We start from the raw sequence: 144,179 nt of genomic DNA, 5'->3' as shown, positions 1-144,179 counted from the left end.
TTTTTCATATTTATGATTCTTGTTTTCTTTTTTTCACATCTTCGCGCCCCAGAGATTGAGAACCACTGCATTATTGAAATCAAAGTGTTCCTTTCATCCTTCTATCTAGTTTTCATTTTTGTGTGAATTCAACATCTATATATATAATTCACTAAGGCAAGACATCCATGGAAAGGCAAGACACCCATGGAAAGCACGCCGGAAGGGGCGTGGATTCACTAAGCCGCCAACAAGTAAGACGGCCATGGCGCACGCAGGAAGGAGCCACGCCCACCAACTCTAAGACCATTGGATACGACGACAACTCGCAGAACCACGCCCACCAACTCGGACGTGACGACACAGGAAAAACAGCATCATTTATGTTCGTATGTTGTAGAGTCCACATGCACGCCACGTTGACTGTTCATAGAGGCATGTTTCTCGCGGAAGTGAATTGCTATATGCACCGTGTAAAACAGTTTGCAAGGGGTATCCCATGGGATTCTTAAAACAATCCTTTAAAACTGAGGTTAAAACACAATGAAGGAAGCAGTCCTTAAAAACCAATAAGCCCTGTGCCTCTGTTTCATTACTGTCTCACCTGCTTCACCAATGCAGGCCCTGCAACAGTCGAGATGCTCTCTCAGCAGCTGACCTTCTCTGTGCCTGACCGGTTCACACAGAGGCACCACATGACCAGGCGGTGTGTATGCTTCGAGAACGAGGGAGGATGTGGCAGGACTATCTAAGAAGAGGCATGTTTGTCACGGATGTGAATCGTTGTATGCAGCGTGTAAAACAGTTTCCGAGGGGTTTCCCATGGTCTTAGACTTGGTAGCTGGGTCTCTGTCAGTTGCTCTTGCAACCGGGCACATGACCAGGCAGTGTGTATGCTTCGAGTGCGAGGTGGACGCGACAGGACCATCTAAGAAAAATCATGTCGCGGATGTGAATTGCTGTATGCAGCGTGTAAAACAATTTTTCGCGAATGCGAATCGCTGTATGCAGTGTGTAAAACGCTGTATTGTATGTTGCCTTCTCCAGAGTTACATCTTTTCATTCACCTACAGTCGTATACACAATGAAGTAAGCAGTTACAACGCACGACCGCGTGCACCATAGCAAACTGTTTTACACGCTACATACAGCAATTCGCATCCTCGACAAACATGCGTCTTCTTAGTTGCTCCTGCACTTTGTACACACCCCCCCTCCCACCTCACTACTACCATGGTTGGGTGTCTTGGTGGATTATATATAGAAAGGCTAAAAACCGCACAGAGCAATGAAAAGTCTACGTGAGTCACAGGTGCATCTGGACTGTGCAAAGACGACAACGACTTGAGTGACGAGTTGGAGGTGGGCACATGAGCAGGCAGTGCATACTGGATGAGAAATCAGCAGACTAGCATGACGGAGGGAGCGGAGTGGATGTCCTTCTCCTCTCCTCCCATTCCACCCTCCGCGTGCATTGTTATACTGTTGCTTTTCTTGCGGATTTATTGCATTACCGATTTTTCAAATGTTAATTTTCTCCCTGTGCTTAAAAATTATTAAAAACCGTTCTGATTATGCGGCGTATGGTACGCCGCGGGTTGGCTAGTATCAATTATTGCTTTATGTGAAACCTTTCCCAGTATAAATGTACATTTCTCTTGCGTTCAATGATCCTGAGATAGGTTTTTCCCCATGTAACCCTGAGTTGGATTAAGGAAGTTTTGGTTTGTTATATGTTATTTGATTACAAACTTCATGTGAACAGTGTCTTAAAGCAGGAGGCTTAAATATGCAGCAATGAGGTTTGAAGCCGAAACTCCGTAAGCCAGACTGACCATTCTACTAAGCTCCTGATTCTTCACAGAACTGCACCACTGCTGTCATCACATCACATAATTAGTGGTTTTTAGGAAACATCTATGGGATGGGTGCTTTAATTTTTATGCCTTTACATGTATATCTTTGCTCAAGACACATTTTCAAAGTTTCATTTTTAGCTGTGAGAGGCACAATATAAAACAAATATTGACTGGTTTTGATAAAACCATTATTTCTACAGGCATATTAGTATAAAGCTGAGTCTGTAAGCTCTGCCACCATTAGTGGAAAGTTATAGATTTTTTTTTCCAGAATTGAACAACACTTTGCTAGCATTAGCCATGTTTTTAAATTTAATGCACTTTAATACGCTTCCACTCGATGAGGGTATTTGTGATTTCTTTCCTCATTTGTTCATCATTTGTTCAATACTTTAGCGAAAAACCATCCCAATAATTACATTGTTTTTGTCTGGTAGGTTTTTTCTTTTTTGGTCAATTTCTTCTTTACTTCTCCCCTGAATAGTGGAAAGCAGGTGGTGTCTGAACTGATTGTGGGGGGTTAGGGGAAACATCTGATGGGGAGTGAAGCTGTGGCGTTACAGCACACATTTTTCAAGCCTGTTCAGGCAATTTTCTAAAAGGTGCTCCAGTTATTCAGAAAGAATAACTGAAATGGTTTGTTGTGCTGTGAATGTTAAATCTAGCTTTTTACACCATTTTTAATAACAGTGTACTTTACCTGATTAGACTAATCTTCATTCAGTTAATCACAATACTTTAATACCTGCCTTCACAGAAAACAATATGATGAAAAGCCTTACAAAAGAAATAACACCATTATATTACTGTAGAAAAAAAATCCAAACTATATATAAATAATATATAACAGCATAAATATGCTTGTGCTGTTCAGAATGGGGGATCAAGAACTTGATTGCTATAGACCACTGTGAGTGTTATGTGGTTAAAATGGTGGGACAAATCAAAAAAAGAAAAAAAAGAAAACTGAGAGCTCCAAATGAAATTACTACTTCCTTCTTAAAATTAGATAAATGCATTAATGCTTAACTCTAGGAGGACTTTAAGAAAGCAGTTTACAAACAAACAAGATTATAATACTAATCAACTGAAAATGGTTCCTGTGGTGTTTGTATAATTGTCTGCCAGTTCTGTAATGAGATCGTTTAAATACAAAGATCAGAATGTGATATCATCCTTATGGGTATCCAAACAGTTCACTCCTGTTAAAACACTAAACACACAAAATACTTTGAAGACACAAATGGGGACCTGCACTAACAATGCAGGACTAGATGACACATTCCATTCCATGTTCAGCACTCAATGTTATTTTTTCACACCAGACTGGCAAGTTTTTATTTACCACACCAAAGTATTAACCCCACCATAGGTCCTTCCTATCATGCTGTCTTCCTCTCACCATGATAGCATCACTACTTAATGCCTCCCCCACCCGCAATCACCTGGAATCCATAGCAGAGCTTCTAATAGAGTTAACAGCAGTTAATATTGCAAAAAAAAAAAAAAGAATAAAAAGTTAATGTTCTCTTCATCATAGTGAAAATATGTTGTATTTATTTTCAGGAAAAACATTTTGCTCAAACAGTTAGTTTGAGTTTGCAAAGATCAGAGTGTAAGCATAAATAACGCTTTATAAATTTGAAGGATTTCACATGAACTATGGAGGGAGAAGGACAGATGTGAACACATTAACATTCCATTGCTTTGTGGTAGATGTTTCTTATGGTAAGCACACTGTACTGAGTAAAGCAGAGACACTCATTTTTTCTTGTTATGAATATAAATTACTTCCATTTTTATTGTATTTGACTATTTCCTTTACACATGTTAGATAGTTATTTGCAGTGTCTTTGAAAATAAGCACCTGGATTGATGAAGCATGAGATGAGGATAATCGCACTGTACTTTGAACCCCCTCAAACCCATCATAACAGCATACTATGTTGTAGAAGACAAACCCCTCCGACTCAAGTATCATTCAACTTCAGGCAGAGTGCATTGTTGTTTTCTATAGGAAACCCTAAAATGTATAGTATAAAAGAGGATTGGTAGATCACCAACAATTAGAAAAATCTGTAGAGGAGCACCTGGACAAAATTCAGGCTTGGTCAGATATGAGAAGATCAGTTATAATGTAAATAAATATAATGCTTTACATATGACCCTGTGTTTGGATTCAGCGGGTTGGAAAATGGATGGATGGATGGGTATCAGAGGTAAAAAAAACACCTACACAGTGAGGGATGTGAAACTTGAAAGTACAGTTTGTAAAAAGGACTTGGGGGTTGACGTGGATTAGGAAAATACAGAACTACTTCATGAGCAAAAATGACTATGGATGTTATGTTTCATACAAACCAGGGGGGTTATGTCTAAGTATGAATATTGTGTGCACTTTTGTTGTCCTTATTACATATATATATATATATATATACAGGTATATATATATTGTGACGGACAGCCAAGTCCCATGCCCGGCAGGGACACCCCTGCTGCTTATGTTCCGGGGGAGCCACCATGGGCACTCCAGTACCTCCCCTGGGACGCTTGGTGGCAGCCTCCATGGCTGACGGTGATTCCCCAACCACCCGCAGGGCTCCATGGGAGATGGAGTCCTCCACAGCCTGGTTGGGGGCTTGGATGGCCGCTAGGGGGAGCTGCATGGACTCAGCAGCCTGGCTGGACGAATCTTCAGCCCCACCCGGAGGTGCAATTAGGACCAGGTGGTCAAGCACCTGGAACACTTCCGGGTGGGTTATAAAAGTACCAGCCACCACCACTCAGAGAGCCAGGGTTGGGAGGAGGAAGGCTAAGCTTGAGGAGGAGTGGTGGAAGAAGAGAAGAAGGATTGTTGGTTGGGTTTTCAGTGTGTGCTTTGGGACTGTGTTTGGGCTGTGTGGCACGGGGAAGACGTGTCCTACAGTTGAAGAAAAATAAAAGTCTTTTGTACTTTTTATACGTGCCTCTGTGTCTTTCTGTGTCGGGTCAGGCGCCTATATAGTGCCTTTGTTACAATATATATATTATAATAAACAAATCTTGGGATGAGATGTGACTTTTTGAAGAGACTTTTTGGATTAAAGTCCTGCGAGATGGAGACTTTTAACATGAGATTCTTTCAAGTCACATCATACTTACAACCATTTTCAAACAACAACATAGTCATCTAACCTCTGAGTCGTGTGAATGCTTTTGTCAGACACACTTCCTGCGCTCTCAGCTGTTATAAATTTTATCAGGACAATATTTGTATACGTTCTAGATGACACGTCAATGACTAAGCGAAGAAGAAAGAGCAGCGCGTCGAAAAGAGACCCAAAAGCATTGCAGAGAAAAGAATGCAAAAAAGAACAATAATAACCTATGTGTAAATTCTAAAAATAAGGAAAGTACTAATCAGCTTGGACCAAGCAGGACTGAAAATAAAAGACAAAATAGAACTTCATTTTAACAGGCGACAATAAAGGTAATGTAGTATATATTCCGTGAATAACATTAGACACAAAAGGTGATCTTGATATGCCATTCGTATTAAAATGTTTACAATTTCCCACAAGTATATGTCTCTCACTCTGCTATTTTAACTGATACCACCAATATGAACTATCAGTAGCTTTAAATGATCTTTGAATATTTTATAATTATTCTTTATAACATGAAGGGTGTCACAGAGGTTGGAGCTGTCACCTTACAGCGTCAGTCTCCTGGGTACAAATAACTGTCTGCCTGAGTTTTCCTCCTATATCCCTAAAAAATGCATATTAGGTTAAATGGCCACTCTAAATTAGGTGTGTGTGTGTGTGTCTTGCAATGGACTGGTCATTTCTCTACATACTCCATTTGTTCTCCCACATCATAAAAACATGCAGGTTACATTTACTGGAGACCACATTGTTTCCTTCATGAATTTTCATCTCAATGACAAACCCCCTCCTCCTTCCCCCCATTGACAGTGATAGTTGCTATTTTATCTGTCACCTTTATTCGTAGCACTGTTCATTTCTTTAGAGTAGAAAATTACTTTTCTGCTCATTGTTTTTGCCCTTTAGAAAAAGGAGGATGAGAAGAAACTATTCATCATTCCGGTGTCAAATAATGCAGAGCCAGTAACTGCCCCCCCCCGCCCCCTCTGCCATCCTAGACCTATCATTGATCTGATAACTACCTCTCCTGTACATGGTTCCTCCAGGCAGAAGAAATTCCTGATGAACGCAGAAGCAGAGGACTGTGCTGGCTCTCTTGGGAGATTACCGTCAGCTGTAAGGCTAAGGGGCTCACTGTCAGATATCCAGGCGCGATAAGAGAAATCTGAGCACCCGTATCTCCATGCTAGACCTTCTAGCAATCTACCCTTTCTCTGGCGGCACTTTAGAAGGAACCCCATCTTCAAAATGTTTTAAAAAGCTCTTTATGACACGCTTGCAAGAATATTGGTGACACCTGCATCAAGTGAAACCTAAGAAGTACACAGTTCTGGGACTACTGCACAAGAAATGATTAAATAAATCAAGTTTTATTTGATACGCCATCCCTCAAAGGTACTTTTTTTCACTATCATGGAAAACTCTTCATTATTTATCAACTCTGGGTTAACAGTGGTATTTACCGGTCCAGGCTTTACACTTAAGGAACTGAAACATACAATATTTGCATCCCAGACCAAAGTTGGCACTACTACCTAGTTATACAGAGAGGTGAGCGTGAACAAAGACTTTTTCAAATTACCAAAGGCTGAAATTTCTGAATGACTTTATTTCTATTCACGATTCCTACATCCACCTTGTTAAAAGCTGAACATATATGAAAGCAAAGTCCTGACACCAACTGCTGAGAACATGAGCTCCAGTTATCTGTGACAGTGACTAGGCCAAAAGGATAAAATGAATGGATGTGTGGATATGTCAGTAATGGAAAGTTACTCAAAACGTCTTCTCATATATTTGTGTGTTTTCACAACAGCAAAGGTAGACATGGTATGTACTGATGACTCAACCTTAGCCAGATGTGAGTAAATGTGGCTTGCTTTGTGAATGCACGGTGCAATAGCTAACATTTCCAACTGGAGTATTTCCTGTGATGTGGCCTGTGCTGCTTTGATAGGCCTTGGCTGCCTGCAGACCTGTGGTGGAATAAGCGAGTTCAGAAAATGTGTTGATAAAACTTGAGAGTGAAACAAACCTTAACTGTATGCACATTTCATCCATCCATCCATCCATCCATTTTCTAACCCGCTGAATCCGAATAGGGTCACGGGGGTCTGCTGGAGCCAATCCCTGCCAACACAGGGCACAAGGCAGGAACCAATCCTGGGCAGGGTGCCAACCCACCGCAGAGGCACATTTCATTTAGTACAAAAATCAGATGCATTTTTTAAAAATATTTTGCCTATACATAGGAGCATTGTTGATTTACCAGGACTTGCTCTGTATATAAATTTGAAAGGAAATGTTCTCACAATTTTTACATCTTGACAGTACATCATACACCTAACACACACATTTATATCATCAGGTCATACATTGTCGGTCAGATACAAATGCATAAATGGTAGTTATCATCCGAGACTCTTCTCAAATATTAAACACACACTTGCAGCACTTGCAGTTTTTTATAATCATATGATCACCTGTAGTTGCTTCTTGGGTAAGTCCACAATTGAAACTAAATAATATCCTCAAATCTAAGATGGAGTCAATTTTTGTACAAGTGAATGAATTTCAAACATTTTTCTCAAAAGAACTGAGTACTGATTTGCTATCTCTTGGAATTTTAACATTTCTTCTGAAATACCTGTTATTTTACTTTTGATTTGTAAAAAAATGGTGCTTTATGGTTCTAAGCCTGTATATCATAATGTTTGTGAAGTTTAGGCTATTCTTACATGGAAGTTGGTTACCGTTTCAATACATGTTATACTCCTAATTAATTATAAGTCAGAATCTTCATCTGAGATTGTTGTGTTTGAACATCATAAGCAGTATTGGTTTGTGAGCACTTCCATTTCTCTTGATCCTCATTTAAAGATCAGTATTGTTGTTCACAATTAATCATGAAAGAATAATTTTGCAGAGGCTGAGGATCATTACTGGGCATACCAGCAGAGCACTTCTTGAGGTAAAGTAGGACCCATCAAGCTGGCAGTATCTTTTTTGGTTGATACAGTGGATTCAGAACGTATTCAGAGGTTAACATTGCATATGTTAATTTTTTTCCGATATCCAGCAATTCTCAATACCTCGAATCACAAAGCAAAAAGATTTTCAAAATAAAAAAACTGAAATGTCAGATTGGCACAAGTATCCACAACCTTTGATATGCCACTTGAAATCTGGCCCAGATTCATCATTATTCATGGTCATTATTGAGATGTGTGCATGTCTTATTTAGAGTTCATCTGTGGTCAAATTAACCAATTGTACAGCATTAGGAAAGGCACACACATTTCCACAGAAGGTCCCATAGTTGACAATGTGTATCAGAGCTAAAAACAATCCATGAGGTTGAAGGAATTGCCTGCAGAGTTAAGAGATAGAATTGTATTGAGGCACAGAACTGGGGAAGGTGTATAAAAAATTCCTGCAGCACTGAAAATTCCCAAGAGCACAGCTGTGTTCAGAATTCTTTAATGGACGACTTTTGGAACAACCATGGCTCATCCTAGAGGTGGCCAACCGGCCAAAGTGAGCAATTGTAGGAGAACGGCCATAGTAGGAGAGGTGAAGAAGAATGCAATATTTATTCTGACTGAGCTCCAGAGAACCTGTGTAGAAATGGAAAAAAGTTCCTGAAAGACAACCATCACTGAAATGTTCTGCTGGTCTGGACTCTATGACAGATGAGCCAGACAGAAGCCTCTCCTCGGTAAAATACACATGGAAGACTCTCTGGTTTGATGAAACCAAAATTAGCATCACGTCTTGAAAAAAACACGCATCACTCATTACCTGTGCAACACCATTCAAACAGTGAACCATGGTGGTGGCAGCATTATGCTGTGGGGCTATTTTTCAGCAGTAGGAACTGGGAGACTAGACAGGGGTGAGGGAAGGCTAAACAGAGCAAAGAACACAGATGACCTTAATTAAAGCCTGCTCTGGGGTGCTCTGGACCTAACACTGGGCCGTACGTTCTTCTTACCACAGGACAATGACACTAAGCACAAAGTAAAAAAAGCAAAAATACAGGAATGCCCTCTATCCAGCCAGACAGAGTCTGAGGGAATCTGTGGAGAAAATGGCAAAACATTCCTAAATCTAGGTGTGAAGACTGCAAATCCAAAATGACTCCAGGCTGAAATCGCAGCCAAAGATTCTTCAACTAAGCATTGAGTAAAAGGGTCTGAATAGTTGTGTCAATGTAATATTTAATTTTTTTTTTTATCTAAAATCCTATTTTGCCATTCTCGGGTATTGAATGCTGACTGATGCGGAGATAAACAAATTTATAAAATTTTAGCACAAGGCTGTAACACAGCAAAATGTGAAAAGTAATAGGGTTGTAATACTTTCTGAATTCACTGTACTTGCATAGAGTATGTGGCCTATTCAGACATTGTAGCTGTTGTTTTTTGCAAACTGGAAATGTACAGCATTGTTTCTTTTGGTGAGCTGTTGTTTCATCCATGATGTCATTCCATGAACAATATTTTCATTGACACAAACTTAAGTGAAAATTGCTGAAGGTCTATCTGTTTAGATCTAGAGATATTATATCTACTATTATAAGGTCACTTCTCACCCAAAATCTCTGATCACTTCCTACAAAATCACATAATGGAGGAATGATAATAAAAATCACATCAAATAAAACAAAGGCTATACCTAGACAGTGCTCTTTTTGGTCATTGTGGTTTATTGTGTATTAAATGAAAAATAAACATTTAATATCAACACTTTCTGTGTTTGGGATGTTATGATCTTTCTTTAAGGCATCTCATATTCAACAAACATGCTTTTTGGAGGTCACAAACACGTTTTTTTGGACTTTTGGAAAAATCTAAGCCATAAGCGGAAAGATGGCTTGCTTGACACTGCACAAATGGTATCTAAACTGTTCTTCAAAATTTGAGAAAATCTTTAAAAACATAATATGGAATCAATGCATTAAGTTACATAGGATGTGAAAGGAGTGTTATATAGTGTTCGCTGGAGTTATTCTATAGCCTAGACTACCACCATTGTTGATTAATACTAAAGTGCTCTATGTGCAATAAGAAATCCTCACTGGCAAACAATAATGTTCAAAATTAGTTGGGTCTGCATCATGAATTTACCTTAGTTTTTTTTAAGGAGTTGTCCTTTTCTTGCCCAGAATTCAGAGTATTCCAGATAAAAAGTAAAATGTTTTTACTCACTGTGGATGTAGACAATGATGAAAACATAACAGCCAATAGGAAGAAATATTTTGAGATAGCAGTTATCTTGTTGAAATTAATATACCCTGCCATTGATTATATTTTTAATTCTTTCTGTATTCTGTTAGTAGTTTGGAATTATATTGTCTTTAAACAGCAAGCCATCATACACCAAACACTAACTAGTTACTGAGAAATAATTTGATATCTACTACTTCATCTTCTAGAAGATATTTTCTACAAGATTGTAATCATGCTAAAAAAATCGGAATTCCTCTCATTGACTGGCACCTGGCTTTTAATAAACAAAACATAACCCTTGTTATTGTGTATTAGCTCAGTAAAACTGCAGGGTGGTGGGGGGGTGACACTCTTAGTGATCTGTCAGCAAAGCCAGCAGGTGTCACCAAATGTAACTAACAGTACACACAGCTGCACAATAAGCTTTTTCACAGGTAAGCAGCTAGACAGGCAGCTGTCCATTAGGCTGAGGAGAGGCAGAACCTGCTGCTTGTAATTCCAGCATTCTAGGTATGCCTCACAGCAAAGCCTGCTTATGGTTTATAAAGCTTTAAATAATCTCGCCCCATCGTATATATCGGAATGTCTGACACCTTATATTCCAAATCGTAACCTTAGATCCTCAAATGAGTGTCTCCTTAGAATTCCAAGAACAAAACTTAAAAGAAGTGGTGAGGCGGCCTTCTGCTGCTATGCACCTAAAATCTGGAATAGCCTGCCAATAGGAATTTGCCAGGCTGATACAGTAGAGCACTTTAAAACACTGCTGAAAACACATTACTTTAACATGGCCTTTCTATAACTTCAATTTAACTTAATTTAACTTAATCCTGATACTCTATATGTTCAATTTCCTCATAATAACTATTCATGGTGGCTCTAAAATCCGTACTGACCCCTACTCTCTTTTCTGTTTCTTTTTCCGGTTTCTTTGTGGTGGTGGCCTGCGCCACTTCCACCTACTCAAAGCTTCATGATGCTCCAACAATGATGGATGGATTAAAAGGCAGAAGTCTACGTGACCATCTTCATCAAGCCCTTCCGTGAGAACCCTAAATCCAAAGAGGACTGTTTGATTTATGTTAGGTAGAATGCCCAGAGGGGACTGGGCGGTCTCATGGTCTGGAATCCCTACAGATTTTATTTTTTCTCCAGCCGTCTGGAGTTTTTTTGTTTTTTCTGTCCCTTCTGGCCATTGAACCTTACTTTTATTCGATGTTAATTAATGTTGACTTATTTTGTTTTCTTATTGTGTCTTTTATTTTTCTATTCTTTATTATGTAAAGCACTTTGAGCTACTGTTTGTATGAAAATGTGCTATATAAATAAATGTTGTTGTTGTTGTTCAGTCTGCTGACTCGTGATTGTCCAGTTGGGTACAGCTCTAACAGCATCATTATGTTTACAGATGACCCATAGTGTATGTGTACAAAAATTCAGGTCAATAGTTCAAACGGTTTGCAAGCTACAGGTGATTTAAAATACTGGACAGACAAAAGGACAGCCACGGTAGCATATTATATATAAAGATAGTATAGTACAGTTCTTTACCTGTCTTGCACTCATCCTGTGTTTATGGACAACAATAAAGCCACTTGACTTGACTTGAGATAAAAGATCTTTATATATAATATGCTACCGTGGCTGTTCATTTGTCTGTCCATTATTTTAAATCACCTGCTGCTGGCAAACCGTTTGAGCTATTGACCTGAAATGTGGTACACCTATACTACGTGACGTCTACTATCCAGTTTTGGGGTGATGGTTGACCTCCAAGGCTATTCCTCTTTTTATTTTTGTTTTATTTTATTGTAGAATCAACTATCGGCAGTGTGTTGCAGGGCGGCAGTGCAGCACATGGGTACGGGTGCCGTTCTCATCCCTACCACCATCGCAACCACTTCCCTTACCTCTTCATATCTTAAATCATTCTTGAGGCAGATTGAAGACTTAATTGCCAGCATAAGTGAAAAATGAAGGAAAACGTACTAAGTAATTGCAACACAAACTTGCTTAATCAGTTTTAACACGAAAAGATGCGAACGAAAGAAGAGAAAAAGTTGGCCGCTAGGGTGGAGAAAAGAAAAGCTGCTCAGGAATACAGCAAGCACATCAACCTCTCAGCAAACGAATGGTAAATGTACAGAGAAAGAGGATGAAAACTAGGAATGCTCAAGTCAAATGGATTCACTGCACGTTATGGTGCAGTGCGCCATTACTGGTATAACAATAATCTATGGGAAGACTTTGCTAACAGTTCTGACACACCTTTTGTTTTATCCCAAAAGGTAACTTATTCTTCTTTGTTACTACACTGTTAAGCTTAATGGCTCTTGTCAAGCCACGGAGAGGGTCACATGCTCTAATGGAATAGATATACATAAACAAAGGACAATATGTATTTCATTGTAAAGTGTATGGAAAATGATACATACAGTATGAACAGTTAGATCTGCAAATTCCAATATTACAATTGCCCCCTGCCAGATGTGCCCACAGAAGCAGAGGTATCCTCTTAGTGCTGACTTTTATGCAGAAATAGCCAAGCCCCAGGACCAAACTATGTTGTGCCATCATGTAAAACCTGGTAGCATGACAATATAAAACACAGTTTTTATTAACAAATAAATGATTTGGAAGAATAATAGATGTAACAGGGAGAGGTTCAAACACAATTAAAATAGAAAAGAACAAAAAGTACTATATAAGAAGTGCAATCCAAAAATTCAAAAAGGTAGGTCAAAAAGCACAAGAATAAAAACTAGAATAGGAGAGGCAGCTGCTGCAATGGCACTAAGCGCACAATGGTAGGACACTGCCACTCTTTAAGCTTCTCCTTTTAATTTACCCTGTTGCTTCTAGTGACTGTTATGTAATTAATGTTGCATAGCAAGAGATACCAAAAGAAGGGCCAGGGAAATTAGGGGACAAATGGAAGGACTAGGAGCAGAGACTTAGTCAATACCTGACACCCTAGAATGTAAATGACAAATACTGGCAGTCACAGGTAGAAATATGAAATATTCAATAGAAATTGTTTGTTAATTTTAGGAGCCTACTGCTGCCTCTAATTTGCTATTACATTTTAGAGATGATTTCTCCCTGAACATAGTAAAAATTAATGAATATGTAAAAGACAAACTTCCAAAAACAATAGATTTCTTGGGCACCCTAAATTAGAAAAAAGGTTTGGTTAAATACAATGAAGCATCTCGTGAGCAGAATTAAAATCTATACTAACATAGCTTGCTAAGGACCCTTGGGTTAGCTCTTCACTGAATTTATCGGCCTTCTCACTCCAAGAGAGATACCAGTAAGCATGAAGTTCTAGGTTTCCACTGAACTGGAATATCAGTTCCTTCATTAAATAACCAAAATAACCAGCAGCACAATCATATCAAAATGTACACATTTTAAGCATTATGTTAATTTAACATAAGCTTTTCATTTCTCCTACTTTTTCTTTGCTCTGAAACGTGCCTCCCTAGCTTTAACTAATTATTGATTTCAAATTTTATTCTTCATGACAGCTAGCAGTACTATTTCACTTGTGCTGAGGAAATGACAAGGATGTGGAATGAAAAAGTGAGAAGTGAATGGCACTGAAAAGACCTGACATTACACAAACATCAAAAGGTAGGACAGGGACAGGGAGAAAAAACATGAAAGGGGCGTGAGGCCTACCCCATTGCTGTGAGGTATGCAAAGAAAGAGCCATCTTGCTAAATGCCACATGCTGTCATTAAAAGGTCATGAAACATGGAGGTCAGTGCAAATCACTGCCAATTAAAAGGCAACCAGGATGAATTAAAGGGGGAGTTGTTGTGGAGTCATAAAGTAGGGAATGTTTGGAAACTCATATTCACTGGAAGAGTAGATTTTACAGCCCCGAACATACCTAATGCAAGTATGTTCTTGGCCAATTCAGACCACAGCTACTTCTAGTGTTAATTAAACATTCAGTGTTTTTAATGGTGACTTACATAGATATGTAAGGGACCAATAAACTAGGGAGTGAATATTAGTTCATCTAATTATTTTATGTAGTTTTTTTCTCATTCAGGCTCATAGATGAACTGGCGCCTATCCTGTCAAGAACATGTGCAAAACATAAAACATTCCTGGGCACCAGACTTGTCGTCCCAAGGCAGAACACTAACTTTTAAAAGTGTTTAACGCTTGGTATCTATGCATAAACTTTTAGTTGCCAAAACTGAATAAATGGTTGCCATTTCTAACAGCCTATATTCAGATAAATTAAGATGCTATGAAATTATATACTAGCTTGCTGGCACTTTATAGCATTTCAATCTGAAGAGGCATTACTTAACATTGTATCTCAAATGTTGTAAGTCAACTTGGATAAAGGATTAAGTCAAACAACAAATAATGTCAGAATTTCCAGATCTGTGCACACCCATTTCTTGTGTTACATGGTCTGTTTCGATCTAGCCTATGAGGATTGTGGGTTTATAATTATGTTTATTGATTGATTGTTCAGAAATGTTTTCACAGCCAAAACCTTTATTAAGTTTAAAGTGCAAGATGCTACTAAAAACATTATTCATTGACTTAAAATGAAATGAATTTCTGAACATAATCTTGCAGGCATGTAATACTCCTCTCCAGCAAATAAAAATAAACTGTTTAAACAGCCTTAAACTACCAGAGTTGGCTTCAATAAGCCATCCTCAAACCCAAACAAATCAAAACATTTTTGTAATTGCCATAAATCCCCAGACAACAGTATATGCAAAACCATCCTTACAAGTTGCAACATATCATTAGTTTTTAGAATATTTTTTAACAAATAACAATGTTATATATATTAACAGATTCTTTATATTCATATATACACATTCTGTTTAGTAAATGTCATATGACTGAGAATAGGTAACAAATCTCTGCATATTTTAAAGTAAAATAATTCTAATATCAGATGATGGTGCATTTTATTTCTGCCTGATCACTTTCTGCTTTACGTCCTATTTTCTAAGGTATTCAGCAGCATATCGATTACTTGTTCTTTTATTGTATTTCTAAAATATTCATTCTTGGATCTTACATTCAAATAAAAAAAATACTACTACTAAAGATATTATTGTTTTATGAATTTTATTAACATTGCAGTAGTTTGAAGAAACAATTGAAAAGTTTTGTCTGTGTTTATCCCTTCTTCATGCACTTAAAAACTCAGGACTTCTCAGGACTAAGTATTGGCACTGTCTTTGTACATAACTAGGAATTGCAGTAACTGAAAAAACTAAAGCTGTAATATGTTACAAAATCAGCATGGAGTAATAGGTTACCCCCAAATTCCATACCCTGAATTTACTTAGTGTCAAACAATATGATATAGCCTGCTTTGTGTTTCCCAGATGCAGCTACCTGTCTGAAATCTTGTCTCCAAAACTGCAGCAGATTATATATACTCATGCTTTAGGTTCAAGTAAAATATAACCACTGTTATGTATGCATGCCCGGAGACTGCCTTTGATGCTCTGAGAAGGTAAGCTATACCAACTTGAGACAAGATCGGGTGCTGGTGCTAACCGTTTCTTCTCTCTCCACCACAGTTGTGAGAAGACATCTCAGGATTACATCTAACCCCCACCCACAATACCTAAAGAAGGCTCCAACCCTTCCACCCAAAGCTAATTACAAATGGGCTGTCCGTGGAAGGAGGTGTTCATTTTGAACCTGGACCTCAGTAGTGACAGAGCTCCTACTGAAATACTATAGCTTTGGGCTACTGAAAGCCAAAGTAATCTGGAGTGCCGAGGGAAGTGTCCTTTATTATTTTTGTTTTGTTATTAAATGGCTTTGTCTGGTTAGCAACCCAACATTTCGAATGGCATCCCTGATCTTTTTCACCTAGTCACACAGAGCTAACTCCCACTAGAAGCACTTTTCATGCTGGACACTTGGGGGAATACATCTGTGTATGAAAGTGAGTCTTTTTCCTCAGAGTTTCAGGGATCTTGCCTAGTGACTAGTAAAACCACCCTTTTTACTATGATGATGTTGTTTAGGTGAAGCACCCAATCAAAGTAGGAGGAGAAAGTACTTATTGCATTAAAATGTACTCTTTAACTGTCTTTCTTTTGTTTATTTGTTGTAAAATAGTAAAACTGTAGCTGAAGAATTAAGTGAATTGCGGTTTCTTCTTTCTGACATTGTTGTTGATATTGTCAAGCTTGGGTTGCAGAGTTGCACAATAGACAGAAAGATAAAACCAGGTTTCCAAGGAGTAATAATTTTATTGCTGATCAGGCAGAAACCGTCTTATATTTTATTCAAAAAGAGTTTATTTTCAGCACAAAAATACACAGGTTACAACAGAACACAAAGTTTTCCTCGTCAAGCAGGTTCAGCAGCTTGGAAGCAGCAGACAGAAAAGTGAGCAATTTAGCTCGTCTGGGCTCGGTCTTTTAAATGTTCTAAACATTGTATGAGAAGCACATTATTCAGTAAGCCTTCAAACCTGCAGTTGATCCCGCAGAAGGATGGTTAAGAGTGTGTTTGTTTCCCTTTGAAATACTGTTTATGAGGAAATTTTCAAAGGGCGGCTGTGTTTCTTTGCCATTGGTTTACTGTTTAATAGACATCAGCGCACAGCTAACAGAGTGTCAGCATGTAGCTGTAGGTGTTACGCGGTAGAAATTCGCAACAGAAGAGCTACCAAGCTGTCTTTGAGTGACTGCCCCTGCTTTCGTTGAATTGGCAGAGACACTGGTCACAATATAAACCTAAAATTCAAAAAAATCATTTTGTAACACCAAAGATTTCATTATAGACTTGTATGGCCCTCTCATCTTTTGGAAAGGAAATAGCGGAGGGCTGGATACAAGCACCACAAACAGAATTATTTAAGTTACAATATAAACTTTAATTACAAGCTGAAGTTTGTAGTTTTGAAGTAGCAGCAGGCCAATCTTTAAAAGAGACACATCAACTGTTATGGTACTACTTTCTTAAACACATGAATATAAAGCTGGTGTTAAGTAAGTTCAGAAAAATGAATTCTTATTAAACAGACTATAGGGTTTAACAATTCACCCATTAATATTCTGAACCTAATCCTTACAGTATAGGGTCACAAAGTTTTAGTGTTTATCCTTGTATCATCAGACATAAGTCTGGGACTAATCCTAGATAGGATACCATTTCAATACATGGCACATTCATACCCATACTCATACTTTCTCATACAGGGTCATGCTATCTACAAATAAAGATGCCTACAAGGTGAAATTCTTCTTTGAGTGTGCTAACCTCTGTCCTTATAAAATTATAAAATAGTGATTTTGGAAGCTCCCGGTAAATATTGAGTGTACATTCTGATACTTTAGCTTTAAATATAGCAAAGATATTAAATTTGCTATTTAACCTATAAACTAAGTAACTACACAACCAAGCCTAAAAGTATTCTAAGGTCATTACAGATTGTAAGCATATAAAAGTTCTAAACAACATATGGACATTCTTTCCCTTGACCTACCCCACGTTTTCTGCACCAAAATAAAATCCAAGTTGGCTTTGTAACAGTCAGAAACCTTGTTCTCCCTGGGCATACCTCTATAATAATAATTCTAGGATTTTTTTGTAGTATTTCCAATATACAGTAGCAAAATAAGCTTAATTGTACATAACATTTATAACAGAACCCTCACCCTTATGACTTAACCATCCCATCCTGAGCTAGGAAACAAGTAACAAAGGCATAGACAAACAACAGACAGCCAAGATTTAAAAGACTGCAATGGTTTCATAGATGCTTTTTTTAATTCGATATGCAGGTAACTCCATATGTAATAAATAACAAAATAAAGATATTTTATTTTATTTTGTGACAGCCCCAGGGGATTTTCAACAAGGAAAAATTCAAGGGTACCTAAACAAATGAGGTTCCACTAGTAAGAGGTGAGATGTAGGGAGGACAGATCTAAAAAGATCAATTTTCACTAACTTCTATTTGAAACATTTTTCTCTAGAAACACATAGAGTAATTTCTGCCGAAAATATGTAGAGAGAATTCTGAGAATTTATTTAGTTCAAAAACAATAAAATTTGAATGTTTCAGAATTATAATACCATACAACACCATATCATCTTCTAACTGGGCCGGTTCTAGACAGGCATATTTAAGGGGGCAGACAGAAATGTGAAGGGGGCACATGGTGGCGATGGAGGCTGGAAAGGGGTGGGGTGCTCTGGATAACTGTTTTTGTCATGTCATTGGATTGCACTTCATCAGGCCTCTACCCTAAGACCTGTCCAACTTGGGTGTCCCACCTGAAGGCTAAACTTCTGCTGGTGTAGCTCTAAAGGTCACTGAGGCACGCAAACCCCCTGACCATGATAAGGTGGTAATCCCTCAGGAGGAAAACATAAAAATAAAACAACAAAAAATAAAATATTCCTCATCAGATTATAACAACTAAAAACATGACATTTACCTTAATTGGATGGCCTATATCAAATATATTAGAACCCAGCAATAACACTTCTCACTATTGCCAATATTAACAAAACTAAAAAGGGTAGGCCATGTTATAAAAAAAAATCAATTCACCAAGTCTTGAAAAATAAAACTGAAAAATAGAATAAAAAATAAAATAAAATAAAGAATAAAATAAAATATCTATCCAGATTTTTACAACCAACAACATAAAATTTATCTTTATTGGATGGCCTAATTCTCAAATAAATTTGCAAAATAAAGTAAGAATAAAATAAGACCTTTCAATATAGCCAATATTTACAAAACTAAAAAGGGTTGGCATAGTAATTTAAAAAAAAAAACAATTCACCATGTCCCTACAATTCTCAGACTAATTTGTAGAACACAACAGATTTAGAACAGAACATTTTAACTTTTTTCTTCTTTTTTGTCTCGTTTTAAGCTTGTTTGTTTTGTAAGCAACTGAACTCTCTGTTTGCAACTGTTTGCTCTCTTTTCTCCTCAATCCACTCTACAGTAACAGTCTCCTGTTTCCCTTTGCAAACACTCTTACAAATTCATTCATATCCAAGTTATTTGTTATGGACTTCTCATGGGCCAAGATCACCAAATTCCTCTTTCTTTTATGTAACATGGTGTGACGATAGGGGGTTACCCCGTGACAAAGTGGAGAAGGAACACTCACACGATGCTGAAGACACACCAATTTACCAGGGCTGTTACATACAATTTATGCAACTCAGGAAAGGCTTCCTTGTACTCCTGCAGGAGTTTACACACAGTGGACAGGTCTGTTTCCTTTGGAAATCTTTGAGCATCATCTGTTTTACCACAATAACTTCATTTTTCAGACTTACAACATCTGCTACAGTGCCAGCCATCACAGCCAGAGGGTGCAACAGGATGGGATCTAGAAATGCACTAGATTTGGGTGCAAGACTAGATATGGCTCTCATCAGGTCAATCTTCTTGTGTGAAAATCTAGTTTCCATTTCTGAAATGGCCCTGTCAAGGACTTTGAGCAGGGATCTTTTCAGAGACTGGTGGGGGGAAATGGCAGGGTCACCAGAGTCTGTATGGCCCAAAGTTAAGACACAACACTTTATCCAGGTGTTTGCTCATTGTTCTCCATCTCTTTGTTGGATGTGACTCATCCTCAGCAGGAGATGACACTCCCCAACAGTCATCCTCATGGATGTTTTTTAAAGAGCCCAGTGCTGCACTAACAACCTCAGAAGCACTGCACAGATCAACTGACTGAGACTGTAGAATAGCATTTGCTGTTTTCAAGACACCAAGCACCTGTACTGGGAACTTTCCAATCTCAAAGAAGTGATGCCTCTTAATTTGGCATAGCAGGCCTGAATTCTCGGTGCACAGGTCAACTGCAGCATCATCATCCTCTGTCATCTCAGATAGGATACTAAGGATTTGTTCTTGATTGTCCACAGTGCACCTTGTCACCTCATAGTGGCTTGTCCATCTGATCTCAAGCAGCCTTTTTAGACAAGGTGCATCATGTTTATTGAGCATATAGTGGTGGTGAAAAAATTGTAGAGTGAACTAAATCTTTTTGCACACGGCTCACTCTGCATGGCATGCACAACCACTAAGTGCAGTTGGTGGTTGTAGCAGTGGATGTATGGGACATATCTGTCAAGCCTCTTTTGGAGCAGAGCTTGTACCCCACCTCTAACCCCACTCATCACAGAAGCCCCATCATAACACTGGCTAAGTATACTGTCAGCACTGTAGCCAGCATCAGAAAGCTGTAACAGGATCTCAGAGGTGATGTACTCTGCATCACGTTGTTACAAGTCAAGCAACCCAATAAGATGCTCCTCTGGCATGGAATTTCTGACAAACCGTATTATTACAGAAAAATTTTCCACATTGCACCTATCCCTGGTCCCATCACTTTTGAGGCAAAACCCTGCAGAATCAGCACTTTCATATTTTTTTCCTGATCTCTCCAAGTACCATGTGAGTCAGTGTTTGGATAATTTCATTTTGGATATCCTTAGATGTTCATTTTGCATTTTTTGGGATACCCTTAGCAATGCTTGCTAGCTTCTCATCCTTCTCCAAGGTATATTCCATCAGTTTTAGAAAAATACCTGAAGCAATGTCATCATCATTACCCGCTGCATCATGTCTCAAGGTTTTTGCAGTCCCACGGACCCCCAACTCATTTAAACAGAGAAACCTTATAGCACTACCAATACTCTTGACATAGTAATGGTTTTTTTCAAGTTGTGTTTTACCAACCAACATTGAATCCACAGTCCCCCCCTCTGGCCTCTCTGCTTTTATGCTCAGTCCAGATTGTTGAAGCATGCACTGGACACATGTGGCTGGACACATGCCTCTGTAGCCCCTTGTCTCGATCAAGTGCTGCTTTCCAGTTGTTAAAACCAGTTAAGGTAAAAACTACATCCCTCTCATTAACAGTGCTGCCATATTTCCAACAGGGGAACAGAAGCATGCATCCCACACAACAGAGTACTCCAGCCATGGTTGTGTGCGGTACCAGGCAGGATTGAATGATCTTAATGTTGTACCACCTAATACATGTTTGGGGTAACTAGCCAGTATTGGCTGGGATGGTGTATTGCCATTTAAGTCACTGGGTAGCTGAGCGGGTTGCTTTGGGGCAGCAATTGTTGGCAGAGGTACAGGAGAAGCAGTGCCTGTTGATGCCATAGAAGCAGACATGCCAGCTGCTGTCTCTGATGCACCAGTAGCAGCATCATTGCTATTGCTATTGGTACACCCAGGAGCAGCGTCACACTTTTTAAAAGCTTGGGAAAAAGGATGCATTTCACAGCATTAACTTTCCCTTTGTGAGCTGCTGGAAGCTGGGGTGGAAAGTGAATAAATAAGCTTTACTAAAATTGCTGGGATTACATCAGTATATGAAACGAGAAAACTGTTGAGTGCAGAGTTGAAAGCTGGGGCGGGGCTTTGTGCCGGGGTGAGAAGAACAATGGACTAGTCCCCCATTGACTGTACAAATATAGATGTATTTTTTAGTTGTTGTTAATTATTTCACGAGTCGCTATGATTTTGACGACAGAGATTTGCTGCTTCCTCAAAGCCTCCTGCAGTTGACGAGCTCATTTCGCTCTGCCCTGCCTACTGAGAAACCTGACACCGGGTCATTTGCATACTAACAGTGATTTGATGTTTAGCTAGGGGGAGGGTGAGTGGGGGATCTCTACGGAGTACTGTGTGAGCTGCGCACAAACAAAGCACAAAGGGAAAGAGCGAATAAGAGATGAAACCTATCATCTCATCTGTACCTTTTCCAGTGGATTTTTCAGCTACTGTAGTAAATCTTGTCCATATTCAGTTTGTGGGTAATCTATTATTTTCTTTCTTAACCTCTAAAAGTTTGATTTAAGGGGGCAGGACGTTTGTTTAATGGGGCATTGCCCCCTCTTGCCCCAGCGTAGAGCCGGCCCCGTTTGTGCCTTTTCCAGTGGATTTTTCAGCTACTGTAGTAAATCTTGTCCACATTCAGTTTGTGGGTAATCTATTATTTTCTTTCTCAACCTCTAAAAGTTTTATTTAAGGGGGCATTGCCCCCTCTTGCCCCAGCATAGAGCCGGCCCCATCTTCTAAGCCTACTCAGTTCTGAACAGAATTGTGGGGGGCTGGAGCTTATCCCTGCAAGCACAGTGTACAAGGCAGGAACAGCCCCTCTGGGAATGGCCTCATCTGAAGTACATGAAATTTTTATCTATACTAATAAAAGGCAAAGCCCTCACTCACTCACTCACTCACTGACTCACTCACTCACTGACTCATCACTAATTCTCCAACTTCCCGTGTGGGTGGAAGGCTGAAATTTGGCAGGTTCATTCCTTACAGCTTCCTTACAAAAGTTGGGCAGGTTTTATATCGAAATTCTACGCGTAATGGTCATAACTGGAAGCAGTTTTTCTCCATTTACTGTAATGGAGATGAGCTTCAACGCCGTGGGGGCGGAGTTTCGTGTGACATCATCACGCCTTCCACGTAATCACGCAGTACATAGAAAACCAGGAAGACCTCAAAAAAGCGCTGAAAAAAACATGCATTATATAATTGAGAAGGCAGCGAAACAATAAGAAGCGAGCGAGTGACATATACAACCATATTCATGAGTTCTGCTACTTCGGAAACAAAGCACGATGTAAACCTACACTTTAAATTAAGTTCATAGACAGGCTGCCGCTGGCGTTTGTAATTTAGTGCCTGCCCATATAAGGCCGTCCGTCAGCGGCAATCCAATAGCAAACTGCCACGGGTAAATATTCACGGGTGAAGGACTGTGCTTATGGAGAGGAAGATGAGATGGTCAGGGTGGTGTTTGACACAAACTCAGCGAAACTGCGAGAGAAAGTTTTAAGTGCCAGGACTAAGGTAACATTAAATACAGCCATGGACATAGCACGAGATGGCACCAGCACAGCTGGGAACCTTCGATGCATGTACACCGAGTGGCTCACGTGAACTGACGCAGTGCACAGATAAAAGGCAACAGTTCCAAAGAGCTGAACAAAACCGAATTACACAATTGAAAAGGCAGCAAAAATATGAAGCGTCTCATACATACAAGCATATTCATAAATCCAACTACTGCGGAAACAAAGCACACGTTGGAAAAAGTCAATGTCCCGCTAAAGGAAGACAGTGTAAAAAAAACCCGTGCATGCAGTGTGTCAGGTCTCAGATAAAGAAGAAGACGAGCTGTTTATTGATGCAGTAAGAAACAAATCGATGAATGAAACCTGTCATCTTTACAACGATTGACAAACACGGAATGTAACTTGAACACAACACATCCTACAAATACGAACCTGATTGAAAGAAATAATGATAATCAAATCCTTGATGACAGCAACACTCAGTAACACTCACAAAACAAATACTGTATATTGACAGTCATGTTACGTTATTTTTAAAATGTTCCCTTTTCTTTTCTAGCTTTTTAACACACTACTTCTCATGCGATACGCTGGTATATATATATGTATATATATATATAACCCGATCTACATACTCGAATAATGGATACTTTATTCGCCATCAATGATTGTTTTGGTAAAGCCATACTCAGTGTATTCATTAGATGAACGGTAAAAAAGTAAGAGCGAGGGAAGGATGACTTATTGAGGCATGCAGGCTGTAGTCTTGCGTCAACTCTATCTGAATTGCGCGATCACATTTGAAAAAATATATCTTTTCAAGTTCTATTTAGTCCATATGTGTCAAACTCAAGGGCCGGGCCACATCCGCCCGGCGTGTAATTATATCCGGCCCGAGATCATTTTATATACTGTATTATTGTTATTAAAGCCCGGGTATATGAAGCGCTGGTAACACAATAAACTACAGATCCCATAATGCAGCTCTTCAGATGCCTTTTTTTAGTTATTGCGAAGCTAGCTCACACTATGCTGAAGAGAAAAGTTGATTCTGAAAATAGAGCCTTTAAAACCGATGGGAGGCTGAGTATATGTTTACTGAACCCGTGTGTCTCATTTGTGGAGCTAATGTGGCTGTAATTACAGAATTTAATCTAAGACGGCACTATAAAACAAAACATCAGGGTAACCTGAAAGACCTGAATGCAATGCAGAAGATACAGAAAGCAGAAGAATTAAATAAGAATCTGACACTTCAGCGGACGTTTTTACCCGTGCACAATCACAAAGTGATTTCAATTGAGGCTGCTTTTATGGGAGACACAACCACTTTCCCCTCTTTCCCTGTTGCCAAGTAATGTTAAACCAAGTCGTCACTACGGTGTTCCCAAATACGCACTTTGCTGATAAACTAGCGCACTGCGCACTGAGTTTGCACGGCGCTTTGGTGACTTTGAAGAACAAAAAAAGTCCGTCTACATGCGGCTCGAACCTTGTGCATGTTTGGTAGCACATATCTGTGTGAGAAGCTCTTCTCAGTGATAAAGACTAACAAAACAGCACACAGGACTCGAGTCGCCTCACTGATGAGCACCTGCAATCCATCCTGAGAATCTCCACAACACAGAACCTCACACCAAACAGAAACGAACCTGTTGCCAAAAAAAGATGCCAGGCGTCCAGCTCTAAAATGACATATGAGCAAAGACAACTGAATGATTTGATTTGTTATTGCTGAAAGGAACACATTTATTTATATTTCCAGGTTTTGTTATGCAGCATGTTCATATTTGAATTTGTATCATTTTGACAGGATATATTTTTATGGAGAGCAAAATCTTTTGGGATATTTAAAATCTAAGTTTATTTTTTATAATAAATATAAAATTAAATAAGAGTAAAGAAATTTGAATGTTTGTTCTTTTAATGTTTACTTTATTTCTAACTTGTATAATTTAGACAGGATATATTTTTATGGAGAGCAAAATATTATAAGTTGTTTAAGGTTTGAGTTGATTTATTCAGGAATAATATTCCTGTCTGTTTTTACCATTCCTACCAAAGATATTTCTGTCGACTAAATAAAAATTCCTTCTATTTAAAATTTAAATAGAACTTGAACAAATACGATAGTTCATAATATCCACGCAGACTTGCACGTAAGAGCGGGAGTCATCCGTTTTAACAAGCAGCGTATTGCACTGATACGAAATAGCTGTGTGTGTATATATGTAGATATGTATATATATGTATATATATGTGTGTGTGTATGTATATATATATATATGTATTTGTGTGTATATATGTGTGTGTATGTATGTGTGTATGTATATGTATGTGTATATGTATAGATATGTATATATATATGTTTGTGTGTGTGTGTAAATATATATATATATATATATGACAGCAACACTCATCACTCACAACAGTGACAAAACAATTACATTGACAATCATGTTACGTTATTTTCAAAATGTTTCCTTTTCTTTTTCATTGCTTCTTTAACACACTACTTCTCCGCTGCGAAGCGCGGGTATTTTGCTAGTCATAATATATAGCAGAGCTAGAAAAAGTCCAGAGAAGAGTGACTAGACTGATTCCAGGACTAACAGGTATGAGTAATGAGGAAAAAATAAAGGAGCCAAATCTCTCCAGTTTAGTCAAACTGAGATTACGGGGTGACATGATTTTAATGTTTAAAATTATAAAAGGAAATTTTAGTTCAACAAGGACATGGGGGCACATGGGATAAGGTACCAAGTAGTATGGTAGACTTTAGGGACATCATAAACTCAACCTGATGTTACAGTATTTTGGATAAATTGAATGCTTAGGGCTGGCAAGCTTTATTGGACTGAGGCCTGCTCTCATCACAATTTTTCTAATGTTTTAAATATTAAATGGTATAGAAAATAATTGGTGTGGTGGACTTTAGTGTCTTGATTATAGGTTTTTGGCATTAACAAAAATTGCAAAATACACTCAGACATTGTAAGTACATGTACACTCCATACAGAGTGAAGAGGTTGAGAATCAAATCCATGTTCATGTTTGAGGCAATAGCACTCACCAAGATACCCCAATGCACCATGGTATGCATTTAGCCAATTAAAAGGTCAGTTCAATCAGTCTAAAATACTCAGGCTGCCCAATTTCCTCACTCCCCTAAAATGTATCATGAAGACCAAGTCTATAGCAGTTGGTAAATTCTTTCACCAACTAGGACACTGCCAGGTCTCATTCCATAATAAAAAAACCAAAGATGTTGATTGTGTAAAGTAGCTATTGTAAATTTTGTCTAGCTGAAATGTGAAGAAATTTAGTCTGCAAAAGACAAGGACCGAGGCTATGGACATTTGCGAGAAAGAAAGAGAGAGAGAGAGAGATGCTGACACCTTGCAGAAATGATAGCTTCATTATCTGCCTAGAGTGCAAATGACAGCTACAAATTGTCCCTCTCTTAACGTGATGAAAAGGTAACGAGAAATAGATTCTGTAGTCATTATCACAAGAACAATAATGGAGATTGACTAAAGTATACATGTGACTGAAGGTGGCACAGCTGTCATTCAGAAGAGGAAACTCCTTGCTGACTGTCCACAACAGCTTGAAGGAAACCCCAGCCTGCAACCACACAAGAATCCTGCTTTGTGTGGTCTGCAGCCAGCATGTTAAATGTTTTCTTGAAACAAAGAATCCCACTGGGAAGCGGTTGTTGTTTTGATTTGATTCATTCATTCAGCTAATAAACCTTGTCAGTAATTGGCAGAAAAAGCTAAATCAGCAGGACTCAATCCTCGATTCTTGATTATGTGTGACGCCAGACTGATTGCGTATGAAAACAGAAGTCCTAAATGTGGTTACAAATACACAAAGGTCTGCTAGACACAATGCTACTAAAACAATATGACAAGGAGGTGTATTTGCCTCCAGGATTATTTATATTTGCAATTACTTATTTGACTGATGCCTTTATCCAAGCAACTTGCAACATTTATGATACAACTGGTTACATTTATTTTGGCTATCCAATTGGAGCACAGGCAAGTGGCTTGCTCATGGTCACATATGTCAGTAGTAGGATTTGAACCCAAACCCTTAGGACTTAAAGTCCAAAACCTTAAACACTACACCACACTGCCTACCATGTGATTATGATTACTTAGGTTAGGTAAAGAGCTTCGTTGTAGTTATTAATTTGAAAGGACCGATACCACATAAAGATAGCTTTTTTTTTGGAGAACTGCAACCCAGTTTGATTAAAAAACAGAAACTTGCTAGTGTATAAGAAATTGAAAGAAAGGCCTGTACCACCCACTTAACTGCAGATCATGCTGGAAATACTATTTCACTTGCAGAAGTGTTGATGTAATACTAAAATAACTGTGACCTGAAGCCTGCATTAATAATAAGAGGAATTTGTTTCCAATTTATGCTGGGACAATTAGATTTTGTATTAATTACATTCTTGGCTGTAAAATAGCACAGTACTTATTTCTTATTTGCACAGCCTTCTCTTTGTTTGTCAGCAACATCAGGAGCTAAGAGATAAGAGATCATGTATGTTGGGAAATCTCAACCTATCAGAGGAGAGAGAACTGGAGAATTAAAGAACTGTCAAGCCTATAGATTGGAGGTGGGGAACTTAAAGACAGCATGAAGAATAGGTGGACTGAATGATTACTAAATGTCTTACATTGAAGAGATGTGGGCTAGATCAAACTGGAAATCATTAATTTACCATCCATTTTTGGAACTCATTTAATTCATTTTGGGGTCATAGGAAGCAGGAGTCTTTTACAGCAGCACTGTGCACATGTCAGAAACTAACCTTGGAAAAGACATCAGTCTATAACCTTCAAAGTAACCTGCAATTACCCAAAAAGAAATGTTTATACGATCACTTGTAGTGAAGACTTATGCCATTCTGAAGTTGCACAAACATCTGAGATTAAGCAGCCTGTTGTTCGCTCACTGTCTGTACAGTATGTTACCTGTGATTAACATTCAGGTTTAAGTTAAAAAAATTGCATACTGTAAATGAACCAAGCTGAATTTTGATATAGCACCTTTTACAGTTACTAGTCTTGCAGAATCATGAAACAAATTAATTAATCTATTTTATAAACCCAAGTAATCCATTTTACGCCTGGAAAAAACTGAACTGGGTGTCATTGCATTTCAGGGCACAGTGAAACTAGAAGAAAGGCCCACACATAAAAAGAGAGAATGTGCATATTCTACAAAGGACTCAAGCTTAGCGCCTTGGAGCCATGAAGATGCAACACTAACCACTGCACTGTTCCACTGCTCATTATTCAATACAAACAATTCTATTAGTGCTTATTAAATATTGCATTCCATATTGTATAGGGAGATATAACAATGATGCAGTGGTTAGCATTGCAGCTTCACAGATCCAGTGACCTGTGTTCAAACCTCATGACCAGCTGTAGTCCATGTACAGTTTTTACATTCTCCTCATGTGGGTTTTCCTTTTGGCATTCCGATTTTCCTTCCACATTCCCAATGTACATTAGGTTAATTGGTGATTAGGCTATTTGATGGTTCTAAGCGAGTGTGAGTTTGGATATCTGTATGAGTGGGTCCTACCATGAATAAAGCTGTTTCCTGCCTTGTGCTTAAAGCTGCTAGAATTGGCTCTGGTCTCAGAAAACCTAAAGAAGACTGAGCAAAATTTAGAAATTTTTAGAAAGTTCTCTTTTCAGTTTTTAAAGGTGTTTTCACAAGTGGATTTTTTTGAGCAGGTGTTTAAAATTCTGGAATAATGCCTCCTCTTAGTCATCTATATATATAAAAGTCAATGTGGGTATGTATGTTTCAGCATCACTTCCTAGCGGTTGGAGCGATTTTCATGAAACTTGGTGCACGTGTTCCTCATTGGTCGACTAAAAATACTGTAGGGTGAAATCAGCCATAAACCATCCCCTTCTGGTTAGGGTTGGGTGTGATCTTGCGGTCTTGTATGCATGTTATCATCCAGTTGACAGTCGGAACGACCACCAGAGGGTGAACTGGAGGCGACTGCCAACATTCTTTATGTTTGAGCATCACCGCATCCCTGTTGCTTTTGAAATTAAATAGAGGTCTACGCGTGGAAGTGTGTGTGTCTGTCCGGCCCAGAAGTGAGACGTAGAGTCGGGTGAGGGCTCCAGCTCCGAGGATACGCAAGTGAGGCCAGTACACCGGCAAAAGGAAACCTCCTAAGAAAGACAGTCGCTTAGCTGCTAATGCACAAACGATGCAAGCGCTTCGGCAACATGAATCCTTCTAGCAGAGAGATGCCCAGAGTAGTTCTGACGATTTAAATACTTTCTAGGATCCCTTGCAGCTTACACAGTTAGTATATACCATGTGACTGCAGGCATTCTTTATTTTTGAGCAGCACTGCGCCCCTGTTGGTTTTCAAATTAAATAGAGTTGGCCGGTTCCGAGCATCAACTAAATGATAACATACATACAAGACTGCAAGACAAGGACATTAGTGAGTCTTTATCCATCCATCCATTATCCAACCTCCTATATCCTAACTACAGGGTCACGGGGATCTGCTCGAGCCAATCCCAGCCAACATAGGGTGCAAGGCAGGAAACAAACCCCAGGCAGGGCACCAGCCCACAGCAGAAAACCCATGCAGACATGCGGAGAACATGCAAACTTCACGGAGGGAGGACCCGGGAAGCGAACCCAGGTTTATTGTTTGTTAATTTATTTTTATTTTTAAAGTTGTGTTTTTTTAATTATATTTTTCTCAAACAATTAAAAAAATATATATATTTTTCACTTGGGCAATGCCGGGTATTTCAGCTAGTACATGGATAACCAAACAGGTCTCTAAGGCCCAGGTGAAAGGGTCCACAGGTCTGGGAGCCTTCATTAAAAAAAAGGTTTAGTAATAAGGATTCTAGGCCCCCTGAAATTTCAGTCTTTTAGTACAAGAGAAGTCAAGACACCTGATAATAGGTGTTGGCATATACTGCTTGGTCATGTTACTAGGTTTACAGGTGTATTAGGTTTAATCCAGTGAAATTCTTACTTACATGTGCAAATCGATTTGCAAAACTCTCTGGTGCCATTATAAGTGAGTAGAACTGCGTTATGTCTCTTCATTACCTGAAAAATCTCAGAACATATTTGCCATGTTAGTAAGGCAGAACCAGTTACAGCTAATGTTAATACAGGTTTATTTTAGCTATATTTGTTTCTTATTATGACCTCAGAATAAGCTTTACCCTTTTTCTTTACTTGGGGATGTACATTCTGAATACTTTGATGCTGGAGTACCTGTAGGACTTAATGAATGGATGGTTAATCACAAAAATACAAACAAAAACTAGACTTTGGTTGGTATTGACATCTCGTACACTGAAAACTAATTTTCCTACTTCAGTTATGGCCACCTAGCTCAGGTGTTTATTTGCTTAATAAAAGTAATGCAGTGAAGTAATACCTCATAATAGTAAATCTGTTATATGCCAATGATTTCCTGTATGTCATGTAAATCTCAGCTGTTAAAGCAGTCTAGGCATCTTTTTAATTGCCACATGATTTGTCACATGGAACTTCAATTATGTACATGTGGCTGTTTGCTCCACAAAGTCCAGTGCTGCACTGTTCATTCAGTTTTAGCATGGACAGCCTCAGTTTGAGTGAACTAGTAACAATGAATTTTTTGAACTCATATGGGGGAGGAAAGCTACCAATATGATAGTATATATATATTGTAATTTTATTAATTTTATTGTAATCATTCCATACAAATCGATCAATTTTTACAAAAAAATAGGATTGAAAACTAGTTGACCCCCACCCCTGAGAGAGAGACGATGGCCAACGGTGTAAAAAACATACCTAAATTGATGAGTTTAATAGGCCAATAGAGATGAATAGAGAAGAAAAAGAAATGTGGAGATAATTGCTTCCTCCGTGCTTTAAGAGCTTATTCTTAAATATTATTGATTAGATTTTGCCAGGGTTTGAAAAAATTCTGTACAGATCCTCTAACTGAATATCTGATTTTTTCCAATTTCAAATAGTATAAAACATTGGTTTCCCACTGACTTAAAACAGGAGAGTTAGGATTCTTCCAGTTTAGCAAAATAAGTCTGCGTGCCAAAAGTGTAGTGAATGCAATCACATTTTGTTTGTCCTTCTCCACTTTCAGCCCATCTGGAAGAACCCCAAACAGAGCTGTTAACGGGTTAGGAGGGATTGTGACACCAAGGCTGTCTGAAAGGCACTTAAAAATTTTGGTCCAAAATGATATTAATTTGGTGCAGGCCCAAAACATGTGACCAGTGAGGCTGGGACTTGATTGCAGCATTCGCAGGTTGGATTGTGCCCTGAAAATATTTTGGACAGTTTTAGGTGAGGCAGATGTGCTTGATATATACTTTTGAGTTGAATAATAATATCAACATTTTTGTAATGCACTTTCATTCATTAATTTCATTCAGGTGGGATCTGGCATGCAGCTGGTAAGGTAGGGGCACAAGAACTTGGGACCTGTCCTGACTTTCAGCCGATAGTCTGGTTAGTTTAGGTAGATATGAACATGCCAAACACACTCCTGCAGCCTAAGACAACCAGAATGAGACCCTTTATAAATGGTAGCACCAGCACAGTTTGTATAACCTATAAATGTAATTCAAAACAGGACTGATCTAACTACAAGAAATTTTACAAAGAGCCGACTATACTTCCTTAGAAGACTGTTGTCCTTCAACATCTGCAATAAGATGTTGCAGATGTTCTATCAGACGGTTGTGGTGAGTGCCCTCTTCTACGCAGAGGTGTGCTGGGGAGGCAGTATAAAGAAGAGGGATGCCTCACGCCTGGACAAACTGGTGAGGAAGGCAGGCTCTATTGTAGCCATGGAGCTGGACAGTTTGACATCCGTGGCAGAGCGACGGGCGCTGAGCAGGCCCCTGTCAATCATGGAGAATCCACGGCATCTACTGATCAGTATCATCTCCAGACAGAGGAGCAGCTTCAGCGACAGACTGCTGTCACTGTCCTGCTCCACTGACAGACTGAGGAGATTGTCCCTCCCCTACACGATGCGACTCTTCAATTCCACCCCGGGGGCGGGGGTGAGGGTAAACGTTAACATTATACAAGATTATAGACTGTTATACCTGCCTCGCACTCTCTCCTTGCATTTTTATTTTAAACTTGCATTGAGTTTTTATCACTCTTTAATTAATATTGTTTTTGTCAGTATGCTGCTGCTGGAGTATGTGAATTTCACCTTGGGGATTAATAAAGTATCTATCGATCTATCTCAGTTTACTCTTAAGTTATAATGTCTAAATAATATTATTCTTGCCTTGCATCATATTGTTCCATTTGTCTACTGATTGTCCTGCCCATATAAAAAGTTTAGCAATAGCAGGAACAGTCATCCACAAACCATAAGTAAGGGAATACTGGTGTACAGACACTCCAACTGATGATCTATCTATCGTATGCTGCAGCTCTTTGAGGATATTACTTTTTGAACCTATTCTAAAGACAATACTGTAGCTGCTGGAAATTCTTCACCCATTATGGCTTCTGCTATATCAGTTCTTTCCAACAACCAGTCAAGAGAATGTACATTGCCAGCCTCCACTAGTTCAATGAGCTCAACTCTAAGTCCACCATCTCTAGTGGCTTCTTATCCCAACTGTTGACTCCTCTTGGCTCACCTTTTGATGCTGACTGGTTATTTAATTACATTCAGTTTTAGCATGATTAATGTGTGGTCTTTATTCGAATCCAATACAGTACGTTCGCTTTGCTTTACGTTATGACATGGGATCTATAGACATGACTTAAATTACAATAACTTTTCTTTGCATTCTAAACTGACAAGAAAATTGTGTGCTGTAGTTAAAAGCAATCGATAATTTGGTTAGTATTTTTTTTAGTTATGACACCACGTGCATATGAATTGCAGTATAGTTAGCACGTCGGATTGTATTTAATTTTGGCACTAACAGTCTTCCATACTAACGGGGTTCATGTGAGATTGCCCAGTTTGACACTCGTTACTCGCCTCTTCGTGATCCCTTATAAAAAAATCCTCCCTCCTCTGATGCTGATTCTGTTTAATCCAAAAGTCGCTAAAATATTATAACCCCTCACCGGCTCTTGCTTCAGTTAGTAGAGTTTTCACTTTTATTCCTCCAAAGCTGGTGAACACGCGGGCTTGGGGCTCAATCGGCATGTGTATAATTTCCTGCCTCTGATCTAGGGTGCCCACTGGGTAAGTGACTGATTTCAGTCATGTTTTAAGAAATGTTTTTAAGCTATTATTTAGCCTATTATGATGTAATATGTCAATTATGTAAATTGCAGTAAATATACCAAGCAGCGCCCTTTAACTTGGTGGTATTACGTTTGCTGCGCGGTTCCCTCTAATGTTTTGTTAGTATGGCGTTTCAGTTCGCCCGGCTTCATGTACTGCATGTAAAATAAAAAGTTAACTGAACGAATTTTTAAGATATTTATATAACGACAATCCGGCATCTCAGACTGTGCAGCAAACTGCCTTCCGATATAATGTTAAATCAAATTCCCTGCCCTAGCCTTTGTGCGCATGCGTGTAGCTTTCAACTGTATCGGCTTGGCGGGTGTGAGACAGTTTGAGAAACCAATTATTATGACGTTGTCGAGCATTCCCTTCCTGTCGCCCTTGGCGCCCTCCGAGCAGCCATGAGTCAAGGTAATTCTTGGTAGCGAAAACCAATCAGATCGCTTTCTGCTACCAAGATTCTACCAAGAATTGAAAGCTCGGGCCAATCGCAGCCCGTATCGGCTACCAAGAATTGACCATTCACAACCAGTTTCGGCTACCAAGAATTGGCCAATGACGGCTCACTCGGTTACCAGAAATTGGCGAATCACGGCTCGAATTGGCTACCAAAACTCGGAAAGGGCGGGCTCGCCTCTTGTCAGTTAATATATTCTGCAAATGCTTGTTCGAGTCGGCACATAGACACAGATGTTTCTTTTTCAACTATCTAAAAATGTTACTCACGAGTGTCGGTTAGTGCAGATATATTTACATTCACGTACGCACTTTTTGAATGATTTTTTAAAAACATTCTTGGTTAAGTTTATTACATTTATTAAATATGTGTGCAACACGTGTAAAGACAGATATAATAATGTATAAATATAGCAAACATTGAATTGTATAATCATAGTTTAATTTTACAGAATGAGTTTTAAAAATAATAATATGAAGTGCTCTAAAGTATTATAAAAATACAAATCATAGAAAGTGAAAAGTTTTTTTTTTCTTGACTTTATCTTTGCCAATTTAAAAACTTTAAAAAAAATTAATTGTTTGGGCGAGTTCATTTTTATCTGAAAAGATACATGAACTATGTGTACATATTTCCTACAAAAGACCCTAGGAAAGTCTTTCTGGTATATAAAGACCAATAACTTACTGAATTACTGCAGTAAAAAATACTGTATAAAGATATTGCCGAAACCCGGGATCGAACCAGGGACCTTTAGATCTTCAGTCTAACGCTCTCCCAACTGAGCTATTTCGGCGGTAAATAGAATTCCTCATTAATTTAAAAAGAATGTAAATACTGTACTTTTTTTTAATACATATGCCTGTTGTGAATATGCATGACCGTGCTGAAAAGATTATGCAAGTAAAATTAAACGAGATGGACTGATGTATTAATATGACGTTTTCATTTTCAAGATTACATTTTAAGTTAATGCCAATTTAAACTTAAGAGCAGCAACATAAAACAATAAACTTACGCTTAATCGAACATACAGTAAACCGCATTTCGGCGGACAGTTTCTCACTGAAGCGAGACAAAAAAATGGTTTTTTTTAGGTTGCCTTTCTCACATCCTGGCCAACCCGAACTGGATTCGCCTCGTTTTAAAATAACAGCACCTTAATCTAGAGCTCTAGGTTCTGTCTTTACTTTTTAAACTCATGAACTAATTGAGAGACGATCTACCAAGAATTATCATAGGAATTCAGGTTCGAATCCCGCTCATGGCACATTTCTGAATGGAAGCGTAGATCTCTAAAATAAATTAAAAAAAACATTTCTCTTCAACGAATGGTGCTTTGAATCCCACATTGCAGATGTAGTGGTTTATTTTTCTTTTTTGATTAAGCAAAAACTGTTTAATGAATGATATGTCAAGGAACACACGGGCAACAAGTATAGTTAAAAATCACACTTAAACAAACTGCCTGACCATTCTGTTGAATCATAATTATAACAAATAATAATGCATTTCACTACCTTATATAGCACCTTTACCATGGTCTGAGACGGCTGCACAGATAATCAAGAGGGGTACAATAAAAATGAAAGCACAATAAGAATGAATAAATAATAGTGCACAGCTTTGTGTTTGTATGTATTTATAAAATTTGGGAAGTAATATATTCTAGTTGATGCTGACATTTAATTAATTTGAAGAAGGTAAAAATAAATACTGTATATTTTTTTTCTTCTCTCTTTTTCTTAAATACTTGCTGTGTGGTTGTATAATCATTTATAATCGGAGTTCTTAACTTCGATTCCATTAAGGTAGTGACGCACTGTGAAAAAGAAAAAAAACTTGCAAAACTAGAAGACGGTGACGCTTTGATAATAAAGCTGGTGCCTCATGTATAAAACCTTTGTTTACGCTTGAAATGCAAAATTGGCATACGCACAAAAAAACCCATAGATTTTATAATAAAAAAACGTACGTACGCAAGGTGTCACGCTAAGAACTTTTATATATCGACTGAAATCAATTTAAAACTATATGCGCGTGCACGCTCTTTTCGCCACTCCCCGTCTCTTCCCTCGAGTAACCATATATGACTTAAAAAGCGCATTTATAAAAAAAAAAAATCATAATCGCAAAATCACAGTATAAAATTGGTCCTATCCCAGTCTTTACTGCTAACCATGGGATACAGAAGAAACTAAACTTCGGTGAATGTGGACTTACAGGTATTACTAACTGAAGTGGCTGAACCGCGTAAACAATCTTTTTGCTGGTCTCTGCTGGAGTCACAAATAAAACAATAAAACGAGAGTGATAGCAAATGGCAGCAGCTGAGTGTCATCGTGCAGCAGACACAAAAGGAGTGAATTGAGGCAGGCTGTGTGTTCTGAACGGTAAGATATTAATAAATTTTGAACGAATTTGTGAAAAAAATAAAATCATTTTGGAAAGTTAATGTCAGTGTTGCAATATATGCAAGTCTCATTACATTTGACATACAACATTCACATGTCTTTGAATTGCTATTGTGTTGATGTCCTCAGGGTCTGGGTCATCCATACAGCCAGTCTACTGTATATCGCTCCCCTGTGTTATTCAGGACTGCCCAAGACATCACAATGCAGAAAACAACAACAACAACAGCATTTATTTATATAGCACATTTTCATACAAATTATGTAGATATGTAGCTCAAAGTGCTTTACATGATGAAGAAAGAGAAAATAGACAAAGTAAGAATTAAAATCAGAGAACACTAATTAACATAGAATAAAAGTAAGGTCAGATGGCCAACCCTTGTAGGACAGTAGGGCAGTGTCCAAACATGGCCATTTAATTTTTGATGAATCAATGGTTGGTTTGTTCTATCACTAACAGTGCGTCGGGGCGCCTTTCATTATATCTCTTGTCTTGTGGTGCTTACGACTTGTGAGTGGTATGAGGAGCCAGGCTCTGTGGGGTACCCACTATCACCTGAAAGAGAGATTATACAACTTGTGCTGTGTTTTGTATGACATTGCTGGTAATGGCAGCGTTGGCTCTTTTGGAGGATATTGCCAATGGCAGTCTATGCAAAGAACGATTTGAGGATGAAAATGCTTTTTTCATGATGATGTCTGGCTCATATGCCAATTTAAAATTTGTAGAGTCATCCTCTTGGAGGTGTATGCTAAATTGGAGTCTACATTACAGGCACCATCACACAGAAATCATGCAATCCCTGTCCCTGTTTTAACAATGGTAGGGGACTTGGCAAGCGGCATTTTTCAGCATAAACTGGCTGACCAGTCAGAAATCTCACTGTCATCCCTGAGCTGTGTCATGCCATCTGTATGGGATGGTATAATTAAGATGCTAGTCAAACACATCCAATTTCTTTAAGGTCAGGGTGAGCAAGCCATGGTCTAAAGACAGAAAGTAATATGTAAAATCAAAGTTTCTCAGTTTTGACTAATGAAAATATATTTGTAAATTACATCCATCCATCCATTTTCTAACCCGCTGAATCCGAATACAGGGTCACGGGGGTCTGCTGGAGCCAATCCCAGCCAACACAGGGCACAAGGCAGGGTGCCAACCCACCGCAGTGTAAATTACATGAGTTTGAATTTTGCCTAGTTGAATTGTGATCATGATTAGTGAAAGTGAGGTTCTATATACAAACTTTTTTGAGATGTTTCATGATGTTATTGACATAGCTTAAAATAGATTTTATCTCTGGATTTCTTCAAGTTACTTTCCTTTATCCAACCATATCCTAACTTGCTTATCCATTTCAGGGTTGTGGGTAACCAATGCCTAGCTTGGCAGTACTGAATGACAGAATGCAACCATGGGTAAGATGCCAGTCCATGACAGGACACGCTTGGGCACAAACACACATTTTCACTGGACCAGTTTAGTGTTGCAGGTAACTCGGCCTGCTTGTATGTCTTTAAGATATGTGGGGGGGAAATGAAGCATTTGAAGAAAAACTCACACAGTCATGGAGAGTGCAAACTCTACACAAGCTGGGATTTGAGCCCTACTCTGATGCTGTGGTGCAAACTACTGAACTATCATGCCTCCCTAGAATAAATTTCAGGTAATTTGAAAATCTGAACTGCATTTTAATTTACTTGAAAATAGCACCATGGGAACTTTCAAATATTAACTTCATTATTTTGAACGGTTTGAGTAATAGGAATATGTGAACAATATGGGCTGGATAGCCCAATCTTGTCAAAAGTCTTTTTTGTTCTTGACTCTTAATGACTTAGTGGTTTCCAATGGCTGCTGCTGCTTTTCATGCAAACTGTTACATCATTGACATTGGCAATATTGATTATTTTTCATTATTGTCTTTCTTAGTTGGTGAGGATGATTGTGCAATGTGTTTTTATATCACAATTTCCTAAAGTGAAACACTGATAAACATGCAACTAGCAAACTGGTTAAATTTGCAGATGATAATGTCTGGATGTGAAGAGTATAATCATTATATTGTACATGGGGTTTGACAGAATAAGCTTGGGCAAATTGGGTGCAAATGCCAATTTAGTTTTGGAGGCAAAATATATTAAACGTGACTACATTCTGGTAATTCTGAAGCTGGAAAGTAGACCTTATTAGTGATCGGGTCACTGTCCACATCTGGGTGAAGAGTGTGAACAGCAGTTCAGCTGATTATTAGCTGATATAGCACAATGTGTTGAGCACAAAATTGAAGAGGTTATTTTTACACAATGCAATGCAGTATTATGGCTACATCTATAAAATTGAGTACTTGTTTTATTATTACAAATGAAAAATACAAGCATATGGTCAAGCACAAAAATGAGGAACTAGAATGATGATGTATAGTGGATTCAAGCATGAAAATACTGTATGTGTATGCCAAAAAACAGGAAAATGCATCAGATACATCACCATCCGCAAGTGGTCTTGCAATGCTACTTTGCATCAAAATAAATGAATCATAGGTTGACTCAGGCGTCTGTGCCATGGCATATGTAAGTCACATCTTGGCATCACAGATGACTTGTGTGGTAATGGAATTATTGTAAAGTAGTGTCATTATTGCTTGGCGCCTTTATTGCAGTATGAGTGCTATCAATTGCCATGATGACATTTGGGAAAATTAGACTCTGCTGCAAATTGCTTATTTATCTTGACATATACAACCAGACCACAAGGAAACTGAATGTGGCACCTCATCAGCTGTTTATGGCTTCCAGCACAGTGGGCATGATGGAGCTGAAGCTTAGCTGAGATATTCCTGACCTATTGAGCCATTCCCTCTGGTTAAGTGCCTGTTGCGAGAAAGCCAGCTGTTATAACATGCATAAGAGCAGGTGTAGTCTGATTTTGTGCTGTCAGTCCTGTTAATGCTGGACCAAACTTGGCACATTGTACCATGAGGATGTCGCTTTAAACGCAAAATCTGCTCATAAGGTAGTTGTGCCTTCCACTCCTTTTCTGAAATGTTGAGTGAGAGATCTTTTTCCCACTGTACTCTGGGATCTTTGAAAGGGAGAGACTTTAAAATGTTTTTATATATTACAGAAATGCTGTCTGAGTCCTCAAGACTGATCAATATTTTTTCCGGAATAGAGGTAGGTGGGAGGTGAGGAAAATTGGGCAGGTTTTGTTTAGCAAAGTTTCTAAGTTGGAGGTAGTGAAAGAAATGTGTTGCTGGAAAGTTAAATCTGGAGTGTAATTGTTTGTAGGATACAAAGACGTTGCCTATGTACAGATCTCTAAGTGATTTTATCCTGAATGTTTTCCAGACATTTAAAACTGTGTACGTTTGAGAGGGTGGAAAAAGGTGGTTCTTGTGCAGAGGTGCCACATACTGAAGCTCCTGTATCTTGAAGTACTTCCTACATTGGTACCATATTTTGAGTGAATGAAGCACAACTGGATTGTTAGTATATTGGCAATGACTTGTATTTATTGGGGTACAAAGCAAGAAATATAAAGAAGTACTGCAGGATTTTATTTCTATTGTGTTGTGGACCAAGCCTGTGTATGTTCATCTATTTGTGTCAATATCAAGGTTTTTATAGCTTGTATATTTGCTGCCCAGTAATAAAATTGAAAGTTAGGTAGAGCAATGCCACCTTCTGCCTTAAGTCTTTGTAAGGTCACCCTTTGGATATGTTGATGTTTTGAACTCCAAATAAATGAAGTTATAATTGAATCTAACTTTTTAAAAATTGATTTATTGATGTATATTGGAATGTTTTGAAATAGAAAAAGAAGCTTTGGAATGATATTCATCTTGACAGTGTTAAATCTTCCAGCTAAAGTGAGATGAAGGGTAGACCATCTATGCAAGTCTTGCTTAATTTATTTCTGTGCAGACAGCAAATTTTTGTTGAAATAGAGCTTTAGGTTTACTTGTGATGTTTACTTTTGGTATTTAAACTGATCTGCGAAGATATAAGTTAAGGTGTCCCATCTAACATTGTGTGCTTGAGAATTCACTGGAAAGTGCACAATTTTATTCAAATTAATGCTGAGACCTGAAATCATTTGAAATTGCGTTAGTGCTGTTAGGACTGTAGGCACAGTATTTTGTAAATCTGATATATATAGTACTGTACCATCTGCATATAATGAAATTTTCTGTTCAAGTCCTTCTCTGATAATCCCCTTTATCTCATAAGCATTTTGAAAGTGAACTGCCAGTGGCTCAATGGCAATTGCAAAAAGCAGTGTTGACAAGGGGCATCCTTGTCTAGTACCACAATCTAGTTTAAAGTAGTCTGACTCTGAAATAATGTTGTTAATACAAACTGAAGCTTCTGGACTGGTATACAGTACACATAGTTTGATCTATACAGATATATTCAGGCCAAACCCAAATTTCTCCAATGTAGTGAAAAGGTAGTTGCATGCAACCATATCAAATGCTTTTTCTGCATCCAGCGATAATAATATCTCTAGGGTGTTTGACTTTGTGGGTGCATATATTGAGAAGTCAAGCAGAATGACACCATTTATTGGCTAACTAACCCTGAAGAAGGAGCCTGAGTTGCCTAAAAAGCTTACATATTGTTATATTTTTAGTTAGCCAATAAAAGGTGTCACTTTGCTTTTCTCACTACAGTCATAATGGCTAACACTGTACAACACTGTGGGTGAATATACTACATTAAACAGGCATAGAAGATTAGAAGCTAAGTGCCTTTAATAAATCCAGTTTGGTCTTGTGATATTACCAAAGGAAGCACTTTCTCAAACCCTAAAACCAAAGAGGACTGTTTCATTTATGTTAGGTAGAATGCCCAGAGGGGACTGGGCGGTCTCATGGTCTGGAATCCCTACAGATTTTATTTTTGTCTCCAGCCGTCTGGAGTTTTTTTTGTTTTTTCTGTCCCCCCTGGCCATTGGACCTTACTCTTATTCGATGTTAATTAATGTTGATTTATTTTGTTTTCTTATTGTGTCTTTTATTTTTCTATTCTTTATTATGTAAAGCACTTTGAGCTACTGTTTGTATGAAAATGTGCTATATAAATAAATGTTGTTGTTGTTGTTGTCAATCCTTCTAGAAAGGACTTTGGAGAGTATCTTAACATCATTATTCAGAAGTGAGATTGGTCTGTATGATGCTCAACCGATTAAGCTAATACATAAAATGTAAGCATACACCAGAGTATCACCTTCAGCAATTTAGGTTTCATTGCTATTTCATTTTGGGGGGTGTGGGGGTGTGGTGGTTGGTTGATGTGATATTTATCCTGACATCACCCAAAAACATCATCTCAGTCGACATTCAGACAAGTAGAGCCTAAACAATCTTCAGTGGAGACAGAGGATAGCTCCAGCCTTCCATTTAATTCACCTTGTGCCCCAAAAATAACAATCTATAGCAATTTTTATCTGTAAAGGTACAAGACCCTACATCATTGTTATAAAGAAGGGCTTTCAGCAAATGATACAGGTTTTCAAGCTTCGGTGTGCTGTACCAACCAGAAAGCAAATGACAGAAGTTATTGTACCCAGGCTTTATGAAGATGTTGATCAAAACATCACCACATCTCTCGGGTCAGCTGAGAGAGTAGCCCTAACTTGCAACAGCAGAACATCCAGGGCAGTATATTCCTAAGCAAAAAATCACATGTCACTATGGTAGAAATTATGGGGCCACCATGGAGGATGTGTTGCAGACAAGTGCGCTGCATGCCAGTCATGCCAGGAGCAACCTCACTGCCTATACAGTATGCAGAGCTGCTGAGATGGCTGGCTGGTTGTTGCTCCAGAAACCTTTCTAGTATTTCCAATGCACTAATCCATCATGTTACTGCATCAATCACAAGTTTGTGTGCTGGCAAATTCAATAACGTTACTCCTCTTTAAGCACGTGGTTAGCTGGACTGCTACAGTGAAAAAAATGTGCAATGTGCCTCACTTGGCTAAGCAAGCAGGCTGTTGTTGGAATTTTCAGAGCAGCTTGCAATACCAAAGTGAACATGTGCAGAAAGCAGCCAGCGTGAAGTATGTCATCACATAGATCATATTAGTGGAGTTGTCAGTCACAATGGCTGGTTCATTTTCTATGTTCCATTCATCCAACACCACTGTTGCCAAGCATCTGCACTAGATCCTTATTTCAAAACACTTCCTTTTTTTCTGAACAGGAACTGTGAGGACACATTTTCAAGACTGATTGTAGTGACTGATACATCTGAGCAACTGAAGATATGTGTGACTTATTAAAGAAAGACACAAGTCTTCCCACTGTATCTTTAATTTCGACTAATTCAAGATTATTTTAAATGTCCAATAGGGGAATACATTTGGCTAACAGTTTAGTTGAAGGGTGTCTACATGCAGTTCATAACACATGAATAGGTTATTGAATAACATTTATTAGTTAAGCAATATTTGATTATTTTATAATATTATTCACAAGATATGATGTTTTATAAAGTAGATGCCTTTGCATTGTATTAAAACAAGGACCCCCTCACAATATGTGTTGACTCTGATGTGGCGATACATATACAGTATTAGTTAAATTGTGGGGAATTTTGAATGAGTGCTGTGAAATTTTTAAAGAACAATGATATTTTGTTCCACGTCTTCTAAATACTGATGTTAACTGTTCATTACTAGTCAAGTATTCCTTCTTAAATGTCATTCCACGCTTATGCATATGTTTTGAAGTCACTATGTAGACACCCTTCAAATAAAGTGTTACTGTTATTTATCACATTATATTAATGTTCTGTATGCATGGTTAAATAATCTTTAAAAAAAAAAACACTTCAAATATATTGGTGCATGCTAACACAGTCAAGATCAAATCTATATCGAATTGGGATATCAGTGCCAATACCCAGCCCTACCCACACCAGTGTCTGCACCCATCCCACAAACACCATAATTAAGCTTGTGGATGGCGCAACTGTGGTTGGACTTATTTCTAAAGAACATGAGACAACTTTCAGAGATGAGGCCCAGAGATTGGCAGTGTGGAGTTCAGTGGATAATCTGACACTGAACACCTCCAAAAAAAAAATAATAATTTACCACCGATTTCAGGAGAAAGGGCACAATCCCAATCCCACTTTTTATCAATGAGGACTGTGTGGAAGAGACTGTATCTCGGTGTGTTATAACAGCTGCTCAGCAGCAGACAGAAAGGCTCTTCAGAGAATTATTAATGTATTGCAGGATAGTATCAGCTGCCCGCTGCTCTCACTAGAGGACATTTTTAGTTCTCATTGTCTAAACAGAGCTACAACTATCTTTAAGAGACTCTTCAAATCCCGTACACTATGTAGTTGATTTCCTGATTTTCAGCAGGCATTACACTTTGATTATGACACAAACCAATAGACTCAAAAAAGTTTCTTTCCAATGGCTACACAAAAGTTAAATTCTAATATTCAGTATCATTCAACATTTTAAATTCTGTCAGGGGATGTAAATGTTATTACATTTTAAAGTATAAGTTTTATATTTTAATTATCACTATATCAGATTTTTTCAGTGTACTTATCATTGAAGTTGTGGTTGTACTTTGAACTTACTTACAGTAGATCGGAAGTAGTAACCAAAATTCCATTGTATGTCCAATGACAATAAAGACTTTGAATTAAATTGAATGCCATAAGGATGACTCCAAGTTGTACACTCTACCACTCCACTTACATTCTTTGTACTTATCAAGAGGCCAGTTGAACTCCTCTGTGCTGTGCTATTCTGTGTGCTAATGTTGAACTATGACCTGATGCTGATAAGCCCAGCTGAAAAGAGGACACATGGTAGTGTGGCCTGCTGCTCAGAAGGCACACTGCTGTAATCCCTTATCTTCACTGGAGACTTGTGGCATCACTGCACTGTTCAGTGCATCAGCTTCCTCTTCAACTCCTGGTTCTGCACTACTTGCAGGAGTCTGTATGTATGGAACAGTACAAAGTGTTATGTTAGTAAAACGGCTATAGTGCTGTCACTCCTAGAAAACACTTAAGTATATATATAAAAAAAAAAAATAACGCAAACCATTTTGTATTGCTATTAAAGTCAGTGAACACGTGTGCATCCTTTTCAAGGCAAAGCAAATATGTATTGAGTGCTGCTGCATCACCAATACTCCCAGGACGGTCATCCTATCATTTGCTTATTCTCCCACTCTTTGTGATTTTTTTTTTTTATCTTTAGCCATCCCAAAGACATGCAATTTCCATTCATTAGTAACTCTAAACTGGCTACTGTGCCAATATGGGTGTGGGCTCTGTTATCAATGGGCACCCAATCCGATGGCAGGCTCATGCGTTGTCCCTAATAATTCAGGTTTGAGAACGTTGTTATTCATTTTGTTACTTGCATAACAAGCTGCATTGCTTTACAATCCTATAAAAAACACATAATTACATCTTTTTTTCTGAAACTGCCTGTGAACAATTCTTTGTTTATGAAGAGCAGTAGTAGTAGTAATGTTAGCATGGCTGCAGGCATTCAGTCGCAAAATGCACCATCTGTGTTCAGTGTAAATATTTGGGATCACTTTGATTTTCACGGTACTACAACAACAAAGAATCAGATATGAAACATTCAAACATTTTTAAGCACTGTCATATAAACATGAAGTTACTCAGGCAACAGTACAATTATAAACCACCAGCACCAAGGTTACATAATGTACTGAAGTGTGTGTTGGGAAAAATAAAATTACTAAAAAAATTGATGTTCATATACTTAAACTCCATTTCCTCAATTAATAAATGATTACAGGGGGTTGACTTAATGAGTCGTTTAAATTTTTAGACATAACGGATTGATTTGAAGATGATTTTAACTTTAACCTAAGTAACATCTATATGAATAATTGACAAAGTCGCCTGACCATGGGATATGCACGACAGAGCCCCGCCCGCCAACTCTAACCTTCCTTCCGTGTCATGGGATATGCATGACAGAGCCTCGCCCGCCAACTCTAACCCTCCTCCCGCATCCACACTCGCTCTTGAGGAATGCACACTGTCTGCTCATGTGCCCGCATGCAACACCTAACCAAACACATCCTCAGTCGTTTTGGTCTCTGCTACAGTCCACATGCACCTCTGAGTCACGTTGACTTTTCATTGTTCTTTTCGGTTCCGGCTGCTTTTCTATATATAAATCGACCAAGTCACCCGACCATGGGGTACGCACGACAGAGCCCCCGCCCGCCAACTCTAACCCTCTTCCCGCGTCCTCCCTCGCCCTCGAGGCATCGACTTCTCAACTGTCACTCCGGAACAACTCAGTACTCAAGCTCTATTGAGCGTCACCAATGAAGACTCGCTACACCTTAACGAACAAGTACTGAAACTTATCCCTACCGACAAAGTAACTTTCACCAGCGTTGACTCCATCGTCACAGACGATTCCGCAGATCAACTTTGATTCCCCGAAGAATTTAACAGTCTTACTCCCACTGGCATGCCTCAGCATAAACTCAAAAGTAAAATTGGTTCAGTCATCATACTTCTCAGAAACCTCATGCCAGCAAGAGGTCTGTCTCTGTGATGGCACTAGACTGACTGTTACCAGCATTCACCGCAGTGTACTGGAATGTAAAAACTATCGCAGCTGCTACCTCACAAACTTATTCTTATCCTTATTCCCCGGATTTTCCTGACCCCATTAGATTCAAACTTGCCTTTTACTTTTACACGCAGACAATTTCCTGTTAGATTAGCCTTTGCAATGACAGTTAATAAGGCACAGGGCCAAACTTTCAAAAAGATATGCCTGTATCTGCCAAAACTAGTTTTCAGTCACGGACAATTGTATATTGCTCTCACCAGAGTTCCATCTTTTCATTCACTCACAGTAGTAACCTCAAACCCACCCCATTTGGACAACTGTGTCTTTCAGGAAGTGTTCACCCATCAATAAATAATTATGCGGCGTATACTATGCTGCAGGTCGGCTAGTAACAATTGTACAGAATTGAACTTCCATACTAAATTAAAATTGTAAAGAATAACAGTATTAATAAATTGTGATTAATGTAGTCTTAAATTATATGTCTCCCTGGCAATTCTCAAAAAAAACTAAAGTAACATTGCAAGGATGGCTGGTGATTTACATTGATCTCGGTGTCAGTGGGACCTGCAGTTCATGGGCATCCCATCCAGGGCTTGTTTCCTACCAGGATAGCCTCCTGCAGCACTGTGGTACACAAAGTTCAGTACACAGTCTTTAGTTCTGGAACACAAGGGTAGCATTAACAGTACCCTTCATCAAACTGTGTATTTATCTGAACTTATTATAATTCAGCTCCTCAGCAGTCTTATTTTAAGCTTAGCCACCGTAATATTTACTGGGCTAGTCCAGATTCCATTCCAAGAACATGATTTGTGATGAAACTCTGATGTCATTATAGACTTTACAGCCTTCAATTGGGCACTCAAAGTGCACCTGCGATTTGTACCATTCCCTTTACCACTAAAAGGCTTCTGGTAGCACATTAGCAAGCAGACTGCAAGAAACAGGGCTGAAGGCAAAACAGCTTCCAGTAAAAAAAAAAAAACATTTGAGAGAGGCTTCATTTTAAGCTGTACTACTATATGTGCCCCATCTATCTCATGAATGTCTCAACAGTTCAGTAAATCCTCACCCTACAATTCGAGGCAGTTGAAATAGCACAGATAGAGAAAAGGACATAAATCCTGACTGGAGGGAGAAATCATGAGACTTCTTGCTCATTACAACAAACATGAGTGGTCTGCAGCAAGACCACCCTTCTCTGTCCATAAATTCAAAAATTAAGTGCTGCTGGATAATACAAAAACAAACCCAGCTGCCGTTAATAAAGGTTTGAATGCTACATATACTTGGAAATGATTTTTATACTGTAGCCTCTCAAGGGGGACATTAATTAGGTTGTTACTATAAACTGATTTATCACCAGTCACAGGAAGGTGGCCTCCCAAAAATGCTAATAACAATAAATGAGAACCTTTTTGTGTGTGTATTATAGCTGTCTATTTTATACTTCAATGGTTCATGACAATGAACCCTGAGATCTTCTGTCTTTTACAAACTATAAAATTAAGTCAAATAAGAAAGACCACCATCCGTGATCACAGACTATATTTTCTTTATTTAGGATACACAAACCTCAACATGGAGGGCAATGACAAAATCTACTTTTGATTTTCTCCATCTATCAATGCATCTTCTGAAGTACCTGAACCATTTCTGTGCCAGAGGACGGTATAGCCTCTCAAAGCAGTATCATGCTCAGGAGAGGAAGTAATCATGTATAGGGTGCCAGTTACACATGGTCAGTTTACAGAGCTAAGTAACCTGATCCATGTTTTGAGATTTAGGGAGTAAAGAGAACAGACAAAGGTAAAAATCCACAAACGGTAAACATAGTGTCCACATCAGGATGCAAATGCAGCCATGGAGCAATGGCTAGGATGCCTGCCTTCCATCTCCATAATACCACTGTCCACCTGTTTGTTTTACTCATTGATCTGTTACTAACAATCTTTTACTGTAGTGTTGAAAGTCAAAAGGTGTCAGTAAACATACAAATAAAGGGTAAAGAGTGGACACTACAGATCCTCAAGTTTAGCAGTTGGGGTACTGATGTGTCTTCATATTTCTGTTCTGGATTCTTCCGCATCTAATTTGTTCATCCATATTCCATACACGGTCACTGGAAAGCAGAAGCAATGCAGATAGCTTCAAATTCAAATTCAAGGCTAGAAGTAATCTTGGTGCCAACTATCACAGAACATCTTACACAGAATAATTCAACCTTTAAATCCAGTCTGTGAAAGGCATTCATGTTGTTCCCTTTGGCAGCATGTGATCTATGAAGAAGCTGCCTTTTAGTAGCTCAAACCAAAACTGTACATCTGCTCAAAACATGGGTGATAGAAATCAGAAAAGGCCAAGTACATGTGTTCTTTGCGTTTTAAAAATATATTTCACATGGACTTTGTAAAAATATTTTAGCCCAGGTGTGCTCAGAATTTGAGTGTGATATACAGAAGTTCCAGTTTTGGTTTGGGTGAAGTTTCACAAGCTAATCAGTTGTTTCTTAAAATTATAAATAAACATTATTGTACAAAATAATGCATGTCATTCTTTTCCTCAACAAAGACAGAAACAAATAACATTCCAGGACTGGGACACTGCTGCAAAATGATCACAGATTAAGCACAGGAAATTCATTTGAGATTTACACAACCATACTCTGGACCAAGACTGTGAGTAAGCTTCTCTTTATTGGCTTTTTATTATTAATTACAGCTATTTTCTCCTATTTCCAATCAGATGAAATAATTAAAAAGTTAAATATTTGCAGTCTTTATTTGGCAAGACATACACCCTGTCTTTAATATCTATTGGTCTTCCTCAGGTATGGTTATCAGATTCTGTTAATGTTCTCTCCGAGAACCCTATCACTTATTGGCTTTCACTTTAAGGAAAAATGTCCATATTTACATTTTTTTCTTTTCTTTTAAAATGTTGTTTCCAGCATTCTTCACACAAGTCTTCTGTCCATTTTCCTGCTTGTGCTGTGTAGGTAAATGCTGGTGGATGGAGATTCAGTGTCTTAAAGAAATAAATCCAAGACCAATAACAGTTCTAGTGGAATTTGGTTTTACCAACTCCTCTGAATTATTCACTGCCAGTTTGAAACCTGCAAGTAGTAATCATGGCACATGGCCGAAGACATGTGTCACATTATATACAGACTGAAGACAAAGGATGAGCAAGACATTTAGGCCACTGTAGAGCATTCTTCACAGTCAAGAGTTTAAAATTTCAGAGGAAAGGGAAATGTGGGATTAGTTCTCTAAAAGCTTCAATGCTCTCAGTGATACAAAATGAATCAAAAGGAAGATAATCCTAGTGTTATACAGGTATATTTGACGAGCTACTGTTAACCAAAGTTAACATCTTAATGTACCTTTTCTTCTTAAATTAAAAAAAAAATATATAAAATCCCCAAAGAAAGGGATTTATTCTGGAGTTCAGCATTTCTCTCAAAATGCTTTAAGGCATTGATCAGCTTGCTTCCTCTACAAGCACCATGGATTAACTTGTATATTCTGCTGTCATTGTCTATACGTAATAACTTTACAGCAGTAGCCTTTCATATTCTTCCCGTACAAACATTCTACACATCCAGGTGATCACAGAAGTCCTGTAAAGATTTGTGCTTCTTCACAAACTTACTAATCACCTTTGCCTACTGCATTAACCTTCATATGTAGATTTGGGATGTCAGAACACTTTTTAAAAAAAAATTAAGACCCCCCCTTACCCTGCCACCCCCAACTTCATTTATTATCCTCAAAGTGCACCTGTGACCTGCACCATTCCTTTTACCACAAAAAAAATAAAAATAAAAAACCAACACATGGGGCACAGAAAGCCCTGCTGCGACCAGGAACACACACCTGTTGGGCTTTGGTGAGTCTTCCTTTTAAAATCCTGATGGATCCACTTAACTATAGGCCCAGGATTGTATTCCTTAATCTGGGTCAATTCTATAGTTAAAAAATTAAAAATGATCCTTGAACTCCAAAAAATTGCTTTTTCATATTTTTAAAATTCTTCTTAGCAGAAATTTAATTGTAAAAATATGAAAAGAAACCATTCTAAAAATAGGCATTAAATAGAATCAATAGGATCTTGTGAATTTAGTAAATTTAGTAAAAATAAAATAATAAAATATAAATGGGTGTAGAATTAAAACTGAACAGCCTATCATCTTGTGAGGTTCATGAGTTTCAATATCCGTACCTCTGAAACTTTCTCACCCTTAAGGTGCAGACACTTTTTTGTTACCACTGAGATTTCCAAATACTAGTATGATGCAAAGGGAAATAAACATTAAAAGTTTAAATTAAAAATAATAATAAAAATAAAAGAAGATGGTTTAATTGAAGTCCATAGCCACATGTGGATGTCAGCTAGTTGAAATCTTTGAAAGAAGAGAGTCAGGTCCCAGGCAGCAAAAGCCAGGTGCAGACATTGTTCCTATAAGCAGCCATTTGCACACTCCCTTGTCCTTGAGATTATCTCTGTGGGCCCAGCAGGGCAACTGCTGCACCAACCAGCAACAAAAAGCAACTGTAGATTGACACCTTCACACTTCCTGAAGAGTCATCATGCTTCTCTACAAAGAGTGGAGGTCGCCTAGTGATGGGAGACTGGAAATCAAAGTCACTTGTGCACACCTGTCTTTCACAGCCACTGCCACTCTCTCCTCCACTGCCATCTTCGCCTGCAGAAAGAGTAACCACAACAAGGTTGAAAGGACATTTTCAAAGCAAATCTGCCACCTTTTAATTAACAGTAAGCTAGGTAGTCAATATGAAGAAGATGTGAGTGAGGGCTATACAAACTATGTGAGGAAAATTTATTTATATTATGGAAGCTTCCCCCAAACTGGTCTGAACATTGCACTTCCAAAGCAGAAAAATAAAAACACACAAGCAAAATCACAAGTTCCATTACTGCCCTGGATTTGATAAAGTAATGTGGGTTTAGCATATTATTCCACCAAACCAAATGGAAATCATGCAAGAAGGTAGCTTGGCCCTACAACATTCTACCCAAAAGGTTTTGCAGGTTTTTGAAAATGATACCGTTTCTGGACATACTGTAGCATCTATGCTTGTAAGGAAAAGAGTAAGGATAGTGCATTGTACTCACTCATATCAAAGAAGGTCACATCATTCCCATTGTGGGCACTCTTCAACTTGTTTGTCATTATACGCAAAGTCATTATTTGTCGTCGAATTACCACATCTGGTTTGGTGATATCAACTTCTACATCTGGATTGGCAGCCTGGTTGGCTAATCCATTTCCCATAACCACTGACTCATACCTGGAAGGAAACAAGCACTGTCATCACTTATTGAACAAGTTCACTAAACATCTTAAAATGGCAGTTGGTCTGTTAGCTGGTTCTGTTCGTCAAGTATATTACATCTACCTTCAGTACACTCCCCATACACACTTACACAAAATCATGAATGAATCTGTATCACTAGTAGAAAGAAAGAAAAAAAAAAAACACAGCACTTCTAGGATATTTTCTGTTTGTCAGTCAGGATGTCACATTCAGGCTAAAGAATTTATACTTTTTATCTAATACATTAGGTTCATCTTCGGCTCTTGATTACAAACACTGTTTTATGCATTTGCCTATTAACCTGGAAGGCTTTGTACCTGGGTTATATCCATGGTTATCTTACCTGCTCTTTGCTGTCCCATTCCAGCACTCGTCTCCAGATGCTATCCGCTCTCCTGTGCACACATTTTCTGGAAGGGCGGACCAAAACTTTTTGGCAAACTTCAGTTTTTTCTTTACTTCTGTGACCTAGAACATCAAAATGTATAGTTAAAACATCAAGAAGCGACAGGTAACTCAATACTAGCCAGATTGTGCCTTATGTTTATGCTAAAACACCTTTTGTTTTTCACATGAATGTTATTTTCCATGTTTTGTACTCTATTTAGCAAGCTGAAAAGCACAGTAAAATAGGCATTTTCCATAACCTTTAAGAATTTAACATGAAGTTGGCAGATTGCTGTAGAGATGCACACAACTTTGCTAATTTTACTTCACTTTAAGTAGACAAAATGCTGTAACATCTGTTAAATCATCTGCCAATTACAATGGACTAGTTGGCTAAGTAGACCACAGATTTTGTGGTTTAAGAACTGTGTATCCAGCATGGTCATAAGAAATACAGGGGTTCCACAGTTAACTGTACTGGCTCTCTTTCTGTACAAGACTTGATACCGAATCATGTCATCTGCAGACAATTTTTGAGGACACTGCCGTAGCTGGGTATATCTGTGGTGGGTAGGAGAATGAATGCAGGACACTTGTGAAGAACTTTGTTGAATGGTGCAAACAAAGTTTGCAGCTCAATATCATTAAGAGAAAGGAGACAAATTTAGACTTCAGGAGGGTCAAGGCCACTCTGCCCCCGGTTCTCATTGATGGTGAAGCTGCGGAGGTGGTGAGGACATACACCAAACTCTGAGTGCATCTGGAGACCGGGTGTGAGTAGAATATCAACACAGAGCTCAGATACAAGAGGAGTCTGAGGTGCCTCAATTTCCTGAGCAGGTTGAGGTTGTTTGGGGTATATGGGTCACTCTTACATGTTTTCTACCAGTTTGTAGTGGCCAGTGCATTTTTCTGTGCAGCAGTGTGCTGGGAACATGGCATCAGTGCTGGTGATGCTGGCAGACTAAACTGATTAAAAAGGCTAGATAAATTTGCAAGTCAGGCTGGACTCAGTGGTTCAACAGAGGAGACTCCAAAAGCTGCTTACCAGTCAGGACAATGACTCTCAACCTCTGTAAGAGGTTTTGACTAAACAGAGGAACACATTTAGTAGACTTAGACAACTTCATTGCTCCATGGAGTGTTACATGAGGCTGCATCTACCCTAAGCCATTAGGCTCTATAATAAGTCACCCCTCGGCCAAGAATGGTACTGCACTGGTCTAGCAGACGTCTTTGCAGACAATGATGCTATGTACAATATACTGTGCCAATGACTGACACCCCATATGGTGAAATTGTAAGACATAACTATGTGCTATTCTAATCACTTTACACTTTAATTTGCTTACTACTTTGTTATATGTGTATATGTGTTACTTTGTTCACATACTTAAGATTGCTAATATTCTTCCAATATGTATATTTCTATCTTTTCTCTGATGTTGTATCCCTGCAGTTTTCTTCTACTGTAGATTAATTAAATTGTCTAATAACACACCTCAGTTATACAAAGGAAATGTTATCACATCAACACTTGCTGAACCAGTCATTAAATGAATTAGAAACCCCTTCCATGAAACACAAAAAAAAAAAACCCACAAACTTTATCTTACCAGTCTGTCAAGGCTAGTGCCTGCTGCCGTGGTGGGACGCTCATCTGGACTGTAGGGACGGAATCGAGTGTTGAATACACTATCTGAGACAGACCTGGCAGCGCGTGATGCTACCGCTAGTTTGGGCGGGCCACAGCCCTGGAACACCTGTAAGATATAAATAAAGCTGATCAGAACATGTCCCAAAGAGACGGGTGGCAAAGAAAATACATTAATAATGGCAAGTAATCCAAAAGCTTCAATAACACACAAAGATGCTCAGTGTCTGCTAAGTGGTATAATTTACCCTTTGTTTTGATTACAGGTGAATATGCTTGTGTCATGCCATCCTAAAGATAAATACCATCAAGACAGTTGCACTCAAACAAGTACTTTACTACACGATCAGTTCTCGTTCTGTGCAAGCACTCCAAACATGGGGACGCCTACCTTGTGTGAGACTTGCATGCTGTTCTCTTGCATATTCATTATGGCATCAGAGATTTTGACATCGATGGGGTCCATCACAGATTCAATATTGAATGGTCCTTCTAGTCGCTCTGCCAGGTTTAACATTGCGTCTGAGAAGCAAAAAAAAAAGGGAGAGAGCTGAGTGATAGGACTCATATGATAAGATTTGTTGCACAAGTGTGTAATAAAGTGATTGATGTGCTGCTCCCAACCTCATCTTGCAGACAAAAAATGATCAGTATCCAATACTTCACTCTAAACAGTCATTAATGTGTTTTAAGCACTACAGAAAAAATATGTTTTGAAATCTGGTGAGAAACCAGAATCCTTTTTCTGTTAGCTGAATACTGACCCCATGTCTATGCATTTCCACACAATTCTTGTTTGAAAAGGCCACAAGAGGGCATTGCAGCCCCATTTAATCTGCAAATGGAACTACTGGCAAAGGTTTAAAGACCACAACATCAATCTAGCAATCATGACAAAAAAAAAACAGAAGGGTTTCATTTCATGATGTCCTCATGTGCCATTTTTGATGTACCACAAGCCTCTTTGTTATCATCAGGAATATTACACCAGCACAAAATAAGCAAAATAAACAGAAGACCAGACCTGAATTGCTATTCTGGCCGATTTTCAATCCCGATTTTTTTTAAAACCAAAACTTACATGTGGAAGACAATGAAGCATTTGTTCAAATTATCTTGAGGGTTAATTTTAGAGGTTTGTTTTAAAAAAAAAAACTAAAAACTTTGCCTAGCTTCCCTAAAGTGTGTATACTACCTATTAAAAGAGTATTTGAGAGAAACAATTGGTGGTCGGTGTCAACCTGAAAACTGACAAATGACACAAAAAAATCAGCAATTTCTAAAAAAAAAAAAAAACCCCACAGCTTTCCATTTGCTTACACTCTCATTGCTGTTATACTGCCTTGATCTCACTCCAGATCTATTCTGTGAAACAAATGTGACATACACAGTGAAAGCCAGTACTACAACACTGCTTCGGATTACTTTTACTAGTATTCAGCCATTCAGATTTTATGCTGTATGCAAATATTTTGTCTCTCAGATTTTAGGTCTGTATGCAAACAGCAAGGTGGGGCAAGGCTAAGTTTGAAACTATTTTTTTTTTTTTGGAAGGGTATCACATCTTTTTAACAGTCAGGGACAGCGCTAACGTGGAATGCGCATTTCAGCATACATCTTGACACATCATCAAGCTTGGAATGTAACACTGAATCCTTTCAGCCACTCAAGCATAAATGAAGGAGGTGAAAGAGGCTTCTTTTACATAAGGACTGCTATTCGATGGCTACCAAGATTTTTGGCATGCTGTCTCAGACTAACTTCATATTGTTAATTAACAAAACAAAAAAAAAAAAACCTTAAAAATCATTAATAGAATGAAACCACAAACCACACTTTAATCAAACAAAATGTTCCTGAAAGCCAAAAATGGGGAGAAAAGATGGTTGGGCTGAGAAGAAAGAGGTTAAGGAGCTTCATGTGATGAGAGTGTATGATGTAATTCTCCTAAAAAGACTTACATACTGCACTGATAGATGACGTCCTTTCATTTACTGTATGTACTGAGCTCATTACAATTTCAGATTGACTGTAATATAAACATATTTAAGCGTAATGTATATGTTTCTCATGCTATAAACATGCGTATGTCTTGAAAATGGTATCTTGCTTCCTATTTCTTAAAAATATTGTGAATTCTACACTTTTCTTGTGCATATGCATACACAAATCAAATACATTACTTTCCTCAAATTTAAAAACATCTACCCCAAAAGAAGTCAAGTTACTTATTTTAAGACTGTAATTCACAATAAAGTTTAGGTAACTCTCCTGGCCCTAAAAACAATATTTTCTTTTGCAACAGTCCCAAGATAGTTGAAATTTGTAGCACTAAATCCAACAATGTTCTTTGGAATTTTAAGATGGCATTCTACTAAAAAAAAAATAAATTAGCATTTATATAATGCAGCATGTATTGTATAGATAGACAGACACAGATATAGGTATATAGATATGATAAAATTAATAAATATCACTTTTTCCAGCAGCAGGGAAGTACAGTACAGGGGAATCTGTATACCCAACCATGCAATTAGAAGAATGAACTACAGTCCAAAGCATCATTCAGGAGGCAGAATGGGAGTACTAATTGCTTAAATAAATAAAACAGAAACAGCAAACAGCCCAAAATGATTAGATGCTACAAATGAAGTCTTTCATGAGGTAGAATGAGATGATAAAAGTCTTGAGATATAGTTCAACGAAAAAGTAGAGTGCTGCCTGTTTTTCTATTAACCATTTTCTCAACACTTAAGTTCTAGTTCAGATTTCTGAGGAACTAGATCACATCTTGGCACTAAAAGAATAATGAAGAAACCCACCCTAAGCAGTTCCAGTCCATTGCTGTGTACAAACATCCAAACTACATATGTGAACACAAGGAATACATCTCCACATATCATATAAGTCCGCTCATTCTAAATTCAAAATAAGTCCCAAGTTCTACAAGATTGGCAATGGCCAATTTATGTGGTAATAGCTATCCATTCTTTAACAGTCTGACTTTCAACGGTGTCCCTGCATTTTTTAAATATACTGTATAAATGAGGGTAGAAGTTTTTAAAAGGCTGCATAAACCTTCAAAACCATTTGAGCTGGCCTTTGTTCATCCTTCATCTATATGCCAACAGCTTCCCACAGGCACTGGCATGACTACTCGGGCAGCATCAGGTGGGTGCTAACTTTTAGGAAGGTACCTTTCTCTTTGTGGTATCCCAATAACACAAGCAATCACTAAGTGAAAGTGAACAAAATTGTTGTAAGTTTGCTCATAAGGCTTCATGTGCCAAGATTACATTTTAAATAAAACATACTTTTTGTGTATTCTATTAAATTGTTTTCGGTTTGTGAAAAAAATTACCTACAAAAAAATTAGAAACCATGATGCCCTGTGCTCATTCAGTGTATACTTTTTGTTTCAAGCTAATGACATTTACATGTTTAAAGGTTTCCTTATTTGAAAGTCCAACTACTACAACTGGGAAGAATTCATTCAACAGTGTGGAAGATGGAATCATTTTTCCATATACCTGAACTTCTTATTTCCAAATTTTATTTTCGTTAATGATCTGATCACTTCTATATCCATCCTACCCTGCTTACAATAAGGCAAGCTATACTTTCATTCCTGAAGATGTGGAGCTTAGAGGGATAAGCAACCTCTTCATGGTTCACCCTTATGCCAGTACAGTGGACTTGTTAGGGAGGGGGCTGGGAAGGGTTGCTTAGGCTGCCAAGCTTTTGTCTTGCAATGGCTTAGGAATGCAAGCTGGGTCTTCAGAATAAATGCAGGCCTCCAACAGAGATGGCTAGCAGGATTTTTTTTTTTTTTTTCTGAAGGGGTCGGGAGGCAAAGATGACTGAATGAGCATAAGTTTAGTGGGGAGGAGGGGGGTGGCGGTTGTCTGTTCTTTAAGAGGAATTTAAATCCAGTGACCTATCCTTGCAGGCAGATTTTAATGCTCCCCCTCCGTACCTCATGCCTGACAACATTCACCAAAATTCTAGCATGTCTTTAAAGGGCCCAACAGACAAACAATTGTCAATAGAAGCAAAGCACTTCACTACTGCAAAACGAATCAGTCCACAAATACTAAACTGCACTAGAGAAAGAAGAAAAAAAGAAACATAGGCAAGGATCTGCCAGAGGAATTAGAATCACCTAGACAGATTAATCCTTGGCGTCTGTGAGTAGAAGAGGTCCAGTGGACTGGCAGGCCAGTTCCATTCCATGGATAAACTTGACAAAGAAACATGACTGCAGTGTCTCCAAAATGGAAATGAGCTATTTGTAAAGCATCACCCCTTTTGAGGTGCCCTTCAGAACCTCCTGGTTTTCATGCTCCCCATGGAGCATTCAACTCAGCCTTGAGGGATTAATGGCGACAAGAGAGAACTTGGATAAGCCTTGAGCTTAATATTCTTCAGGAAAGCCCCCCCTGAGTGCCTTGCTCATGGAATTTTACTTCTGAACTCTGAGATGAGGACTGGAGTGAGTGGAGCACAAATATCAATGATGTTGATTCTTTTAATATCTGAGCAAATTACAGTCAGATTTAATTTGCTGCCCTGGGGGAAACTTTAAGAGGCTGTGTGACTATCAGTAGAGGTGTTTAAACAAGCAAGATATGGCCAGTTGTCATTAAAATAAGCCAACACCAAGTTGGCTTGATGGTCTCTAAAAAAGAAACCCCTGTTAAACAAAAAATTTGCCTTTTATATATAAGGAAATAACACTCAGTGGATGCCATCATGCTTTGCTGCTACTTCACAGAGTGTCAATCAAATATACTTACCTTTAATTTACTGAGATAACAGGAAACACTTGTGTTTCGCTTTCTAATCTCATTAAATTGGGCCAGAGCACCCGATGCTGGATCAACTGAAAAGTCTTGAATAGACAGAGAAGGGAAGCATATTTTGCTCAATATATCAATATTGAAGGATACAACTTACCCATAAAATTATTCCACTCTGTGTCTAGGTCTGCTTGGTTGGCGAGGCAGCCTTTCATCACATTCAGACAGTAGTTGTGGCAGGGCTTAAGTGCCATCTGCCAGCTACAGTATGGGCAGTACATCATCTTCATAGCTGCTTGCACACAGCCAGGAGATGCATTTACCTGTGTGAGTAACAAACAGTACAGTAACAATGAGACAACTGCTTGGGAATATTCATGTAACCATTACAAAAACCCAGACCTCATTCAATCAGTGGATCAGCTCTTTTATACTTATATTTTAAAACTAGTGATAGCTACGACAAGATAGAGGAGAAGGAGGAGACAAAAATTACTGTCAAACATTAGCAAAGGAAGAGAATGGAGGATTGAAGGTCTCACATGTAACAAAGCAAAAACACCACTTTATCCAGATCACATAGCAGGCATATTATTGGGTATATCTTGCATTTCCACAGACTGCTACATTTGTGAAGGAATCGATTTTACAGAAAATATTATTAAAAGCAGTACTAAAAAATTATGTTTCAGTGCATGCCATTCAAATATACTTGTAGAATAGGGAGTGGCAGCATGGTACTGAGAAGTTAGATAGGCTGGCATTTGCCTGCTCTGATGATTAGGCCCAAGAGCTTCTGCTAACAGTGGTGCTGTTTCTGAAAATTGACTTCTGATGAAAGGATCTGATGGAGGATGATGCAACTTTTGTACAGTGCCAGAAGTATTAGAACTTGTAATGCAAGGTCTTGCTGAACGAGCCTCACCAAAAGTCTAAATTAGTGTGTACAGTTGTGGATGGGGTGATGGAAGTTACTAACCCAACTGAGTTTTATTCCTGTCATTAAGAAAAACTGAAGAAGTGGAAAAAAAAAAATAATCACCTGGTCTAATTAATCTCAGTTGTGATTGAATCAAGCTGCTGAATCCATCAATTGCTTCCATTAGATTTGACCAGAATAATGGTCTGGGGATTTGTTTTCAGCTTGATAACACCCACAAGACAGCAAAAGTGGTGCAAAAAGAAATGTTCTATGAACACAACAGCAATTTCATTTTAATGCAGTGGGTATCCCTAATTACAACAACTCAATCTAATCAAGTACCTTTTAGGAAAAAATGGAACAAGTTAGTCAGACTAAACATTTACCCCCCCACCCGCCTATATAGCCTTAGTTAAATGGTCTGTGACTCGTTCTGAGAAAATCAAACAGGTGTGATTTTGTCTTAAGTAGTAGCAGTGGGCTTGTGTGAACGGGAGAGCAGTCGACCAACGAGAGCTCAGCTGGAAGTACACTGCAAATGATGCAACTACAAAGCGTAAGAAGCACAAGTGCTTTGGACTTGACAAACAGGAGAGATGATGTTGCATGTTTTATGTGCCACGACAGAATGGGGGAAAAAAAAGAAAGGACACGAGTGTGCAGCTGAACTCGCTGCAGTTGGAAAGCATTTGGACAGCACCAGCATGGTGAGGCAGCATATTATTGGCTGACAGAAGAAAATCTGGTGAGTTTGCAATACTTTTGAAATGTAAAAGTTGTTATGCAGCCGTTTACTTCAACAGACCCTGAAATTTCTAGCTATGTAATAGAAAATGCTAAGGCTATAAGATCAGCAACTGAAGTTGTTAAGTTTGACGTCCCCTTCCATTAAAAGTCATGTAATAGGACATTTGCTTATGAGCAGCAACATTTCACAAGACACAGAGTCTCACACTGAAGTCGCTCTCGAGTCCAGTCAGGGTTCATTAGCATGCCACTATAACCAGAATCTGGAAGGAGGTGAAGAGTTGTCCTTTATGGGAAAGTCATGTACTCCGATGGTTTACAATTCTTGATATATTTGAATTCAAACACCCAGAGTATAAGATAGTCAAGATCACAGACATCTGCTTCATGGTTAAAAAAAAAATGGCTGAAGTAAGGAGGCAAAGGACTAGTACATATTACAGATCTTCTGAAGTTTAAAAAGCACTTAAGCACAAGAACCCTTTTCACACATTCAAGATATGCTAATAAATTCCCAGGTTGAATGCAATGTGTAAACAAAGCTGGACTAAGAATCCCAGGAAAGTTGACCTGGTAATTTTCCAGGTGGTGACCTTGTGTATTTCCCAGGAATTTCCATGAGTGATTTAAGTGTAAACAAAGCCACAAAACTGCAAAATTTGACAGCACCCACTTTTAAAAGGGATAATGTTCATTTGTGTGAACCAATCGAATGAGATGTAGGTGAGGATGGATGGAATGTGTTACTCGATTGGAGTAGGTTTCATTTTTTGTTAAAATTGCTTTTTGAAAAGTGTCTAAATTTTAAACCAGAAAAGCTCTTCTCCATCAAAGCCAAAATGAACACTGTTAGGCCTATGTAAAATGAGAGGCAGCTATCAGCTTCTGTCACAATGCAATTTCCCAACAGAGAAAGAGGTAGTGTGTTTTTGAAGCTGCAAAACCATGGGAAGTAGCAGTGCACTGTGCAAGTTTCTTGGCAACTCATATTGGTGCAGCTTTGTGCCACAGTAAAAACAGAGTCACATACATTCATGGTACTTCATATTTAACAACGTTTTTTCAATTTCCAATCTGTATTATTGTTTAATATTTATCTACTTGATGCCCTGGTATGTGTGAACAAGTCACTTCCAGGAAATTTCTAGGATGGTAAACCAAAAATCTTCCAGGATAGCATATGTGAAAAGGGCAAAGACGTGCTGTCCAAAGACAAGCAGTGGTGGCAGGAAACGTGACTTTCAACGCTCCTACCCAGCAATTACCTCTAATGATATGGTGCAACCTTTGGTTGACGATAAACAATGATTGCGTTTCTTAAGGTTTTAGCTACATAGAACTCAGAAATTAGCTAATGGCTGATGCCTAGGTACATCGTGTGCAAACCACATTAGATTAACTCATGGAGTTAACCAATAAAATAAAAATAAATAAATAAAGTGTGTGGTTACTTTTAGACACATATAGTACCAGCTGTACTGTCACATGCCATGTTTATGAGCCATGTGGAAATACAATATTTCCAGTGGGAAATTTTGTGTGAATGCCCTTTGAAGAGGTAGCTCCCAGAAGAGTAATTTGGAGCAACCAATGTGACCACCCAAATTAGACAAAGGCATGATGCAATGTTGACCTCTTGCCTCATTCAATAAAATAAAAAAAAAATAATAACCAGGGGCCTCATGCATAACGCCGTGCATAGAATTCACACTATAACACGGTGTACGGACAAAAGCAGAAATGTGCGTGCGCACAAAAAAAATCCAGATGCATAAACTTCCACGTTCTTCTGCTACATAAATCCCGTTCAGCGTGAAAAGTAACGCATGTGCACGCGCCTGCTGTCTCGACCCGTCCGTCTCCTCCCAGAATTACACCTCTTTGAATATGTAAATCAATATAAATAGCCCTTAAGCTTAGTGCTCTGTGAAAAGGCAATGGCAAAAGCACGAGGGGAAACAGAAGAATTTCAGTGAATGCCAAGTGGAGACAAGGAAAAAAGTACTACTTGTTGGTTTAAACAGTGGTATAAACAAAAAATGGAAGTTGATCGAGTGACATGCAGTGTCGGAGAAGCTCATAAGCTCAAGTTGACAAAGTCACATAGTGTCCGAAATAAAAAAAAAAGTCGCCATGAAAAAACAAGAGTAGCCCACCATTTGAGTGTCACATGAAAGCTTATTAGGGTACAGAGAAAAAAAATAGGTACACAGTGGGGGAAAAAGCATGAAATGTCAACTTTAATCTTGAAATTTCCACTTTAATCACGTAGTTTATTTTGTCATTAAAATAGAACATCATAAACTTCATCTTAAAATCGTTTAATTTGCTAGTTTCTCAAATCACATCTTAACTAAAGTAGCACGGTAAATGGTTTGTTTTGTATTTGATCTTCTATGTGCTCTGTGTGTGTGAGAATCACTACGTGCTTCTTAAACGGGCTTTCTCTTCCTCCGAGAGGACAAAGAATCCAATACATTCGTGATATTACAGCTCTCTGAATAATTAAAATACTGAGATGTATACGTAATATAATTTTCATGATGATAGGCGTTTAATGAAATGCTTTAACATGGGAACACGGTGGCGCAGTGATTGTTCATGCCTCACGCAAGATGCTTGCTGCACCATGTGTGACCTTCGATGAAATAAATTTATTATTTAATTCCTGTCCTTTTTCTTTCTCCAAATACCCACTCGCCACACAATCAGCTCTGTAATAGACGTTAAGCCATCTGTAAGCTTAGAACGTGGATTCTTCAAAACTTAAGGAGCATTGAAATATCTTCGTAGTACATGTTTAGTTATTCTATCCATCTATCCTTCCAGTGTTGCGCTTGCCCCTGCAAGAATACAGCGTGAGGCAGGAACAATCCTTGAACGGAGCGCCAGCTCCTTGCTAGCGCAGTGACACCGTGTCCTCACATGTTTAATTATTAACAATATAGATTATTTAAATGAAGTTAAAATTTTATCTGTATAATAAACATTTTGCTGCATTTCATCTTAAAAATGTTATCGTCCTCATATGTAAATACATGCTTTATAAAGTGGCGCCGGTTGTGCAATATACTGTAATTGTATCGCAAGTTTACAGTGAGGTGATTGCACTTATAAGTACAAACAGGTCTACAAGGAGCACTTGATGGACTGATTGAGTGCGTTTATAGTTCTAGGGATGAAACTGTTTCTGAACCGCAAAGTCAGTACAGGAAAGGCTCTGAAGCATTTGCCGTGTGAGAGCAGTTCAAACAGGCAGCATGGCTGAGGCAGCGTCTGCTAGAAGCTGTATACCAATAATTCTCTTTTCGATCAGCTACTCCGAGTGGTGCAGTGAGTGTAATATGGAAAAAGATGATCCACTGTAGCAACCCCTAATGGGAGCAGCTGAAAGGAGAAGAAGGTGGTGCAGTGAGAGTAACAACACTAAAGCAGTTATGGTATTTGGAATACAGTACTTTGGCTATTCCCTGGACCATTATATTGTTACAGGTTAATTACAATCAGATGCCTTAAACTAATAAACAATATGCAGTTAGTTTGAGTGTATATGATAAAGCCGCGTCAGGGATGTGGATCTAAAAAAGAAAGGATAACCACACAGGAACAATAGCACTGCTTTGACGCACCAGGGTTGCAGCTACTGTGAAAATGTGTATGGCTTTATGCCAAGTTTAGGTTTTATACATCGCGATTTGTGCGTGGAAACGTTTGTACGCAACATTTCTGTGCATACGCACCATTTATACATGAGGCCCCAGGTCAGTCATAAATAGTAGTTTTCTAGTCACATTGTATTGGGAGAAATGCACTTCATTGGAACATTTAGACAACAGATGTGTTTTATACATTTCTTCTGTACTGGCACTTGTAGCAATAGTCAGATTTAACAGCTGATTTGTTAATATTCTCAAAACTTGCATAATTCAATTCAGCCTTTCTAGCAAGTAAAAGCCTACACATGCAATAACTGCTACATGTTGGAAACCAACCCCAGACAACATACCAATTGAGTAAAATAAAAAGCAATAATTCATGAAAAGCAAAATGTCTCGGACTTTCTTGAAACTGGAATAAGTGATATCAAGAATAAAAATTGATGTATAAAAGCAAATCCAAAATGTTTTAATCAGAAAGAAAATCATTTAAGTTATAATTTCAAGCAGGCATCATGGTGACACAGTGGTTAGTCCTGCTATACTCCATTTCCACAATCCAGTTCAAATCAGTTCTCAGCTACTACCTCTGTGGAATGTACACGTTTTCTGCCTTGTTTCCATGAGGTTTTACCCCCCAAATAATCCCATTTTCTTATGTTAACTTGTGTCTCAGTATAAGTAAGCTAAACTTTAATGGGTGGGCACCACATTCTGAGTTGAATGTGGTGTTCTGCACATTGCGGAGATGCACACTGACCCTGAACTGGAGAAATGGATCAGAGAGCAAAAGGATGGATAGATTACTCTGCAGTATAAAATTTGTACACAGCTCTCTAACCTAAAAGACATATTTCAGCAGCAACACATTAACAGGGTGGATAAGCTTGTTGTTCTTCCACTCCTGCCATCAGTTCTGTCAAGTTGCAGTAGCTTGGCTGTTCATGTGAAGCTAAGTGTGTACGTAGGCTTTCTTTAAATAAAATAACTAAACTTTATGTTACACTGTGCACTCTGTATGGACTGTACTCTGTGTTGTAAACTTTAGGTTGTCCTAAACTAATCAACTAACAGTTTATAAACTCAGGCCCTACCCACACTACTACATTGTCAGTTATAAACACGCTTGTGCTTATTTCTTGGCCCTTCCCTGACTGGTCACCCATCACAGATGAAAAAAAATTTCTAAAAGAGCAGGCATAGAGGAGTTGCTTTCCATGGCGCTTATTGTGCTGCGTACATGTATAAAACTAAATTGCATTTTGTAAAGTTAGACTGCTGTGTACATACCTAAAAGGCAAACTATTTACCGGTTGTTACAATTTTTGATAAATAATATTGCTAGAAACATTACCATTGTACTGAAAAATTCAGACCTCTGTGAAAATCAGAATGTACACTACGTTGACATCCTCTAATCAATGTTTATTACTTAATATCTTGAATAAGGAGGTGTGCATGGTGCAGTAAAATTAAAAACATGGTGCTTATTGAAGTGTATGGGTGTATCAATGCAATAAAGCAGATATATAGTCACATGCATGCACACACTTATGTATGTTTCCCTGTGGAGTTAGTTTTACAAATGTTATTTTGTATAACATGTCCTCTAACTGTCGTGGACGGCTTATAAACAAGCATCTCGCCAACAACCAGAGAGCTAAACGCTTTTTTGGTTTTAATGTCACTTTAATATTTGCTGTGTTTTCAGTTAAAGATGACTGCCGTTAATTCTGAAGACTATTACTAAGACTATGACTGTAATCAGAGCATTAACATGACACGAGGGCAATTTGTGGCTTTCTTTTTCCGTGTCACAAACGTGCTATCAGAGTCCTGTGTGTACTGATAGTTCTGAATGCACATGAAGCACAGAGGAACCTATGGAGCCCCAAAAGGGATGTGAGCAAATAATAATAAAAAAAAAAAAAAGTTATTTGTCATGCTCATGAGATCCTTTTGTATAAGAATGTGACAGTGTTTCTGGGATACACATATCTCCACATTTTTCTGGTACACCTATTCTGCTTTGGCAACTGATTCATGGTGTAGCCTGTCAGAAAGTTGACATGGAATTCACAGACCTATAATATAAGCGGGGTCTTTCCCATTAAAGCTTCATCTGTACAATTTCAACCCAACATTGGTACTTGGTTTCCGAACGTCATTTGAAAAGAATTCTGAGCTCTAGAGGCTTGTTTATGGCAACATTGAGGACGTTCATGCAAAAAAGATCTCATTTGAAACTTTCTCGTGCACGTGAGAAATAAGATTTGTTTTGCTCATGTCCCTTTAGGGAATCGGTAGGAAATGGACTTCACAGGGTTCTGAATTTTTCACTACACAGTGCCCTCAAGGGTTTTACTGTGAATGAGGGCATGTCAAGTATAGGCGGAGGCTTATGTCATGTTCTGGGCATTTCAGTATGGAGAAGAATCCTTTTTCCAAGTATAGATGGAGATCGTTTTTGTTCAAAAACTGCATTGTTAAATGAAATACGTGGTAGTGTGGACGTAGCTTAATTCCCTTGCACCGTGATCTACAGAGTTATCCCACGTTTGGCTGCAGTTCGTTTACACGAAATACTCTCAGATGTTTTTACGCCAAATAAAATTGTAACTCTGTGTCACCAACAAAACAGGTTTTATTATTGTGAATTTAAAAAATCAGACCATTCATCATTACTCACATGTGCCAGCATGATTAGAAGTCATTATTAACATCTACCTATACGTAAAGTGACCACTCTTGAATGTTTATTGTTAAGCAAGCCAAATGGTCACTTTATTACTGCAATCTGTTACGAGTATTTACTATTTCATTGATTGTTTTCTTAGATACCATATGTATGTTCCCTTTGCCAAAGATACAATTGCTTTAACGGTTTGTCAAGGTGAAAATACACTACACCTCATTCCCCCCTTCCTATATATACTGTCACCGATTCAATTCTTAAAATCTTGTCACACATGCCTCTTAGGTACATCAAAAATGTCCACTCCTCCCCTTACTTCTTTTTATCTTTAGAGATGCACCTTGCTAATTGTTTTTTTTTTTCTCTTTTTCTTCCTTTTAAACATGGGGGTGACGGGGGGTCACATAAAGGTTAGTGAAACCATTGCCCTTCCTCACTCAGTGTTTCTTGGGCCCCTCCGATTCCCTTTGATAATGCTCAATTTTATTTTAGTATGTGGAAATCCCCATTCCATCTACATTGTAAGGATTTCTGTTTGAGAAGTATGGAGATAGACAATGTATGTCAAACAATGTGAAAGATAAGAACAAGATAAAGCATTCAGATTAAAACAGGTCAGTACAAAAGGCAAGGGCTACAATAGTCTATTGTGTATGAGATTTGGTCTATGGAGGGAACACACTTAAAGCAAAACATCATTCGCATGCAATGAAAACTCAAACGTTGATTATCCTTACTGAAACTCACAAACTACGCTGTATTCTGCTCAGGGGATGCCAAACACCTGGATAAACTGATCAAGAAGGACAGCGACTTCTGAACTCTAAGCAGACAATAGGAGAAAAGGGGAAAATAGCGAAAGTTATCATAACTAAACGCTGCCCATCTTCTCCATTATTCCCTGTCCTGAAGGACATTTAGCTAATTGTATGCTCAAAGGGCCATTAGGAGACTTTTTTACCCACAGACTGTATAATGCCTTCCAACCTACCATGCTGGTGTTCACTCTAGCCAGTTATCAGATCCACACTGACATAGGGACTAATGTATCTGTATTATTTTACTACTGTACTTTTACACTGTGTTTATAAGTCAGTAACAGTTTGCATTCCCTTTTTTTCTGTTTTTGAAATATTTTTCTATTGCCACTGGGACAAATAAATATTCCTCTAAAGAATAATAAAGTACTATTTATCAAGCTGTCTATATAAAATGCCACTACAAAAAAAAAAAAAAAAAAAAAGATACCCAACACAAGCATTTTTGCAGATGTGATCTTTGCTATCGGGGAATCCTTAAACGCTCGTTAACACTTATGCCAATGTCATGTTACACGACTTCTATTTGTGGGGTATGTCAGATCTGACGAGTGCAATCACTGATCTCATCACTAGACCATGTCAATTTGCACGACTGGAAATTGCTACCCATGTCACATTTCCCATCTGAGTTGCCAACTTTCCAGCACAGCCGCCTCTGTTTGTAACAGTCAGTAGCACACTGCCTGATGGGACACTCCGCTGTATGAAGGGTTAACTGGTACTGCAAGTTCAATTGCAATCTCTGTGCTTTTCTCTTTTCCATTCTGTTTTAATACGTAAAACACAAGACATTTGAAAGAGGAGTCTTTCTACTGTTTATGAGGTTCAAAACAAGTGTGTGTTCAATATTACTCATCGCTAAATTCTATGCATTGCACTGATGACAGAAAGAGCTCAGACCAAGCCCAGTTTGGTCCATTTGTATACTAACATTGCACCAGCTTCTGCATACTCTGACTTCTATGATCTTGGCATTTCTCAACATTTTCTGCTTCTGCTATTCATCCAGATGTGGTGCATCCATGCCATGCTAAAGTTTCAGTGGAAGATGTTGTTTATCTACATTTTATAATAAACCTTTTTATCAAACAGAAAAGTGGAAATTGGGTACATTTTATAAGGATCATTTAGTCAGCTAGTAGCAGTTTGTATAATCCATCTATCCAACCATCCATTTTGAAGCACGTTTAATCAAGACTAGTGTAACGGGGTGGGAACTATCCTAACAACCTTAGTTAGTTTGGTATGACTGCAGCTTTTTCCCTAACAAATATCACATTACCCAAGAGTCCAATCTTTTGGATATGGGAAGGAAAACCTTGTATAGACAAGTAGGAGAATGTGCAGACTACAGACAGACACCACCTAGGTTGTGATTCAAACCCAGGTGGGAGGCAGTAGCAGTAAACACTGCATGGCTTGTACCCATTGCAATGTGTATAGTACATGGGCTATATTCTTTTTTCATAAAATATACTATGCAATAGGCAGAAGGAAAACATTTTTCCCCATATACTACAATGATCCCTCTCCCTTCTAGATGAGCCGAGTGCTTCATGTTGCACATTTTTGCTAGCTCTTTATAGTTGTACTACCTGTGTTATCCGTTTAAGACGGGTTGAAATCAAAATCCACGTAAACCTCAGAGTTAACATTTGCAGTCTTCCATCTATTGGAATGTACTTTGTAATGCATTTAGTAATACAATGCATTGTATTTGAAATTCCAACAAATAGCACATCACAAATATTTGTAGTAATAAAAGGCACTGCTACGAATGCTTGTGAAACACTGTCTACTGGAACGACAAATGCAAAGCATGTGTCTCTGTAATACACAATTTGGTATGGGATTTGTAAAAGCAGTGCCAAGGTTTGAGAAGCGCCATCTGTTGCAATTACAATGTAATGCATTTTAATGCAATATTTGTAATGCACCATCTGTTGGAATAACAGACACATAGCATCCAGACAAACACACAGATACACAGCTATTTATCCTTTTATTAAGGTGGATGATTCTTCATGACATGATGAAGATAGAAACTATACACTGACAGATTCTACTTGGGCAGATCACTAAAAGGCTTAGGTAGTAAACTGTAAATACTACATTTAAAATGACAACATAAAAAGTGGTTCTTACCGCTGATACTTTGCCAATGACGTCTCCAATGACTGCCAGCCCTTGTGCAAATGTCCGGGCAGCCACAAAGGCCCGCGTGACTTGCAGCTTTAGTTTGCGTGGTACATCCCCAAAGGGTTTCAGCTGCTCAGTGTGCTTGCTGACACACTCCAAGTATTCTTCAGAAAAATCGTACTGAACATTCACCAGTACAAACATTCGTTCCAGCAGGCCAGCCCAGAAATCGCTGAGCATTGCCTCCAAATTGACCCCTCCTTGCACATAGTAGTTCTTGAGATCAAGGAAAAATTTCTTAAAGAGCTCAGAGTTCTGCATGTACATCACTCCGTAGGTTCGGGTGAACATGTCATTGAGAGATTTCTCTGCATTGTCCAGCAGCTCCTTGAAGAATTCTGCAGAAGAAAAAAAAAATAATAATAATATATATATACTGTATATGTAGTTCATTGCTTCATCAGCATAAGGAAAACAGAAATAAACAGATGAGTGAGGAGTTTCAAATTGTTTAACAAACAGAGCATTTGCTTTTCCTGCATTATACTCAAAGATGTGCAGGCTAGATTAACTTGTGATTCTAATTCAGCCCTGTGGAAGTAGGCATTGCAACGGTCTAGCTCCCAATCCAGGGTTGATTCCAGCCACTACGACCCTGATTTGGTATTAGGTAGGCCTGAGTAAGTTATGTTCCTTTTGCTCGTACAGGAAACTTAAGGATAAAAATGTCAGTCATGAAAGTTTGCGTGAAAGGCCAAATTTTACTTTTTTTTTTGCCTTTAAATAATGTTATCATAACCACAGCATCACAAGATGTCATACTGGCCACTGTTGGCAATGTTGAAATGTGGAATATCTGAAAAACACTAAAAAAAAAAAAAAAAAACACACACACAAACCTGCTTTGAAAACAATAAAATGGACACTTTAAATGATCCAAACTCTCATGCAGTCTCTCTATCAGTCCTAAATTCTGTTAGACTAACTGGCATCTTTAAATTGGTGAAGGACAAGTGGACAGGCATCTTGAAAAGGTTAGTTTCTTTCATCTACCTGTTAAAGAAGGCTTCAGCTCTAAACCTAATCCTCAGCTGTTAAGAGAGATTAAAAATGGATAGATACAGCAAGATGACAGGAGTTCAGACAGACCACACATATGTAAAAGAGGGATGCTGTTGAGCCATTTTAAAATAATTACAGTATGGAAGCTTTGTAAAACTAGACCCAAAAGCCTTTGGTTAGTGACTGCTTTAACAACTAAGTCCCACTTTTTCTAATTAATTTGGAAATTTCATAAAGGCAGAGCATCTGAATAAGGTTGCTCTGGTATAAAAATGGACTATGTGATGGTGATCAAGGCGGATGGGGTTCAGTTGCACATACTGCACTCCCCTTATTTTATTAGTTTGACAATCAGAAAAAAAATGTCAAACTCTGCAGAACTTATGGATTGAAGTAGTTTTGGCAAAATCTCTCTGAAACTATAGCTTATGTATCCTAGTGGTTGAACTGAACAAGAAACCATAAGAATGTTGGTTTTGTCCAAAAAAAGAGTAACTAATCTTACAAATGTTACTTAACCCCATCATACTTTAACCATGTAAATAAGTAAATCTACAAAATGTGCTTTTTACCTGAAAATACTTTGCCATGAAAAGGTATATGACTGTAAGGAATGACTGCTTTGATTTTAAGCAAGATGCCTATTAAAAGAAATGGAAATCTACAACGTTTATTTCTATAGCACATTTTCATATAAACAATGTAGCTCAACTACTAATTATATCTCACACTTAATGTCAATGTCCCTGAAAGGATGCTGCTTGCTGACCAAAAGAAATCCAAATTGTATGTTTTCTCTATTTTTGTGAAAAGCATTCTTGCATTAAATTAGTAATCAACATGTTTTACAAATGGAAGAGGTGCATTCTTTCCAGAATAAAAGGGATGAAGGCCTGGCTTGATACGGCAACGCCTCTTGGACCGCACACATTAAAGAGTGGTCTTTCCTCCTGCAGCCTCCAGCTTCCCCTTTTTCCAGCAAAGTTGTATAGTTCACATGGCAGCCAATACAACTCAAATGCTCCAACTTAATGTAGCAGGCCTGGCTAACATCAAGGAATGCTGAAGCCAAACCCCAACTCGCCCATCCATCCCCCTCTGCTTCCAAACACAACCCCAAGGAATTTAAAATGGGATTATTAAAGAAAACCAGAGTCTTGGTTTGTAGCCTCTGACCTGCAAATTCCATCCCCCTTTTCTTTCTCTGCTCACCCCAGACAGCTAGAGGCAGGCACTCTGTTCGACAGACAAGGAACAAAGCGACCTAATCCTCAGGAATGTCTACAGTGCCCGCTCCTCTTATCATAATCTGGGAAGCAAGTGCATAGAATTCTTCTCTGGAGTTTTTTTTTCCCCCCATGTCTCTCACTACAGGAAAAAAAAAATCTAAACTTGCATAAAAATAAAAAAAATAATTAAAAACATAGCAGCAGTGGTGAGTAAGCACTGAAGCATTTGAATATTGAATACATTTTGAACATTTAATCCTCAAAAATCCAACATGATGAAGCCAAGCATAAGGCACTCAAATACTGTCTTCTTTTAACTTTGAAGCAGCAAACTTGCCAACTATCCAAAATTTGGGGAAGCAGTCCATGAGAAAGCAATGCACTGGTGGGAGGGAGGTGACACTGACATGCAGTGAGCCTGCTATAAGTGGGATGGTTTCTCCAAGACACAAGAGCAGACAGCAGGGCCTCCCAACGCGTGGTCGCGTGGAAGAGGCTTTCAGTGAGAGTACAACTCACTGAGGATTTCCTCCTCTCAGCGGCTGTGGAAAAGCCAATTAGCACTTCCGAGGCTGCTTAAGCCTTCAGTGTTTTATGGTGGAGCTCTGCAGGATGAAGGAACAAACAGCAGGCAGTGGGAAGCAGGACCCCTGGATCTTTCAGACACCTCGGCAGGCGTGATCTCTCTGGGAGGAAGAACTATGGACAGGCTTGTCCTCTTTACTTGCACACTAATGCATTAAAAAAAAAAAAAAATTGACTTCCAAAACTAAGACTTATAGAATGGCTTTGGTTGTCTCATTTAAAATTAAATTAGTAAGTTAAGGATTAAAAAAAATCCTATTAGGCAGAGTAATATGTAGAAGCCGAGCTTATAACTATTTGCTTCTGAACTGCTGACTAGACCAATTCCCTTTGTACTTTTTACAATTGGGAACTGATTAGTTACATTTTATAGACAACATGGAGTGGTTGGTTCTTCCAAATGTGTATCATCTGCAGAAAATAAGACACATGGGCCCTTCAATCAATGTCACATATACTGTAATGCTATTGGAGAGCTGGAAGCAATAAAAAAAGATCCTCCCTCAAATGTAGAAAGAAAGGCAGTTGCTCATCATTTAAATGTGTTTTTAGGTGGGAAGAAAGGAGGTACGATACGGAAAGAAAAGAAATACCAAGTGAACAAACCTTTTGGATTACAAATGAAAAAAACCCTCAGTGTAAACCATTCTTTTGACTTTTCTTTGGAATTCTAACTTTTCTCTTTTCTTTGTTTCACCCTTTTACATATATGTGCGCCATAACACAGTTAACAGGTATTGGTTTTGAATAAACATTACTGCACAGTGGCTCATGTTGCTGGCCATTTTATCATGTGGAGTTCTCACTTCTCATCAAGTTCCCTTCCAGGGCCTAGAAAGGTGTTTTTGACAAGCCATGCACTAGTTTAAAAAGGCAAGATTTATTAACCAGATGACAGTATTTTTCTAGCCCGCAAAAATTATACCTATTCCCACCATATCCAGAGTATGGAACAGAAAACTCTTTTCTTTTTTTTTAATGACTTTCTTTTTCAATGTGATAAATGCATTCTTTATATTTAGAACTACTAAAATTACTTTTGGAAACAAACAAAGTGTATAACTCAATGCCAAAATGTATATGCAGAGCAAGAAGTATTTGGTAATTTCATTTTGGTTTTGCAGGTGTTTTAGCTTACCAGAATACATTACATTTGCTGTTATTTATACAAGTCAGACTTAATGTCAATGATTTCCACAGGAGATGGACTGTGCAATCTGCACAGGTCAAAGTTCCAGCTTGAGCCCTAGATGGGATAGCTTAAGTTACCACTGGAAGAATAGGTTTTGTGAAGAGGGTTTACTATTTTATTTGATATAATGTCTCTACACAGCAGCCAGTGTCCCAAAACATCTTATAATAGAGAGCAATCATGTCATCATTTTTACGATATGCAGATACTTGGAGAAAGTAGTGAGTATGATTTAAAAATATATATATTTTGTGTTATTTTCATGTTTTCCATGGATGGAGTGCTACCCTAGAATCCCCTCTAGATGTGTGAGCTCTGGAAGCATTATTTTAAACTGTAGTTTAAGAAGGCTGCAATCTTACAATCTTAAGAAGCAGGTAAGTAAAAGTAACAAAGACCCACTGACCAGAAACTGTTTTATTATTGAACACTGTAGGCCCCTCTTCAGGTGCCACTGGGATCCAAACAGGACAATAAGTTTCTCAATGGTGAATGACACCATGAATGAGTTTTACATATAAAGCTTGGAAAGCCAACAGGCACATCATACTATCTTTTCAATTTGTTCAGAAATCACTCCATTAATAAAGAGCTTGTAGTGGGCTACTTCTGTTAAAAAAGGACCTTGCTTTATCAGTCTCTTTCCATATATACCATATTGCTTAATTTGCAAGGAAACCCAATTAAAAAACTCTGCTACACTGCCTCAGATTCGGGCAGCTCTAAAGTGCTATGTTATTATTTATAAATTCAGAGAAGTTTGTGAAACAAAGTGGCACAAAAAATAGTTGTACATAACACCTCTTATTAGTATTGTGGTGCCATCTCACTTACTAAGAAGTGTGTTATCTGATTAGGTGCCATCACCTGAAAATATATTATCAAATTACTATATTATCATACATTATCAAAGCACTGTGTCGTTCTAGTCCAAGAATTTACAGAAATGGCAGCATAAATATCAGAGGAGAAGGTCCTGGTTCTCTCAAGTTTTTGAATACAATATATACAGGACATGATGTCAAGTTCCAGAATCCCCCCCCACCCATTTTAAAATGCCTAATATTGGGCTTCTTAAGTGAATAACGGGATTACAATGTAAATGGGTTGATGAAGAAATGTACTTGTCATATTACAAGTTACTGTTTCAGTAGCACTATGACTGGCATAAAGTCAAAAACTAGTTCTCAAATAATCCTCCTGAATGCCAGTAGATTGGGGTCAAGGGGGCCTCTGTAACATTAAATTAATACCTTGGGCCCTAAAAACTCTAATGCCTTTTCTCTGCTAATGATACCTTGCCAAAAAACAGTGAAAATTTAGCTTTTAATAAATATTTTTCTTCCACTGCTACTAATTATCCAAGACAAGCTGAAATACAGAGTACAATTTCTCCCAGTCAAGAATACAAGAAAAGGAAAAGCCACTACATATTTCTTAGACTTGTGCATTTAGAAGTATTCAACACAACACCCAGTCATTCTTCTACCTTAAAACTTCTCACACTTCCCATGTATGCAAGATTAAACTAACTGCTGCTATGTGAGTGTTTGCATGGTATAACAAATGTAGCTCCCTAGGTATCCTTGGACACGGAGATGAACCGACTCCCCAACTCAAGTTGGTTACTGCTCAGTTCATTGTGAGGAGTGGGTTTTAAATGAAGTGATCAACAATGCTTGAATAACATTTTTGCTGTAAAGGAAGGAAATTTAATCAAACTATGTAAATCTGAACGTTCAGTGCTTGATCGCAGGGCAGAGGATATTACCTACCTACTTCCAAGCAAGAACACAGCGAACTAAATAAGAGACAGTCTGGGGTGTGAAAATTCTAGCTAAGAAGTATGGAGGCCTCGAACACAACAGATACTGAAGCTCATATTAGCCCATCTCTACCTAAGTATTCAGATGTTTGGACTTTAGTGTTCTACACAACAACACACATGTATAATGTAATAAAATGCAAATGCTTAACCAGAGCATCCATGAATACACAGGGTAGTCTGGCAATAATTATTTCCAGAATGCACGCTGTTTAAGAGTCACAGAGTGGGCTAAGCATGCACGCAACCAAGCGGATGTCAGCTGACTCATAGCTGGCCTTGTTTATTACCCGAGCTGTTTAAGAATAGCACATTCTGCCCCACATCTGGATGAAGTGACCACTAAAGGAACATGTACATCAAAATAAGATGCCAATATTTCCTGAGCTGCAGATTGCACAATTGGGACAGCCATGCCCAGTGGAATCTAAAATGAGGGCCTTGTGGCAGAACTGAGATTATGAGGGAACACTTTCAGAGACAGGACCAAAGTGAGAAAAGAGCAGATCAAGACCAGCGTATATTATAATGCTTAAAAAAAATGAGCAAGAAGTGTCCCTCTGGCAAAGTTACCCCAACACAGCTGGACTTTGTAAAGGACCATTAGCAAGTGTGGAGATGGGCACTGCCACCACTAGATTTATTACAAAACAGTGGTTTGTATTAGAAACTAAACTTAGTAAAACAGGACATGTACAAACAAAATAGATACATGGATCACGTCTATTAATTTAAAAGACTGCTTTGTGTAAAAGCACTATCAATAATATGAACTTTACCGTTCAAACAAGGCACATTGCTATACAGGAGAAAAAAAAATGACTTCCCAAGGCCGAACAATAAATGAATGTTGAAGTTAATATACATTCAAACAGACTGCTGTACAAATGGAGTTTAATAAAAGTAATCCAAGAACACTACAGGTGCATGGCTGTAGCACACAATTTTAGCTCTTCAGGCTGTCACACACTACTCATCTAACTAAGCAAAACGTTATTTTAAACCTCCGATCCAGTTAAAGTAACAGAATTAAGACACAAACAGGTCATTACAGTCATTAAAAATGTGGCCTGCGTGTCTCTGTTTTGTTTCTTTCATTTCTAGTCCTGTTAAGTCCACGTACCATGTCCTAACCTTTAAAGCTACTCAACATATTAGGAAAAAAACAGTAAACGGATATAAAAGGAAAAAATGCAGCTGATGGTGCAACATGGTTAACAACAGCTAATTACTATGTCCAGTGTTAATGCTCTTAGAGAAACAGGTTTAGCCAAAAATAAAAACCTGTCTAATAGGCTTCAGAAAACAGCCACCCATCTTCTGAACTGATGCTTTAGAGACAAGTATCTGAAGCTTGATATGATGTTTACCTTGTGGGCTTGACATTCAGATTAGGTTATATGCAGGGAGCCAGTTAGCTTTATTAGAACTTTATTTATAAATAACCATGTGTAATAGAGTACATTTATTCAATCCAGCACGTTCCCTAGAACCTGTCCCCTAACTTATCACTACAGATTACCTTGTGCCCTGTAGATAAATGCTGCTGTCTGTCTCACAAATACTCACACTGCAGGTTTTTCATATTGTGACCTGTTCTGGAATTCTATACATTTATTGCTTGGTATAGATTTAAAACTTACTGCTCACCTACAGAGTGTCAGAGGATAAGAAGCAACTCCAAATTTTAAATTAGCCAACTAATATTCTGAGAAGAGAGAAGCCAAGTGAGGTGGCCTGAGCATCTAATCAAGATGTTCTTTGGAGATTACATATTTTGTAAATGTGACATTGCCAGCTATTTTCAATGATTGAAAATGACATGGTCTGGCAACAAGATCAGCAAATCTGACATACCTCACAAGTAGACGTTGCATAATACAACATCGACTTTAGCTGGCTAACGTTCTGATACGAGAAAACAACAGAGGCTCTTTGAGCATCTAATGAAGATGCTCTTTGGGGATCACTCATAGTGGTGTGCTGGCCCCAACAAAAGGACTCGAAATACCTACAAAAACACTAGAAAGATCATCTGCTTTATATTTGGGTCCACAGGAGGACCTGTGGACTTTTTCTGAAGGGAAGTTTACCCTGTGTAAAAATTGCAAACGCTAACACGACAATGCAGTGCAATAAGGCCAGGAACACATCAACAGCCTCATATCAGGAAGACTAAGAAGTGGAAACACTCTTAAAAACAAGCAACAGAAATCGAACACTTAGCTATCTGACAAAATGATGGTGATCAAATTGAAAACTAGAAAAATAGCAAGTGAAACTTACGGTCAAATCGCCGGTGCCGTTGAGTAAATGTGGACTGCAAGGCAGAGCTGAGCTTGGACACTTGTGCTTTCAGATCACTGCGACTCAGCTGACTCAGTTTCTCTTCCATTTCTGGGGTGCAGCATGTGAAGCTTTGTGGACACACTTTCAAGTGGGCACCTAAAGGAAAAAAGAGAGGGTCAGCACACTGTCTTGATGGATGGAGTACACCTGTGTCTTGTAGCATGAGTCAGTGTGAGAACATTCCTGTATTTCTTGAATACCTACTTCAGTCTATTTGCTCCTCGTTCCATTGGGTAATAGACACACTGCATCTTTTTTTAAAGGCCATAATGAGAATGAAGGAAAAATCAATTGGTATCTTCAGTTCTCTATACTTGGTCAACATGAGGAGCTCCAAATGTTTTTAATTTTATGAAGTCTTGGAAAAAGAATTGAGCAATTCCAACATCTGCTGGGGCTGGACAAAGCTGGCAAAGGGAAAGGGAAACTGTGCCTTTCCTACTGACTTTTGAAGCAGGCAAATGTAAAATTAGGGTGACTCAGAAGGGCATTTTCTGGCCAGCTGGACAGCAGAGGGATCAGTTTTGTTTTTTTTTTGGTTATAAACGGACAACAGACTGGTGTGTTATGTCAAGCAGTTACACAAACTGGGTCCTCTGGTGAATATTTTAATGAGCTTGTCCATATCATGCTCATAGAGTGGGCACTGTTAGGCACACAAACCCAGGCATTTGGGTATTCTTAGTCAACATATTGAAAAATGAAAATGGCATATTCTATGACAGCAGGCTTAGTAAGCAGAGGTCTGGAGCAAACCCAAACCCCAGAACACTGGCTTGAACAGTCTGCTTCCAGAGGACAACCACTTGTAGACAGCAAGAGCCAGGGCCATCACTACCTCCTTGTAAATACTAATAAGAATATGCCACAGTGGAGCCCGATTTAGAATTGTGGCTGGCTTTGCCTTGGTAGCCTACTATTATAAAAAGAGGGGAAGGGTGGCTGAAAGGCGGCCTTACGACCCCATGCCAAATAGCTGCCAGTACCGCACACCATAGCACTAATGAATAACAGACTAGGAAAATGATAGAACAGGAGGGCACTGAAGACAACAGCTTATTAGGTCAATCAAGAAAGTAACTAACAGTGTTACAGTGTCATAGTAAATTATTTGTTTTTTATAATGCAGGGGAAAAAACACTGCAGGCAAGATACAAAACATATTCATAAGCACCAGCCCATGGGCTTCACTACTCATGCAAAGGCAGAGACAGGATCAAATCCCAGAGACTGAAGTACAAAGGCATAAAGATAGGCATCCATTCTGTGCCAAGCTCTAATAAAGCTTATCTAATTCAGGGTTGCAAGGAGGCATGAGCCATGACAGGATTCTATATACACATAACATACAGAGCCAATTGCACTAAAGATTATGGCAAGCCACACTCTCATTTGTTATTGAGGGGATTACTTAAGCAGTTATTTGATCAAGACAAAAAAACACCTTTTCTTTCTGCATTGTACATTTAGGAATTTCTAGCTCTTGCTGAAGAAAAGGACAACCATGCACATATCAATTTGCTGATCATGTTAGAGTTGCATTGGGGATGAATTTCACAACCTTCCATGGGCACAACCACCTATTTATTTGTTCAGTCTCCCTCCAGATCTTGTATCTTTGACTTTGCCCAGCATTAGTGTACTTTCTGATGAGCACACTATGCTGATAATGCAACTAAAGTAACTTTATTTCAGTCTGAATTGAGAAGATTGGGTTTGATTTAATATAAAACTGATTCAAAGCATAAGAACTGCCAGTCAAATCATCACTGCTGTAAAAGTGTAGACTTTTTTTGTGTTTATTTTCAATTCCAGAATCAGGCTCCTCTCTTTATGGCCAAGTGTTATTTGGGGTCGTGGCAGTGTGAATTGTATACCAGCTTTCATTAATTCAAGGTTAATTCATAATATCTTTTACCCTCATGTTATAATTTATTAAACTTAAATTGTGTGCACAATATATCATTAAGTAAATGCAGTAAATTCAAAACTATATAAACCAAACAAAAAAACAACAAATTATATATGAACTAAATGTCCCATAGCATAAACAGATAACAATGGTTAAACATGCCAAATGGGAGGGAAAACAGTGATGCATTTCAAGCAATTATTTTCTTAAAAAAAAGTAATTAACTGGTTTACACTTGTTACGGAAGTATTAAATGTATTAATAAACATGTTTTCTAACCGTTTCCACAGGCTTCATGCGAGTTCAATAAAAACAAAATACGTCCAATTAGTATCACTTCTACATCTTGTGCAAATGTGTTGGCTCTCAGGTGCTGCAGGATATGCATTGGTTCCGAAAATCCCATGACTGTATAAGCAAGTAAGAATAGGGATTCATAGATCTTGTGTAAAACCAGCTTGAAGACATACTCATGCAAAAGATTTATGCTTTAAGTAAGAACAAGCTACATCTCACGGTAGGCTGCTACCACATGAAAAAGGCACCCTAATAATAGTGAAATAGATGAGCTGAACGCCTTTATTAGACATACTAAATATCTTTTTCTGCCTATTTAATATTCAAAAACATTTGCTTATATTCTTACTGCTTATAATGGGAGAGTACGTTAAAACACTGTCTTGCAGCAGCAAGACATATGCAACAGAAAGCTGGACATATGTGATTATTCTTCTCTATGGACAGCACTGTACACAGTGACATGAGACCTCTTAATAATATGGTTGTGGTTTTTTATTAAAATACAAAATAATACTTCATTAATTTCCATGTTTAACAATGTGTTTTTAAATCATATATGAAAATGTTGTCCTAACTATGGATCTTAATATTTATTTCCATGCAACATTAACATAAGGATGCCATTATCATAAGGCATGCATTTTAGCTATCTGCTTTTCTTTTCATTTGAAATCATGGCAAAATTCAGAAAGATTCCCCCAGATGGTAAAATAGATCCGCAAAGTTTTCCAATTCATATCCTTATAATTTCTCGGAAGTGTGAGCAAAACTTTAAAACTTGCACAAAAGTATTGTGGAAATGTGTGCTGGATTGTTGTAGTGACATACTAGAATAGAAAAGGAACTAAAATTGAGGAGAATCCCCGAGAGATGGACAAAATATTTGAAATCAATACTATGGCTATTTTGAGGCTAATTTGTCTAGGAGAATTCTTCTCTTTCATCAACCATAAATTTAAAACAAATGTTAGGCATATAGACGAATACAGATTTTCTTCAAACTATTCAATTATCAAACTGTGGAATCATCCTTGTTGTTTATAAAACAGAGTATTAAATGACTTAAATAAAACACACATGGCAGCATTCTGATTTTTCTTGCTGTCCCCAACATTACCACTAAGCATCTCTGGATGCTGGCAAAGACAGAATCTTCCAAATCTCTTTGACAAAAAACGGACTCAAGGCTAGTTGTGAAGGTAATTAGCTAGCATTGCTAAAACCCAGCTTTCAACTGCCCGCACATGGGGGGGAAACTTTAGGTCCAGCTGGATAGTTAACACCCCAAACCATGCGGCAAGGACTCAGGTTGGTTAGTCACCATGAATTTGATTCTATCCTAAATTAACAGCTGAACTAAGCTTGAAAGACATCATCCATTAATTACATGATGCTCGGTCTGCTTTCCCCTCCGCAAATTCACTCTTCTCAGTAATTAATCCTTCTAAGGACTGGGACCAGGACCATGATCACCAGTTTAATTCCACTTTTCACAAAGCCCAATTTGTGTTTTTGTAGACATTTACATATTTTTTATCTATACCTTAACCTCCATGAGAGAAAACCATCAGTGGGAAAGCAAATACCATCGTTTTCACATGGTGCCTACTTGTAAAGAATTACAGTTTGGTGGGTATCTAGTGGTTTATTATAAATAATCTACACATAGACTGCTGTCATAAATCAGAAAACCTTTTTCTTACTACTTAATTACAAAAAAAAAAAAATCAATATTTGCAAACAGTACACTCTTTTACAGATGTAGCATGTACTCGACTTTGGGGGAAAAGGCCAGCTGAATTAATCTGGAAAGTCCTTTTGCTGTCATTTGTTGGAAAGTCATTTTAAGACCTTCTTCCTTTCTAAGTAGACACTGAGGGTGGGGGGGTCTGTGCACAAAAGCTATTTTCATACTAATGTCTATTTTAAACTTGTTCAGTTTAAGAGACAGTGGGCCGAGCCAACTGCTATGCAAGAGGACCTTTGACCTGCAAACTGCTCCAAAAGGGAAAAAAAACGCCCCTGTGGAGGTCCAGAGCAGAATAAAAAAAAAAAAAATTCTTCCAAAAAAAGGGACCTTCAGAGGATATCAAGAGTCAGGGCCCTGTGCTCCATCATGCCTTGTTAGGACATTTCGAAGTAAACAGTTTATCTAAAGAGATTCGAAGTGTTTATCTGTGTCTTAAGATCCACAAAAGCACACACCTTCACAACTGTATGTACAAATCCCTCTTTTCAACAAAACCAAAAAAAAAAAAAGATTGTCTTTGAGGAAAAAGCAATCCAAACACTCCAAGTAAGTAAGCATTAAACATCTTATAGACAGTCATTTGAAAAGTCTACACGATTGGGGTGGGATGGAAGATGTGGTAATGGATACTTCTCAGTATTACTCAAGTATAGGAGAGGAATAGTGTGCAACCAAGATAAAGATAGTGGTTAGGAGCATCTCAATGGCAGATGCCAGTTCATTTTGGCCACAAGCAACATCATTTTCCTGATTATTGCACCAAAGGTTTGAACTTCCTGATGCTGCTGTATCTTGCCACTGAATAAATACAAGAATTAATGTCCCAGGTCCTAACCATAAAGTTATGATGTTGCATCACGGCATTCAGCTAACAGCCACATTCATTATAATTACTAATATATAAAAGATGTGCCTGAGATTTCTAACTAACATAAGACCCCCAATTAATCTATCAAGACTCTTTGCGTAATGCAGCTATCTTGATATCTCAATCTTTTTTTTCATCAAGCTTGTTGATTTAACTATTTGTGTTCTTTGTGTAAAGAAGCACTTGCTGCTGTTCACCTCATAGTCACTGCCCTCAATTGTCGAACAGTTCTCTCAAATATCCATTTGTAATCTAATAAATTCATGGTCCTCAATTTATTAAAGTGCCATGTAGCCTACTGTACTCAATGGTAGAAGTGCTTCAGTGTGGTTATAGAGCAGCTCAGACTACACAAGAAAGAGCCTGAAATAACACCTAGTTTTACCAAACATGGACTCCTGAGAGCAGCTTATATCTCATCACATCAGGTAAAAAAACATGTCATATAACAGGCTACAACAGCTTCTGCAGAGCACAGACACTGTATAAGAAGCCTACACAAAGTTCTAAATTGCCAAACTGACAGACCTCATTGGTAGAACAGTATAGGAGCAATGCAAGTATAAAAGGTCCAAAGGAATTTTAAAGGACAAGTAAAAATAAATAAATAATCCTTGCCCACACTTACAAGATGGTCAAGAATGTCTTCAGATCTAACAAGACGACAACAAGGACCATTCTACAAGTTCTGATCTTGCCACTTGGATATGACACTTTGGCAGCAATGTTGAGTTTGGCTGAAATCTCCAGAACAGATGCTATAGCTCTGTTCAAGTATCACACAAAGCTAATCTTTGCCATTTAGTTTTGCCACTTGCACCCATCTACACCTGCACAAGAGGAGAAGTGCCATTCACAAGTAGCACTGCTGCAGCAACGATCAAGTATATCCTGAATTCTCAGCAGCCCTGACCCTGATGAGCCTGCCAGCTTGGCTTTGTTACTACGGCAACAAAACACAACCACCCAAAATCTTTAAGATATCAAACAAACCTCCTCTGTGCAGCTGTGCTCTCATTCCGTTTATAATGACAAGGGCAGATTCCTCAGCTCCATATGCGTCAGCTACAAATGCACACGGCACATCACATGCGCCAGCTTCATTTGTGAGCGCCCCGCACACATCAAAGTTAAAAATAAAGACAAAAAATATCAACAGTCTGGGATTGATGGTATTTCCCACTTTTCAGCACATACAATGACCCAAACAGATGGGTCTAAATCCATCTTGAATTGAAAATTCAAAATCTTGAGGATGATGTTTGGGGTAATGCACATCTATAAAAATGACTTCGGCAGTCAGCTTTCGCTGGACAGTGTAAAGGAGCAGGGGATGAAAACAGAAAACGCAGACGCTTTACATAACCCACAGATGGGAAAACCATAACAAATTAAGAATGAAGAAGACTTGCAGCCTGCCTAAAAAGCATCCCTAGATGGACTAAGTAGGGGTTCTCGCATTGTGCAGGGATGAAATGTAACGTCAGTTTAAATACTCTGTTCTTTGAGCAATTTTACACTCTAACAGCTAGGACAATGTCCTTCAAATATGAAGGTTTTACACTTGACCATAAACAAATACGTCACCATGGAAGTACTCAAAACGTACAGTGCCCAACTATACTGTACACAGGAATACCAAGGGTAACTTGATCCCTCAATCTGCTCCAAAACCCATTTTCATCAAATATCAGAAGTGAAAATATTTTAAGAATACGACAACCTAAATTTTACACAGCATCTTCAGCTCCAACAGGATTTCAGTACGTGAACAGTTGTAAACACAGTAAACGATCAAATGAAGATGGACTGTTCACTACACAAAGGAAAAAATACATTACATACATATAAAAGAGTGGTATAATACTGCACCATTTAAAAAAGCTTTAGTTACTACTAATAAAAAAAGGTTATGTAAACTCTTTATTTCTAAGTACTGTTGATTAGTGCTGGGTGGTATGCCGGTTCATACCGAAAACCATTTTTTATTTTTGTTATGATATGGATTTTTCTTATACCGCAACACCGATGGAAATTGCCTAAACAACGTTCAGAGCGTGGCACAGCGGGAAACTGTTTAAGGGGGACCTTTTTCACTGCTACACCGCTAAACACACATGCAACGGAGTACATACAGTAGTGGAGGTATTGCGTGGTAAAAATGGACAGAGAATATTCCGAAACTGAAGCTGTAGTAGACGATAAAGTTGAACATGACGACACAGAAGAACTTTTGCCAAAAAAAAAAAAAAAGGAGTTACATCCGTTGCCTGGAGATATTTTGGTTTTAAAAGGTCGGATATGGACCATTATGTTCAAATCTGTGAATACTGTTTCTATGCTACTGGAGAATACTGCAAGCCAAGTTGTACTTTTACTTTTTTTCAATGCTGTGTAATATACCTGGGTACTGTGTAATAGTGTGACAACATGTTGACTTTATTCTTGACATTTCCACTCTAATCTCGACGAGATTAAAGTCGACATATTGACTTTATTCTCATCATTTGTCATTAAAGTAGAACATCGTAAACTAAACTTTATCTTAAAATGAATATTTAATTTACTAGATTTTCTCAAACCCCATCATAAGTTATGTAGAACATTAAATGCTTTGTGTTAAGTGTTCCCGGATATGGAGGAATATTTAGGACAAAATTAAATAAATAAATAAATGCGTAAATAAATAAAAGTACTGTGAAATGTGAGCATAACTAATCAGTAACTAGAGGGCGTGTTAGAGCCCACCCTCTCAACTTTGACGAGTGAAAATGACAGTTTTATTTCAAGTCGTATTTCATGACGGTTTGCGGGAATGTTACGGATAAAATGAAATAAATAAGCAACGAAAAACATATTTCGTGACACATTTATTTATTTATGCTCTCATTTCATGACAAATTTATTTATTAAGGCTTCATTTCATGATACATTTATTTATTTATGCTCACATTTCACAATACTTTTATTTATTTGCACATTTATTTATTTAATTTTGTCCGAAATAATCCTCCATACCCGGAGCCATGTTAATCGCTACGTGCTTCTTAAACTGACCCTCTTGCTCCCTGAACATTTAGAATGCTAAGATAAATACTGGATATAATTTTCATGATGAACTGCATTAAAGCATGTATTAATCATGTGGGAGCACGGTGGCGTGGAGGTTGCACTACTGCCTTGCAGCAAGGGGGTCTCGGGGTGTACCCTGCCTTGAATTTGCATGTTTTTCTGGTGGGTTTACTCGGCATGCTTCAGTTTCCTTTCAAAGTCATGTAGGATGTTGGGTTTTGTTATGCTATATTGACCCTGCTAGTGTATGTGTTGCTTGTATTCACCCTGTGATGTGCTGGCGTTCAGGATTTGCTCCTGCCTCGCACACAATGCTTGCCAGGATGGGTGCAACCCTGAATGGATGGCATAATTAAACATGCATAACGAAAATTTTTTAAAGTTCTGAACACTCCGTGGTCTAAGTTTATAACTAGTTTTAATTTCACAAAGACGTTTATTGTGTGGCGATTGGTTATGTGGAGAAAGAAAAAGGACGGACAGGAACTGGGGGTTTGGTTCATCAGACAGAGACAGCAGACATGCAATAAAGAAAGCCCACTCAGCACAACATCCATGGAATTCTGTGTTTGCGTCTCCAACCACCAGATCATGAACCCAACATTTACACAATATTTAAGTTAAACCTGTGCGATAACCATTCATACATCCAGATTTTTGGAGCCTCATCACATCTGCCATGAAGTTCTCTAAACAATGAACACACACCTGGGGACCCCTTACTTCGAGGGAGCAGCACTACCGCTACACTACCATTCATGTTTAATACCTGCTTTAATGCATTTCATCCTGAAAATGATATCTAATATTTACAGTATCTTAGCATTCTAAATTTTCCAGAGAGTAGGAATATCATGATGTGAATAGATTATGTGCGACGATCGCTGCCTGCGCCTCCTCTTAGTGTTGAGGAAGTCAGTTTAAGAAGCGCATAGCAATTAACAACTGGGTCGGAAAACACTTAACACAAAGCATTTAATGTGCTACACAACTTATGATGGGGTTTGAGAAAATCTAGTAAATTAAACATTGATTTTAGGATGAAGTTCTGTTTACAACATTCTACTTTAATTATAAAGTAAACTACAAGAATAAAGTGAAAATGTCGACTTTAATCTTGACATTAAAGTCAACATGTTCACTTGATTCTCAACATTTCTTTTTTGTTTTCTTCCCTGTGTCCGTATATTTTTTCTTCACTGTGGCCCTAATACGATTCTGTAGGGCTATACCACAAATAGCATTATAAATGCAATTTCCAGTTTTATTATTTATGTATATAGCTTAGCTTCGAGCAAGATCCATATTAATGCAATTTGCCTAAATGATGGTTCAGTTGGTAAAGATGTCATCACCATGTTGCACTTGTTTTATTTTATTTTTATTTGGTGAATACTGTGTAATGCACCTGGGCTGGAAGTCTTGAAGTAATAGTATTATTACTGGAAGTTGCACTATTATTTAATTGTTATTATTTATTAGTGTAAATATTATGCAGTTTAATGATGGTAAAGATGTTTAAATGGTCTCCTTAACGTGTCAGTGGACAGAGATTGTTAAAATTAACAGAAAGAAAAGTTGGTTTACAAAAAATATGTACTATTTATTCTTTATCTAAGACATGTTCAGTGCAATACAACTTTTGACAAGCACCTCTGGATATTTTACTAAGTCTAAATGCCTCTTTTGATGGTTGACAATACGTTGTCAAAATATTAGCTTAAGTTGTTTGCAAAATGTGTTCAACAAAAGGTTCTATATTTTGACTGCATCTGTCATGCAATGTGATTCCTTCTCCTCATTAGTGCCACCCTCTTGAAAACTACCACTTTATGGGGCCATGCAAAGCTGTATTAATACTTGTGTGCACATTAAAATGATTTTTTGTACAATGTACAATTCTCATGACAGTGGAATAGGTTATTCTTAGCCAGTCTTCTGCAGTAATTGCAGTGAAAAATGTGGTTAACATCCACTCATGCTTGGGAAAGAAATAGCGTTGAATACTGTGAAACCGGTATAATTTAGAAAAATACCGTGATATAGAATTGTGGTCATACCGCCCAGCACTACTGTTGATGTCCATCAAATAGATCACTTATTTTCGTGGTACCAAACTTCCCATCTTCAAATAGCTTAACAAATTGACAAGAATTGTCCAAGTAGCTTCTTCAGTCCAAAATGTAAAACTAAAGTTAAAAACACTTAGAACATTAATGCATTGCCCTTTTTGCACATTCTGCTCTCTCAAAAAGCTAAAAAATTATGGAACTAGGAAAACAAAGAAGATTTTTTAAAAAATGTATTATTTGCAGTGGGCACAAAAATGCAGATATTTTCTGTCATTTGATATTCAACATTTCCCAAATTACTTGATCTCGGTTTGGCAGAAACCGGAAAAAAATCTAGCCTATAGACCTAAAGATTATTTTCACTAGGGGGGATATCTCATCAAAAAATCATTGAGGTATATCAAAGTTTTCTATTACGTGAAACTGAAAACAATGGAGCCCAAGGACCTTTTTCTTGTAGGGATCATTTTACAAAACATTAATGCAAACATAGTTAAGACATATGGCAGTTAAGAGTTTTACTCATGCTTAAAGTAAACTTAAACCAAAAAAGGACATAAACATAACAATGGACCATAACACCCAGGAAAAACGGCTTTAATTACTGTTAGTCTTCAAATAAGTATTCTTTCGTCTTTTCCTTTAATCATGTTTCATTTATAATTTTAAAATATCCATGCCAGTTTTCATGTTTGATAAAAAAAAATACGGGATTATTAGCTAAATAAGGTCAGAACATTTGCTTTAAATTAAAAACAAAAAAAAGAAAAGAGACAAAAAACAAGTAACAACAGATACAAGTTGTTTTAGAGCAGGAACATCCAGCTACACTGGTAGATGTCTCCACACTCCTGTACTGCCAAACAATTTAGTCTAATATTTTCTTTTTATGATTCCTGTTGAAGCGCTCCAGGAAACTGCTTGAGAAAGTGATTTCCCAAGGCAGCAGACTAATGAGGAGGAAGTGCCCGCTTGCTGCCCCAGAGCAGTACTTTTTCTTTTGGCGGAAACATGTTTTTCATCGAGCATGGTGCTAGAGGAACAATGTTCAAAAGGTTGCAATCTGGGTTTTATGTCTCTTTCTGCAGAGGAGCACTGACTGCATCTTGGACAAGGCATTTGTACAGATCTCTCCTTCTGCAGTTGAATTTCTACAGTACTAAGCTCATATTACAAACGAGAGAGAAGCACTGGGGGAAAACACACAAATACTGCCGTTCTCCTAGTTAGAAGTTAAACAACTTGGAAGATCTCAGAAGCAAGTGTCTTGAGGTTTACAGTTAGTCTGTTTACTAGGGAAACTAGTGTGCAGCACTAACAGCATATTCAAAGGGGATGTGGGAAGTACTGAAATAAGGGTGGGTTGACAAGAAAATGATAAAGGAGAAGGTTGCAACATCATCGATTTACAGCCTGGAGAATTTATGCATGAATAAGAGAATGGAATGGGGCTTACTGGCTGAACTTTTCCTTAACTAGGAAGTAAGTTCCACATAAAGACATCAGCCATTTTTTGCCTTTGTATAAATGAAATATTTTAACAACATTAATTCCCTTTTGGGTGGATGTGTTTGTGACATATTAGCATTTTACTCACAGCAGATTCTTAAGTTATAACCTAGTAACAATACTTTTATATTTCAACCCGGCATTTATATGCCCGATTCATTTGGCAGCAATTACTTATTACTTATTACCCTTTTTGGAGTCCCTGGAGGGGGTGCTAGAGGGCATACCTTCTGGGGACTCCCTCGTTCTACTGGGAGACTTCAATGCTCACGTGGGCAATGACAGTGAGACCTGGAAGGGCGTGATTGGGAGGAATGGCCCCGATCTGAACCCGAGCGGTGTTTTGTTATTGGACTTCTGTGCTCGTCATGGATTGTCCATAACAAACACCATGTTCAAGCATAGGGGTGTTCATATGTGCACTTGGCACCAGGACACCCTAGGCCTCAGGTCGATGATCGACTTTGTGGTCGTGTCGGGACTTGCGCCATATGTCTTGGACACTTTCGGGTGAAGAGAGGGGCAGAGCTGTCAACTGATCACCACCTGGTGGTGAGTTGGCTTCATGGTGGGGAAGATGCCGTCAGACCTGGTAGGCCCAAACGTGTTGTGAGGGTCTGCTGGGAACGGCTGGCAGAGTCCCCTGTTAGAAGTAGCTTCAACTCCCACCTCCGGCAGAACTTCGACCACGTCCCGAGGGAGGTGGGGGACATGGAGTCCAAATGGGCCATGTTCCGTGCCTCTATTGTTGAGGTGGCTGACCAGAGCTGTGGCCGCAAGGTGGTAAGTGCCTGTCGCGAACCCGTTGGTGGACACCGGCAGTGAGGGATGCCGTCAAGCTGAAGAAGGAGTCCTATAGGACTTTTTTGTCCTGTGGGTCTCTGGAGGCAGCTGATAGGTACCGGCAGGCCAAGCAGAACGCGGCCGGTTGTTGCTGAGGCAAAACTTCGGGCATGGGAGGAGTTTGGAGGCCATGGAGAACGACTTTGGACGGCTTCGAGGAGATTCTGGTCCACTGTCCGGTGTCTCAGGAGGGGGAAGCAGTGCAGTGTCAACACCGTATATGGTGGGGATGGTGCGCTGCTGACCTCGACTTCGGGGCGTGGGTCGGTGGGAGTACTTGAAGACCTCCTCAATCCCACTAACATGCCTTCCATTGAGGAAGCAGAGCCTGGGGACTCTGAGGTGGGCTCTCCCATCTCTGGGACTGAAGTCACCAAGGTGGTCAAAAACTCCTTGGTGGCAGGGCCCCGGGGTGGATGAGATCGCCGGAGTTCCTTAAGGCTCTGGATGTTGTAGGACTGTCTTGGTTGACACGTCTCTGCAACATCGCATGGACATCGGGACAGTGCCTCTGGATTGGCAGACCGGGGTGGTGGTCCCCTCTTTAAAAGGGGACGGAGGGTGTGTTCCAACTATAGAGGGATCACACTCCTCAGCCTCCCTGGAAAAGTCTATTCGGGGGTTCTGGAGAGGAGGGTCCGTCGGATAGTCGAACCTCGGATTCAGGAGGAACAGTGTGGTTTTAGTCCTGGTGCGGAACAGTGGACCAGCTCTTCACCCTTAGCAGAGTCCTGGAGGGTGCATGGGAGTTTGCCCACCGGTCTACATGTGTTTTGTGGACTTGGAAAAGGCATTCACCGTGTCCCTCGGGAATCCTGTGGGGGTGCTCGGGAGTATGGGGTACGGACCCCCTGATAAGAGCTGTTCGGTCTCTGTACAACCGGTGTCAGAGCTTGGTCCGCATTGCCGGCAGTAAGTCGAGCCCGTTTCCAGTGAGAGTTGGACTCCGCCAGGGCTGCCCTTTGTCACCGATTCTGTTCATAACTTTTATGGACAGAATTTCTAAGCGCAGCCAGGGTGTTGAAGGGGTCGGTTTGGTGGACTCAGGATTGGGTCACTGCTTTTGCAGATGATGTTGTCCTGTTTGCTTCATCAGGCCGTGATCTTCAGCTCTCTCTGGATCGGTTCGCAGCTGAGTGTGAAGCGGCTGGGGTGAGAATCAGCACCTCCAAATCCGAGCATGGTCCTCAGCGGAAAAGGGTGGAGTGCCCTCTCAGGGTTGGGGGAGAGATCCTGCCCCAAGTGGAGGAGTTCAAGTATCTCGGGTCTTGTTCACGAGTGAGGGAAGAATGGAGCGTGAGATCGACAGGCGGATCGGTGCGGCATCCGCAGTGATGCGGGCTCTGCATCGGTCTGTCGTGGTGAAAAGGAGCTGAGCCGTAAGGCAAAGCTCTCAATTTACCAGTCGATCTACGTTCCTACCCTCACCTATGGTCATGAGCTATGGGTAGTGACCAAAGAACGAGATTGCGAATACAAGCGGCTGAAATGAGTTTCCTCCGCAGGGTGTCTGGGCTTTCCCTTAAAGATAGGGTGAGAAGCTCAGTCATCCGGGAGGGGCTCAGAGTAGAGCCGCTGCTCCTTCGCATCGAGAGGAGTCAGATGAGGTGGATTGGGCATCTGATCAGGATGCCTCCTGGACGCCTCCCTGGTGAGGTGTTCCGGCACGTCCAACGGGAGGAGGCCCGGGGAAGACCCAGGACACGCTGGAGGGACTATGTCTCCGGCTGGCCTGGGAACGCCTTGGGATTCTCCCGGAAGAGCTGGAAGAAGTGGCAGGGGAGAGGGAAGTCTGGGCTTCTCTGCTTAAGCTGCTGCCCCCGCGACCCGACCTCAGATAAGAGGAAGAGGATGGATGGATGGATACTTATTATTTGGGTGGCGCCTTTATCCAAAGTGATTTACAAAGTTTGAGATTCAGTTGGTTACATCTCAGTTTTTCCAACTGGAGCACAGGGAGGGGAAGTGACTTGCTCATGTTAACGTAATGTCAGAAGTGGGATCTGAACCCACACTCTCAGGATTTGAAGTCCTAAGTCTTAACCACACGCACTGCTGTTACAAATCTTTGGTTGTTATAGAACCCAGAGCCAGTAAGTACAATCTCTCACAAAATCATTAAGGAAGACACTAAACAGTAACATTCAAGAAACAGAGGGGCTGAAGCTGGCATTTAGGAAAAGGTGGCATAGAGGGAAACCCAGATTTAGATAAAAATTACAGGAGTTTGTATTTTGCCTTGATAGGAAATAGAAGGGAAGTCAGCAATGATGGCATACAGTAAAATTGTCACCATAATCAGGAGGAGTATGTGCAACAACACCTAATCCTCTATATTTTATTACTGGCATGTAATTTCCCTCCCTAGCAGATTAAGTTTTCCAAGCTTTCACCCATTTGCCAGTAATAGAGTTCCATTGCTGGTTGAAAGCCATTTTATTTCAAGTTATTCACAGTTTATAGTTTTTATTGGTTTGGCTGTGCCCTGCAACCATCATTCACAACTACTTTTTAAAAACTGAAAAAAGGCTGAACTAAAAATACAGGATTTAACTGGTGACGATATCCATTTAGATTCTGAACTTTAGTTTTTTTTCAGAATTTATAGAGAAAATGCCTTGTGTGTCAAAAGAAAAATTCCCTTTTAAAAGCTACTGATCCTCACAGAATCGAACATTTTCAATCATCCTAATTTCCTACGTTAACAGTAAAACATATCACAAACATACTTAAACCCACCTATTCCATTGATAGAATCAGTCAGACTGGTCACCAGCCCATCACTGGACTAACTTGCATATTGTACATACCCTTATGGTCACTTTCACATTTACTCAAGGCCAATTTAGAATTATTAATGAAAACAAAACATACCTCTTTGGGATGTGAAAGGCTAACATTAACTCTAAAGTGAGCAAAGAAAATGAAAATATCAATAAAACATATGTGATGAACCAAAATTACCAAACATTAACCCAAATTGTATTGGTGGTATAAGGAATTTGCAGGCAAAACTAAATAAATGGGTTAAAAAGGGAGGAGAGAAGCAGGAGACAGATTATTTTAATTTAATTTTACATACACAGATATTCCCTAATTACTGAAATTTTACACGAGTAGGTTCTATCAAAATGGACACTCAATTTCCCAAAAATCTGATGACTGATTTGGGACAGAATGCAGTGCAAAATGAAAAAAGAAAGAACTGGCACGCAGACTCAAAAGCTTTGAAGACAACTAAATCAACAGAGCACATGTACTTGGCTTTGATCAATATAAAATGCATTGTCTCACACTTGGCACACTCGGCTCCACCAGTTTTAATTACCGCACAAATCTGTACGCAAGACACTCTAATTGAGCTTAAATGAGGCGTTGTCGCAGTAGTCAAGGATTCAAACTCTGCAGTTGCTCACTATGATGTCCTGGTGCTGTTAATCGCTTTGCCTTATTTCTTTCTATTAGTCATAATCCCAGCCAATCTTGGATCATCAGTCTCTCTTCCCCCACCCAGTCCTCAGAGACTAGTGAACACTACAAGTGTCTCCTTTTATAACCTTTGTTATATCTTAGCTAATTCCAAAGTCTGCTGTCAGTGCAGAAAAAGGGTGGAGGAGAAACTCCGCTTTCTTACTAACATCCAATCAAAGCAGTCAAGTGTTCAAGCCACTCAGCAGAAAAGAACACAATGCTAGGTATCTACCGTTCTGCTCTGAAACCAACTTGCTCTATGGTATTGGGTCAGACCCAACATTAAGCAGGACTGAATGAAGAGGCCACACTAAAGCAACCTAGGAAATATTGCCTGACATATTTTAGAAAAATCTAAGAATCGTATGGTAGTAGATTACCACTCGATGCAACTGTAGTAAAAGGTTTCTACTATCGGCTCATAAAGACAATCGGGAAGTAGGTCTAGCTCACTGTGCTACAAGAGGCCAGAAGTGTGAGTATGCGAAATAGTGGCAAAACGTTAATTACAATGCTAATGTTAGCCTGACAGATATAAAGTGATATTTTTATTATGTATCTCCTCTTAGAGAAGAGAAACTCCAGTCGATCTCCTAAGTGGGGTGTAACCATTGAGCAGCCAGCATGTTCTCTTCTCTATGTGATTTTTTTTTTCTTTAATCTCTCTAGTTTCCTACATCAGTCAAAAGATTTGTAGTTAGTTTGACTGACAGGCAGAGCGTGAGTGCATGCACACATGTCCTGTGACACCACATTACGTTGTTTCTGTTGTGACCAGTTCTTTGGAACAAACTGGATAAAGTAACTGGGTTGTCTGCATATGCATGTATTGTATACAATATGATACAATGAGTTACAAAAAAATGCAACATAAAAGGTAGTGTGTAAAATAAACTACCTCAACCATATATCTTGTTCTGGTCAATGATAGACTTTTTAACAAGCAGGATAGTTTACACTGACCGCCTATGGATGTGCTCAGCTCATCATTGCTTCTTCTTAACTATCATGGTAGTTAAAATAAGGAATGATACTACAGTACTGCACAGCATGATATAAATGGTGAAAGAGAGGCCATGTATGAACCTGTGTATTCCAAATGATTGTCATGGGGAATCTGAACCTGTCCTGCCAGTGTGTCTTAGGGCACACTCATACACACCTCCGCACTTGTTTCTACTGTATATAGATAACCTAAACATGCCAGCTGACCGATCATGCACATCTCTGGAATACTGAAAATAAGCTAGGATGCACTTGCAGAAACGGGGAGAAGGTGCAAAGTCCATTCATAGAGAAACTAGGCCATGATTGAAATGAAGGCTCTTATAATTGTGAGGGGTATCACCAAGCCATCCAAGACAGGATAAAACAAAAAGCTAATTAAATAAGAGCATTATGGGTACTAGGTTTATAATGATGAAGATGTGTGATGTCATTTTCAGGATTATTTAGCAGCAAGTACTCGCAACAGTGATGATCAAGTGGTTTCTGGCACACAGCACTGAAGGAAGGTGCTACAGCTCTCATTATTGAATACAGTAAATTGCACAAATCTCTAAATACCAAAAAAAAAAAGGTTAAAAATGAGAAGTTATCTTGGCTATATTTAAATGCACTATATTTCTAAGAAATAAAACAAATAATTTCTGCTGTCAAAAGGCCTTCACAAATTATACTAAAAAGAAGTCTTAGAACGAGTTTCAGCTCTCTGCTTTGCTATAATGGCAAGTTGTCAAGCTGCACCATCCAGCCATTCAAAGATTTAAAAAAAGGATGTTGTGTTGTAACTTACTACACTCAAAGCTTAGGGAGGTTGCCATGATCACTACAGCCTGCTCAGTAGCTGATAAAAGCAGTTGCAGATTTCAAGCCATGCTTTAGCACATTGGGGCAGAGGAATCCTACTTGGCACTTCACACGTGATGTTTGTTTCCACCAAACCCCCAACCAGATTACTGCGAGTCTTGGACAACCATTATCGCCCCAACACAATTATTATAATTAAGACAATAGGTAATAAGGAGACGGCCCAGTAACAGGAATGTAATGGCTATTTACACTGGCAGCAGACATGCATTCTGCAAAATATGATGGCCAAGAAAAACTCTTGAGAGCAGAAGGCTGCATCTGAGGCATGCTGAGCTAGCTTTTTTCCCACACAACGCAGAACTCACTGAAGGCATTCCCACTGCGAAATGCAAGGAGCTCAGCTAGCAAATGTACATTTTGAACTAAACTTTGCCTTAGTGTACTGGTATCACCAGCATCCACTGGCACAACTTTTATTCAAATTCCCTTTTTTTTTTTCTTTCTTTTTTGTGGGTGCTTTTCCAGAATTGAGAATCATGAAGTGGCCAGAAAAATAGCGCCTTCCATGAAAATAAACTGAATCGGTGAAGAGGCCTATATGGATTTTTAAAAAATTCTCGATAAATTTCAAGGGAAAAGAAAATTCTGACAATAAGTGCATACTTGCCTACTTGATTTTATAAGCTAGCGATACACTGAGTTTGAACTGGAATATAGTTCTATAGCTATTGAGGCCTTTCAGTGGTACAGAATTGTCAAGCATGCAATGCAGAGTATTTTTCACAAGGTATGGAATACATTTAATGACTTTAAATGTGGAAATTCAGTTACCTGCTAGCTACCCATCTAGAGTCCATTCAATTAGCAACAGCCTTATTGCCATCCATCACTTCTCACTCTACCAAAGAAGCCCTCTAAGCACTGGAGATCTTGGTAAAGGGACTTGCAGAATGCAAAGATCACCACACCAGCAATGCAGGGGATGCTTCCCTGGACTGATCACTGCACTTCCTGTAGAGGTTCATCCCTACAGTTTTAACTCTGCTAGTCCTACCTTTTCACAGCTCTCAAAGATTAGGAAAATCAGCAATAGCATATAGATGCATACACAAAAAGTGAATGTTAAATATACAGCCAAACAATCTGCTGCTTTGTTTCTTTTAAAGGAACGAACAAGCTCTCAGAAGGGAACATATTCTTTGTAAAATTGCTATGCTTCCAAGAATAATGACAGATTTAGGGATAAAGTTTGCCATTCTACAGCAGAAAGAAGGCGGGGAAAAAAGGCCAAGAATCTCTTTAGCAAAGAAAGCACGTTGGTGCATGTAGTGTGAACCACTCTCGACTCTAGTCAAAGAGCCTCAACGACATTTTGTGGAGAGTCAGGCAAGACAGCACAGGTAGTTGACATGAAAGCATGTAGAATGTTGGAAGCAGCGTTTGAAGTGAGGAAGAGATGAATAAGAAAAGAGAATGACGCATCCTACGTGGTAAGAGCAATGCAGACAGATTCAAGCCAGTACACACTGACAGATAGAAACTCCCAAACACTGAAGATGGATAATGGGTTCTCCCCAGACTATTAGCTTATAATCAGACTTGTCACTACAAATGTTGCCATATGGACTGGTTCAATACCTACTGGAGATATTTTTGAACCTTTTAAGAGGGGAAGAAAATTGGACTTCATACTAGTTTCGAAAATCCTTTGTTTTGTTAGTTTTTTTCGTTATAAGACATAAATGTTTAATACACATTGCAAAACACTTGGTGGAAAAAAAAGCACATGTTTTGAGTTTAGCATAATACTTTCCTTATTCTCACCTCCACCTCACAATTACCACTGAAATAACACCTCTTTCCATGCAAATATTGTGAAGGGGAGCACCAACCTCATGACAGCTTGCAAAAACAGAGTTGAAGGAGGTTGCAGGTTTTGGGTAGGTTTTTACTTAACTTTGGCTATTTCTACTTGACAATTTGGTAACTCTGAAAACTTCATAGCAGGTGAGCATTAAAACTGACAGTTAAAAAAAAAAAAAAGACACAAACAAAATTAAACATCTCATGAAATAGGAAGGGCATATCTGCCAAGGATTTTGAGAGATTACTTTAAAAATACTTGAGTCTCTTATCATACTCATACACAAGAGTTTACCTTTGTGCATCAAATTGGAATAGTACCCAAGAAGTTTGCACATAACACATTCAATTATTTAGCAATAGTTCTGGCGGATACCAATCTTCACAGACATCTCTTTCATGCCAATGTATTTTTCCCTTCATAACACAGACCTAACCTGTTCAAATGTTTCTTAGGACTTATTACGCCTCAGACCTCAACCATGTTAAAATGAAGCATAGAGTGTTCATGGTGGTAGGTGCAAACACACACATAAGCACACAAACAAGGTCAGTAGTGAAATTAGCAAGACTGAGAAAACAGAGTTTTATTGCAACAGTGTGTCTTATTGCTTGAGCAGTCTTTATATCTGTGAAAGCATCTTTTCCGAGGTCTGCCAGTACATCACAGTTATGGTCCTTTATTGGCTTCAATCAATCTCATTAGACAACATAACACAATTCATATACATTTAATTATACATTCACACACTTACTTCAAAGTAAACACATCAATTTGGATGGCTGGAGATGTGTTAGCTGCTAGAAACAATTGAGACAATTGTACATGTCCTGTTGAAAACAGAATGAAAAGACAATCCATTGGAAATGCTTCTCACTGCTATTTGTGAGTTAAGATATAAAGATGGAGTATCTTGCAGGGACAAAAATGCTTAAAAATGTGTATGACCAGTTAGCAATACAGTATGGTTTAGTTTTAACTTTTGCACTGTTCGCAGTAATGGTCGGAATCCTTAAACCCATCACAGACTTCTCAAGGAGTTAAGTGAAACCCTTGCCCAAGCAATGTTAGTTTGAGGTGCCAAGATGCCCTCAGTACAGGAACTCATTTGAATGCAATTACTTCACAAGTAAGAGGATATTAATAAAACATCACGTCTGTATGGCCTATTAATTTAAAATATAAAAAACCTGCCCCAAAGAGAAAACCTTGTGTGACTGACCGAGTCCTGGGTACCATAAAGAAGCACAACGTGAATGTGAAATGTTACCTGGGCAGGAGAATAGCAGGGGTCCGAACAACACTGAGCAGTAACCTAAAACACGAGGATCAAATTACTGCCTCATAATACAAAACTGCAAGCCGCTTATTACCATAGAACAATGCATTTCATGTAGTTTACGTACAGTGTTTTTAAAGGGAGATCTCATAACAGAGCTCATTTTGTTTTACATTTAATCTAAATAAAATGTCCGGGTGCCAAAGCTTCCCTCCCTGGAGACAAATCCTGGGGCTCTTTAGGGAAAGAATTTGTAAACATCAAACACTCAGAGATTTTTTTTTTTTTTTTAATTAAAACATGAAACAGCTTGCTGTATAGTATTTGTTTGGTGGAAGCAGTGCTGTGTGTGAGAGAAGGTAGCAGTGGAAAAAGAAAACGAGGACAAGAAGGGAGTCAAACTTGCGTCTGGAAATTTCAAGTTAAAGAACAGTCCTTTCCTTTGTGCAAGTTGAGAAATTTCGGTTCTCACATGAAATTAATCACCACCATTCCTACTTCATTGACATGCCAATTTCATTTTCATTACTGCTTCACACGCCTTCTCTTTAGTAAGGAATTTGCAATGGTAAACAAAGAAAGGGGCCTACCTGCTCAGAGATATCCAATTTTTCCCCCAGTGAGTGGAAAAGGACTCAAACCTTATGGAACAAAGTTGATTAGCCCACCAAATGTTGCAGTTTATGGTGAAGTAACAGTACATCAATAAGAAAAAAAAATTGGTAACTTCTTTTAAAGCAGTTATGAACTAATACAGGTATGGGCTTTAATAAAATATAAGACTGCTGCATGGTTAGAAAAACAAATTTAACCCTCAGCACTCAACCTTCAAGGTTTTAACACCCCAGAACTTCACCTACTACACTGCAAAATACCGTTACTTTTAACGGGTCCCTAACTGATCTAACCATCATAATACCATTAAAAAATTCAACTTGCACTTTATAAGTTGGACAACTGAAAAAAGGCAGGCCCCAATCATCTGCAAAAAAGTAGCTTCCTTTAAAAGAACAAGCTTTGATAGTGAAAACCTTCATAAGGCTCTGCAAGGTACTTCTGTTCAATTGTTTACAGATATTTTACAACTGAAGCACAGGGAGAGTAAGTGTATTACTTAAGGTTGCACAGTGGCTCATACACAGGAACTCTGCTGGCAAATTTATGGTTAAAACTACAATCCTTCGCCCATTAGGCTACATTCCAGTGACTATAAGGAGAGTGGACCACTGTAGGATATTAAATCAGTAGTCAGATACTTTATAAGGCATAATGCAATGACGTTTGTGCATCTAGGACCACAACTGATATTACTTCAGTTTATACTAATGTGTTTAGGAATTAAAGGGAATAGCATTTCAGGCTTGCTGTCCAGCATTTTGTTCCTCTGTATTAATACTTCATATTGCAACATACCACCATCTACTTGCACAGCTTGTTCGTTACAATACAGGGAATCAAACATATAGTAATAGAAGTGTCACATGAACAAAGTACAATGAAATTATCACCTTGTATTCAATCAACATGCAACACATCGTATTACCCAAGAAAGCCCAATATACTGTATGAAACCACGCTAGTCTGTATTATACAAGAGCTTAATATAAACATTAACAGAATATGAAACCAATTCTGGTGCATGGGCACAGTATGGGTGGCCAGTGTTAAAAAATGATCAGAACAGAAGAGTGGCCATCTACCATTTCAACAAGAACACATCACAGTTCAAAGTTCTATGGCTAGTAATAAAACAAAATTATAAGGTAATGCACCTTTCATTACTTATTTTACTAAAGCACTGTACCACACACTCAGCTACTCCTGTGACAACATTTAGTCAATAATTAAAAAATTTTCAAGTGAGCAGTTTATTTTATTTTAGATAAATATTCATGCTTATAGACAGATAACGAACTGTTAAGTCAAGTGGCTTGCTACAATAGTAGATATGAAGACAGCAGTGTTATTTTTAATTAACTAACAAATACTATCCCTAGAAATCAAAGTTGAAACAAAAACAAGGAGCGTGTAAAAATATGGTTAGATTTGTGGTGGTTTTTGGAGAAACACTGTAATATCACATGGGCTTTTACCAAAAAAGTCTCAATGTCTGTAACCTTGAGTTATGTTGTCTAATTAAAAAAAAACATTAATAAGCACTGCACCGTGTGCTGATGTTGTAAGTCAGACAAATATACTAGATAGATGGATTATTTGTCCACAGTGAGAAATGAAAACTTTTACAGACCCTCAAGAAAATAAAGAATATATAAATATTAAAGATCTGACCAGTGCGCAAAACAGACACAGTGGCTTGAGCTGTACACATTCTCAAGGTCTTGGCACATCTATGCCACTTCGGCAATGTCGCCAGGGGAAGGGGGATAGAAGACAGATTAAACCTGGTTCCCATTTTTTCTTCCACAATCGCTTTTCTGTGAAATTTCTCTTCATTTCTATTCCACACAGGGAATGAGAAACAATGTGAACATGCTCAAGTAGACCATGGGGACGCTGTGACCACTAATTAGCCTTAGATTAGGTCTTCATGCAGATAATTAGACCAGATGAAGCTGTTTAGAAGGTCAATTTTAAACATTCACTTTTGTTCAATGAAACTTCATTCTTTGACAAGGAAAGTATATTGGCAAGCAAATATGCCAAGTAAAAACAGACATTACTGCGGAATAAAATATTGTTAAGAAAAAAAATAGATAAAACAGGATAAAAAGAATTAAAAAAAATGTTAACTACCACAACAGTACTACCCTCTCTGCCTTCCAGTGAGCAAGCAAGCACATCACCATCACTTACATTTAACACTGACACAATGGAACTAATGCATCCTTTAGTATTTCAGCTCATAATGGAAGAAACACCGGAGGCTAGGCCAATCGTTTGGTAGCTGCGCCTGCTGTTAGCAGAAATATGGCATTACAGTCTCTGGAACCATTTAGAGAGTGTACAGTACCAGATCGAGTTCACTTACTGTATAAAGAAAATACCAGTAAAGTGGGCATAACTAAATTACTTAGTTAATTCTCGGCTGCAAAGTACTGGAAATGACTCAGTAACTTTGCTAACAAATCACAAATCTATTTCTACCCACAGTTTTAAACACAAAATCAGTTACTGCTAATACAGGTATGAACAGAAAATAGTGAAAAAATGATTTATGTTCAGAGGTGTTCTATAATCTGCAGCTAAAGACATGAAAACTGTAACTCAAAATCTGTGACCACACTCTCAACTAATATTACACCGAAAAGTCTTAATGGCTCACACAACCAGCAGCTCTGCACGATGTAACTATAACTAACACATAGGTTAACCACACATTCTGATTGACAACTCATATCGAGTTGAGTGGTACACAAAGTACGCTCTCACCAAAGTCCATTTCTTCTTAAATGATCGACTTGCGTGTTGTAGTGGCAGACATGCTTGGGCAGGGAATTACCGCACTCATGCAAAAAAACGTTTAACTTACTTCAGCCCATAATGATCCACAGATATCTGGCATTTTCCTATTTTCACACATTAAAAAAAAGGGTGAAAAAATTGCACTGGTGTAATAAGAAAAAAAACAGGCCTTCACAAATGCTTCCTTTTTTTGAACTGACAAATTTTCCTGATCTTAAAAGGACCATGACTGTTAGTGTGGTCTGCATGTTAATTATCTAGTCTGACATTTGCCACTGACTGTACTAACAAAACAAATTAGAATGTTCGCTTGATGTTTTTTACATGTTTCTCCAGTTATTCTGGGTTTCTGCACACCACTCAGACACATGTAGATTATGTCGACTGGTGAATAAATTGGGCTGCTATGAGAGAAGGTGGGTGTGTCAGCAAGTGTGCTATGCAGTGGAGTGCTGCTCCACCCAAAGTTGCTTCTAGCCTTGCTTCTGATGCTGCTGGAAATGGCCCTCAATCTACATAGCCATTAACTCTGTTTTGTTTTATTAAAAACAGGAAACGATGGATTCAAGTATTAGTAACTGAGTAACCAAATAAACCTAAATGTGTATTAGGATAATAAATACTGTACAACTCTTAAACAACATTCTTGGGCAAGATGAAGTAGACCTATATCAGAAGTGGACAAATCGGGAGTCTGAATGCCCAGGACAACCAGTTTTTGACAGGCAAACTACAGACTCACAAAGCTCAGCAGACTACTAAATGTTTTGGATCTTTGGTTCATGCAATATTTTCCTAATTACAAACAATTTGATAAAAACAAAAGAATCAATACTTCATTTACAACCTTAACTTGGGGATCACTTTTAAGGGCAGCTGCTCATAGTGCATCTGACATGGACGCGCCCACTAGTGAGCAATACAGTGAAGTCTAGTCAACAAGTCTATAAAGCAAGAGAGAGAACCAATGATGATACTTGTAAAGCAACTGGGGCAATGAGGGCAAGAATGGCAAAAGTTAATTGTGCCCTTTCACTCTTCACAGCAGTATTAATAAGGTCATAATGAGTGTATACTTTGGCATGGATTCATTAGGAAAAAAAGAGGAGAAGACAAGGCAAGCTATTCCACTACTTATTTTTTTTGGTCAGAATTATTAAATACTGGTGTACATGACGTTCCTGGGGTGTTAAAACCTTGGAGGAGGAGTGCTGAAGGTTCAATTGTTTTTCTAACCATGCAGTAGTCTTGAGTTATATTTTAATAAAGCCCATACCTGTATTAGTTCATAACTGCTTTTAGCCCATGCTTGTTCATTTGCATCTACTACCATAGCTTATACACTGACTTATGACAAATAATGCAGAAGTAATCTTAAGGCTCTTTCTGTGGTCTGTACTAGAAAAAGCTGTCTATGAAGCAAGTTTCAAAATTAGCTTTCCAATTAGTTTTTAAGAACAATTTGTTGTTTAAGAGAAATTACACTTGATAAGAGATAAATGATGACATATATGTGAACCTATAGAAGCAGCCTGCTAAATGCAACAAGGAGCAGCAGCAAAACGTACTGTAGGCCAGCAATAAACCCATGCCTCAGTTTGAAGCGTGTTTAAAGTGTTTGGTTTATTTTTCATACAAGTAATAATTTTAAATGCCTCCACACTGGAAGAACACTTTCACCAGATTTCGCAAAGTAGCCATGACTGAAAGAAGGGAAGAACCAAATCAGAGATTGATCCGTACTGTACGCAGAGAGCATCCAGAAATCAGGCAAATTAGGCAAAACTAATATTAGGATTAAAAAGGTGACAAAGCACAATAACTGTTTACTGTACTTGTCAGCCTGCAAATTCTAACAAATGCTGATGCATTGCTGAGACATTTCGTGACTTACTACCGCTGGAAAAAATGACCTAAAATATGCAGCAGTTTGCTGATTACATGCGATGGCTTGAACACTCTTCAAAATGCTTCAATCACAAATTTTCAAGTGTTCGTCCTTAATAAATGGACATTATTGAGATCAGACGACAGGACTTCATTACAAACAGATCTTGCAGTTAGTCAGAGAAAGCACACAAGAGAAATCTTAACAAAATGTGATGCTCACCGTTAACCAATATGTACTCTGGGCTCCTAACAGATACACTGACGGTTGTGAAAATGCTCCTCACCATTCGCCCAAAGACTGCAGAGTGTGAACATGCTTTTTCAGACCTAAATCTCATCTTTAATAACAACATGTCAAAACACTTAATTGTCTAAGCGTGACAAAATGAAATGCAACTATAAACACAGATTGCTAGCTGTGGTCAACTGAAGGCGTAGGACACTGTAATGGATATACCGCACCTAAGAATAACCCCGACAGTCAAACCGAAGAGGTTTTTGACAGAGAAACTAATTGGCAGGGTCTACATTAAACATTTGAGAATATTAATGCAGTATTTCAGTTCATTTTTGATAAAATGTGTGTATACATCATGACATAATCCTTTGAAAAACCATCTATTTACTAAAATATTCTCTCTCAAGATGGCAATTGTGTTTATACTGTGGTAGAAGAGTGCTAATCATTCAGGTACAACAAATCTTTACAAATACATATGGCTGCAAAAAGCTTTAGGTAACCCTCCACTCCGTATATAAAGCTAGGCTACTAGACAGGGTACCTGGACTACCAGATTTACAAAGCGACTGTCCCAGGAGATTTCCTTCTGCATTCACAATTTGTCATCCCCTGCATAAATCCAAAATGAATTCCATTTCCCTTTCAGTATATCAAAATCTGGACGAGTATTTCCTCAAGAATAGTAGGTTACAGTTTTTTGTTTTTTTTTAAAATCCTTTCCCTTCGTAATTTGCACTACAATTATTTCCCAAGGTAATGTGAAAATGTAAATTACCACCCAAACAAACCATTTTCACTGCTGCACAGGCAAATGTTCCATTAACAACTCTACAAACTGCCGAATGGTCAAAGCCTGAACCTTTTCTATACCAAAATTCTCCCTCAAAAGGTTAAAGGATCCCAAGTCTCATCCTCCTGTGACAGTCAACACCTATATACATGTGGCTTATCATGATTTATCAGTTCCATACAAGTCACAACAAACAGTGTTTCAAAGGGGCATCCTAACGTGCTCGAGACCAACCAGCCGAAAAAGTAGATCATCCACATATTTTACTAGATTAACACCACTCTGATAAGTAAATGTTAATGCCATCTCCTGTGTGTGACGTATTCTGCCTGGAAAGCCTTAACAGCGTGGGAACAGAGACTTGACAGTTGAATCAACCAAGTCTCAGGATACCCTGATAAATGCACCGGCTGAAGGAAAAGCTGCCATCAATCAGATTGCTCTCATATTGTTGAAAATACAATGCTTCAAAGTAAGATCTGTAGTTTAGGTCATGGAGTAATCCGACACTCTGGCATGGAGCAAAGCAAGACGGCCGGGCAGTGTGCACATCGCTTCAGAGACCAAACTGGGCTCACGTTCAAGCCCCTCTGGCTTTGGCTGCTGACAATGCTGCTCACCAATCCACAGTCACGTGAAAACTGGTTACTCAGAAGGCTCCCAAGAGAACACACTGGTGTATGGGGCCTGTACTTGAGGCATCTGGCTGCATGCACCACAGCACTAAGACAGTGGCAGATTGAAAACGTTATAATGCAGATCAAATGAGGGCTAGTCACTTTCTTTTTTACAGAAACTGCAAAGACCTTCCACAGGAAAAGATGGCTTCATTAGGTTTTTGTCTATAAACCTAAATGGCACTAACAAACAAAACATTTCTGTGTTCTCCCGAATCCCTGCTTACTTAATACTCTCTGCTTGTGGAGACAAACTGCAGCTCCTTGATAAACGGAACTTAGCTCTCTCCCGTTCACGTCTAACAAAATATCTAGCTAGAAAATGTTTCCCTCAATTAGATTTGTCCTCTTCTTTTTTTTAAAAAAAAAAAAAAGTATTAAGTGCAAGTATTCCTGCCTGGTGTAAACAAATTAATGTAGGCAAAAGAAGAAAACATTTAAAAGGCAATTACAAAGAACTGAAATCAGTAAATAGTATCTAAAACAAATGTATATACAACAGGTATACTGAACCGAAGAGCATGTTTAGAGTCTGCCTTCCTGTGTATTCAGGGTAAGTACGAGGAAAAAAGTCAAAGAGAGACAGAAAGCTACCCATGATTTACATAATCACAATCAGGCGCCTGCACAAAACAGGCTGTTGTAAAGGCAGGAGACTGGGGAGCAGTATTAATATGGGGGCAAAAAGAACGAAGCAGAGCTTTGGAAGTTGTGGGGCAGCTAGGTGACTGTTCGTTTGTGTGGCGTTTATTATTTCATTAAGATCTTATCCCACAAATCTTCATTGGGTTAGTAATTCCATTCGGCTCATCCACTTATTTCTTATAGGAAGGCAGAGTGGCTACTAAATTTCGTGATCCCTTGTTCAAAACCTGACTGGAAGTATGCTGCTGGATTTGCTTTGCCAATGCCACTGAGCAGCTCAGTCGTGTCTCCAACATGGTCTTCCTTACATATGGCTGAAGACACCAAGTTTCCTTATCTTTTCCGAAACAGCCGATTCTAAGTTGTAACCAAACAGTTTTATTCCATCCATAAACACAACAATAGACAGTGCTAAGCCTTTAAAACAAATGCATGTTTTATAAACAACTGTGTTTTTGCAACATTTTCATCCGCTAGAACTGAAAATGTAATTAAATTTCTAGCTTACTTAAGAGAATCAAGGAAAACCAAGTTCAAATTATTCAAGGCAAAAGCAAGGCTACACTACATACCAATGTAACAGCACAGCAGTTGTTTTGGTTAGTTTTATGGAAGACTTTCACAAAGTAACCAATGACTAGCTACTGAACTACGCTTTTAGCACTAAATGAAGAGGTCCCCAAGCCATATGTGTTTTCTTCTGGGCCAACCGAAAATAAACGACATATTAATAAGGCAACAGTGTCGCAATGCTTGTTTTTGCATGCACTTCTGCATTCTGGCCTCCCAGTGAATGCTCATTCCACGAACACATTGCTGAAACATTCTGTCATGGCTCAAGGTTATTGTTGCACATGGAGCGGGAAAGCACTCCCCGAGTATGGTTCTTGGTGGTCCACCCAGGAATGCAGCTCAAGAGGGTCTCTACTATTGTTCAGGGGAGAATGCAGAGCACTGGGTCATTCAGACAGGGGAATAAAGCCACTGCCTGGAAAAAAAAAGAGGGGGTGGGGGCAAGAATGTGAGACATTTCTACTTTAGGAAGCCAAAATCACACAATAGATAAACAGTTTACTCGAAAGCAAAATAGCAGAAGGAGAATGGCTTCAGCAGTGACATTTTCTCCCATTACACAATGGTAGATTACTGGAGATGTCATTATGGACTCCACCCCAAAAGTGCAGGGATGTCCTTTTAAAATCACCTGGATGGACAGCTCATTTCTTCATTCTTTCCTTCCTATCTCATCACCCTTCTGTTTTCTGTGGCACCTTTTTGTCCAGTCTTCTCACCCATTTGTTACATTTCTCCTTTTGCCTTAAACATGCTTTTATGTGGTAAATCGGTCACAATTTAATCCTTAAACCATATGAAGTCATCACCAAACTTGCTCTTATTTACTGGACATAATAAACTGCATATATGTTTGCCTTTTCTTCGGTATTTACCATGAATGCTTGAAGTAAATTAAAGTTCTGAAGCTATGCCCTTGTGCTTATCAGACTAGTTGCAGTGTGGCAAAAAAGGTCTGCTCTGGAGATAATCGTTAAGGCAACAGTAGGAGCTGGACATGCAATGAAAAACAATTAAGAGAAAAACTTATCCTAACCCTCACACGACACTAAACATTTTGCTGGCCACCAAAACAATGGTAGATCATACACAATCAGATGTAAATTACTATAGTTCACCATTTGTGGAAAAACTGGTTATACTCCCCATATTTGTGTGTAAAACTGCATCAAAAACAGCAATTCTTAAGGAACTCTCGATGACTATAGCCAAGTACCATTGATCAACCTACAGTCTTATTTGCACTTGCTACTACCAGCTTTCCAAAAACATGGAAACATTCCCTAAAGGGCTCAATCTAGCAAGTGGCTGCTTGAACCTGGCCAATTGCTTCCTGTAGGGTGCCCTGAACCCAATTCATCTCAGTGCCAGGGGCAATCCTGTAAAGCAATTCACTTTCGAAGACTGCCTTCCTTTGTCTGCCTTTGAGAGGCCCATCCAAAAGACCAATTGCAGTCATTATCATATAGCTAGAAAACTCACTTTTCACTGCAGGCTGATCATCCTACCCATTAAGAGCAATTATATTTAAAATGAGGTGCTACAGAGGCAGGCATTCAAATGGAAGATGGCCCTGCACCTTTATTCAGATTACTTTTCATGTACACAAAATACAAGACTCGCTTCTCTTGACTGCTCAGTGTTCTTTCCCTGAACTTGCAGATTTTTCATATTCTTTTTGGGCCCTCCAAACATGAGCAAACAGTAACTACAAATGTCAAGCATCTGCACACAAGTCCAACGGCTGACATGCACGCACGTGCCTGACATCAGGAGGGACAGTAAATATTTGGAGACCCCACAATGAGGGACTAGCAACTTAATAAAAACAAAAGAGGCCGAGCAGGGAGCCAGTATCTGTGTACAACCGATTATATTTGCATTGCCACGATTGGGGAGAGTGGGAGTGAGAGACAGACAGAAAGGTTTAAATCGCTTGGAGAGGCATGAGCAGCAATGGTGCAGCATGATCAGAATTTCCTTATTTATCCACTTAGGGACACTGACCACCCCTCTTCTGTCTCCTGAAATTTTGAAAGTGAGTGTGCAGACTGTGAAATGATGCATAAAAAGCTCCTACCCCCAGGCAGGTAATCCAGCCTTGCTGAAGCAAGACAGTGGGGGCAGCCAGCCCACAGTTGGTGTGCATACGTCAACTACTTACTTCAATAGGAGTTTAATAAGCAGAACCACAAAGAAAAAAGGCTAATGAAAGGCTTTTGAATTCAAATTCTATGAATGATATCACACCAAGCTGAAAATCATACAAACCATAAAACATATTTTAGGTTTTCAGGAAAAGAAATAAAAATACTATGCAGATCGGAGACCTGGATTCTGCTCAGTTACCAGCCTTATTCCAAAAAATGAAGCACATGGTGCATTTATTAGCAAGTCCAGATTGACTGCTTAAGGTTCTATGTGATTTGTCTGGTATTAAAATGGTTTGGCTTTGCACCTTAGGTTTGTTTTTCCTCACCACCACATGTACTGGAAAAAAAGGATTTGAAAATGGATACACTTTTTCAAACCAAAACCTGGATTTTCCATGATTTCTGATGTATTTCATAAACTCTGTCTAAACTTTTCAACGAGACGAAACAATGCCAACATTCAAATGTAGGTCTGCATGGGCAGTTTGTTGTGTTAACACAGTTATTGCAGATGAGAGATGCAACGGTCTGCCAAAAAAAACAGAAGCGAAGGCCGGTTGGATGGCGGGTCGGACGCGCGCGACTTCTGTTCTGTTCTCACAGTGGCGCGCGCGCGTCACTCCGCACACTGAATGAGCGCTTTGACTAACACGCGTTAAATGAAAAGCTCCAGCAAGAATGGGCAATGTAAGCATAAATAAGGTATAGTACGACGGGTGTTGTGTAGTTTTTTTTTTGTTTTTTTTTTTACTTCATTCTTGTGGACTGGTAATTGGTTACCCATTTATAAAGTATGACCCAGGTCGAGACCAAGGCGCGGACGCCACCTAAAGAAGGGGCCCAAAAAAAACAAACCAGTAACAGCTATAGCCACTTCCTACATTTAATTTCGTGTTTTCCTGATGACATGTCGGAGTAACGGGAATCTACCACTGTCCCATGCACAAACCGGTCGTCACTCCACATCTGCATTTGATCTGTGAGAGGACACCAGCAAAACAAATACGGGAGTTCACTGAGGACTACTGATTACGGGCACCCCGGCCATTAACCAGACTCGGGGTCCAAGCGCTGGGCGATGACGAGACTAACAGATTTAGTTGTAAAGCAGAAGATTCCTCCGTCGATCTCCGATTCAAAGCGTGACCTGGAAAATGAAATTTAGCCTGTCTCAATATCTGGTTGTAAAATAAAAACAATATATCCATGTAAATAATTCTGATATATCTTTACAAGGAATTGGAAACAAGAAACAGCTAAGCAATTTCTTCTAAGTAGTGTATATTGTTTCGCTTTTCACTTTGAAAGCCGCTATAACTCAAAAATTGGCGCTGACCCACTCTGCGTTCTCACACCGAGTAATTCCACAATTTAAACCAGCGCAACTTACTTTAAAAATTACGATTTTTAACAAACCAGTTCCTTTTAAAACCAATAAACTGGAAAGGGGTCATAAGGAGCTGAAAATCATGCAGACCTAAACCAACACTAAAGTGGATGTCAGACCACCGCACGGTTTCTAATCCTAAACATAGATGGACATAGCAAAACTGTAAGAAGCGACTTTTTTTCTGCGAGACAGAGGTGGTCTCATCAATCGTAGAATCATTTCAAGCAAGTGGTGTTAAACTTCAGGCTCGTTTAAATGCCCTCACGTGTACTCATTGTGTTTTTTTTTCGATACGCGATGCGACCTGTTGATCTCCCTAGTGTGAGCTACTTCTTTCTGCGGTCTAAACCTCGGTGTATTCAAAGATTTCCTTCACACTCTTTATCTTTTAGATTCGCTCTCATCAGCCCGGACAATTCCAATAGTGCGTCGCTCTGTCGGGAGATTCCTTTATACGCTTCCTGCACAATTCGCTTAACTCCTATCGGACCCTCCATTAAATGCATTTACATTTGTTAAGGACTAACAGGCACATTTCCTGTCCGAGAAACGTGTATGTCCTGAATCACAGACAGAACCCCCCCTTCCACTTCCTACGTGATGCCCACCGCTCCTTCTCGCGTTAATAAGTTACCGGTACTGAATTGTAACAGTGAAAAGTTTATGTCTGCAAAGCTGTCAGGCGCCCAAGTGGAAAAGTGAACTTTTGTCAGGGCGATACCCACCCCCGGGCCACGGCGCATACCAGCAGCCCGGGGAATGCGCGAGTGTGTAGGGGCGAGAGGCGCCGGCCTTACCGCTGACTCCTTGGTGCGGCACGTCGTTCAGATTAAAGCCCTTGGAGCTGTAGGCGAGTCGGACTTCCGAGCAGGTCCTGGACTTCAGTTCTGCGCCCACCAACGCCGCCACGGTCAGGGCTAAAGTGCAAAGCAGGGGCAGCGCGTCGGACGCGGCCATCCCGTCGGTGAGCTCTCTAGAGGCGCGTGGGGCGAGATGCGGGGGGGAGCTGCTTCCTCGCGTGCCTGCCCTCCAGCCGAGGTGTCCGCATTACCCAGACGGAGACTCCGCCGTAAGTTCTCCACTCGGCTCGATGTCCTTCCTTGGTACAATCCGACTGCGAACGCTCCGTCTTGGCTCTCACACAGACTGAATACAAGCCGGGAGGCGAATCTTTCTTTAAGTTGACTGAAAGTTACTAAAACAAGTAGCGATGTTTTACTTTAAAAAGTAAAAGACGTGCGCTTGCCCGGATGAAGCTAAAACAATATGAAGAATAAAGACAGAAGAACTCAAACTTGTGTGCTGCTGGAGCGTCCCAATTGATCCCGGGACTGTGAGTGTAGCTTCAGACAAGCAAGTCCAGTGAAATCACGCTCGCGACTTGAATCGGGACTCTGGGACAAAGGCTCAGCCTTCCGCAACACCCGGCCTGGAAATCAATGAGGAACGGGGCCTCGCACGGCATGGCGCCTCCCCGGACTGGAGTATGTGGGAGGGCTTTGAAGGCATGGCTGCGGCGCACACGCCTGTGCATAGCGACACACACACACTCGCCAAGAAATCACTGGAGCTGCCTGCTACATAGTGCCTTTCACAGGGACCCTCAGCACAGGCCACTTCAGGGGTAAAAGTCTGACCATTATAAACAAACAGGAAGGCTCACGAAGGCTGAGCTCCTTTTTGGAGGTGACAGACAATAGGTCAGTGGTGGTCAATACTGCAAAATATGTATATTGTACCACAGTTACACTTGAATGTTACTCTTTACTCAAGCAAGGAGCCTTTTTTGTACAACTACAGTGGGACAGTGCAAGCCGGGTTTTACATTTCAAATTTCCTTCATGGAACAATAAAAGAAAATGAGTAAATAAATAAATAAATACATAAAAACTGATTTTTTTTCCCATTCAAACTCATTCAATTGATTGTAGTGCTGATAAATATGTTGATTATCATGATTATGACTATGAGTACAAATGTCCTGCTGTTGCCATGATGCACCCCTGACCGGTTGTCACTTTGTCTTATGAACCTGATGGATGTTGTAAGATTCTTGTATAACTAATTATTCATATAAATGGCCAGGCTACTCTCCCATGTCAGTGCTCATCTATTGTATTTCCAGGCATAAACCTGTACGTTTGTATGTATATTTATGCAGTATACCTGGATGTAGCTCCTGCAAAGAAGTATATGGCAAGCTAAGATGCATAAACCCAAAACTTGTTATTAAAACCAGCCATAATGGAATAGTTTATTCCCTTAATAATTGTAATCAAAAAGCCCTTTTTGGTAAGGTCTTCTTGTCTTCTTATGGTTTTTTACATTAACTGTGATCATTAGTTTAGGCCTTTTCAGATATAAAGAGAATAGGTGGTGATGTGGAAGGCCTTGGCAGCTTCTCATTTGTTGGTGCTTCTTGAGCATTTGCTGGCAATTGGAAGGTTGCTGGTTTGAATCCCTCAGAGTGACTCTACTCCACTGGGCCCTTGAGCAAGACCCTTAACCTGCATTCCTCCGTCCTGGGTATGATGTTAATCTGCAGCCAGCTCTGCAAGCAGGTCCTCCAACTTGCAGGGAAAACTTGGGGGTTGGTGACAGGATTGGCACTCCAGCCACTGTAAAAAAAAAAAACCTCACACGGTTCAGTGTGGTGCTGAAGTGTTACCTGTTGCACTCGGGTCCTAATCCAGGTGGTCTGCATAGGTTCACAACCTCCATATTGCCTTCCATATTTTTTGAGAAGAGATGAATATAGGCCATATATACATATACTAGGGGGCATTGCTCGCCAACCAAGGCCTGCGCTACTTCACATCTCTGCCGTCACATATGTGGATTTCACTTTCACCAAACAACAAATCTTTTAATTCCCGCAGATACGGCTCTTCATTGGGAAGAAACACTACTTTTCCCTGATGGCAACATGAATTATACAATCTATAAGTCTCCGACTTTAAGTTTAAATCTGAACAGTATATTCAATCTCTTTTCACTGTTTCATTATTTCGCCGAGCAATAATTTTTATTTGTTTGCGCTAATGCCATCTTTACTCTCGTTTTATTGAGACTTTCAAATTTTAGTACTTTCATTATCTCTAATCTGCTCTGCATGTGTATCTCGCCAATGTTTCTGAATTCTTTATGATATTCTACTTTGTCATCTACTCTTTGTCTTTTATTTCCGACCCTGGACTTGGTTAAATATCTTAGCACAAAGTCTCATGAGATGTGAAAGTATCTCTCTGAAAAAGTCACGTCTCGTCCCAGGATTTTTTTATTATATATATATATATATATATATATATAGCAGCTGGAGATCCACAAAGGGAGAAAATGAATCATGTATCATAAAGTAGTTTTATTCCTGAGCTTACAACCTACCAGGGGTCTTCATCAGAGGATAATGCTTAGACTTACAAGAATCAAAGGCAATATATAGCAATACCTTACAGGGGATGGGGGTGGCTAGGTCCGTGTGGGGTGGGGTGGGGTTGTTGGGAGTAAAGTCTTGTTTATTATGAATAAGTTCTTCTTAAGTTTGTATATGCTGGATTTATGTCCAAGTATCTGTTGATGGCGTTCTCATTTGATAACCAGGATTCAGCCAGCTCTCTGGCACTTTTATTATTGGCTTTAAATCTTCCATATATATATATATATATATATATATATATATATACAAAGTATATATATATATATCACCGTTTCTCAACCTTTAAGTATTTGCGACCCGAGTTTTCATAACAGTTTTAATCGTGCGCCCCCTAACATTCTTTTGAAATGTAGATGCATATTTTATTATACTTACTTAACTTTTATCGACATTTATCTAACTCTGTATTTATTGTTCTAGTATCAGAATGTAGTTTGTTAATTTGTTTTGGTTTCAACAGATGTTTTTTTTTCATATTTTTGATTCTTGTTTTCTTTTTTCACATCTTCGCACCCCCCTTTTTGTTATTTCGCGCCCTAGGGGGGCCTGCCCCACAGGTTGAGAACCACTGGTCTATATATATATATATATATGTATCATGTATGCATTTTCCTGTGCGTTGTAGGAAGGTCTTTTTAATACAGTATAATTTACATTTGTCCAAAACCGTATCTTTGAACCTGCAGTGAATATAAACAGATGGACTGACATAGATGGCAGCTACTGCATGTCTAATATGAAAATCCATGCACAAGTTAATTGTGACTTGTATGTGTTTGCACAGATATACAGATTCATACATTTAAACATGTTCACAAACACATGCTAAAATGATGTCGTCTGGATTTAGTTAAAATAATCCTATCAGAATATGTTAGTTGTTCAAATACTAGTATTGTTTTGTACTTGGTTTAGGAGAATAAAACATCTTTCTGAGCTCAATATGTCTAAAACAACTTGAAAAGGAGTACACAGATGGGTTCCATACTTTGATACCATTTATACTGTTCATGTATTACTTTTTGAAAAACGTTCAAGATGATTTGCCCATCTTTCTATTTATAGCATATCCTTTTAGAAGCCCCCTGAAGGAGGGCAGCAGGGGTTTCTTTTGAGATCTGTGAACTCCCTGTTTGAACAGAGCATTATCAGGACCCCTGCTCAAAACTGGGTCAGAGTGACCTGTAGGGCTTTTGTTTGTTTTATTTAAACATTAACAGTTGAGGATTAATTCAGTGTACTGGGTGTGTAATTTAAGACATTTGTTAATATTCCCTCAAAGAAAAAAAGGTAATTTAGTAGATCATTTCTGCTGTATAACTAATCCATACTTCTCAAAAACTCCTAGGGGTCTTCCAATGCTGCTTTAAAAATCACTTTTGTAACAAGTAAAGGTAAGTTAATCCATTTCTAAAATCAAGTCAAACATACAGTATGTCTGTCATTGCAGTCACTTGTTTCATAATAACGATTATTTTCAAGTGTTAGAATGTGATTTTATTTCTTGTTTTTTCCAGCTTGACACTTTTAAGTGTGAAATGTATCATTTAGTCACCCAATGAGGTATGCAAACATCAATTATAAAAGAGGGATAGCAGTTCTTTTACTGAATTCCTTTAATCATTTAAGTACTGTACATAGGAAAAAGTTTTAAAATGGCCAGTTAATTTTGTTTAATATAGTGTTTCAAGTTCTATTCAACCAGTGTTTTCATAACAACAGCCACTCATCATTTAAAGAAGCAGAAGGAGCTAACATCATATACACTGCTAGGCTACTTTTTCATGTGTCTAAAGTTTGAACCGATTTAAAAAAAAAGTGCTCTAGTTATTATCATTATTAAAGAAACAAAGAACTATTTTTTATATGAAACACAATTTCTCTCTTTAGCCGTCTCTCTTTGAACTGCCTTTTCCAAGGTTTCTTCCATTTTTCCCTACAAGGTTTTTTTTGGGAGTTTTTCCTTGTCTTCTTAGAGAGTCAAAGATGGCGGGCTGTCAAGAGGCAGGGCCTGTTAAAGCCCATTGCAGCACTTCCTGTGTGATTTGGGGCTATACAAAAATAAACTGTATTGTATTGTATTGTACTGTAGTTGAAGATGTTAGTTTCTACTCTAATTGTAACATAACACAGCATAACATTTTCAAGTCCACTTACTCCGACACACACAAGCACACACACGGAGCGTAGTTACAATTTCCAGTTAACATGCGCAGAAAAACTAAAGTGCCCAAAGAAAGCTCCATGCAGATATGGGGAGAACACGCAGACTCTACACAAGCAGTGATGACTGCATGCAGGGCTTGAAGCCTGGATTATGGAATCATGAGGCCGGAGCAAAAAGCACTGCACCGCTGGAAATAAACACATACAGTATTATAGGGCAGGTCCGCAATATTACATTCTCATTTAAAAACACAGACATTAATTTCCAATTTTGCCTTTCGATTTCATTACCCTGGCAATTTCAACCCCCAAAAAAGGAGACTTGAAAATGTTCTCCAGAGCTGTATACTTCTGAAAACACAGCCCCAGCAGCACTGTAGTGTGGATGGGGGGAAACACAGGTTTTTGAAAACACAAGTGGTCCGTGCTTATTACGTGGCCCTTCCCTGATTGGATCCTGCACATTATAACATCTCATTACCCTTCATGGACAGAAAACCCGTATTCCAACAGAGCGAAAACAGAAGAGCTGGTATCTGTGGCGCTTGTTGTCTCGCTTACCATCCATACAAAAAGGTGATTCATTTAATCATTGCTGCACTTTTGTGGTGTTACCACCCCTTTGGTCATCGTCCTGCTGATGCGTGCATGCCCAGTGTAGATGAATGTCTACATCATACGTGTTTTTGGTTGGTTTAGGGTGGATGGAGATGCTTTCATAAACATTGTGAAAACGCTTGTATCCACAGAGATTCTTTTCATTTAAAAATAGTGTTTTGAAATGAAACTGTAGTAGTTGTGGACATAGCTTCAGATGTGGTCTCATCCCTGCCATTCATCATTATTAACAGCTGTATCTTTAAATCACTTCTAAGCCTTTCCATAAATATTTTTGTTAAAATGTAAAATGTATGAATACAATACCTTTACTATATTTATTGTGGGTTCCATGCAAATTGCACAATGACAACCACCAGTCACAGGTTTTTGAGCCCAGAACGGTGGATCTATGAAGTAACGGTGCTAACTTCTGTGGGTATTTTTCTAGGTAATATTTGACATGGCTTGGCCATGTCTGTAAATCATTCTTTATTAAGAGAGTTTTTATAGAAGCTATTTTGACTACTCACAAGTACTTAGTCCTGATGCCTTTAACTGTTTTGTTCTGTTTCTGGTGTTTCCTGTTGTAATCCCATTTGTGTTGGTTTCTCCAGGACATTTCACTTTTGTTTTTCTTTAACAGTGTGCTCCACTTCATGCTCCAGATTCTGTCCATTTCAAACTATGTCTCAGTTTTCTCTCAGTCACCAGACTTTTTCAGATTTCTGTACTAGCATTCACTCTGTGCTAAAATCTTAACTGACACTCCCATGCAAGTGTTTTAGACAGAAGATTACACCTCTGGGATGACAATTAACTGCACAAAACCTGCCTTTCTAACAAGTTGGGAATGGTGCAAAGCTGGTCAGTGCTTTACTTAGCCGCTTATCCTTTCTTGTACTTTCCAGCCCAGTGTATTATTTTTTTTCTTAATTTTTTTATATGGTGGGCTGCTGTCTTTCTTGCTGATTCATTTTTTTGAAAATACCTGTAATGATGCCACCAAACATCTTTCCACATGCTGTGCAAAGCAAGGTGGAGAACATCTTAATGTCACAAGCGTCTTCCACGTTTTGCACAATTTGTCCTCCTACTGTCACAGATCTGCCAATTGGAATTGTTATCCTCTTGGAAATTCTGGAAAGGTTAAGAGCTAAGAGTGAAAACAATGAAGGCCCAATAGAGATCAGTCTCCTGAGACCATTCCCTTTGGCACATTCAGCTATATTGTAAAAAATTGTAGTAAGTGCTTTCCCACTCATATGGTTCAATTATATTTATGGACTGAAATTAAAAAAACAAAAAATAGTGTTATTAATTTGTATTTGAGAACTTCTTCAAGGCTACAAAGGAAATTTTCAAATCGTTTTAAGATCTGAAGCAGTTTGGTAGTCCAGTGGTTGCCATCATTATTATGCAGCTCCAGGAACTTGGGTTTGATTCTGGTTATTATATGGCATCCCTGTGTTCTTCAGGTGTTTGTTTGTTCTTCCCACATCCCAAACACACACATCCTGGGCTAACTGGCCAGTCTAAATTGGCCTGGTAGGAGGTATTTGAGTAGGTGTGCTATATGATGATCTTAAATCGTAAGCTGTTTGTCTAGGATTGAGTATTTGATGGATGATATTTTTTTATTATGAAACACTTTCCTTACAAGCAGTTTCAAGCAAATTGTTCCCTTACTGTGATCTTGCATGGACTGATGCTCCATCCTCAGCAGCAGTGCCTTACACATTGTGCTACTGGGATGGGCTGTGGCTCCCCAGGACTGTACAGGTGCCAAAGTGGTTCTTCAGAGTGATGTTACAGGAGAACCGTTTGTGGTTTACCATTAGAAGCATCCACAAGAAGGTTGCAAAAAGAACCTTAATTTATTTAGTGTGACTGCAGATTTTCATTCTGACCCTTTTCTTAATTGGTGACCAGTTTTTGCTGCTGATTAACTCCATTTCCTTTCATTTTAATGGACTTGTTTTTCTAAGTTTTGTATTTCTGAGTCGCTTCATTTCTTTCCTTAAATGGCATCCAAACAGAAATAAAATGTGAAGTGAGTGAGCCAACAGAAGACCATCTAAGTCAGAGCCTCAAACTCCAACCAATTGCTTAATTAGGCACCAATTCTTGTTGTTAATTAAATCCGTTCTTTAATTCCATGTCTTGTTGCTGCTTTTCTCATTCTGCAATACCATACATTTCTGAAATTGTTGATTTTCTCTTTTCTAAGAACATTTTTAAAATCTTCTGGGGACCTGAGCGTGGACACAGTTTGCTGGTTTTGGTTCATTTTGCATCGCACTGTTTGGCTGCTAATTAAGAAAAAAAACAACAAAGGGGTCTGAGTCTTCAAGAGCAAGTCAAATAAATTAATTCAAAGGAAATTAATTAGGAGCAAAAACAGGTCACTGATTAAGAAATGGGTTAGAATGATAACCTGCAGCTACCGTGGCCCTCCAGGACCGGAGTTAGGACCCCTGATTTAGATCCACATCAGGCTCCATCAATAGCCATGAAGAAACAGTAAGGCCATTCACTGCTTACAATAACACAGGCTAAGCTCACGTTTTCTTGATCTGTTGTATCCTGCTAGGTCACCTTCTTTACTTTAGAGACGTCTGTTTTGTTCACATTTTAGTAAACTTTTCAAAGTCCAAAGAACCACTTCATATGCAAGGAACCCTTCCCAGAATAAAATGGTTCTTTGTCAAGCCATGGTTCTACAAGAAACCACGCAATCCAGTTAAAGTGCCAGTTTTGAACTATTATTTTAAAGAGTGTATAAAGGGAAAATTAAGTTAAGAAAATAGACAGATATATGGAATATAAGATTATGAAGCAAAGTCTGGAGCTGGAGCTAATTACTAAGTCAGAGTATTTCTATGGGTATAACTTTCATTTGATTATATTCCTAATTACTGACCAAGAAGCTCATAAATTTGGAGATACAACAGATATTTTTATGCATCTGTAAACTTCATACCTCAATATACATTTTGCTTGATATCTGGCAGTCTAAAGATCACCACCAAACATGGACCCACTATGTTGCTTCCTAGCATATCAGGTGTTAAGAATTCTGAGCTTCTTTATATTGTATTCATCATGGCGCTTTAGCAGCTAAGGTGGTAATACTGCTGTCTTCTGGCTGGGGTGCTGTCCTGCCAGTGTTCTTTTTTTCTTCCTTGGCCCTTGAGGTGGCAATAAGTTATTTTGATCACATGTGTGAAATTCAGAGGATTAGATTTACATCTTCCCATCGCGCGTATTGCTGGTCTTTTCTGGTGCTTTACTGGTGAATAATGAAACATTAAAGTGTCTTTTTTGGCATGAGGAAAGGCTGGTATAATAAAAGAAGGGGTGGGTTAGTTTCATGGGAGAATATGGAGATGTTCTTATTCACCACCATATGTTTTGCATTGAATTTCTGGATCTAGGGATGCCACAGCGGATTCCATGTGAGCCCAGGGCTTGGGGCGTTTTGCCACTAATGCCACTAATGCTTTTTGAAGCAAAATGTTAGGGGAACCCGATGTGCTTGGTTGTGATGAGGAATTTAAATGTTCCATCAACACACAGACACACATACACAAACAAACATCAAAAAGACTCTGTGATCTCCATGCCAAAGATGTCTTTTCTTTTCTTTTTTTTTTAGAGAAAGAAAAAAGCTGAAAGTAAACGGAGGATTTCTTTTGCTGGCAGGTATTTCCGACTAGTCCCTTTGAGGTGATGACTCTGGCTGGTAAGTCAATCTCTTTTGTCCAGCTGGGCTACAAATATACAGTGTGCAATAAGTAAACTGAGAGGCAGGGCGGCAGGGCCACATGTCACGTCACCTCTGCCTGACCTTTTTTAAATATTTACCTGTCTTGTCTGCTGGGGAAGCCAGCTGTTTATGGTACTTTTCCTAATTGCCTTCTGTACTTTACAGCTTGGCAGGTTTATCCCTGTTAGGCTCCATCCATCCATCAAGTCACTTCTAGGGGAAGCAGGAGACTGTCCTGGCACTGACACGCAGTAGGAAAACCTCATAGAAAACAGACTTCCCTTTGTGGTTTCAATGGGCCATCCTGACAGCAAGTGATTGAACTCTGTCTGGCCTGGAAGGCACAATAATCAAGTTTCTTAACTAAAAATGAAACCTTAAAAGCCCAGCTTCTGGCAGGTGGTAAAATATTGAGCTTGGCCACTGGGCTATCCTGATAATCAGATGCTGTGGAAAATTGATTTCCTGAAACTGCCTTTCTAATTTCTGGATTGCAGAGGTGGCAGAGCCAATTCTGACAGCACTGGTTACAATTCAGAAACCAAGTCTGAGCAGTCAGACAGGAGGCATTAAAATCAGCCACACTTGAACAATGCAGGGCTGCTAGTTACCCTAAAATGAAAGGAAACTGAAAACAAACCCACCCGGCACAGGGGTAGCATGCAAACTCCTTGTAGAAATTGAGCAAGTGCAGGTGAATGGAATCGAGATCTTTGGGGTTATGAGGCCGTACATCTCATACAATGTTGTTTTTTAAAAACCTCAAGAATGTTTGAAGTTTCATACTGAAAGGGGGTCCCGCACGCCACAGTGGTTTCAGGTTTCTCTACCTGCCTCTTTCTTAATCAGTGACCAGTTTCTGCTATTAATTGATGTCTTTTCCCTTCATTTTAATTACCTTGTTTTTTAAGACTCAGGCTACATTCGCACTTCTGTGTTTTCATTTAGAAACAGCGTCTTTAAATGCAAACAATCTCAGTCCACACTAGCATCGTCACACCTTTTACAATAGTACTTTCATCCATACAAAAACAACTTTCTTGTTTCTTGTATTAAGAAGTTTTTGCTTGTTTCGTTTCTTTCTTTTATTATTTGCCTCATCTAAAGAAATATTTAATTTAAAAATAGTTTAGTTAATTATTTGTTGGTTTATTAGTTACATTCAAGAATAGTTACATTTATTTTTCTCATGTCAAGCTCTTTAGGTTTGAGTGGTGGTGGTGGTGGTTATTCGCTTTATATAATTAGAACTTGGATTACATTCACAGTGCTGTTTTACTTGAAAATTACTTGTTTACTTGAAAATTACATTAAAAAATGATCTCAGTCTACACTAGCATTTTCACATCATTTAGGAAAGTATTTTTGTTCGTACTAAAAGGACCGAAAACACCTATAATGTAATCATCTGCTGACACTGGGCATGTGCACAGCATAGATATCTTTAAGGCATACACTCTGCAATTTACAGTTGTCAACTGATTTTCTGAAATTCAGCTTCTTCAGCTGTCATGTCACGGGTTGCGATGCCTGATTTCATGTTATGACTGGGCTGTTGAATGATCAGAAGAATTTCCATCATATCAGAAATTTTAGTCAGCTTTCTTGTAGTGTCAGGAGTCTCATGAGCCGATTTTCTGATGCTGCCATTAAATTTTCCAAAATTCATTGTGCAGCAACCTCATCATAGACGTATAGTCCAAGCACTCACGTTACATGTGACATGTAACTAGGACCAAACATGCTTGTGCAGTCTGAGCAGATATGCAACTGGTGGCTCTGTCTCTCTAAGGCACAGGTGTCAAACTCCAGGCCTGGAGGGCCGCAGTGGGTGCAGATTTTCTTTCTAACCCTTTTCCTAATCAGTGTCCAGTTTTCACTAATTAACTTCTTTTCCCTCTATTTTAGTAGCCCTGTTTTTAAGGATTAAGTCTTTAGTATTAAATGACAATCAAACAGAAATGAAACATAAAACGAGCCAACAGATGACCAGCTAAATTGGGGCTTCAAACTCCAACCGGTTCCTTAATGAGAAGCTGATTCTTGCTGTTAATTAAACCCGTTATTCAATTCCATGGTTTGTTGCTGCTCTCTTTCTGCCACAGCAGACATTTCCAAAACTGTTGATATTCTGTTTTTTTCTAAGAACTCCTAAAATGTTTTGGTAACCTGAGGGATCAGCCTTACTGAGACCTTCATCTTTATTTTCAGATTTTGTTTGATCGGTACAGGTGAGCTGGTCATGTCCTGCTTGTTTTATGTCTCATTACTGTCCGGCTGCTAATTAAGGAAAAAACAACTAAGGGGCCTGAGTCAAGCTAATTAAAGCTGAGGCTAAAGAAGTTAATTAGAATCAAAAACTGGTCACTAATTAAGAAGATGGTTAGAATGAAAACCTGCAGCCACTGCGGCCCTCCAGGACTGGAGTTTGACACCCCTGATCTAATGTGAGTAGCTAATTGAACACAATTTCTAAAAACTGCACAAAGCACAATTTAGATGCATTCAGGTAAGCAACACTTCTATGCCCGCTATGTCAGAATAGGTTTTTCTTCTATGAAGGGTGACCAATCAGGGAATGAGATGTTGTAATGAGCAGGATCCAGTCAGGGAAAAGCCATGTACTAAGCACGAACCAACCAGAGTGAGACGGAGTCTGCATTTTTCAGAAATCTTTGTTTTGTCCTATCAAACTGAAACAACACACTGGAGGGCATTTCCAGATTTATCTTTATCGTGGGTTGAAAACGCTAGTGTAGTTTGGATGAAAGGTGAATGCAGGGACAAATGTCTGTGTTTCTACATGAAAGTGTAGTGGTGTGGATGGGGCCTCATTTCTTTGAATTGCTTGTTCTCTTTGTAAATGGCAGCCAAACAAAAATGAGATGTGAAGTGAGCTGACAGATAAATGTGTGTATTGGGGCCTCAAACTCCAACCATTTCAACTTTTGTTAATTAAACCCATTATTTAATTCCATGACTTGTTAGTGCTCCGATTCTGCCACAGCAAAATGTTTGCTTGTCTTTTTTTAAGAGGACCGTCAAAATGTTTTGAGGACCTGAGCAGATCAACATTACTGAGAACTTCACCTTTCTTTATTTTCTAAAATTGTATGATAGACAACAAGTACATGAAGGTCATGGTGGTAAACAGCTACCAAACAGTGCATCACAACTGGTGGCAATACAATTGATGTGGTGACAGGGCAGTACCATTACAGAAGACGATGGTGCGGATGAAGGCTCGCACAGATGGAATATTCAGGAGGTGGCTGAATTCCAATGAATAGATCAGGTGACCAAAGTGTGATTATACAACAGCATTGTGGTGCCAACTGTTATGCACGACAGTGAGACATGAAGGGCGATGACACCTAACTGTGTTCATGGTGCTTTATGGGCCATGTGCTCGGACATCCTGACCATCACATCTCCAAGACTGTGGTGAACTGGAAGCTCAAAGTTGGAAAAGGAGGCAAAGACCTGGCAGAGTAGTCAATATTGAATGGGAAAAAGCTGCTACAGTCACAGCAGATCAGTCTCGTTGGAAAATGCTTGCTGCCCAATGCGCCGAATGGCATGGAGGAAGTCTACATAAGTCTAAGTAAGTATGTGGGACACGGATCAGCTGGTCATGTGTTGGCTTGTTTTCTATCTAAATATTATTTAGCTGCTAATAAAGGAAAAAAGAAACAATTAAATGGCATGAGTTATAAATAGGAAGTCAATTAAAATTAAGGCAAAAGAAGTTAATTAATTAGCAGCAAAAATTTATCACCAGTTAAAAAAATGATTAAAATGATTAGAATGAAAACCTGCAACAGGAGTTAGACACCCCTGGATTATGGAATATTTTATGTCTTCAAATCAGTTACCTTACCATGAAAATGTGACTTTGCAGTGACGTAATGCTTCTTCACTAGTGTCACACCAGTCAGAAGGGACTCTCATTGCTTTGGACGCATTTAAAGGCAAATTGTGGTGCTAGTTATTGAACCATCTCAGTGCTGTTCAAGCCCTTTTAGGCCTAACTCCCTCAGGCACCCTGGGGTTAACAACATCACTGGCACCCCACCCAGCACTCAGCCCCTGGGACACCAGGGAGCTCCTCCACTACAAACCTCAGTTGAAGCTCAGTTGGGTGTAAAGTTTGGGAAGTGTGGCCCTTCTTGTTTGGCACAATTTCAAGGCAACCATCTTAAAGTGCTGTTTGGCGGCTCAAGCAGAGCACCAAACTTGGGTGGGCAGGTCAGTAGGCCCACTGAAGAAAGTCAGCCACTCTGACACAAAAGGCAGTCAATTTTTCCCACTCGAGCAATAGCTTTGAAAATTAAATGTCTTGATTTTTTTATTATTTCTTTTTGTTTCTCAGAAATAGACAATGAATCCTGGGCTACAAAGCTGTAGTGAACACCCCAAAGAAGCTGAAAATGCAGCTTGTTTGCTGAGCTTTTCGGCACATCTGGAAGTTCTTAATCCCGTTAACATGCCTGGCTCTGTCGCCATTTCTTTTTGTTTGTTTGTTTGTTTGTTTAGAGTGTTGAACTGTTTTTAATAAATTGCACAATGCACACAGACCTCAATTCCCACTCTTTGAAATATAAGGACCACTAAGTGCTGATTTGTGTCTTGTTGGCTCTCTATGTAGCCTGGTCCCCTTGTGCCATTTATGAAGATAAATCAAACATATCTGATCCTCATCTTTCTGGCCCACCTTTTAAAAGATGAGTGAGCTGAGGTCAGATTTACAAAACTTGCATATGCACAAAAAGAGGCTTGAAATGTGCGTATAAACTTTCCATGCAGCCCTCAGGATTTATAAAAGGAAATTTGATGCAAATGCCTTTGTATATTTAAGGCAACTCTGACCCATCCGTACTCAACATTTGAGAGAAACTGGGAAATGATGACCCTCTTGATCAAGTAGGGAAATATAGCCAAACCAGCTACTTCACAAGTCACGTTCATAATCTCTCTATATATAAAATCCAATGTCTATCTGTCTGTATGTCTGTCTGCTTTTCACAAGGGAACTACTTACGGGTTTAGATTGGGTGTTTTTCTATAATTTGCTTGAACATTACGGTTGATTTTGTGACTTCTCTTAACCCGCTAAGAGTCTCCAATTTATTTGTGTGAATCCAAGAGACACGCAGCAGGCCGAGGGGAGGGGGGGCATGGCCCTCCTCACTTACGCACCAGTCTCGGGGCATACCTTACCTTCACTTAGCTAGCAAATGAGAGAACTACTTAACAGATTTAGATCGGGTTTTTTTCTATAATTTGCTTGAACATTCTGTTTGATTTTGCAACTTCTCTCATTGTGCTAAGTATCATAGTTTTGCTTGCAGGAGCGATATATTCACGCTAATTCTAGACAGAGGCTGCGGGCCGAGGGGAGGGGGAAGCGTGACGTCAGGTGTGGGGAGCTGGGCAGGGCCCTCCTCACTGTCCTTTTTTACTAGCACGTGGGTGGCGAGGCACAGCTAATAATTCATATCACCAAGCCGCTATTGTAATGTGCGCTGACGTGTTAAACATATTAAACCTCAAAAGTAATGAATAAGATGTATAGATTCAGTTGTAGTTCCATTTTAAGAGGGCCGATGCTGTATATTTGCACTGAAGAACTTTTTTGGCTTCTTCATCAGTTTATACAGAATATCTGTTGTCACTTCTAAGGATTGGAATCCAAAGTGCAGTAAAACCCAGGAGTGATTCAGTCCCTGCCTACAGAAAGCCCTACTGCCCTTTCATCACCTAACATGGCTTGTTTGGCACTGCTTCAAGACAAGCTTTTAGGGACCAGTTGGATCTTTTTTTACCATCATAATGATTGGCTTATGAGCCGATTCAGACTTTCAAGAGCCATCCTCTTAGTAGTATGTGCTGAATTGAGCCCAGCATTAGAAAGACAGACTGCCCAAAATAAGACTGCACCTCATCATATACTGGTGTTATTAAAGGTTAGCTTTCTAGAAACAGCCACCTGCCAGAGTGAACTGGCAGACATGTCAGGAATATTTCAGCCATGTTTCAGCTCCACCATACCCACTGTGCTGGAATCCATACATCAACTGGTGAGGCACTACATTCAGTTTCCTTGTGGTTTGGTTGTACTTGCTGTGGCAGACGGCCCTGGCCCTTACCTTGAAGAGACGCCAATAAACTGGAAGGACCAGGGGCCTCATGTATAAACAGTGCGTACACACAGAAATGTTGCGTACGAACGTTTCCACGTTCAAATCGTGATGTATAAAACCTAAACTTGGCGTAAAGCCACGCACATTTCCACGGTACCTCATACCCTGTCATACGCAAGTTCTCTACTCGGTTTTGCAGACTGGCGGCACCCTGCGTCAAAGCAGTGCTACTGTTCCTGTGTGGCATATCTTTTTTTTTCAGATCCACGTTACTGACGCAGCTTTATAAATACACTGAAATTAACCGCATATTGCTTATTAGTTTAATGCATCTGATTGTAATTAACCTGTAACAATATAATGGTCCACGGAATGGACAAACTATTCCAAATACCATAGCTGCTTTAGCGTTGTTACTCTCACTGCACCTTCTTCTTCTTCTTTCAGCTGCTCACATTAGGGGTTGCCAAAACGGATCCCCTTTTTCCATATTACTCTCACTGCACCACTCGGAGAAGCTGATCAGAAAGAGAGTTATTGGTATACAGCATCAAGCATACGCTGCCTCAGCCATGCTGCCTATTTGAACTGCTCTCACACGGCAAACGCTTCAGAGCCCTTGCTGTATGGACCTTGCAGTTCAGAAAGAATTTCATCCCAAGAACTCTAAACGCACTCAATCAGTCCATCAAGTGCTCCTTGTAGAACTGTTTGTACTTAATTAGTAAAATCACCTCAGTGTAAACTTGTACTACAGTTATAATATTGCACAACCTGAGCCACTTTATAAAGCGTGTATTTACATATGATGACGATATCATTTTAGGATGAAATGCAGCAAAATATGTTTATTATATTATACAGATAAAATTGTAACTTCATTTAAATAATCTACTTATATTGTTAATAATTAAAGGACACAGTGTCGCTACGCTAGCAAGGATCTGGCGCTTTGTTCACGGATTGTTCCTGCCCCGCACCGTATGCTTCACTGCGACTGTGAAGATATTTCAATGTTCCTTAAAAGTTTTGAAGAATCGGTTTTATAAGCTTACAGATGGCTTAACGTCTATTACAGAGCTGATTGTGTGGCGATTGGGTATTTGGAGAAAGAAAAGTAAGGACAGGAATTGGAGGTTAGTACGTTTGAAAGAGACAGTACTGCTGCAATAAATTCATCGAAGGTTGCACACAATCACTGCGCCACCATGTTCCCATATTTAATAACCTGCTTTAACTCCTATCATCATGAAAATTATATCACATATACATCTCAGTTTTTTAATTATTCAGAGAGCTGTAATATTACGAATGTAATGGATTCTGTGTCCTGTCGGAGGAATACAAAACCCAGAAGCACGTAGTGATTCACACACACAGAGCACATAGAATTTCAAATACAAAACAAAGCATTTAACGTGCAACTTTAGTTATGATGGGATTTGAGAGACTAGTAAATTAAACGATTTTAAGATGAAGTTTATGATTGTTCTACTTAATGACAAAATAAGCTACGTGATTAAAGTGGAAATTTGAAGATAAAAATTGACATTTCGTGCTTTTTCCCCACTGTGTGCCTTTTTTTTTTCTCTGTACCCTAATGAGCTTTCATATGACACTCAGACGGTGGGCTACGACTCGCCTTTTCACGGTGACTTTGATATGTGACAACTTCTTTTTTATTTCGGGCACTGTGTGACTTTGTGAACTTGAACTTTCGAGTTTCTCCGACACACTATGTCACTCGATGGACTTCCTTTTGTTGTTTATACCACTGTTTAAACCGACAAATTGCTTCCACTTGGTATTCGCAGAAATTCTATTTTCCCTCGTGCTTTTGCCATTGTCTTTTCACAGAATGCTGAGCTTAAGAGCTATTTATATTGATTTGCATATTCAAAGAGGCATAATTCTGGGAGGAGTTGGGGCGGGACAGCAGGCGTGCACGAGCGTTACTTTTACACTGACTGGGATTTATGGAGTGGAAGAACGTGGAAGTTGGCGAACGCACAGATTCATTCATCTGGGTTTTTCTGTGCGTAAGCACATTTCGGCTTTTGTGCTTACATCATGTTATAGTGCAAATTCTACGCACAGCATTATGCATGATGCCACAGGGGAGAATATATACAGGACAATACCTCTCTCGTGCCACTAGATGGCAGTCCCCCTGGGTTGATGCAGTGCCACAGTTTTCCACAGGGCTTCATGGGATTTGGAGTTTTTTGACTCTTCCCTGTTGGATGTCGTAGGTGCTGTGGGGACTGAGAAGCCCGACTTAGTGGTCCGCCAGCCTTCAGGACACTAGAAGTACTTCCAGGGATCACTTAAAAGGAGCTGCCAGCCTTAATTCCAGAAGCCAGAGTCGGGAGGTGGAGGGCAAAGCTTGCTGGAAGAGTGAAGGCAGAAGGACAGAAAGAAGTTCTGTATGCTTTATTGTGCTCTGCTTTTGATAATGTGCATTGGAGGGGAACACAAATGAATAAATGTGTGTTGTGCTGGACTTGTGCCTGTTGTCTGCCTATGTCGGGTTTAGGGAGATGGTACGCTTCTGATGGCCACAATGACAATATAAAAAGGAAATCTGCAGCAATGTCCGGTTTTCCTACTGTAATCATGGCAATTGAGAGCACTCATATTACAATTACAGCACCTAGCAACAAAGACGCTGCTTTTGTTAACGGTGCTGTATGTGGTAACTGGCAGTTTTTCTTATGGCCTATACTTTTCATTGTAACAGCAATCGGGCCATTTCATGTGCCAGGTGATAGTGGCGACCTGCTCAGATGCTGGCATCTTATGCTTTTCCCTAACCCTCAGAGCATTGAGGAGAGGTGCTATAATAAACTTTGTTACACCCAGAAGAGATTCTACTCTGTTGGATACTTGAGCAAGGCCCTTAACCAGGAGTGCTGGCACTGTACAATGGTAGACCCTGCACTCTGACCTATTAAGGTCATGTGAAAAGACAATTTGTGCACCAAATATAATGCTGTGACATAGAACTCCTCAAAAAGAATTGGGAGTGACCGGATTTACTTTTACTTACTTGTCCAAAGGGACTTACAACATTTATGACAAAATTGATTGTTTTTTTTCTTTTTGGTTTTCTAATTGTAGCACAGGTAGGTCAAAGGTCACTCAGTGTCAGTAGTGGGATTTGAAACCACAACCTCACAATCTCAGGTCCCAAGATGATTGTGATTTATAAAGGTACATTGCGTAGAAATGTGTGTACAGCAGGTTTTATAAATTCTTTTTCTATTTTTATTGTGCATGCATTTTCCCATTTTTTATGGCCTACACATGCTTGAATCCACACAAAGTTTTATAAATGAGACACCTAGGCAGTAAAGAACAAAAGTCAAAATGTATTCCTGGTCAGGATGCCAATATGGCAGCAGGCCAGTTTAGAGTAGAGAGCCCTGTCCTTGGATTGCGGAAACGCAGGAACACATGAAAGTTCTGTCCAAACACATCCCATTGTTAACTGAACTGCAGTCCAGTTGGTTTAAGATGGCAGTGCTGCCCAGTGGGCCACTAGGCTCCTCATGTGTACTAAAATGAGCACATTGAAGTATCAGCCTCGCCATGTATTTCTGCATCATGTGATTTTTAGTTTCATTTTGCAAAATTTTGTCCACTTGTAGAGATCTGTGACTCATTTCACATTTTGACAAAACTCAGCATGCAAGAATTTTGAATGATCCTTTCAGTAGCCAATAGGGTGGGCACTCTAAACATTTCTCCCTTAGGCTTTTGTGGGGCCATTTTTGGAAACGTCCATTCTATTCTTTCTCATCTATGTGCTGTTAATCACTGCCACTTAACTCTTCTGCTAGCCATCTTGAACCATTCAGACCAGAATGACTGAACAACTGTGTTCCTGCTCTTTAGCATTATAAGTGGTGCAGCCATGTTAATGTCACTATTAGCAAAGACTTTCGCTAAGACTAGCCAGCAGCCATAGCACCTGCACTTCAGGACAGGCGATCTGAAGAAAAGTATGTTTGGGCCTGGCCAGTACTTGGATGGGAGACCAACTATAAACAGCTCGGAAAAAGGTGTTGGTAAGACCATGGGGGGGGTGGTGTGGTAGTGTGGGGCTCTCAATGCCCCAGTGAAGCGACGAGGGCACTAAGCTGAAATATGGCGCCATCCTTTCAATGAGATATAAAACCTGGGTGCTGACCCTCTGTGGCCATAAAAGATCCTTGGGCAACATTCAAGATGAGCAGAGTGTACCCTGATGTCCTGGCTAAATTGCCCATCATGGCCTGGTCATTGTGGCCCCCTAATGTCTCTTTGTGGCTAACTATCTCTCTCATGCCTTCACTGCCTAATAGCAAATGTGTGGTGAGCATACTGGTGCAATAATGGCTGCCATCGCATCATCTAGCTGCATGTTACACATCGGAGGTTGAAGTGGTTCTTCACTGTCTGCGTAAAGCACTTTGAGTAGGTTTGAACAGCACTATATACATGTAACTAATTATGATTCTTAATTAATATATTTGTACAACATGGGAGAACCCACACATTTAGTTATGCGCAAATTGAATTCATTAACATAGATACAAACTGTCAGTTGAATTGTCTTCCATTTAATGTGCAGCTTATTTATCAGGTTTTCAAAGAATTAAAAATGAATAAATCCCGCCTGGGCTCAGTAGCAGACTGTGGGTGCCGGCAAGTAGGCTAACATGCTATGACATGCCAGGGCTTGTGCAGGTGGGTGCAATGGAGTCTGAAGAAGAGGTCAGCTAAGTAATGGAGGACATCATTAACAGAATTCCGATGATGAACTCCTCAGTCTGAAGGAGATTCCATTTAACTCCACTAATGCCTGGGCATAAATGCAGTGTACAGTAACAGGATTTGCATGACAGGGGTAACAGCATAAACCACTTGTTATTTGTAAGACACTAATACGTTCAGCTAAAAGTTTAGCGTGGATAATAGAAGTCGTCTTCTGCTGCCGTCATCAGCACTGCTAATTTGACATGGCGACAACTCAGCGACTCCCATGCCCATTTTCTGTATATCCCACTAATATAAATGACTTACTTCTGCCCTTCTGTGACTCACGAGACGAATGGTGAATGTGTGAGGCTGAACAGGAGGGGGTGGTGGTGGTGGTGGTGATGGCTGAGGCAGTTGGGGGGTGAGGGTCATTTGCACAAGAATGCTTCATTCTGTCCTCTATTGTAGCCAAAAAATTCCAGTGCTAGGGTCTCTGTGAGCTTCCCAGATTACATGAGTGAAACCTGAGAGCCATGAAACATGAATGCGATCCGCTGTGAACAGCTAAAGCAGCCGCATCAGACTCTGAGGAGAAGAATGGAGTCGGAAAGATGCAGTAAGGGAGACAAAAGTTTTGTCCAGGGAGGCTCAGTGTGAGGCAGTTTCACTCTCCGAGCCAAAAATTCCTTTGGCCAGACTGCTCTCTGAAGTTGTCCTTAGAGGCCATCCACCCTGTGAGCTGTCCCAACAAGCGGCATGTGTTACAAAGAAACAGTGTCCCATATAGTGCCTTTAGCTTTTATTGGCATATCACATGTAAAGTGTTTATACAATTGGAGCACTGGCAGGGGGGGCACCGGGACGTGGTGAGCTGACACACTTAAGGTTTACGGTCTTCAATGGTTTAGCCACACTGTCTGTCCCTCCAAGCTCCAAAAGCAGTGACCTTCCCTTCGTGATCCCTCCTGAAAGTCACTTGGATAGCACTTTTAATGACCCCTGGAGTAGCACGAAAGGCTGTTTGTCCTGTGAGACAAGTCATGTTAAGCAGTCTGAACTGAGGTGTAGTCTGCTCCAGGAGGCTCCACGAGAGGCAGAGATGTGTTCTGAATCACTGCCAGAGGTAGCGTAACGTGTCCATGTCTGCTCCATGTGCGGTTTTGTTTGGTTTGCTTACACCCAAACTGTTTAGCTGTGGCATTTCCCAGGGAAAACAAATTTAAATTTCATGTGCACACACATTCCATCCTTATTTTGTAAAACATCTTGCATATGCAGGATCATTTTTACAGAAATTCCCACTTCTGCAACACGAGTGAAGGCTGGTTGAGTGAGAGAGAGATATATGTTCATGGTCACACAGGACTCAAGGATGGGAAAAAAAAATCTTTAACTTTCTTAGTCCCTCGGCCATAATACCTGCTGTCATCAATAAAAATGAAGAGAGATCCATTCATAAATCAATTGCGAATAGTGCTGAGGAGGAGAATTGTTTCATAATAGTCACACCTCCACTCTGGAAAGTCACCTCCTTCAGTGCCTTCAGCTGACTTCTAATCAATACTGGACTGAAGAAGCTAAAGTTAAGCAATCAGAAATTTGTCAAAGTAGCGGGTGTCCAGCTTAAAGCCAGTCTGCTGCTGGGCAACTGGTGCTGAGATTCTTTATCAGGTCACTATTTACTGAAAGCTAACAGCAGCAGCCGCCTCCAGGAGGGAATTTAATCTGCCCCATGGTCCCACACTTTGCTAATAAGATTTGGTTTATATGCAGCAGATAAGGATGGAATGGCCACGCTCTTAATACATATGTATTCAGGGCAAATGACATTGTATCTGCAAGCTGTTCAGAGCTTCCCACTGACCCTCAGAAGAAGCCTCCAGTCAGTCACAGAGGCCTGCCTATCTATTGTACCGAATAATGCAATATTGTTCGCTTTGTAAAGTGCCTCGTGACAATGTATACTGTTAATAGTGCTAGAAAAATCTGAAAGTGGCTCCTTGTGAGTGCACGTGTGAGTGTGTGGCTGAATGAGCACTGCAGTGGACTGCCACCTGCCTTGGGCCACTGAATTAGAATTTAGAACTGGATTAGGCATATTACAGAATGATCTATCTATCTAGGTTCTGTTAGCCATACCTACTGTATGCAACAGTGTCAAAAATGCATTTACTATTATACATTGTTTATTATTACATAAAACATATAGTTCAAAACAACCAGCAGTTATCTATGTAACACTTTGAAAAATACATGTCGTCATAAACATTTTGTTCATAATAATAATAATTCAGAATAGCCTAATTCATTAGCCTATGCATACTTCTATTCCCGGCTGTTATGGAGATTAGAGCTCCAGATATGATGTGATTTTGCATGTTCCCCTCTCAGTAAACTATGCTAAAGCTCATGGCGATTGCCTTTCAGAGGGGTCAGTGGCGACAGTCACACCTTTGGCAAGGATTTTCATCCAGCAAGTGCTGCTGCAGTGTTGCATTTCAAAGGCTGTGACTGAAACCTCGACAGCAAAGGAGCGCCACAAAGACAGCTGCTCTTTTCCATGCATTTTCTGACACCACTGAGTCAATCTCAACAGGAACACGCTATTTATTTGTTTACTTATCTCATGTTATTAGGAGACAGTTGGGTGAAAGTGTGCATAACATCCTTAAATAAGAGACCCCCTCGGGTACGGCAGGGAGCAGCATTAATTATTAGTTATAGTAGGTCACGTCTGTATGTTGTTGTCGATGTATAAACTCTGTTTTCACACCTTTTCATCCCACTCTGAGGATTTCCTAAAAGCTTTCCTGTCACATTACACAACTTTTGCAGCAATTTTCAGTCACAGGCTTTATTTACATAGTCTTAGTGAGTAGGAGTCGTGTAGTCTGACGCACCGATCATCTCAGTCCAACCCATCTGCACCTTGACTTGACAAAATCAAGCAAGTCATAGTGGTGGGCTCTGTGTGCGGGACAGAGTTGATGACCAATGAGTGCTCCCCCAGAAGTACAATGCATATAATAAAGAGAGGAGGAATAAGGAACACAAGTGTTTTGGACCTCACTAACAGAAGACAGGCTTGTCTGTCTCGTGTTTTATGGACCACAACAGAATAGAAAAAAGAAAAAAAAAAGGACAGAGATGGAAGCTGAACCTGTCCTAGGTGTAAAGCACTAACTCCCTCAGGCAGCACGTTGCCAGCTGTCAGAAAAAGGGGCAAGCATTGTGATAGTTTGAAAATGTGAAACTGTGCTGGTATGTAGTTACATAGTTGTCTAAAGCTGAGGTCACATTACATTACACAACTTGTAGTCAAACTTGACGACTGCTGACTGTTGCTGATTTTGTCACTGCTGCATGTCAGCTTACAGGACTAGAAATCACAGGGCAAGTCAAATTACACACCTTTTCAAGGTTCCACATTTACAAAGTATCGCAAACTCTAACAGCCAATAACATGCAGCCAGCAGAGTTGGTTCCTGTGACGCATTAACAGATACGCTGAGATCAGCTGCAATCTCTGTCCCCCCTTTTTTTTTTCCTTTTTTTCATTCTATTGTGCCCCGTAAACCCCAAGACATCAGACAGATGGGCTTCTCCTCAGTTTTCGAGGTCCAAAACACCTGTGTTCCCCATTCCTCATCACTGTGTTAATGTATTGTACTTCTGGGCAGCCGCTCATGGATTTACATCTTGTGCAATGCAGAGCCCACCCCTACACCTTAGGACAATATCTGTACTGTTTCCATATCGTTTGATTTTGTCGGGATGAGTGGCAGACATCCTGACTGGTCGTAATGTAAAGAAGTCTACAAATGAAAAGCTGTGTAATGTGACATGGACTTAGCATGTCATACCCTGTAATATCTGGTCATGTAAAGTGGCATCCTCAGCCAACAAAATCAGCAACAGTATTCATCAAGTAGTGTGACGCGGCCTTAAAATGACTCGGGGTGCCAGAACGAAGGGTTCATTGTACAGCAGGATGCAAGCGGTGATCAAAGCTAACTGGACCATGCAGCCCCTGCTCTGAATGCCATTGCCACCTCACTGGCGGAGGTACAGGATCCCCTCAGCAAGTACATCTACCCTACTTTACACACTTTGTTAACAAGTCACTCTGGGATGATGTGCACCTTGAAAGGCACTATATACAGTTATGGCTTAATTGAAACTGTGTCTGCTAAAGCTACTGTTAAAACTTGGGGGAGGCTGTCAATTGGAAAGAAGTCAAATCCCCACTGAATCCCCACTTCCTTGCCATGTTGGACGGGCTCCCTGAATTCTTTTTCAAGCAAGCTTTCATATTTTTTTTAATTTCTTCTGCCAATCTCCTTTTACTTCACAATAAACCAATTCCAAAATCGAAAAGCTCTCTCGTAACTACTGAGGATGGTCCCAAATGATAAACAAAAACACTTCAACAAAAATGAAAGAAAGGTAGAAAGGTAAACAGAGAGACAAAGTAATTTCTTTAACATTTGCGTTTTGATGCACTGGTTACAGTCAGTTTTTGTTTTCACCACATGCCAAATCGTGTATTTACTTTCCCTGTGACACCAGTAAATCTGTTAGGCAAAACATCTCAACTTAGGCCCAAGTCCTGTGCGGCATTGGTGTGTCTCCTTCTTCTAATTACAATAGCAGACAACCAGCAAGAGCGTCCCAGGGAGAACTGTTGCTCAAGTTAAACACATTTTACAGGGTCACCCCACTGGAAAGAAAACAAACATGGAGGAGCAACATGAAGCCCTGTGTGCAAAGAAAGCCATGTGGCCCTCAACCAGCTGCGATGAATGAGAGCGCTCTCTGCTGGAAGAAGCTGGTGTCACAGCCGCCAGCACCCAGACCTCAATGCAGCTCTGAGAGGACCAGTAGAGCAGGCAGACAGCAAGCTGTGGTCCTTCAAAGCTTCCTCTCTTTGATATAAACAGGCGGATGTGCTTGTAATGTGAGCAAAGCTAAAGGCACCCAAGCATTGGGGGTCAATAAGGTATACGGCCCACCTCTTGTGTATCAATCCCAGGAAAGTGATGGCCTTCAGAGAAGCACTTAAATCAAGCCGTAGCTCCTCAGATTGATCTCAGTATTTGTTTCATGTACATACACCATGTGGTAAACATTTAAAATGACACACAGACATAAAACTAGGGAGCACAACTTAAAAGAAATTCACCCTTCAGTCCACATTTCACCCCCAGAAAGCCATCACAAACTGGCAGGGCGCTGCCCAGGGGCATAGAGAGGGTAGCCTGATTTTTAGGGCTGGCTCACTGACTGGGCAAATGGTGGAGCAGAAGCAGATGATACAAAGAGAGAAAACAACCAAGCAGAACAGGAGAGCTTTGTTCACAGCTTGGATGTCAAATAGGATTTATTTTTTTTCATTCCATTATGCATAAAATAAAATTTTAATTAAGCAATATATACATGGTAAATAAATTTACAGAGGGCACTCAAAACAAGCTAAAACAGAGGCAAACGGAGGACACAAACTGGACTGAAAGCAGATGTTTCCACACATGATCAGGGTCGTTTATACAAACGCCTTTAAATGTAAGGAGCAGAGAAAACCTCAAGGAGTGCAACTGTCAAGGAGGGTGATGTCAGTAAGATAATGGCAGCTGAACGTGTGTGTGCTCCCGGATTGTGATGTTAATGTTTTGGTCTGAGGTGCCAGGCCCAAGCAGGCAAACAGCTCCAAGTCAACAGAGCAGGCAGTTACACTGAGAATGGAACACAGAGAGCTCTGCAGGGCCATTCATTGTGCCCCACAATGCACTTCTATCAGCAGTGCCGGTCAAAGCCCATTTGGAGCCCTAGGTGGGGTGCATAGATGTTGCCCCTCGTTGCCAATAGCAAGTAGTCAGTATTACTAGACTTCAATGACTTGTGCCCCCATTCAGTATCCGGAGCACAGGCCAGTTATATAGCACCCCTTATTTTGCGGACTTGGTGTACAGAGAATGCCAACTTTTATATTCATAAACTGCGCCCAGCGCCCACTTAATATCATCAGAGTTCAATGACCTTTTAGGGCCCCCTTCGGTGTCTGGAACAGGTGCCCACTTAACTTTCAGAAATGGTGCCCCTCTGGTGATGGTGGCCACCTTTGTCATCTAACAGACTGACTGGCGCTGTCTCTCAGTAAAGTGGAGTTCATGCAGTGGAATGCTGACCAGTGCAGAAATACCGTATGGTTAAACTGATTGAACCTCACCTTGTTCTGAACAAAATAACAATCTATAGACCTTAAATACAATGATTCTGAAGGGTCTCTAATGATGTGCAATGCTGTCACCTGCAATGCTAAGAGTGGACTTACCCTCTTACCACAAAGGGTCCATAATAATCCCTACTTAATGCTTTTGAGAAGTCAGCTTCATCGCATGTACTGCGATTAATTTCAATGTGTGTCTCAAACCACAGAGCACTTGCAGTCAATTTGTGGCTTCTGTAGCCCATTGAGAATTGAGAGGGAAGATCCAGCAGCATCAGCAACATAAGAACTGAATCCTTGTCTCATGAAGAATGGTGCCGTGACTCTCCAAGTGCAGCAACACTCTTTGAAGTAAGTTGTACTACTAGGATGTTGTACCGTGTTAGCCATTATGGATGTAGTGAGAAGTCAAGCAAAATTACACCTTTTATTGGCTAAATAAAAAGATTACAATATGCAAGCTTTCAAGGTGACTCAGACCCCTTCTTCAGGCAAGATGTGAAGCATGAAACTGAAGTTTCCAGCAGATTCCTTCCTGTCTGCTACTGTCAACAGATCCTAGATAATCATGATGGTCATCTGTGATGGCTCACTATTTTCTTTAAACTATCAGTTTTGCACACACCAAATGTTATAATTTCCATACTCCTGTTACAGATGGTGGACACACTAGGTTTGGCAGCAGCCTCCTTAAAGCCTCTCTTTGTAGGAAGTTCTCCTAGTATAAAGTGTCCAACCATTGCATTCTACTGCGCAAGAGATCTGAGTTTTAAACATTATAATGCTGGAAACAAATGAAAAATGGAAACTGCCAGGAGCAAAAATATATTTAAACTCCATATTGTTATTTAGTTATGAAAATGTATAATGACAACCATATGCAAAAGTAGTTTCTGTGCTGGACTGACGCCATGTCCAGGGTTGGTTCCTGCCCTGAGTCCAATACTGCAGGGCTTCAGCCTCCGTGATCCTAAATTAGATTAAGTTGGGTGGAGAATGACATGTTTTTACAAAATAACCATAGATGATGTTAACCCTTCTTTGCAGCACATTGTGGCATCAACTGTCCAGATCTGAGCTCTCCAGTCAGATGGCATAGTTGGCTGTTTGTTTGTTCCTGACCATACATGCAGTGTATTTCACTATGTATGGTGAGGAGGCTGCAAATAATAATTGGAATGAAGTACAGATGTTAAGTGTTACTTCAAATGCATAGCCAGACCCAAACCCAAAAATGGCGCACAACACCTCATCCAAACTAGTCAGGTGGTATTCTTCCTGCCTCAGCAGTTTTGTAAGTGATGCCACCTTGGCTGCTGGGCTCTGGACTCAGGCCCTTGGCCACTGGACAACCTGAACAAATTCAAATGTTTTCCAACACATAACAGCAGACATTTGTTCAGGGATAAGAGTGTGATTTTGTTACCAAAATGTAGTGTCAAGCAAAATGACCCCTTTTATTGGCCAACTAAAAAGATTACAAAATGCAAACTTTTGAGGCAACTCAGGCCCCTTCTTCAGGAACCCTTGTAATCTTTTTAGTTAGCCAATAAAAGGTGTCATTTTGCTTGACTTCTCATTACATACATAACGGCTAACACGGTACAACACCCTTGTACTACTTTACCAAATTGTGTGCTGGAGTTTTCTCTTGTTAATTTTAGGGTGCAGCCTCACAGATCCAGTATCATGTCTTCACATCCCACACCAGCTGCTATCTGAGATGAGTTTGCATGTTCTTCCCAGGTGTTCCTCCAGGTGCTCCTGTTTCCCTCTCACATCCCTAAAGATTTGGTGATTCTACAATGGCCTCTGTGTGGGCCTATGTGCAGGTGGTCCCTGTGATGGACCCTCTACTGGACTGTTCCCTGTCTTGTTTCCCCTTTGACCCAACTTAGATTAGGAGGCTTTGAGAATGTTTTTGTTTTAATTTCCTAAAATGTATGTACTTTTTTGAGAACTGTATACATACACCCCATATTACAGTATATCCCTACTCCTGTGACCTGGTGTTACAGTATGGTCTCTTTCCCTCTGGTGTGTTCCTTCACGGAGATTGGTGCCAGGAAGGTCATGCAACCATATATAAGTCTATTCCAATACCCCCAAAATTTGAGGGGCAACTGGCCAACCTTGGTGACCCCAGAAAATGGTTGTTAAACCAGCAGAGTGTGTATTTCATCCACTTTCTGAACCTGCTTTTTCTTTTACAGGCTTCAGGCAGGAGTGAAACCTGTTGGTCCAACAAATTTATTTAAACTACACTGGACATTAACACCAATTTAAAGCTGAACATCTCTGGGCATCAGAAGGAAACCAAAGCATTTGGAGGACATCTTTAATGTCCACAGTGCCAAGGCTGCAAAATGGACCCAAGTGTGCGTATATACAGTAGTGTAGCTCTTTCTCGCACTCTCTCTCTCTATATATATATATACAGTATATATAAATAATTCTTGCCTGTACAACCCTGAGAAAGTCACTTAGCCTTACTGTAATCCAAGTTAAAAACGTCTGAATTAGTTGTAAGGGTCTTCATAAGAAATGCAATGATTTACTTCATGTGGTAGAGGTGAATAATAAACAAGAATAGCTGCATCATGTATTTGAAATATTAAAATGTGTTCTTCAATTTAAATGTTTAAAGTCTAAATATTTTCAGTTGTAATGGAAATTTGTCATTGTCCCCCTCTGATCGAGGTACATAGAATGCTAATTCCCTAGTAAAGAATCATAAACTAAAAAGAACGTCATATGCATTATCACTGACCTTGAATTAGTCTAAAGCGATACCCCACATGCTTATGTTTGAAATGTATCATTTTTAACCTTCGGGGAGTGGAACTTAGAGGGCTAGGACCACCAGTAAAGAGTGAAATATCAAAAACATGGTCATATGCGTTATCAGCAACCTCAAAATTGAATAAGGCAACACTCCACATGCCAACATTACCGACCCCCACTTTTTGAAGTTTTGTGAAAAATTTGACTCCTCGTATTGTTAGGGTGTGAACCCCTGGGGTCCACTTATGTGACATGTACAAGTTCAAGTCGTTCTAATCATTACTGCTGAGGACTCCTATTGGTTTACTCTATATAATAGGGTGTAATTTCCTGCACAAATATGGCTAAAAAAAGGCCTAAAAAATGAGGGTTTTCCAGGTGTAGAGGGCCAAAAATATGGTGGAACCCCAAAAACCTTGATGTCCTGAAGTTGAATAGTATATCAAATAGGCACTGGACAAAAAAAAATGAAGTGATTTCCAAGCATTCATAAGCAATTCTTACGAACACCATAAAATGCACTTAAACAATTGCTCTGCACGTAGATTTTCTAAATCACAAGATAATATATTACAGTATATATATATCGTATATTGCAGTGGATGACATGCATGGTTTGGGTTATGGACCCAGGAAGGCCAAGGTAATGGAGAGTCCAGGGAGTTGATGAAACAAGACTGCTTTCTACCTCAATACACCAGAAGACAGCATCCCTGAGTTTCAGGGCCCATTTGGACACCTGCAGGTTATGCTGTAGTCCTATGAGAGTTGTCCTACTCTGTGCTACTTCCAACTGACCATGTGCTAGCCCCAGAAGTGCTCCTGGGTCTGAAATACAGGGAGTCACATGGCCTCTCCCAGGAGACACAGTGCACCTGGGAGGAGCTGAGGAAAGAAACCTGTTGAAGGTGCTCTAACTGTATTACACTTCACATTTGAACCCAGGTATGCAGTTGGGTCTGGTGTTTGGGGTCCTGCAATGCCCCCTATAGGATACTATTTCCTGCATAGGTATTATGTTACAGAGGCTAAAAAGCCCACTGATGGACTGGCTCCTCTAATCTGCCACGGGGGCTCATGGTGAGGGTCCGGTCACACAGTTCAGCCTGGGGCTGTCTGCTCTGCTCTTGAGATGTTTGGCATTTCTGCTGAGCTGCAGAGTGAGGGACACTGATGAATGGGCACACGTTCAGCCTGCAGAGGATAAAGGGCAGGGGAATGGTCAGGTCCTCTGGGAATCTTCATTGAGTACACCAAAGATGGGAAACCAGCTCAGTAGCTGTAAAAAGTCTGAAAAAGATGGAGTCCTTCACTTCACATTGGAATGCACAATATTATGAAATCTTCATTTGATGAAAATTAATAAATGAATGAAAATGACTCAAATATGACCAATTTAGTGCTCAGCAGACAGTGACAAAGGGAGATTATATACAGGTACTGTAAGAAGCTGAAACTATACATGCCTTCTGATAAAAACCAGTACATTTTATTTGCTTTACGACACAATAATTTGATGTGCACTTATTAATTTAAGAATCACGGTGGCTCTTAAATGCATATGATTGATTGTTTTATTGGTCTTGTGAGAGGCAACACGGTGGTACAGTGGTTAGCAATGGTGCCACACTGCTCTAGCAGAGCTGGTTTCAGTCCTGGCCCAGTCAACACGCTACCCAAGTGGAGTTTGCATGTCCTCCGTGTGTTTGTGTTTTTCTCCACATTCATGTTGGGTTGATGGGCTGCTCTATCTTGGCTCAGTGAGTACCCTCTGTGTTGGGCTGGTGCCCCATCTAGTGATGGTTCTTATGTCGCACCCAATGCTGCGGTGACAGGCCAATTCCCTCCAGAATCTGATATTTCGATAAACAGAATTTAGAAGATTGATAGTTGGACAATAAATCAGGTTCTAAAGTCATACTCTTTACTAGATTACTGCTGAACTGTAACATTTACAAGATGACACAAAGTGTTCAAAAGAAAAACTGCACAGGACCCGGGGGTTTGAGTTTCGAAGAGGAGCCAAGCTGTGATAGCTTTTTTCAATAATGAGATTAATTTCTGTCTTTATTTAAGAACCTTTTTATGGGAACTCTCTTTTGCATGTGTCCTCTTGTTTGTTTGTTAATTTTTGCATTTTGTCCAAAGAACTTTCTAGATAACACTTAAAATATTACATAATTAGTAATATACATGTCAAAATAATACTTTGATTTTTGCACCTGAAAGCCAATCACTGTTAATTGCTTTAAAAAAAAAATAAGAAATAATGAAAACCTGGAATTGTTAAGTGTACATCGGCAATAAAATGGAGCACATTATGTGAATTGTTTAGGAAATAGAACTATTAGATGTTTGGAGGTAAATACAGAAAGTGATACCTGATTACAAAAGTTGAAATGGAGCGAAAACACAGCAGGTGTAGGGACTCCGCTGCCACAAGGAGCAGTTAAAACAGTAGGGGTGTCCATAGGAGGAATTCAGGGCCTCTGGCAACACTCACTGGCAAGGCCTGCCGCTCACACAACCACGTGGAATATCCAATCAGCAAATAAAACAAGACGGGGAAAAACATCAGTGCTGGGATTGAACACCACCTTTCAAGTGCACTCTGCAGGTTACTGCTCTCCTTTTACCTTCTTAACGGGCTTCATGCCTCCGGCCCGTGTGCTTCAGTGCTTTCCAATTCAGTTGCCGTCTTCTCACATCTGTCTATAAGTTCACTATATATGTAACCTTTAAAATGTATCATGAAATACCTGTACATATTTTAGGAGATAACAGAAACTTTTGTGTTAAGGGCTACTCAAACAAACTGGCCACTCTATAAAGTCATAAACTAGTGTACAGAACACTGTATGCATAATACCTAATTTTACTATAAAAGAACATCAAACTGGTTTCACATAGGACCATGAAATGTCTAAATGAAATGTTGATAGCATAACTGTTTGCAAGAGGTAGTTATGGAATAAACTAATTACAGTAATCTATAAAAAAAACTGGGGAAAGTGTCAGATATTCCTTTTGAAACATCCAGCTAATAAACAGAACAAATATCACACTATTCTAAAAAGTAACAGAAATATGCATTTTAAAAGTAGCAAAATATACTGATGCAAAAGGAAATGTAACAGTTTCTGAAATAAAAAACCTACAGTTAGAACTATTTTTAAACAAAAGTTGTCACTATGTTTAGGAGCTTCGGACAAGCAGTCCAGCTTGTGCTGTGAAACACTGCAGTTTGCCCAAGACACGAAAGCCCATGAGGTGCACTTTCACCCAATCAGGTACAGGTGGAGCAATGCCCGCTGTGGGTACCTTTAAAAAAGCCTTCCCATAAAAGCTTAGGTCACAGCAAATGGCACCGGAAGTAAGAGGGGGCCACTGGCATTCTGCAGGCAGACATGTCATATGCCACTATCGCCAGACACTATAGATTATGTCACTTGGTGAAAGCCAAGCAGTCAGCAGAACTGCAAGGCAGATATCCATTTAAGATTTGGTCGCCCTCAAGTGACCGCACAATAGAACGACTGACACATGAAGCTGGGCCTTCTTAAAAATTTTGTACATATCTGCGTCCCATACTGCAGCCATAACTGCTGCCAGAATTAATGCCCACATCAGTGACAGGATGGTGAGGGACAGATGTCATGCAGAACAAGAAGATCTCTGCTCACATGTCCAAGATGCCTAGCTGTCCAGCAGGACAATGCCAGGCCAAACACTGTGGCCAAAACCATAGGCATTATACTGCCCCTCTAATTATAAAGTTGCGTCAATGCCAGATAAAATCTACTGTACAATTGTAAATACGGGCTGAAAAACTTGTATCGGCCATGTTGGAATCTATCTATATGTTGCTAAACTCTACTAATACTACACAGAGACTGCAGTACCTAAATTCTGGCTTTTGGCTGATATCCAATCTTTTTGTTTAACTGCAAGTAATTCATATTTGATATGTCTGGTTATTGATATCTATCCTGAACCTAAAAAATTCACAAAAATTACTTCATTAGGCAGATGTGATTTAATAGACAGCCATGAATACCTGTTGACATGTTGACTTACTGACTTCAAATCATTTACAGTGCAGCAAGTCTGTGATTTGATGAACTCACAATGGCAAATGCTAAACGATGCTAAGAGTGGAATCATCAGTACCGGATCTGTACTCAAAAACCTGCTGACATGAGAGAGGAGTCAGGACTGGCCGGAGGTAAATGTGGAGGGGTCTGATGCAAAATAGCGCTTCTGGAAAAGTACACGTTTGAGGTGCAGCATTTTAGGAAGCACGCAGAACCTGAGCTACATTGGCAAGCTTATTATTATTTTGCATTTCATGTTTCTCTAAAGTCTGTGTTACATGAGGGAAACAAAATAACCATTTAGTAGCAGCATAAATGAACTGATGAACAGGTAGCTCTCTATTTAACCCATCAGGTAGAATGTGCAATCGTAATCTTACCAAG

General features: G+C 39.3%; 1 protein-coding gene, 1 long non-coding RNA gene and 1 other non-coding gene across 3 annotated transcripts; 1 reads left to right on the top strand and 2 right to left on the bottom strand.

Moving 5' to 3' along the window:
• Positions 1–34,592: 34,592 nt before the first annotated feature.
• trnaf-gaa lies at positions 34,593–34,665 on the bottom strand. The gene has a single exon. It is a non-coding gene; the product is annotated as a tRNA-Phe (tRNA).
• Positions 34,666–48,576: 13,911 nt separating this feature from the next.
• Positions 48,577–111,305, bottom strand: gpc4 (glypican 4). Its single transcript, XM_039766217.1, has 9 exons — positions 110,635–111,305; positions 77,241–77,399; positions 69,068–69,459; positions 58,239–58,404; positions 53,674–53,804; positions 53,245–53,391; positions 51,585–51,709; positions 51,039–51,214; positions 48,577–50,607 (listed from the first exon to the last, which is right to left on the bottom strand). The coding sequence occupies exons 1-9, from the start codon at positions 110,792–110,794 to the stop codon at positions 50,399–50,401; spliced, it is 1,665 nt and encodes a 554-aa protein (XP_039622151.1). The 5' UTR covers positions 110,795–111,305; the 3' UTR covers positions 48,577–50,398.
• Positions 108,709–139,850, top strand: LOC120537337. Its single transcript, XR_005635301.1, has 3 exons — positions 108,709–109,149; positions 119,695–119,781; positions 139,131–139,850. It is a non-coding gene; the product is annotated as an uncharacterized LOC120537337 (long non-coding RNA).
• The last annotated feature ends 4,329 nt before the right edge of the window (positions 139,851–144,179 follow it).

Source organism: Polypterus senegalus, chromosome 10 (assembly GCF_016835505.1).
Source record: "Polypterus senegalus isolate Bchr_013 chromosome 10, ASM1683550v1, whole genome shotgun sequence".
NCBI classification, from domain to species: Eukaryota; Metazoa; Chordata; class Cladistia; order Polypteriformes; family Polypteridae; genus Polypterus; species Polypterus senegalus.
Note: the sequence above shows the minus strand (reverse complement) of the source record. Positions and strands in the feature narration are given on the sequence as shown.

Bases quoted from the DNA above. Each gene is read 5' to 3' on its own strand.
- gpc4 (XM_039766217.1), bottom strand. From the start codon at position 110,794: ATGGCCGCGTCCGACGCGCTGCCCCTGCTTTGCACTTTAGCCCTGACC. The intron at 77,400-110,634 runs GTAAGGCCGGCG...TTTTTCCTTTAG, and splicing joins GCCGCACCAAGGAGTCAGCG to GTGCCCACTTGAAAGTGTGT. The intron at 51,710-53,244 runs GTAAGATAAAGT...TTGATGTTCTAG, and splicing joins GCACTAGCCTTGACAGACTG to GTCACAGAAGTAAAGAAAAA.